Raw genomic sequence first — 101,733 nt, 5'->3', positions numbered from 1 at the left:
GGCACCTCTTCGTCTACTCCATGATGCCTCTAGATATGGTGGTCTTACTTTGGCAAAAAATAGACGAGGGTTGGATCATGATGGCTCTAGATATGGTGGTCTCTCTTTGGCAAAAAGTAGACGAGGGTTGGAGGCGGAGGAGGAGCCGAAATTCGACAGCTGGCTGTTCGGCTGGCTGCTGGCTGGCTGTGATGCCAGGTGCTCTGATTTTTTGTAAAACACGAAGTTTTGCCAATCATCAAGATATTGCTTAGACAAAGATTTCGCCTTGATTTTTGCAAATATAATTCATAGAATCGAAACAAAATCTTCCGGCTGAGCTCCGGGCTGGTAAGCAAAGCTGGAAGAAGTTGGACCTATAAACGACGGTGCCAGCTTTGTCGGTAGCGGTTAGTAACATTAATTTTGCATTACTTATGACAAATTTATGCTTATTCAACACTTTTTTCTTTCAAGAGCTATATAGAAGCAGCAGAAAGTCATCGAATCGGATGGTAACATGGCGAGGCGTTACATTCCATCGTCCGAGAAGCGCCCTCCTGCAGGAACATCCGATCTTCATCGAGATGAAAAAGCTGCTTCAGGAGGACCCCCGTCTGTTGCCATCGCTGATCCAGAAGATCCAATCGAGTAATCCGGATCTGATGGGTAGCATTTTGAATCATAAAATCGTTTATCATTTACATGAAAATGATCAATAGCAGAATTTAGAGCATTCCTTTAGCAGAACCGATTTACGTTTATTTTCATCCAACACTTTTCGATTAAAGGGAAACAAAATAGCTCTTTGGATAAGGTAAAAAGAATATATAAGGAGCAAACAACATCCGGTTAAGGGTTTTAGTTGTTTGTTCCACCCTTTAAGATCCTTTCTATCATAACGGTCAAGAAAAGTTTTTCTTTTTCGGAACATACGGATAGACCGAACTGTATTGTAATTTTATTGAAAAAAAGTGTTTAGAATACAAATTAATTCATTGAATATACTCATATCATTGCTTTTTTCCGAAAACTCAATTTAAATATAATAAAATAAACTAAACCCCAGTACGGTTTTAAATCTTTTTAACTTTCGTTTAGGATTGGCTTCTGCACATATACACACTTTTTCCCATCTGATTTTTTATCACTAACACCTGGCATCCCTTGACCCCTTTTTTCGTAAACACTACAGCCGGCTGTCAAAACTTTTTTCAATATGGCGGAATGGCGATTTGGCATCTGAGATCACCATATCTAGAGCCATCATGGGTTGGATGCGGAAGAGGAGCCGAAATTTGACAGCTGGCTGTTCGGCTGGCTGCTGGCTGGCTGGGATGCCAGGTGCTCTGATTTTTTGTAAAACACGAAGTTTTGCCAATCACCAAGATATTGCTTAGACAAAGATTTCGCCTTGATTTTTGCAAATATAATTCATAGAATCGAAACAAAATCTTCCGGCTGAGCTTCGGGCTGGTAAGCAAAGCTGGAAGAAGTTGGACCTATAAACGACGGTGCCAGCTTTGTCGGTAGCGGTGAGTAACACAACCCCCTGGCAACTTGACGTTTCCCATACAAATCGCGTGTGCCAGTTTTTTCTGGTTCTCTGGTTCTGTCAAATCGAAAATCAAGCGACTTAACATGTCGGAAGGACGCATATTGAAATATATTCTCTTTCAATTGATTCAACAAATGAGAAAATGATTCGAATTTAAAAATTTTTAACTCAGCTATGTAAAAACGATCTGTTTTCAAAAGTTAAGTCGATGCAAACGACTCACAGACGTAAATCATTGTGTCATTTATTAGGTCTAAAACTTCTGGACTGATCAAAATAATCCACTGATAATCGGATCGGATAATCGGCAGTTTTTCGGAACAAGTATCCCTTCCACCGAAACTATTGTGGACAATCGTACACAATAAATGTAAAACAAAACATTACCACAACAATCATCAAGTGATTTTCATAAACTGTGATACATATGAAAATTTTATAATGGCAAAACTTTCACATTATAGCAGAACATTTCTTGTTTTATGGAAAAACTGTTTCTATACAATAAATGAATAGGTAGATTATTGAATGTGTATAATAATTTCGGTTGAATCTTTTCTTCATTCATTCGAAAGTTATGAATTTGCCTGATTCGCACCACATTTGATGGTGGGCCCTTTCCATACACATGGCTCGAAAAGTACGTAAACAAGCGGTACACATGCGACATCTGCGATTTTGAATCAAGCACACGAAACTCGCCAGAACTGTCAAGTTGCCAGGGGGTTGGAGTAACATTAATTTTGCATTACTTATATGACAAATTTATGCTTATTCAACACTTTTTTCTTTCAAGAGCTATCTAGAAGCAGCAGAAAGTCATCGAATCGGATGGTAACATGGTGAGGCGTTACATTCCATCGTCCGAGAAGCGCCCTCCTGCAGGAACATCCGATCTTCATCGAGATGAAAAAGCTGCTTCAGGAGGACCCCCGTCTGTTGCCATCGCTGCTCCAGAAGATCCAATCGAGTAATCCGGATCTGATGGGTAGCATTTGGGAAAATCAGATGAAGTTTTTGGCACTTTTGAATGATGGGACCGATGAGCTGAAATAGGAAAATAGGCGCAACGTTAGGCGCCTGAGCAGCATGACGATAAGTCCGATGAGTGGGTTGGGGAATCAGTTCGATCCACTGCAGACTGTTGATTGTCCGGAATGGATTGAGCCCCTGAAAGATTCTGCAGGTGATGCTGTCCAATTGCTATAGTCATCCTCAAGTGCAGCAAAGCTCCAGCTCAGCGCTGCTCGTGGGTGGTGGTGAAGGTACATTAACTGAATATGTTAATATTGAAAAAGGAGTATTTACATGATGCAACAGTTATTTGAAAAAAAAATTTCGAACCATAAAATCGTTTATCATTTAATCATGAAAATTATCAATAGCAGAATTCATAGCATTCCTTTAGCAGAACCGATTTACTTTTATTTTCATCCTACACTTTTCGATTGGAGGGAAACAAAATAGCTCTTTGAATAAGGTAACAAGAATAAGGAACAAGCAACATCCGGTTTAGGGTTTTGGTTGTTTGTTCCACCCTTTAAGATCCTTTCTATCATAACGGTCAATGAAAAGTTTTTCTTTTTCGGAACATACGGATAGACCGAACTGTATTGTAATTTTATTATAAAAAAGTGTTTAGAATACAAATTAATTCATTAAATATACTCATATCATTGCTTTTTTCCGAAAACTCAATTTAAATATAATAAAATAAACTAAACCCCAGTACGGTTTTAAATCTTTTGATCTTTCGTTTACGATTGGCTTGTGCACATACACACTTTTTTGCCATCTGATTTTTTATCTCTAACACCTGGCATCCCTGGACCCCTTTTTTCGTAAACACTACAGCCAGCTGTCAAAACTTTTTTCAATATGGCGGAATGGCGATTTGGCATATGAGATCACCATACTAGAGCCATCATGGTCTACTGTAGTCTCTTTAGAGCAAACGCACCAATAAGTGAGTATACGCGGCCCGGTTTTGCTCATTTCAGCGGACCGGTTTTGGGATACACACTCTTTCGCGCACCGGGCGGTAGTATAATTATTTTTAAATTTAGCATTGCACTGAGAAAACTTTTGAAGAAAATCTTAATTTAAATTAATACGGACCGAGTAAATTTTAGGAGTCGTCCACCAAACGGCTCTTCTTATGTTACATGATCATTTTTGGTCATAAAATACGATGCTTCGAGTTTGTTTATCTGAAATTGAGTGAGAGAGTCCTGAACAATATAAAATACAAAATAAATAACTCACCATCAGAACCAGCAATTGCACTTTCTCGTTCAATTCCTGGATAAACCCGAAAAAATGTAACGAAATTGCGAATTCAACTGGTTATTTAAAAAAAATCCATCCACAATTTTAATCTCATACACATTTTTTCTTAAAATGAATATCAACAAACATACACACGCTGCGACGTCGTTTGTTTAATTCTGCTTAAATCTTTCACTTCTTTTTCTGCCCAACGTGCTGACTGAAATAGTTGCTGTTCCGAAAAACTGGGTCCCATTAGTTGCAAAGTTATTGAGAGACCTCGTTTCGAAAGCCGAATTGGTAGGGACAGTAATGGAATGCCACCCATACGGTTGGATACAAAGATCCTGCACAGCGCACTGTCTCGATTATTATTACTCCGAGAAAAATCCTTGAAGCTTCACTCAAGGTTGTAAAAGTCTGTAAAATGTTTACTACACGGAATGCACAATCAAAATTTTCAGAAAGCAATCGTCGGACTTGAAGGGCTTTTCGGAAATATTTCATGGAATTAGTGTTTGCGCAATAAAAAAAAGTTTCCGCTTTCCGTTCGTTTGTTTAATTCTGCTTAAAACGGTAGAATTTTTTCAGTGCATGTTTGATCTCGCCCCTTTCTAGTGAGCAAATTTGGTGATTTTGTCGGTCCCGACGGCAACGGCCCTATTTTGCTCACCTTCATACTAACACCCGGTGCGGTATGGAAGTGATTAAACTCGTGAGCATTTTCACTTTGCTCGCGATTGCTGCGGATGCCCTTAAATACTTTTTACGAGATACTTTGTGGGGTCATAAAAATTCATCGTTTTCAAAAGTTTATTTCTATTTTAAATTGAGGTCTTAATACAAACTGTTTGAAATCTGATTCAAATCATGAATAAATGTTAACAGATCGAATTGATTGCGATTTCTATTTTGTCGAAATGTATCGAATTTTAAACTTTTTGACACCCCTAGCCGAATTACACCTGAAAAAACTTGCGATGTAATTTAATATTTTTTTTTTTACAAAACAAGTTTTCATTTCGGAAAAAAATCAATTCTTAATTGAAGTTTATTAAATCAAAATGCTTACCTTTCCTCTGATCCAGTGTTAAGTTGCGTAAAAAATCCGTGTTAAAGTCCTTGGGCCAGAATTATAACGATTATTTCAAACACCATTTCCAAAAGTGCACTTTCAAAACAAACGAGCGAACATGCGCCTAATTTTTTTCTGTTGGCAGCACCGCATCTGGCTGTCACCGTACGATTCGCCTTCTCCCTTGCGCAACCGACCGACGCGTAAGCGACGGCACCAAAACAAACCAAATCCCGTTGCATCGTCGTGCGTGTCAGCCGGGAAAAACATCGCACATCGTTTGTTGTTTATTGTTATGCTGCTGCTGTTGTTGATGTTGGTCCCCAAGTGGTTCATCTTTAAGCAAAGCGCTGGTGTTCTGCGGGAACATCGCCCAATCAGTCTCGGTTCGTTCGTCTGTTCTGTCGCATCCGTGAGGGACACAGAAGTGAAGTCGTCGTCGTCGGTTCGGTTTGGGCCGTGTCTCGGTGTCATCTTCTCCGATTGATGACTTGCTGTGATGGCAGCTCGATTTGAGAGGCTTTTGTTATTGTGAAGAAATTTGTGTGTTTTTGTGGCGGTGAACCCAAACGGGAATTATCTGGGAAGGTTAAAGTGATCCGATTAGAGGATGGAGTTTTGGGATCTGGAGTGCTTATAATGGAATCCGTGACATCCGGATTTGCGACGCTTTGACGGTTTTGTATATCAGCAAGATCCGGTCCGGGAGATTCCGATCCCAATGGTTCATTAGGGAGCTCGGACATAGTTTCCCCATAGTCAAATTAACCAATCGGTCGTGTTCCGGGAGGTGCTGCCGATGATGGGGTCGGTTTTATGCTGCGGCCCCATGTAAATAATGTAAATGTCAGAATGTAACATGATGGCTATCGAATGTCATGCAAAACGGCCGTGTTTTTTCTCGGATGTTTGCTGAGCCGGACGAATCCATCGGCGGATTGCTGCGGGACTAGGCTCGAGGATGGGAGGACCTCGGAATGATGGGAAATCGATCGCCGAGTGTTTGTTATTGTAACAGATTTCCAATCTGCTAAGATGTTTGACTGCATTCCCGTGCAGCAGCGAATGTAAACAAATGCTTCAGAAAACATGATTCACGCGCTCTTGTTTTCGAGAAACCATCCTGCCTGAATGCCGAGGGAGTTAGTTCCAAATAAAATGGGATTAAAAATCAATACTGGGTGCCGTTTTGTGTATGTTTTCTAAACAAAAATCCCCTGGCCCGGCGTTCTTTCGCTGTAGTTCTCTGGGGCGTGTTTAGTGTATCGAGGGAAAGTATATTATGGTCTAGAAATACACAATAAGTGTAATATGAAAATCAGTGTATAAAATATCTGTTTCTGTGAATCAAAGAGAAATTAAATGTCGTCATAAAATAGCAATAAAACAAGTGTTTGGTAAATGAGGCAAATTCATTATTCAAATTTCAACATGAATCATTGCTTCATGGGGCCCGAATGGCACAGTAATAAATGTGCGTCGTCGTCCTCGGCTAAAGTGTGAGTTCGTGTGGCCAATTTACCAGTGTGCAATCCAACGCCAAGCCTGAGGCAAGAGGATGAAAACGTGAATAATTCAATGCTAATCTAATAATACTTGGGGCGCGTTTGGGTGAATATTGCTGCAGTCACGCAGAAAATCAGAGAGGCCCCACCAAAATCACCAAAATGCAGGCTAAAAAGCGATATATACTGGTGATCATTTGCTGTGCGTTCCTGGCTCTATGCTATTTCGGAGGCTACCGGCTCAAATGGTTGCAAAAATTGTTTGCTATCAGCGTCCGGAAAAATCCCTCCAAACTACCGTCATATCATCAGCTGCACTACCAGTTTACAGACAATGTAGCAGAGCATCCACAGAAGAAGGGTGACGACCTCTTTGCCCACCCACCTTTCGAGTCCAAATACCTGGGCGACTCGCTTCCAACTCCACTCAGAACCTGTCGCATGGAGAGTTGCTTCGACTTCTCCCGCTGCTCCGACCAAAACTTCCTAGTCTACGTCTATCCACCGGAACCTCTCAATTCCCTCGGAGCTCCCCCTCCAATCTCCCCCAACTATCAGAAAATCATTACCGCCATCCAAGAATCCCGGTACTACACCACAGACCCGGAGAAAGCCTGTCTTTTTGTCCTAGGAATCGACACCCTGGACAGAGACTCTCTGAGCGAAGACTACGTCAGAAACGTGCCCTCCCGGCTACAACGGCTGCCCCATTGGAACAACGGCCGGAACCATATCATATTCAATCTCTATTCCGGCACCTGGCCCGATTACAACGAAAACGGCCTGGGCTTCGACCCCGGTCAGGCTATTCTGGCCAAGGCCAGTATGAGCGTGCAGTTGCTGAGGCCGAACTTCGACGTCAGTATACCGCTGTTTCATAAGCAGTTTCCGCTGCGCGGTGGCAATACTGGTTTCGTGGCCAGTAACAACTTTCCGGCCAACAAGAAGTACCTGCTGGCGTTCAAAGGGAAAAGGTGAGTCCGTGAATTTGATTTTATGAAATAAATTGAAAAACGTCCTATTTAATGGGCATTTTCAATTTTAAAACTGTTAAATATGTTACTCAAAACTATTAATAATGGTGGATCTTGATAACCTTAGCTTACACTTCATTAATAGTATTTGGTAACCCTATACATGGCGACCGTAACATTCTTCAAATAAAACCACGTCCCCACTCCATATTCTGATAAGGTTTCATGATCATTTTCCTAAATTAAGCAAGTTTCTTCACTGATATGCTGAGTGTGATTCACCAGAAGATTATAACCCGAGCAGACTTTGATTCCCAAATTGATAGCAAACTGAGACCATAATAAGGCGTCAACATCAAATTGATAGCATTTTTTGATGTTCAATTTTGTGCGAGAGCAAAGTTAGGCATAATTGCTTTCATATATTTCTATTTGACAGCAAGCTGAGACCATATTTTGGTGTCAACAGCAATAAGTCCAAAAAAAATTGGTATAGGATTCAATTTGATAGCAAAATAAGGCATAACGGAGGAGTCAGCTTATTCTTACAGAATATAAACCCGAGACCAAATTTATAGCATCATTTGCTGTATATAACCCAATAGCAAAACTAACGAGTATTCGTCAAAATTTCCTATTAGTTCTATTTTTTTTTTGTAATTTCTTTGTTTGGAACGGCTTATTCCTTGAGTCTTTGAGGAGCCAAACTCGTTTTGTATGTTTACAATCGTTTGCTTAGGTCTAGATCACTTTATCACTTTTTTTTACTTTTCGAAGAGAACCGGGTAGAGCTAAAAAACATGGAATTTGAAATGCGTAAGTTGAGTAAAGAACTAGATAAATATGTTATCAGAAGTTTCATTTTTTTTTTATATATATTTTTGATGAATGATCATATCTACACAGCATTTCAAGTTCAATGATTTAAGGTGGATATGAGTAGTCAACCAAGCTAAGCTAAGAACCGGGTAGAGCTAAAAAAATATGAAAATGAAAAGAATTACAGACGAAGATCAATAGTTTTTAGAAAAAGGTATATTTCGAACATGTAATCAATGTCTATTGCAGCTAGTACATACTAGGAATGGTCGATCTTGGATCGATCTTTGGGAGATGAATCTTTTGAACTCAAATTTTCAATTTTTTGGATCGATTTTTTAGCATTGGAAAAATCGATTATATCGGTTTATTTCGATCTTTTGAAGTTTCTTTTTCTTCTTCATATTAGATTCAGTTTCGTGCAATTTGGTGGTAATTCCTGTACCATCCTAAAGACTAGACCCGAATAACCCGGGTGGTTAAAAGGTCTCAAATAAATTATAATAATAATAATCCTAAAGACTGCTTTTCATTATTTGTGCTCCCATGCTAATAAAATTGAAACCGATATAATAGGTAGCGTTTTTTATTCTTATATCCTTGAGGAAAACCAGAACTTTTATTAAATGCTCAAGTAATTCAAAGCTCAAGGCTAAACTTCTTATCGAAACCTTCGAATCTCATCAAGTTTAGCGAAATCACAAAATTATCTGTCATATCACAGAATTTTTAGCAAATTTTCGTCACAGAATCTGTGTCTCAGGTCACAGAATAATAAATTTTTTCACAGAATACACAGAATTTAAGTGTTTTGTACATATTTTTGAAATTATGAATATTAAAAAACGATTCAATTGGTGAATTTGTATAAAATTCATGACAACATCATTACGGAAAACCACCACAGAATTTTGAGGTCAAAACACAGAATTACAGATTTTCATTTGTCAAAAACACAGAAATCTTTGTTCGGAAACCTCTTATAGTCGAAACTCGGTAGAAGGCTGATCAGCATTTAAATGAGACCTCAACAAAGAAGTATTTCTAGAAAAATAAAGCGTTCAGTGTTAAATTTATATTTGAATTATAATATTCCTAAAAATAATATTCTCATATTTCCTCTACTCCTAATAGAAATTATGCATTAAGAATTTGGATACTTAAAGAATTGAACATGAGCCTTCCAGATGATAGCTGAACACGTTACCTTTGTGTCACGACCTGTGACTGAATTGATGGTATTTTCTGTTTTTTATATGTCATAAACACTTATGCAAAGCCATGAAAAGTTAAACATTCTGATGTTGAATTTGGAAACATATTTTTTATTGCTCATACATTCGATATTCAAATGTATGATCTCTCCCTTCATTTTAAATTATTTACTTCAGCATAAAGTAGCCCTCAAACTTTTGAACCACAATTTAAAAGATCGATCTTGCCGAGATCGATCCATTTGCTTCGATTTTTTAGGTGGCTCGATCCTGGAACTATTCGGCTGAATCGATCTTGGGAATCGATCTTTTTCAGGAGATCGAACAATACTAGTAGGGGAGAAGCGGGCTATATGCGCCTATTAAGCAGAATACTGATTAAATCAAATATTACATCGAATGTTTATTTTTTACGGCAAATCAGTCCAAGCTTTTTATGACACGAGTTTTTATTATTACATGCCCGACGTTTCGGTTTTTGAAAATCTCACCAAATTCAAAAATTACAAATAGTAGACTCCTTTATTAGTTTGATGGATGATCTAAATTTAAAAAAACTCCATTTACAGTGAAATTATTCGATTACCGGTATCTTAAACAGTACGCTTTTACAAAAGCAAGACACAGCGACTATTTGTAAGTAGGGTTAGATTATTTCGATATAACAAAACATCACACATTTTCTGTAATTTTACACTTTGTAGAACCCCTGAAGATGGTGTCATACGACACCGAAACGTCGGGCATGTAATAATAAAAACTCGTGTCATAAAAAAGCTTGGACTGATTTGCCGTAAAAAATAAACATCAATAAAAATACAGTCGAACTCTCGAATAACACATTACATCGAATGTGTGTACAAAAACTATATACACATGAGCAGACATCTGTTTTCTATACATTGGAGTAAGTTTTATGTTGAAATCTCCTTCATTTTTGGAGAAATCGATTTTATTTTAACTGTTGTCAAAATTGCCGAACCTCAAACTGTGTGGGCTAAATGCGCCTATTTTTGTTTAGGCAAAATTTCTGTTTTTTGAAAATATTTCCGTATAATTTCATTGAAAAATGCTAGACACTGATAACTTTCATACGACAAAGCTGAAGTTTTATAAAAATCTATTTCTTGCATTATTTTGTAGAACAAAACAAAAGTTAGGGTTGCCATATTATGGAGGCAGTTCGTCCATAAGAAAAACCTTTTCAAATCTGTTTTGAAATCTTCAATTCTTTCTAAAGGTGTTATTTAGAGCTTAAATTCGATGTTTTTTAATGATAAAAATCGTATATTTATTCTATTTAACCTGTTATTTTAAGATAGCGGCATTTTACAAATATAATGGGGGCATACAAAACCACTCTCTTATTCCACTTTCCAATCATTATGAAATTATCATAAAAGCTTAAATTTGTTTTACTTTTAAGGTTCATTTGAATAAGAAACTGAAACCACCCAACTTTTTGTTTTGAGCTTCTTTACGTATAATTTTTAAAAGTCAAAATATTACATACAGACACGAATGAGAAAATAATTTCATTACAAAATTTTTCTTTTCGATATCTTTACAATGAGAATTTTCACATCAAATCATTATTGGAATACAAAGAAGATTAGATTCCCTGAATTTAATTATTTTTTAAACTTGTTCTGAAATTGTTTTTCAATAATGGTTTTAAATTTCATATTTATTTAGAAATCGTTTTTATTTTCCTTTCTCCCCTACAATGTGGGGAAAGATCACGAACTGCCATAACAACATTTTTGTAACCAAATAATACCACAATTCACAATTTGCTTGATAAGTTTTCGAGCTATACTTATTTTCCTTCTTCCCAGTTCTCCTCAGGAAGAAGGAGAGATCTTGAATCTTAAAAAAAGCTTTCATGTAAAAAATGGTTTCTTTCAGTTTTCAGTGGTTCAGTTTTTGAAACAACGCGATAAAACCACCCTTAATACCGGCTTTGTAATATATGTGAGCTCTCTTCTTAAAAAAATAGAAACATTTTTCGAATTCTAGCTATATAAAAAAATGAGCGGAACTTTTTTCCCCTCTCTTATCCCCCACTGAAAAATGAAATCGTTTTTTAATAACCATAGAATCATTTCAAGTAGTTAAATTTATTTGATGAGCTCTTGAATTTATCAAAACAAACGTTTGACACCTCACTACTCTTTCGTGTTCTATGATTGGAACCATTCCATATTTGTCATATTTTTTCATATTATTGTCAAATTTTTGTTAAAGTTTTTTTCCGAGTTTTGTAAATTTTCGGTCAATATTTTGTCATTTTTTTTAAAGTTTTGTCAGTTTTTTTTCTTTCGTTTTTTTTGTGAAATTGCTGCCATCTGTCATATATTTCTTCAATTATTTTTAATATTTTGGAAATGCCTTTTATTGTCAAATTTATAAAATTTTGGTTATGTTTTTCAAATATTATTGTCACATTTGTCATATTTTTCTCATATTCACGACAGAGTTTCGTTTTTTTTTGTCATAATACTGTCAAATTATATAAAGGAGAGTGGGGTAACGTGGGCCACTCTTAATATCTCAGCTGTATGTTGAGATGAAAATCCCATTACAACTGTCATCGTCGTCGATTTGCGTAAGCATGTTTTTCTTTATGTTGTTGACTTATGTACGTATCATATGCTTCTTTTATTTAACTGGCCTAGAAAAATGTAGTTACATAACTAAACAAGCACTCGGGAATTGCATCTGTGGGAGACATAAAGTACATAACAAAAATATGCTCATACGCTTATGATCTTAGTTTTGTCATGTTCTTTCACGTGGAAAAGGAATTTTTGATGAAACATCAATAAGTCACACAAACGCAACCAATTTGCAAATCATTGCTTGTGGGGAATCGTGGGCCATATTTTGTGGGATATTTTGGTCCACCTATACTTTGGTATTTGTATACACATTCAGAACTTAAATTACGTTATAACTATCTGTAAAGTTTTTTTTATGCTAAATGAAGAGTTATGAAAATATTTTGTCCATCTTTTCTAATGCAATAGACGAACATAAATTCTATATATGGAATATAACCGGAAAGTTCGCGAGCCAGGTTTTAAGAACTTGCTCATACACAACTCTCTTTTTTATTTCCTTATCTTAAATTGCTTTAAAATATCTATATGAATTATGAAATTTCAGTTTTGGGTCAACTAATAAACTTTTAAGGTTATCTAGTCAATTTGGATTTGGTGGCCCACGTTTCCCCACAGTTTTTCAAAATAAAAAAAAATAGTTTTTTTAAAACAGTCAGAACTCGGGAAATTAATGTGTTTAAAAAATAATAAAAAATGCCTAATGATACCTCAAAAGTGTAGAAATCCTCTTCATTTATTTTTTTCATTTTATCTTTTATAACGAAGAAGTTATGAAACAAAGAAAAAAACGTGGCCCAAGATACCCCACTTTCCCCTAACATATTTTCTTTCATTATTTGTTATATGATTGTCCTAGTTTTGTTAGATTTTTCTTTACATGATTATCAGTAATTTAAAATATTTTAAAGTTGAGCGGAAGCCGCCATATTGAATTTCGAGATGGCATACCATAGCGTCAGACAGCGAAATTCGACTTCTACTAATTGATTCGTTGCCCCCTTAAGGTTGCCAGAATTTTTTCAGCATGCATCCGGGCCGGAAAACCGGGCACATTTATATAAAAACCTGCTTAAATCCGGGCATTTCATTTCTAAACTGACGACCAGAAATCTGGGCAATATCCGGACCAATTTAGTCAAAACCCAGAAATTACTCAACAAAAATTATGGTAAAATAATTAAAAAAAATAATTTTTCATTAAAATTTATAGACAGATTTTAAATCGTATTTAAGGCTTCCAAAAAAACATTCTTGATTTAGATTATTTTTACAAAACCTGCTCAAAAAATTTTATTTGGAGGCATAAATAACGAATTTTTATAACACAATTTGTTTTTTTTAAATTTTTATTTGCCAAATAAAGTGAAAACATCCCGGTAAAATCCGGGCTTTTTTCAATGAAATCCGGGCTTTTTTCAATTAAATCCGGGCAACCGGGCCGGGCTGGACTGTTCCCAAATTTTGTATCAAATATCCGGGCAACCTCACCCTATACCCGTTTTGTGAATGTTTCATGTGATTTTCAGCCATTTAAAGCTAGGCGGATGCCGCCATTTTAGATTTTAAAATGCCATCAAAAATCTATTTCCCAACGTCCTAACAAGGTCCTGGTACCGTGTATTCATTTCCTTAAGATTTATAACCTCTGCTGTCCTGGAATTTGCAAGGTTTGTTATGCGGTTTTCAGAAATTACCGCGTTTTTAACGCGGTTTTTCGGAAATAATGCGGATTGTTTTTTGCGCGGTACGTATCCCCCGCTTGCATTTGTGATTCTGTAAACTAATTGGCGAAGATTTTGTAACGTGTGATTAATTTTTGCAAAACACCGAAGGATTTTTCATTCAGTGTTGAACAGCTTGTAATTCGCGTGCACTGTGACCGGCCTTCAAAAACGAACTTGCGAAATTCATCCGGTGAATGAACATTTCGCTTCGTAGTTCCCTTCGCGCTCACTGTGTTCGTACTCTCAATCGTGTTCGCTGGAAACTCTACTTATCTCTTCCCCGTTTAAAGAGTACGTGAACTGAATAGGTGAAGTAGCTTTTCGTAATGGTTGAAAATATGACTGCTCATTTTAATTTCAGTATTGCTCTGACTAGAACCTCGGAAAAGGTGTTAGATCCGAGTGCCTCCGAAAGCGATTCGGGTATGCTGTTCATTAACACTATACACAGTAAAGGCTCCAGGTGGCTTTCTTGAGGAACTCATGAAGATGCTCGATATGAATTTACCGATACGTAATGGTTTGTCGCTGTTAGGTAAGATTTTATCCTAATTCAGAATATTTCCTCCGTTGCCCATTCTGATAAAGCTTCTAATATTTCATTATGGCAGCTACGTCGAAAGCTTTCGACAAGCCACTGTTTAAACACTAGGGTGGCATCCAAATGGGTCAAGTCGAATTTCGACATGAAAAGTTATAAAACGTCGAAATCTGATGTTATCTTGAAAAAAAAGGGACCCAAGGAACTCCGGAAAATCTAAATTCTAGTTTTGGTGCCTAATGACGAGATCCTGTGTTATTTCAAAAAAAATTTTGGCCAAAATTTGGCTTTCTGGTTTTTTTTAAAAAACGGCTGTTCTTGATCATTTTTTTATATAACGCCAGATCTCGACGTTTTATACATTTTAAGTCATTTGGCTTCAGTGATACAGGGTGGATTTGATTTAAATCAAACTGATTTAAATCACGATTTAAAACATGATTTAAATCACTAGTCAGAAAGGCTTGATTTAAATCCATGATTTAAATAAAAGTTTCTACTCAAACTCAGTGAATAAAAAATTTAGTCTGTGAATTTAAAATGAAATTTCTTTGGACCTGGTTGATATTCCGAGTAAAAATCACCTATTAAAAAAGTTTAAAACATGATATTCATATGATATCCATATAATCCATATAGCAATGCGAATCCCTATTCATATTTGATCTACGTATTTTTCACATACCCTTCGGCCTTCAAATTGAATTTACCTACAACACATACGAAAACTAAGTGAATTCTGTTTGCAACGCGATTTCTGTTCCCTACGTGAAATTCAAATAGGTTTCACACAATTTTTCGAGTGTACGAAGGAATTTGACATAATTTTTCAAATGATCGTCAACTCGCTAATCAGAACTAGGCGTTTTGTTTCGTTGGATGTATACAATGTCGAATCGATGTGAATTTCGTTTGGAAAGCTAAGCTTTTTCTGCCTTTGGTGAATGTATAAAATCATGATTCCTAAATGTTACACATATACAGCCTTTATTCTACTGAGTTAAATATCTCAGCTGCAATTTATGCTCGAAAAAACTTTGGATGGTAGATTTTTTTCTCTTTAAAAAGCAGTTTATTGAAAAAGAACTTCTTAAAACTTAGATAAAAAAAATCCGATTTAAATCAAATAAATCCGATTTTTTTTTGATTTTTTCAAACAAATCATTGATTTTTATCCACCCTGCAGTGATATCAGTTGATTGGATTGTATTTCAATGTCAATAGACCCCTATTCAACAGCTAATAACTTTTTTTGTCCAATAAGATAGCAAGTTACAGTTTTCGACAAAGCTGTTGAGCGGAAAATTTTTCTTTAAAAATTTTCAAATTGGTATAAAAACCATAAACAGGCTCGTTTCTACAGAAGAAACAAAAATAATGTTGACTTTTCCGAACAAAATAACCAATCCCCATTCAAACCCAAAAGTTCAAATTTACCAATGTAAACGTGATTTAGACTACAGCGTTTGACAAATTCCTAAATGATCCCAAATCGACTCAGTCTAATGTGCTGTGCATATAATTCAATGCTGTGGTATGTTTCGGTGTGTACTGAATTTACTGCAGGATCGCGAGATCTAGTCCTGGGTGCGAAATTGAGGAAACATTGAGAGCTGAAGACTTCATACGGTTAAATCAGATCATTGCTTAAAAGAGAGACTGAGGCAGGCGCGGTCCTATGGGGGGGGTGATCGGGGTGATCACCCCCCCCAAGCGGCAAAAAACCGTTACAAAATACCCGCAAATACTTGAATTTCTATAAAAACTTGGAACTTTTTTTAGTAGATGTGCTTTTGAATTTTCAAAATTTTCCACTCCGTGGGGGTTTTTGTTCAACAAAAAAGAGTTTATTTATCATTTTTCAAATATTGCTCAGTATTGAAAAAAGTCGGTCCATCAAACTCAAGCAGCTGTAACTTGCAATTCCCTGGACTGAATTATACCAAAAAACTTTTTTTTTAACTGATTTATTTGAAACGACTCATACGATTAGGTTTGAAGGAGCCAAACTCGTTTTCTTTTTAACCAAAAACTTTTGTTGAGTTACTTAGAGAGTTGATTTTGTATTTGCTGTTAATGAAATGTAGGGACAGCTTTTTTTTATTGCCACTATTTTCCCTCATATGCCTAAATTAACACGAGCAAATCGTAATAAATTTTGTATTTGCTTTAAATTCAGAGCTTCCTAATTCTCAGTTTTGTTTTGAATTTTAATGAAATGACAAATTTGAAAAAGCCATATCAGGGGGTGATTATGATTGAAAGACTGAAATATTTGTTCTGCTGTCGTCATAAAATTATTGCCTTCAATATGCAACTCCTTTTCCATTCGCTAAAATTTAGCAGAAAACAATTTAAAAAAAACATTAAACTATAAACGTACGGAACCTTGTGACTTTCAATTTTCTTTAATTTTTAGAAATTTCTACCATGTTCTACCATGTTTCAAGTGATAAATTGCCTTTAAAGTAAGAAATTTAAATTGTAGTCAAATTCTCCATCGCCAGCAGCATTTTCCAGTAGGCGGTTAAGAAACGTATGACTTAAAATCTAACTTTTTTATCTATCTTTATGTTTTTCACCAATATTTCACTAAAAAAATTCTATCGTTATCAATAACAAGTGTTAAAACCGCATGAAATTTATTTCAGATAAAGTTTTAAGCGTTTTAGGTTGTTTTTTAATTTAAAAATATTTTTCTAAATCGATGGAAAATTATCAATTCAGAATCAGGACAATTCATTCTAATAAAACTTAACTTAAAGATAAAAAAGCTTATACGTATCTGAAATTGAAATATAAATTTGAATTTAAAATTCTTTTTGTTTTTTTTATTTACAGCTGGTTTATTGAGAATTTTTAAACTTTATAAAGTCATATCAGATGTCTAATGCTAACTTAATTTATAAATCTAAAGCAGTGCTTTTTTCATTTGCGTTTACAAGAAATTTATGACTTATTGCAAATAAAAATTCAGTTTCTGAATCACAGCAAAGATTGTCTTTCGCGAGTTTATTCACCCTCAATTTTCCATCATTCTAATATTAATTATAAACTTAAAATTAATAACCTATGTTATGAAATTCAAAAACAAAAATTTAAGTTTTATATCCGATTTAATTTAATTTTGTTTGAAATGTATCATATGAAACATTCCTATTACGGATGACCATGGAAAAAATGCAAGTACTGCCAAACATAAATCGAATGTAAAGTATTCGCAGTAAGAGTTTAAATTTTAAAAAATCTTCTCAAGATTTCTTAATTCAACCTAATGCGTTGAAACACAAGGATCCAGCAACAAAAAATGAAAAGAAGAGATTACGTGTTATAACTTTTGCGTTCCCTATGGGTTTTTAGAGCCCAAAAGGAACAAAAAAGTATTTATTAAAGCTGTTTCAATATGAAAGAATTGGTGTTCGCGATAGAGATTCAAATCCATCTCCAGAACCCAAAAATCTACATTTAAAACTATAACACAAGGAAACCAAATTCACATTTTCCGAGGTGCAAAGAATTTGAAAACTGATTTCGACTTATTTAGGAGCACTAAATGACAATTTGGATTTTGTTTTAACAGCTCTTGTTTCCGGTATAAGTTTTGAAAATAAAAGTTAAAAATTCATTGAAAAGATTTGTGCACTTTCCAGCAAAATGATCAATATCCATGAAGATTGTGAGTAATTTACCATGACTTCTGGGAGACAAAAATTATAGAAGTAAGTATTTTCCCCCATTTTGTAAAATACGGGATTTTAAAAACATTTTGATCCAAAATCGATCTTGGATATTTTTATGATAATGAACAAATGAAAATGCTTTTTAGCGTTCAACAAAGTTGTGAAAAAAATGTTTTGTATCTTCGGAACAAGATTATCAAGAAAAAATCTGTATTGTTTTTTTCCGGGAATTGGCCACTTTGTAGCATTCCTCCCTATAATCTGTATCGTTGAATGAATAATGAAAATGGAAAGGATAATGAAAAGATTTAACACATGTTTTTTTTTTGTTCATGTAGGTTAGTTACTTTATCAATTATCATTGATCGATTTCCGTCTAAACTGCTAAGTTTTAAAATTACCAATTGCCAAAAAATAAGAAGTGAGAGAAAAAAAATCTGACATAAAAATCGAGTTTGGGACGCAAAAATCTTCCAAAATCGGATTACCACTGTTTTAATTTTTCCCTTGTGAATTAAAACTATCCCGTTATCAGTCGACTATTTTTTCGGCAACAAGGCAATTTATCATGCTGAACAGTCGGAAGATCTTTTAGTGATTTTTGACAAAAACTACTGGATTTCAAGATCTACACCAATTATGTCGCCGATATTGCTTTCAGCTCATCTAACAACAATATTGAAATTTTAAGTCCAAATTTAGCTTAAGGTTTGATATTCTGAATCTGAAAGCTTAGCTATTTCGATTGGAAATGATTGAGGCTGTTCCCTTAAGAATAGTATTAATTTTTAGAACTAACCCTTCATTTCATTTTTTTTTTATAATTCAAAATCATTTAAAAAATTTGGAATTATGTGTAGGTACCTACATGAAGAATAAGAAAGAATTAATCACTTTTTTTTTATAATGTTTTATTGCATTTGTGACTATTTCATTCGTTTTAGTACAATAAAAATTGGATATTTTGTATGATAACTTTAAATTCATGAGCAAATCAAATAAAATTTAGTTCCAGAAGCTTCATAGTTCAGAAACTGATTTAGATAACCGTATTTTCCACATAATTTATATTTACATAAGTGCTGATTTTATATATTAAGAAATTAAAAAAACAAAACCAAAATTCAAAACTCCCCCCCCCCCCCCCCCCCCGGTACTCCTCCATCTCCTTTCGCTTACTGAAATGTTTGTTTTTTCACCAGATATTAACGTTCCTTTATACTGACCGAATTTTGAAAATTTGGAAAATCACCCCCCCCAAGAGCCATCTCTAGGACCGCCCCTGGACTGAGGAAACCGAATTGATTTTTTTTTAATGACCGTTTAGGGCCAGGTTCTGTATGTTCTAGAAACAGATTCTAAACCATAGAAAGTCTGGAAAATGTATTCCGGATAAGAGGCATTTCTTAGAGCAAATAAACATATTCGGGGCTAGTAACTTGTACAGGATTGCTAGAAAAAAAAAAACCGGGAATTTTGGCACATCATCGAGAAAATTGTCATGTTTATTACAGACTTTCAAAAATATTTTTGAATCCATTTCTAAAATGAAGAGTAGTTGTCAGCAGTCTCGATATAGATTTTACTCATAAACACTTTTTTTTCGTTCATTTGTTAACAAACGAAGTTTTAGTCGCTTGTTAACCCATTGCGGATCAAATATGAGATATTTCGTTTTTTCGCTCTCCGAGAGTGTGCTACACTCAAAAGCATAAAGCAAATGTTATAAAGTTGATAATGAAACTATAATCGGCCAAATTGAACACAAAACGATTGGTAACTTAATGATACTTTGTTTGTACAATTTGGTGCCAGTGGTTTCTGATAGACATAGATATAGAGTATCGAATTTCTGTGTTTTTTGCGATATTTGTTTAAACTGGCCTGGGGAACGAAGCCTTATATCGCAAATGTTTTGTTTTTCATTCTTTCTACCTTAAGCCTATTGCTTGAAGTTTTTTGAGCTGCAATATACGTATTTCTAATGTGAAAATTGTGTCGAAAACAAGCTCTAATCAAATTTTAAGTTCTCGTCCCTGATACGAAATAAAAACTTAGATTCAAACTATTTAAATTCAGCCTTGTCTTATTCAAAGTTTCCTATATTTTCACGAATCTTTTGTTCAAATGACTAAGACACTACTAAAGTTTTCATTTTTGTTTTATAAAAAAACACCTTTTTTTCTAAAACATGTCTTTGGATTGGTTCAAAAAAATATGACTGCACATACGAATAAGCTAAATACTTTCTTGCAGTCGATGATTTTGAGTTTTGTAAAGCAAACCTCCATTCAAGTTAAGAAGCTATTTGATATTATATTTCGAAGTATTTTCTACATATTTCTATACAAATTATACAATTTTTTACTACAACTTTGTACAAATTCCAGAAAAACTGACAGGCTAAAAAACCACAAAACCAATACAATTTCAAGATCAAGTTAAATGGAGTTTTTCTTGAACAATTGTGGAGCAAATGGATGCCAATTTCGTTGGACTTCCATTTCGTTCCAAAATTTTTTGGAAATCTGTCAATTTGATGCGAAAACGCTACGTATTGAAAGACGTTTGGGTATAGTCATGATTTCATACCGGGTAACAAGTTTCTTGAAACCATTGTTAGAATTTTGAGATTTAACATACATTTTAAAAAATCTTCAAGATTTTACATTCAAAAAACGAGTATAATAAATATTTAGAAAATCATAATTATTAACCGGGATTAAACCGAGGGAAAACCGGGAAATACTTTGAAATCTCAAAATGAAAAATCGCTAGTTACCCTGCTTGTACTTAAATCTTTGCACAAAATTTTCTGTTTAGTTTTTCAAGAAACATTGGTAGTTTATGGAAAAAATCATAGGTTTTTTATAAGTGTTCTTTTAGAACAGCATTCAAATTCAAGATGATTTTTATCGAAGTAAAGGGTGTCCTACATCAAATTCATCACAGTGAAAACGCTGTTAAAATTTACCTAGTTGCCCGATTCTTTTCAAACTTTCACACAATAAAATTTTTACCATTTGTGATCTTTTGGTATATTTATTCCATTTCAATATCATTTATTTCAGTTCAACACCATATTTGTACAATCTTACATTTAGGCTCAATACTACCCGAAAATTTTGCGCAACATCTGAAAGCAGGTTTCTTTTTTCTACAGAAACCTAAATTTTCGTCATTTCTTCCTCAAAATTTACCTTTTTAAGATGCTCACTGAACGCATGCATAAAAATAGTTCAGTTTTTTTTTTCAATCGGTCTTTGTTCCGGTGCTCCGGGAGAATTTATGTTCTTGGATATAAAAGTGACTTTTTTGACTTCATATGACTTCAGGGCATCCTTTGAATAGTGGGTCGAATAAAAATTTGTCTAAATGGTGCAGAAGACCACCCTACAGCTTATTTTGGACTTTAAACTGACCAAAGATTGCGAATCTAGCTGCAGAGAGCATTAGAAGTAATTTTAACACTAGAAGGACCGGCAAATTGAATATACATACCTATTCGGACCGTGACCAGTCAAAATGACTGGTAAAGGGGAAAATTTTTATATCATACTATTTTTAACTTTTTTCTTTTGAAATTGTTTTGTTATTTATTCGATATCATTTTTGTTATAAAATGGAAATATTTTTTCACCATGGGTGCACGGAATCACCTCTATTTGGCATAGTTGACGAATGCGTGTATGTCATAAAATGAATATGTCAAATAATTATCAAAAAATCAAAACACATTATCAATCTAATTGTGAAATCATGTTAGATGGCTATGGGTATTGACTATGGGTGCACGGTTTCACTTCAGTTTTGTTTTAGTAGATATTTTCTAGCATCCATCGCTCTGAAATTTTTTAACACGTTGCCTATAAATTATACCTGATATTGTAGGTTTTGAAACATATTTTTTCTACAAGTAGAGCAATTTAACATGGGTGCACGGATTCACCGCTATTCATCCAAAATCAATTTTTTTACATGCTAAAGGTAAAGAATAAAGACTTTTATAGATTCAAATAAAAATGTGTGTTATATACATGGTTTTTCACTATGAGTGTGCGGATTCACCGCGATTTAATCAAATATTGGACTTTTTGCAAATTTAAAAAAATCATTTTTACAAATCTTAACTAAACCAAAGTCGAAACCATGTCTTTCATGTTCAGACATAATGATTTAAATAACGATTTTTATTTAAAGTTCCGTTTTTTCAATCCTGGAAAAGAAATATTTCAATTTTATCTTGAAATAATAAATTTATTTATTTATTATTACAAAACAGGTTTTTGCAATCGTACATTTATCTGATAAGATCTGATCAACATCCAGAAAATTGGAAAACGGTTACCATGGACCGAGTGAGTTTTAGGGATTATATGCATCAAGTTATGTCGTGCGACGGAAAACAATGAAAATAAAAATAATGAATCAACAATGTCAAATGTACACGTTGATTTGTTTTTCCTTAAAAGTTTTTTGATTGACAAATATTTCATTTCAAATACCTATCATATCAAACTCAAAAATATGTTGTGTTCTGAAGCAAGTTGAAAACTATTTCACTCTATATAATATACAACGGCGAATTTGCAGCCATTCCGTGCACCCATGTTGGAATATCCGCATCCGATGTGGTCTATCAGATAGGCTGGCGCGAGTCTGGTCTAGGTATGCCAGGCGTACTGGGATCGATTCCTTGTATCGGCAAGCAAATTCTTGGGTTCAAACCCCATAAGTTGCCGACAGGTAAGATGTGTTTCCTCTTAAAATAAGAATGTTTAATCAGTTGCCAGCTGGCCAGGTATATACACGGGTGCCGGAATACCTGTAAGTAAACTTCCATTGGAAATTTGTCGAGCCTAATAATCTAAGAATGCATGTGAATACATACTTGGGCAGAAACTGCGGTGAATCCGTGCACCCATGGTGGATGACCAACATATAAAAAATATTCCGTGCACCCATGTTGAAATATCATTTAAATTATTCAGTTTCATGACTGATGTCTTCAAATTTGAATAAAAAAGTACACAATTCATAATTATTTTACTCATACTAGTTTAGTATAAAACATATTTATCACCTAAAACTACTCGATTACTCGAATGGACATGTGTTAAATCTAACATAACTTTTACAAATCTTGATGAAATTTCGCCAAATTTTGACAGAAAGTTCGATTATAGTTGAGCAACAAAACAGACCAAAAAAATTGGGAGTCAAGTGCTTGGAGCGCCACACAGTAGCCAATCCGAGAACTTTTTCTTCAAATCTTCACGACTTCGCATCGAAAATCAATAATTTCATAACGAATGACACACTTCTGCCCACCATAAATCAACTAGGACTCATTGTCTTAAATGTAGCTTGCAAATGAAACCAAAAGCAAGCGAAAAAAATTTATCTTGTTTGAGTTATAGGGTTGTGAATTTTACCAGTCATTTTGACTGGTCACGGTCCGAGTGTCCATGGCGAAATTTTTCTCGCTTACTAAAAGAGCTAGTGAAATAAAAAATACACAGTTTTGTAGAGATTCAAAATTAATGAAAAGTCGTATTTTTGCGAATTTTTAAAGCGAAGTATGCAAAAGATATTCAACAAACAAAGTGTCCAACCAGTCATTTTGACTGGTGCGGTCTTTCTAGTGTTAACTGTAAACCGAGTTTTTGTTTAAAACAAACATAACTATCAGACCTTTTTGTATGTATTTTGATTTTTAAGATGCCCCTAAAATCGTTCCAGCAGTTTTTCAGATGGAGCCAATACTGTAAACCGTTTTTTTGCGTATTGTATTTTTGATCCAGAAGTTTGCTTACATCACTTTCGAATGCAAGTTAAACGAGTTCAAAGAATTAAGAATTTTCCCTAAGTTTGCGCAAAACAAATTTGCCTTATCGCTCTTTGATTGGCTCTATTTTTTCAATTTTTTAAATATTCAAATATTTTTTAAATATTTAAACAGAAAAAATACGCCGTACACTTCTGTGCTATTTTTATGCAAATTTTCAAAAATTCCCAATGAGCGATTTTTTACAGCGTTTGCAAAGTGATGTAATTTAATGTGAGACACCGTTCATATTTTGATCTTGAAAACTACTGTAATGCTGTTCCAATCGTTGGTCTGTTCGAAGAGAATTGTTTATCTTGGAAAAGCACTTGCCGAAACTTTCTAAGTTTGTGTAGATATAAGGTACTTTTAATATGTTTTCTAAAACTTATTGTAGCCTTACGTTTTGAATTCCAGGTTTCAGGTTTTATTACAGATCTGAAACAACATATAAAACTTAATGAAATTTTTTAATATTTAGAGTGCCTTTACGGAAACTTACAAAACTTTTATTGTTGCATTGTAGTAAAAATTTTCGTACGTTGCTCGAACGTTGTCGTTAAGTGTCTAAAATCACGGATATTATTTATAAGTTTGAACGAGCGATTTTCAGTATTTTAATTTGCCTTGTTCTTGAAGCAGTCTTCTCAGAGCTGCTGAAAGTTACATTATTAGATAGGCTTAGCCAAATAAGGAGTTAAGTTAATCAATTTTCGGACATCACTTTTATGAAAGCAAGATGAAAATCTGTAAAGAATTCCAAAATTTTTGCTTAAAATTGAAATTTTATAAACACTCATTTTCTCTTTAAAAAAAAAGAGGCAACTTTAACATGCGAAAGGGTTCTCTTATCTACGCCTATAGTAACTGCATCCAGCAAAGCCACCCCCGCTGTCAGAAAGTCAGAACCACTTCAACTTCTTCCTATACATCCTATGAGAGTGCGTGTGCCTACGACCTTTTTGAGTGAGGTTATGGCAGCCAGCCATAGCGATGAGTGTAGTGCTATGGTACGGGACAGCACCCGAAAGTGCTGTTGTTTTAATTAAAAAAGGCAAAATTGCTTCCTTGTTCGATGTTTTTGGGCCTCCCGGCCCGATGGAGTTCCCTGTATTCTTAGCCTCTGCCGATGTGTGCCAGCAACCAGCAACGGTACGTGTCAAGAGGATATCCCGGAAACGGCGAAAAACGACGACAGACCGGTCGGTCCGTTTTGACATTTGCCTTCTACATCACAATTATGAGCCTCGGTTTTACATGCATGCCCAAAACGAAACGAAAACAACCCCGGCAGGGGGCGTATTTCGGCCGTTCTTGAGTGTTTTTTTTTTCTCGGCGTTTCAAGTTTTCCCCGATCCAGTCGAGTGGAATTGGCGGTTGAAAAAAGATCCCATATTCCCATATTCACATTTCGGTCGGGATGTTAATGGGAATCAACGGGTTTCTTTTTTGTCCTTGGGCGGTGACATTTGAGACGGGAGTAGCAAGTGATTTGATGATTTAAAAAAAAAACAATATTTATATGTACATGATACAAAATGTTACTTTTTAGCTTCTAGCTCTGGATTTAGCCGGGTTAAAATGTTTATAAAAAAATTGTGTAGAACAACTGTTTATTTATCATCAACTTTGGTTTTCGAATGACTTGTAAAACTTTATTCAATAAGCTCAATAGTGAAATAAACACAAAAAATGCACTGACTGAAAAAAAAACAATAAAAACCTCTTCAAGGTTAACGCATATTTCTAAATGCAACTCAATTCCCGAAGTTTATTGATATTTGTAATTTAAGCCCCTACATTTTAACGAGGAATTGAAGTGTAATGTCTAGACTTTCCGATGCTATTTTTAATTTCCGAAGCGAAAGTCTTTTCGCGATTAATGATTCAACGATGGCCTCGTGCCGCAGTCTTCGCGTGCGTAGGAAGTAATCGGACAGACGACACGGCTTCATTAAATGTCCCATGAAAAACATAAATTCCAAGAACAAAGCCACTTTCCAAATTGGCTATTGACTCGGGCCGGAAACCATTTCCATCATTATCATGAAGCAAATCGTTCCGGCAGTTGCAAAATATGTACCTACACCGTGAGTATATCGCCCGTGCCCTTGAGCTCTGCGCGTAATTAACAACTTAAGCGGATCCAATTAGAAACAGCTTTCCCACGAAGAATCCACCTTTTGAAAACCGGCAGCAGCAGTGGTAGGCCAGAATGCTTTTAATGAAATATGTTCTTTCCCCCATTCAGCATTTGCCTGGAGAAGGAGTGGGAGAGAATTTACCGGCACCCACACAAACGCACTTTTATGGTGGCGGTTTCCTTTAAAATTTCTTCAAGGAACTCCACCCCCGAGTCTGAGGTTAACTGAGGAAGACTGCAGAATTCCAGCACTTCGTCGGCGGTTTAACAGGGTGGTGGAAGCTCGAGTGAAAAATCATCTTCGTCATTTACGTCTCCTGTCCATCAAAGCCTTTGCTTTCTGTCTCCAACTAAGTTTTGCGGTAGTCCAGCACTTCAAGGTGTGGGGGTTGCCGGCTGTCAGATGGGGTTGAAATAAGGTGCGCTTTTCCTATTTTTACTGCCTTCTATTGGGCCCGGGTGTTTTTCCCTGCCCAGATTACTCGTCCACGTTGATGCGTTTGATGTATGATGCCAAGTCACGTATTCAAACGGGCAGCCTGCTGATGGTTGAGAAGTCGTACTGTAGCCCTACCTTAAGGTTCCTTGGCTCGATTATTAGAGACTGACTTAGAGTCGGGGTAGGGGTGTAGAAGGACCTACCTTTCTCTTTACCTGCAGCTAGTTTACTCTAACAAAGAAATTACGAAAAATATCGTTTTTCTGTGTCGAAAAGCGAGTCACTGTGCCTCGTTTTCATCACAAGTGTAGGGTAACCAGCTCAAGTTCAGAATGGGGGTAGGCTTAATAGCGGCATGTTATCCAAACATACGGGAAAATAATACCTAGATAGGATATGGGATGTGTTTTGTTTTGGTTCTTTCAGAGATAATGCGGTTGCACTGGGAGGACAGTTCCAGCGATGAAAAAGCTTGTTAGTGCCGGTCCGACATAGAATCTTATGCCGATAATTCCACCTTCAAGGAATTTTATTATTGGAGTAGAGTCTGATTTTTGGGTGCATACCCCAGTTTCCGGTTGCGTATTTCAGGTGCACGTAATTCTATCATAAGTCATTCGAATGCACCTGAATGGACACTAGTGGAAGGTGCTGGTGAGCATGCAGTTGGAAACCCTACTACACCCTCTAACCTCTAGAGTACTCTACAGAGTAGAGTAGAGTTGAGTACTCTACAGAGTAGAGTAGAGTCAAGTAGAGTAGAATAGAGTAAAGTATTCTAAAGAGTAGAGTAGAGTCAAGTAGAGTAGAATAGACTAGAGTAGGGTAGAGTAGAGAAAAGTACAGTAGAGTAGAGTAGTGTGGAGTAGAGTACTCTACAAAGTAGAGTCAAGTAAAGGAGAGTAGATTAGAGTAAAGTAGCGTAGAGTAGAGTAGATTAGAGAAAAGAAGTGTAGAGTAGAGTAGAAAAAAGTAGAGTAGAAAAAAGTAGAGTAGTGAAGATAAGGTTAGAGTAGAGTAAGGTACTCTACAGAGTAGAGTAGAGTAGAGCACTCTACAGAGTAGAGTAGAGCACTCTACAGAGTAGAGTAGAGTAGAGCACTCTACAAAGTAGAGTAGAGTAGAGTAGAGAAGTGAAAAGTAGAGCATCGTGGAGCAGAGTAGAGAAGAGCAGTATAGAGTAGAGAAAAGTAGAGAAGAGAAGGGTAGAGTAGAGAAGAGTAGAATAGAGAAGAGTAGAATAGAGAAGAGTAGAGTAGACTAGAACAGAGTATCATAGAGTAGAGTATCGTAGAGTAGAGTAGAGTAGAGTAGAGTAGAGTAGAGTATCGTAGAGTAGAGTATCGTAGAGTAGAGTATCGTAGAGTAGAGTATCGTAGAGTAGAGAAGAGTATAGTAAAGTGAAGTAGAGAAAAGTAGAGAAGAGTAGAGCAGAGTACCCTACACAGAAGAGTAGAGTAAAATAGAGAAATGTAGAGTATAGTAGAGTAGAGTAGCGTAGAGTAGAATAGAAAAAAAGAAAATTAGAGTAAGATAGAGAAGAGAAAAATAGAGTAAAGTAGAGTATCGTGGAGTAGAAAAGATTAGAGAAGAGTAGATCAGAGTAGATTAGAGTAGAGAATAGTAGAGTAGAGTAGCGTAGAGTAGAGTAGAGTAGAATAGAATAGAGAAGGATAGAGTTGAGTAGGATAGAGTAGAGTAGAATAGAGTAGAGTAGATTAGAGTATCGTAGAGTGGAGAAGAGTAGACTAAAGTGGAGTAGAAAAAAAGTAGAGAAGAATAGAATAGTGAACTCTACAAAGTGAAGTCAAGTAAAGTAGAGTAGAGTAAAGTAGCGTAAATAAGAGTAGAGTAAAGTAGATTAGTGAAGAGTAGAGTAGAGTACTCAACAAAGAAGAGTAGAGAAGAGAAGAGAAAAGTAGAGTGTCGTGGATTAGAGAAGGGTAGAGTAGAGAAGAGTAGAATACAGAAAAGTAGAGTAGAATAGAGAAGAAAAAAGTAGAGTGGAGTAGAGTAGAGAATCGTCGAATACAGTAGAGTAGAGTAAAGTGGAGTAGAGAATGTAGAGAAAAGTAGAGAAGAGTAGATAAGATCACTCTACAAAGTTGAGCCAAGTAAAGTAGCGTAGTGTAGAGAAGAGTTAAGTTGAGTAGAGTAGATTTGAGAAGAGAAGTGTAGAGAAGAGCAGAGAAAAGTAGAGTAGAGAAGAGTAGAGTAGGGAAGATTAAGGAAGAGTAGAATAGACTACTCTACAGAGTAGAGTAGAATAGAGCGGAGTAAAGGAGAGAAGAGAAAAGTAGAGTATCGTGGAGAAGAGTAGAGTAGAAATGAGAAGAAAAAAGCAGTGTTGAGTAGAGAAGAGAAGTGTTGAGTAGAAAAGAGTAGAGTAGAGTAGAGAAGAATAGAATACAGAGTTAAGAGTAGAATAGAATAAACAAGAATAGAATAGATAAGAGTAGAGTAGAGTAGAATACAGTAGAGTAGAGTATCGTAGAGTAGAGTATCGTAGAGAAGAGTATCGTTGAGTAGAGTAGAGAAGAGTGAAGTTGAGTAGAGAAAAATAGAGAAGAGTAGAGTAATCTACAAAGTATAGTAAAGTAGAGTAGATTAGAGTAGAGTGAGAAAGAGAAGAGAAAAGTTGAGTAAAGAATAGCAGAGTAGAGAAGAGAAAAGTACAGTTTAGGATAGTAGTGTAGAGAAGAGGAAAGTAGAGTAGAGTAGAGTATCGTGGATTAAAGAAGAGAAGTGTAGGGTAGAGAAGAGTAGTGTAGAGAAGAGATGATTAGTGTTGAGATGGAGAGTACTCTACAAAGTAAAGTCAAGTAAAGTAGAGTAGAGTAGAGTAGATTAGAGTAGAAAAGTGTAGAGTAGAGCAGAGTAGAGTAGAGAAAAGTAAAGTAGAGTAGAGAAGAGCTGTGTAGAGTAGAGTAGAGTAGAGTAGAGTAGAGTAGAGTAGAGTAGAATAGAGTAGAGTAGAATAGAGTAGAGTAGATTAGAGTAGAGTAAGGTAGAGTATCGTAGAGTAGAGAAGAGTTCAGTGGAGTAGAGAAAATTAGAGAAGAGTAGAGTAGAGCACTATACAGAGAAGAGTAGAGTAGAGTAGAGTAGAATAGAGAAGACAGAAGTAGAGTAAAGTAGAGGAGTGTAGAGATATGAAAATTAGATTAAAATAGAGTATTGTTTAGCAGAGTAGCTTAGGGTAGAGTAGAGTAGAGTAAATTCGTTAGAGTTAGATTCGCCTAGAGTAAAGCAGAGTAGAGTGGAGTAGAGAAAAGTAGAGTAGAGTTGAGTAGAGTAGAGTAGAGTTATGCAGAGTTGAGGAGAATTGAGAAGGGTAGTGTAGAGTAAAATAGAGTATCATAGAGTAGAGTATCATAGGGTAGAGTAGAGTATCGTAGAGTATTGTATCGTAGAGTAGAGTAGTGTATCGTAAAGTAGAGTAGAGTATCGTAGAGTAGAGTAGAGTAGAGTAGAGTATAGTAAAGTGAAGTAGAGAAAAGTAGAGAAGAGTAGAGCAGAGTAGAGCAGAGTACCCTACACAGAATAGTAGAGTTAAATAGAGAAGAGTAGAGTATAGTAGAGTAGAGTAGCGTAGAGTAGAATAGAGCAAAGAAAATTAGAGTAAGGTAGAGAAGAGAAAAATAGAGTAAAGCAGAGTATCGTGGAGTAGAGTAGATTAGAGAAGAGTAGATTAGAGTAGATTAGAGTAGAGAATAGTAGAGTAGAGTAGAGTAGCGTAGAGTAGAGTAGAGTAGAGTAGAGTAGAGTAGAGTAGAGTAGAATAGAGAAGGATAGAGTAGAGTAGGATAGAGTAGAGTAGAATAGAGTAGAGTAGAGTAAAGTATCGTAGAGTAGAGAAGAGTAGAGTAAAGTGGAGTAGAAAAAAGTAGAGAAGAATAGAATAGAGTACTCTACAAAGTGAATTCAAGTAAAGTTGAGTAGAGTAAAGTAGCGTAGATTAGAGTAGAGTAAAGAAGATTAGAGAAGAGTAGAGTAGACAAGTAGAGTATCGTGGATTAGAGTAGAGTAGAGAAGTGTAGAGTAGTGTAGAGTAGAGAAGAGTTGAATACAGAAGAGTAGAGTAGAATAGAGAAGAGAAAAGTAGAGTGGAGTAAAGTATAGAATCGTCGAGTACAGTAGAGTAGAGTAAAGTGAAGTAGAGAAAAGTAGAGAAAAGTAGATAAGATCACTCTACAAAGTTTAGTCAAGTAAAGTAGCGTAGAGTAGAGAAGAGTTAAGTTGAGTAGAGTAGATTTGAGAAGAGAAATGTAGAGTAGAGCAGAGAAAAGTAGAGTAGAGAAGAGTAGAGTAGGGAAGATTAAGGAAGAGTAGAATAGACTACTCTACAGAGTAGTGTAGAGTAGAGCGAGGTAGAGGAGAGAAGATAAAAGTAGAGTATCGCGGAGAAGAGTAGAGTAGAAATGAGAAGAAAAAAGCAGTGTTGAGTAGAGAAGGGAAGTGTTGAGTAGAGAAGAGTAGAGTAGAGTAGAGTAGAGTATCGTAGAATAGATTATCGTAGAGTAGAGTAGAGAAGAGTGAAGTTGAGTAGAGAAAAGTAGAGAAGAATAGAGTAATCTACAGAGTAGAGTAAAGCAGAGTAGATTAGAGTAGAGTTAAAGAATAGTAGAGTAGAGAAGAGAAAAGTACAGTTAAGAATAGTAGTGTAGAGAAGAGAAAAGTAGACTAGACCGTACAAACCGAATCAAAACATTTTCAATGATGCGCTGTCGTTTGAGGAGTTTCTAGATTTGTCCAGAAATCAGATCCTTTTGAAGCAACTTGTACGTCGGAAAGGTTCGCCGATATTGGACGATATGTCTGAAGCGTTGGAACATGTTAAGCTGATCCTATCGAAGCAAAAGTGCCGAGATCAACCGAAAAATGTAGCCTCTCGGTTGATTTCCGTGTGTCGAACCTACGACAAGGTCAAGGGGGAAAGTGGCACAGTTCGGTTGCCGGAATGTAGAAAAGCCTTGGTTGCCTTAGGATATTCTCCCGATATTGTAACGATAAATGTTGTGAAACATGTCTTGATGTTTTACGATGAACTTAGGCAAACGACAGCAGGTTCTGTGTCGAAGAAATGTGACGGAAAGGATAAGTATGATAACTATAGCGTCGAGTTGGAGGAGTTTTGTATGCTCGATTCTTGCATGTCGGTATTGCAACAGGAAATTCTCGAAAACGGTTGCGTTTCTCCGATTTACGGAACAAACCTGCAACAACCACCAGTGTATCTAACGGATTGCCCCGAATGGAACCACTGCCTCCCAGTGTTAACTCTCACCCCGATGGATCGGAAACGATTCAATTCAACCGGTCAGGAATGTGTTTCGATGGTGGAAAAACTAGGCTCGATGACATGCAATTCGGAACAGGACAGGCTCTCGAAACATCAAATGGATGCGTCCGAAAAGCGAAATCAATCATCCCTGGGCTGCGATTCGAGAAATGATAATCCAGCTACCTCGGAACAATGTTCCACTCTTCCAGTGCGGAATATTTATTTGGGTGGAAGCTGCTGGATGCTCACAAACTGGCGCCAGAAACACGTTATTCCAAAATTAAAACAAAACGGTCTATCTTATTATACCTCACATTTACACGAATGCGTAGACGGCATGACCGGTTCCAGTCCCGATGTTTATGATACCCATTGCTCGGAAGAAAAACTATCGCTTGATTTCGACCTGCTCGATGCCAGCCGGGTTCTGTTGTTCGTGATAACCAATGAAACCCGGTCGCTGAACGCCATGACCCTGGCTGCCCATTACATCGGCATGGGATATGACGTGGTGTTATGTATTCAGATGCTGACTACCGAAGACAGTCCCACGAAGCAAAAACTAACCCCAGCTGCGGTCAAGGACTACAACCGAGGCCGGGCCTATCTTGTTGATCTGGCCAACCGGCAGTCAGTGCCGGTTTTTAGCGAAATTGACCAAGCCTTGGATTGTGCAATTAAAAAAATAAAATTGAGCAAAACTCAAGTTCACTAATGTTGTGTTATCAAAATATGATCCTTGGCTGATGAATGCTTGAAATCACTCAAAAATCCCCAATTGAACGTTTCCGTTAACTGTTAGTCGAGTTGAAGAAGTAGCTGAAGCTCCGTTGATCCTCTAAAGAACATTAATTGCTATCCAAATGTAAAAGTTTTACGTTTCTTTTATAACCTGACATAAAAAAAAACTCTTAGGTATAAATAGATATGGAGATCTTTTATTTTTGGATAGTTTCTAACTTCCCCAAAAAACAAATACAAAAGCAGCATTTATTTCGACAAGTTTTTGGAAGCTTGTTTGAAAAAAGGAACAATAATTTGAAAAGTGTAACAGAGGATCGTCTTCGAGTTAAAAAAAAATCTTATTCATACACAAATTTTATACAAAAAAAAACAACAATATCAAACCACTAGAAAGCACGAGCTCAAAGCTTATTTTTTATAAACGACACCGACACACCTTGAAAGCGCACAATTTACAACTATCACCTGGCATCCAGTGCATTTTTTTTAAATACAGATGACAGATCTCAAAACAAGAAGAAAAAAGAGAGAGATCCAACTTACTTCCCGGTGAACGTGACTATCATGATGGATTCAATAAACTACTAGAGAAAGTTATAATTTTTCATTCCGTTAGAATCGAACTACTAAAACAGCTCTCTACTACTACAACAGCATCGGTGCATTCGTTTTTTGTCACAATAGGAAGATAGCAGCCAGACAAGATAGGTGAAGGTGAAGATTAAGGCGGTTTGTTGATACTTTTAAAGACAGCCATAAAATACCTATTATGTTATTATAAAACGACCTGTAATCTACGATTTATGTATTGTTTATTTTTACACAACAATTGATCAAAAATCTACTTGAATGTTCAGAAAAGTGATGGCCTTGTTAGGTGTTGTAAAGCGAAACAGTCAGTCAGTGAAATACCTTTTGTATGTCTATTGTTTAACAAAATTTACTAAAACAAAACGGGATAGTCTAACTACTACCTACCGAGCACCAACCAGATAGGAACACTAACGCGAGCAAAGCAAATCTATAGGCTAAGCTACTACCACCACTAATGCTTACACTTCTAATTTTCTATTAAACTGTATCGGTGTGGAATAAATGTTACGTTTTAGTCATCCCAGCGTACAACTAGTGTTTTTGAAGACGTTCTACTCTTCCGTCCGAAATCCAGTCCATCTTTCACCTTTTATAAATACTGTTTATGTTAGCATTTTATGTTTTTTTTAAAATAAATTCTTTTTTTTTCTTGGATACAGAATGTTAAAGCGTTCAAAAACTTGCGTTCTTGAGTAGACGCAACCGTCTCTTAAGCACGTGTTTTTTATGAGTTCATTACCCAGTAAAAGTGTCAGGTCAACCTCGTGGAGACTTGTGATCTTCTGTTTGTCGTGTGCCGATTGAGTGACGCTTTTCCTGGAATCGCGTATGCCCTCGGGACTTTACGCAACGAACGGATTCCCAACAAAGACTTCTTACACCTACTCAAATGATCTAGTGAAATAACCATTTCTGTACGATGTTCACTGCGGAGAAGGTCTAGTCTTGTTTCCTCAGCTTTAACCGTAGGGAACGACATTCTTCGTATACCTCTGGAAGTGCAGTCAATCTTCTACAGTCTCATCTGTAGTTATCGGCTTAAAACTGTAACACCAACACCAATCGTGGATTAAAGAAGAGTAGTGTAGAGTAGAGAAGAGTAGTGTAGAGTAGAGAAGAGTAGTGTAGAGTAGAGAAGAGTAGTGTAGAGTAGAGAAGAGTAGTGTTGAGAAGGAGAGTACTCTACAAAGTAAAGTAAAGTAAAGTAGAGTAGAGTAGAGTAGAGTAGAGTAGAGTAGAGTAGAGAAGCGTAGAGTAGAGTACTCTACAGAGTAGAGCAGAGTAGAGTAGAGAAAAGTAAAGTAGAGTAGAGAAGAGCTGTGTAGAGTTGAGTAGAGTAGAGTAGAGGAGAGTAGAGTAGAGTAGAGTAGAGTAGAGTAAAGTAGAGTAGAGTAGAGTAGAGTAGAGTAGAATAGAGTAGAGTAGAATAGAGTAGAGTAGAGTAAGGTAGAGTATCGTACAGTAGAGAAGAGTTCAGTGGAGTAGAGAAAATTAGAGAAGAGTAGAGCAGAGCACTATACAGAGAAGAGTAGAGTATTGTAGAGTAGAATAGAGAAGAGAGAAGTAGAGTAAAGTAGAGAAGAGTAGAGAAATGAAAAGTAGATTAAAATAGAGTTTTGTATTGTAGAGTAGCTTAGGGTAGAGTAGAGTAGAGTAAATTCGTTAGAGTTAGATTTGCCTAGAGTAGAGTAGAGTAGAGTGGAGTAGAGAAAAGTTGAGTAGAGTTGAGTAGAGTAGAGTAGAGTTATGCAGAGTTGAGAAGAATTGAGAAGGGTAGTGTAGAGTAGAGTAGAGTAGAGTAGGATAGAGCATCGTAGAATAGAGTAGACTAGAGGCGAGTAGTGCAGAGAAGAGAAGAGTAGAATAGAATAGAGAAGAGTATTGTAGAGTACTGTAGAAAAGAGTAGATAAGAGAAGGTTAGAGTACAGTAGAGTAGAATAGAATAGAGTAACGTAGAGCAGGATAGGGTAGAGTAGAGTAGAGTAAATTGGTTAAAGTTAGATTCGCCTAGAGTAGAATAAAGTAGCGTACAGTAGAGTTGAGTAAAGTGGAATAGAGTAGAGTAGAGTTGAGTAGAGTAGAGTAGAGTAGAGTTGAGTAGAGAAAAGTAGAGAAGAGTAGAGTAGAGCAGAGCAGAGTACAGTAGAGTAGAGAAGAGAAGAGTTGATTAAAGAAGAATTGAGTAGAATCGAGTAGAGTTGAGTTGAGTAAAGTAGAGTTCATTAGAGTAGAGTAGAGTAAAGTAGAGTAGAGTAAAGTAGAGTAGAGTAAAGCAGACTAGAATAAAGTAGAGTAGAGTTGAGTAGGGTAGAATATAGTAGAGTAAAGTAGAATAAATTCGCCTAGAGTAAAGTTGAATAAATTAGAGTAGAGTAAGGTAGGGTAGGGTAGGGTAGAGTAGAGTGGAGTAGAGAAGAATTCATTCGTTAGAGTTAGAATCGCCTAGAGTAGAGTAGAGTAGAGTAGAGTAGAGTAGAGAAGAGTAGAGCGGAGTAGCGTAGAGTAGAGTAAATTCTTTAGAGTTAGATTAGCTTAGAGTAGAGTAAAGTAGATTAGAGTAGAGTATCGGAAAATAGAGTTAGAGTGTAGTAGAGTAGAGTGGTGTGAAGTTGAGTAGAGTAGAATAGAGAAGAGTAGAGTGGAGTAAAGCAGAGTAGAGTAGAGTAGAGTAGAGTTGAGTTGAGTAGGATAAAGTAGAGTAAGGTAAAGGGTAGAGTAGAGCACAGCAAATTCGCGTAGATTAGATTCGCATAGAGTAGAGTAGAGGAGAGTACAGTAGAGGAGATTAGAGTAGAGGAGAGTAGAATAGAGGAGAGTAGAGTAGAACAAGTTAGAGTAGGGTACAGTAGGGTAGAGCTGAGTAGTATAGTGTAGAGTAAAGTTGAGAAGAGTAGAGTTGAGTAGGGTCAGGGAAGAGTAATATCTATTTGTGATTCATTATACGTTCTCTTGCTTAAAACTGAAATTTACTAGACAATTTGAGGCAGTGAATGTCGTTCGATAAAAAGTAAGAAATGGCAAAATTGAGTGAAAATATTGAGCTTATCAGGATTTTACATAAAAGTCTGCTAAGTCCGCCACTCAGTTACCATGTTCGAAATAAGCGTTGACGATTTGCACACTATGTATGGTGTTTTTGTCGTCTATGAATTTGCAATAGCTACAAAAATCGCAAGACATAATCTTAAAATTCATAAAATTAAAATTTTTGATCACCCTACCCCTTATTAGTTCTGAAAGATGGATTCGCACCACGGATGAAGCAGGAGTCCTTGCAGAATGGGTTTTCCACCCTTTCGACAATAACCTTTTGCGATGCAAAAAAAACCGAAGAACAAAAATGAAATAAGAGGCAGGTATAACGGACAAAAAAAACGGAAGCCAAATTGAAATATAGCCCCACGCCCCTCCCACAACTCATCACAAGAAGGAAGGAAGAGAGGAAACCACACCAGAGCACCCTGGTAGAAGGAACCGTAGGAAGTCCTGGCAGATGAGGGGCCTATAATAAGTAAGACAGGACAGCAGCAGCCGAGGATGGTGTGCCTCCTCCCGGATTGGATGGTGGTGAATGACTGACGACTTTGACTGACTTTGTACCCAAGCAAGCAAGCGAGCAAGTATTGCAATCGCAACTGCCTTACTGGCTCGGGTAGAATTCAAACCATCACAGAATGACGGGTAGACGTGTGTAGCATAACTATGATTTAAATGCGATTTCCACAATTCACCCGGATGGAGTTTTTTTTATTGTTCTCACTCGTTTTCTGCCACCTTCTCATCATACCTTCAACATCCTTCCTGGGGGGTGTCCTTTTGGCGTGGAAAGCTTCGGAAGGATGAAAGGAGCTCATGTATGTGTTCTTCTTCGACGTTGTAGAGGTGCGTGTGTAGGTTAATTATAATCCTGTGCTGAACTGGCAATTTATTCCTCTTCCGCATTTAGCACCGAAGAAAAACGACCGAGATCCGTGTGGGAGTTCCATTTTTCATCGGGAAGTTTGTTTGTTCTTTTTTTCTGTTGCTGGTTGCTTTCGTTCTATTATTTGAAGAACGCGTCATACAGTTCAGTGTTCTTCTTCGCGAGCTTCAAGAGTGAAATTGAAATTTCTCGGAACAACGTTTCGCTGTGGGAAGGTTTCTGGTGCGACTTTTCCACTCTCTCTCTCTCGTTTCATGCCCCGCTGTAACTAAACTCACGCAGTGCATAAATAAGAATAAACAAGAATCAATTAGGGGCCAATTTCTAGAATGGAACGTGAAGCGACGTGCTATTTAGCACTATGTTTACAATGCACGAATGTTTGAGAAAATTTTAGAATTAAACATCTTTAATTAGAAAATACACTTTCTCATTTCAATGTTCTTTAACTTTTTATCGATTAATTTTGTGTCATCAAACCTTTACAGAAGTTTCGAAAATTTCCACATCCATGTTCATGTTCAAAGAGGTTTCCCAAGCAATCTTCTACCGGTTAGCGTGAAGCAAGTAGAAATTGGATTCGGTCACTGCGGGCGTCTTACAATGTTTGAGATAGAAAGCTGACAACAAACTTATTAGTCTCCCAACTAGTAAGCATCCCATCCGCGTGGCAACTTTCCATTCCATTGCACTAATGTTGTTTATCTAAGCGCGACCCACTCACTCGCTGGAAGGTAAACGTAGCCTGATTTACACATGACATGTCTCGAACACACTGCAGCAAATGGGTTTGGGTTGTTGATTTTGAAGTTGGAAGCATAATAGTACACAATCACACTGTTCTATGTTGGATTAATTTGGCGGGGCTGTCATCATCATTACCCTTCTGAATTGGCGAAATCATCGGTCTTTCACTTTCATGTCTCTGGAGTCAGCTAAGGGAAAAACCAACGAATATACTAAATACAAGGCCAAAACACCTCATGTAGGATCAGCTAGTTGAAAGCTACTCTGATTCTATTGGTGGGAAAAATTTTCTTTAAAAAAAACTGTTTGGGCAGACCATCGGATACGATAAAAACAAGACATTTTATCTTGTTGGGGACAAAATTAAAAGAGCTCAATCTTGATCAAATTTATGCAATTAGGTTTATGTTTTCGACCGGGAAAGATATATAGTAATTTTAATTTGGCTTTTTCGGTCTTGGATGTAGATCAAACAACGGTGTTTTTTGAAATGCCCAACGTTTCGACCAGTCTTGTTGGTCTTTTTCAAGGGAATTTGCTGTCTGTTGTTTTTTGTCGATTTCGTTTTAGTCCAACGGCTAGAAGTTCATTGATTGCTGTTCGTATATTTCAACGGATGGAACGAAAAACGTTTCATCTGTATTACTATGGTCACATTGTTAACGTTAGTGCAATGCTTAATCAATGCAGAGCTAATAAATTAAGACTATTTTTTACAGAAATTTGTACGAATATGCACATGAGATTCACAAATAACAACATTTAGTAGAAAATGATTGAAACATCATTCATCGAATTTGATGAAAATGGGAGCCTTCAAATGAAATCTCCCATTTCGACCCATTTCGACATTAATCTTGATTACTAAAAATTTTTGTGGGGGTTTAGTTATAATATTATTATTCGATGAGTTTTCAATGCATCGTTTCTAACAATTTTTTTTTTCTTTTTCGTTACAGGTAAGGAATTGAAAAATCTACCAGTGCCTTGCAAGAATTTGCTATGATGATATGGATGAATCCTGTATTAAAAAGCCCGCAGTCTTGAAGATTACATTAGTATAAAAACAGTGTACCAAACGCGCCTGTTGAGCTAAAATGCAATTTACAACTTAAAATAATATCAAAATTGTACGATGTTTGAGTAACTGTATAATTTTTTCTTGATTTCATGATTTGTGAAATAAACTGCATCTGCTCCAAAACACATCATGAAGGAAAATGCCTAAATTAGTTGCCAGAACGCATCATAGCTATAGGTAGATGATCAGAAATGAAGTAACAATTTGTTTAAGCAGGTCGTTAGGTTGCAGAATCCGAAAATAAAATGAAAAAAAAAACTCAGTAGAAAAGTTTTTGTGTTATGTTCGTGAGTTCGAACCCAAGAGTACAGGATAAGTTTTTCAATGACAGTCACAACTTCATAAAAAAGGATTTGATCAAAAAAGTTATTCATCTGAAATGTTGTTGGGAAACATTTCAATGTGATGTGAATGTTTCGTTTGTTTGTTTTATTTATTTTAAAGAGACTTTAAATTTACTATTCATTCGCCTCTTTTAATGTCAATGTTTTATGAAGATTGATGAAATGCTAGATGAGTTATATTCATTACGAATAATACCACTTTTATAAAAAAGTCCTTAAATCATTGAACTTTTTGAAAACGGCTTATCTTGACCATAAACCAGAAACGGCGTAGTTGGGTGCATTCTCAAGCTTCAAATTGATATTTATTATTTGAAAATCGATCAACTTTCACGTAAGAGGCCGTTCACTAATTACGTATGCACAATTTTGGAAATTTTTAATCCTCTTCCCCCCCCCCCCTCCCTTTAGTAATACAAAGTAAGATAATTCAAAACCCCCGCTCCCCCCTAATAAGATCTTACGTTTTTTTTTCTTTGAGAAATTGACGTGTTTTTTTTTTAAATAGCTTCAAAAAATAAAAAATGTGAAATCCATGCTTCATACCAAAGCACTTTTTTTAATATAACTTGATAACTGCATTTGAAAAGCACAATTTATGAAAAACAACAGATGGAATGTCATAAATTATTATAGAAAACATTATTTAAGACTTATAGCATGTTCGGTAACAATAATCTTCAATAAATTTTCAAAATCGAATAAACAATATATAATCTTAATTTCGATTAAAAACAGTGTGAAAGATCAGGCTAGCACGAGGTACCATAAAAATTGTTATGTTTTTGACCAGAAAATCATAAAAATGGAAAAAAAAACCATTCTATACTACTAGAGTTGGTGCAGAAATGTTTAACGACAATTGCGTTGTCAACTAACCTAAAAGTTCAGACTCATTTCAGCGATAAGCGATAAATTTTCAGGATTATTTTAGTTGATCGTTTGAAAAATTTAAAGTTAGTAGTGTCTATTACTATAAAAACTGTCTAGAAACTTATTATCTAGAGCGCCTAATATTGACTTTTTGGAGATTTTTCTTGATGATGTCGTTTTCGAAATATGATGAGTTCAAATCGTAGTGTCACAACGCTGCACTTTCTTTTATGTTTCTATAAATTTCTCAGTTAAAAAGATTGTTATGATGAAAAGCGAAAAGAGACGATCTTTTTTTAATAATGCGATTTAGTGGTTTTGGAGGCACGTTGGTTAGAATTGGCTCTTTATTAATTTTTCAGAACCATCATTTTTTTTTATTAATTCAAAGACATTAAAAGATTAAAAAAACATAAAAAATGACCAAAAATAGGTTTGAAGAAAAGAAAACCCAGAGTAATATGATTTCGAATGGCTGAGACGAATTATCAATGTAACATTTCTTACGTAAGATTTTCGGGAACCCCCCTACTCCCCTAGTAAGAGATCGTAAGCACCATTGTTTTTCATTTCACCATTGAACGCCTGCTATAAAAAATAAAATTCAAATTGCTTGGAGCCCACGGATGACGGGAATAGTACTATGTATGCCGTAATCGAGACTCGACCTCATGAGCTCTGGCTTAGAAGACTTAAACGCTATCCTATAGGCCACGATCGGCGGCATTAAATTTTCAATAGCAGGAATTTAAAATTTATAATTCATAATCCAAATGTTTATTTCAATTGTATATCTTTAAACACAAAAAAAACATTTTCAAATAATTTTCAAATAATTTTAAAATGTAATGTGGATTACAAATCTAAATTAACAAAATGCAATTCTTATCAGAGCAAATATTAAAAACAGGCACTTTTGTCAAAATGTGCTTTTAAATGTAGCAAAAGTTACATTTCAAAACATTAATTCAGAGTGGGTATTAAATGTTTTAAACACTGAATTAATAATTATAAAAAAATAGATTAGTTAAATCTAGTACCGTAAACTGGGGGAACTTTGATCAGCGGGGTAACTTTGATCAACATGCAATTTTTGCAGATAATCATCATTTTCTATGTATAAAGTTGAAATATCTGAAAACTGTTGACTACGTTTGAAAGCCTGTAATTTGAGTTACAAATGAGCTAAATTTCGTTTTTATTAGGATATTTTTAACAATACTCAAAATATAATTTTAAAATCATAAAATATCTGGTTTTTTGAAGGCTCACAATCAAACATCTCTCCTGATCAAATTTGAGCATTTAGGAGCAAAAGGGTTGTTTTATGCGAAAGTTCAACTTTTTTCTTTGTTCAGGTTAAGTTTAAGTGTTATTTTTATAGTCATTTGATGATAATTTCTGGATATTAAAAAAAACGGTCATTTCCCATGAAAAAGCCCGTATTGAAAAAATAGTTAAAAATCCTATCAAATGGTTAAGTTTGAAAAAACAAAGAAAATGAGAACAGTACGAGGACTAAGGGAGTTGCATGAAGGTATAATTTTATTTGTTGTTGAGGCCAAAAAATATTGGGAAATGTTTATAATTTTTGCCCCTAAATGTATGCAACAACATTGTCCATCTTTCGAGCATTTTTGGTTTTGAAAAAAAAAAAACGTTGAAAAATTTAATTGCGTCCAAACAATTAATTACTGTTATCGATGTTTTGAGCCTTCTGTGCTGAATGGCATCAAAACAATAAATTTGAAGATGTTGAGATACGTAAAAACCTTAGTGATTAAAGTTACCCCGAAACTCGAAATCTGGTTTTGTAACAAACATTTAATTATAACCACCAATGTCGATTGAATTTACTGCAATCAATGATCATGTTTAATACTCCTCACCTCAGTAAGGGTTTTAAATCTTTTAGGTATTACGAAAAAGCAACCCCTTTCAAAATATTCAAAAACGAATGAAAAAAGTGATCAAAGTTCCCCCAGTTTTCGGTACCTTGAATAAAGATCTCGAGTTTTCAAAAGTCAGAAAAACCATGAAACTGAAGAAACAACACAAAACTTGAAAATCTCAATTAATTGAATATCTTTTTTAAAATCTGAAAAACGATAAAATAAAAAACAAAGAAATATTAATGCTTAAAGAATCATTCAGTGAAATTCGCAATTCAACTATGAGATTTTTTATGCTAAAATAAATTGCGAGTTGTCGATTGGAAATAGCTGAATTTTGGATATTTACTTCAGCAACGGACAATTTTGAAACAGTAGTATACGGTAGGGGAGATGGGGGCATAATGGCCACCTTAAGGAGAGCGCTTATTTAACCATAGAAAAGAACTACATTTTTTTTCTTTTTTTCTTTTTTATTTTACACATATAAAGCGGCCCACCACACTCCCCCACACCAAAAAGCTCATATGAGCCCCCTGGTAATGGACGCTTTCTGTTCTCAGCATGTCTGGCAGCAAACAAAAAAACAAAAACGCGAGCAAAATTTATTCATGCTGAGAACCTTAACAAAAATGTTTTTTTTTTTACTTAATGCGAGGGAATGAAGCTAGACAAGTAAACTAGACTAAACTAAGAATGAATCTCAGTGGAAAGAGTATTCCTTTGAAGAGATCCATATTTTATAAATAATTAATACAAAAGAAACAATTATGTGAGTTTCATCACTGTTTCGTGTTCAGTCACTGAAGGAGTCTATTTGATGACTGGCTGAAACTTGAAAAAGTAGAAAAAAAACGTTTAAAAATGCATTTTAAATTTTTTTGTCGAAAGCTGAAAATCGGTCCCTATAGAGGCATAATGAGAACCCCCCCTGAGGCAGTATGAGCACCATTAATCGAGGCAAGATGAGCATTTTATGCCGTAGAATGAAGCAAAGAATTTCATCGTTACGTATTCAAACACAAAAGGAGTACAAATATTTCAAAATCGAGTGGGAAGTGAACAGCAAAGATTATAGTGAACAAATTCTTAAACTGGAAATCTGTCGATGTGTGGGACACATGAAGGCTCTTGGCGGCTTGTTTTATGGATGTTCCGTCTCGCCTTATTGTGGTAAGAGCCGCTTCCAAGGCCTCTTGACCTACTCTGCCTCCCGGTTTTTTTTGTATGTTCGTACCATCACTCACATCAAGTACCGACGAGGTAAACAAACAAACTGTTGACGTCGACAAGATGATATTGTGCTAGACAGTGCGCCCAATATGCCTTCACGAGAAGTGCTCTTTTCGCCTCTAGTCAACAAATCGAAGTAAAAAAATATTTTTAAGACAATTTAAGTGTAAGCATCCAACTGGCCTGCTGTGTTTAGGAATGTGTTGATCAAAAGTCGATCACGCTTCCTATACAGAGTAGTCTGTTGTACGGCAAAGGCGTACCACCACACCTTCATGCTTTCCAATAAAAAATGCCCTAGACTTACAGTTTCAACACCTATCCAAACTTTATCCTACGAAGCTCATCTGATGCTTGCCTATCCGCCTATTCTTCATGCCTTTACAAATTCTTCTACCTAGCGTTTCATCTCGCCGCACGTGTCAATGAACATATTAAATTAATTTTAACGATTGCAAAATGTTAGAAACAATCCAAACATTACGTTTCAGTAAACATATTATCGGTTGAGATGTTTAATCGATCATAAAAGCTTAATTTCTGGTGCTCTAAAATTATAATATTTTCGTCACCAGACAATCAAGCTACTTTTTAAAACATAACTTTGTGTATTTTTAAAAGAGATTACTTTTTCTTTGAAAAATTAATTCCTTGTTAAAAACAGAACTATATCATACTAAATGTTATTTTACAAAATGCGTATTTTCTGAGAAAAGAGGGGTTCTCATTATGCCTCGGGTGCTCATTATGCCCTTATCTCCCCTAATCATGTAAATACTTGTTTTGTTGGGTAAGTATTCCAGATTTTTTTCTCGAACATGCTCGGGCTTTTAAAAAAAAAAGTGGACAAGTAAAGTAAACTACAGTCTGGCAGTAGCAATGCAGTTGCATTCAAAGATCAGCTTTTTTTAGCTAGCTATACGTTTTTTTCAAGATTGAAAAACGACTCGAACGCCTCACACAGGGGTAAGTGCACCTAATATTTAAGCAATCAAAATTATTTGCGGACAAACGGTAAACGATAGACATTTGTTTTTATGTCAACATTTTCATATTTTTTGATGGTCTATCGAATTCCTGAAAGAAAAAAGTGATTTCTCCACCTGGAAGGGAAATAAAAAAAATTATTTCTTAAAATAATAAGGTTAGAGACTTGATGTCTTCACAAAAGTTGTAGATCTTATCAGTTTAAGAAACTTTGTTGATCAAGATCGCATGAAAATCATAAAAGTTACGAGAATTTTGAAAATAATACAAGAAATTTTGAGTTTTTATTTAATATCTTTTTTAGTATACGATCTACAAACTTGGTATATTTAAGAAAGTTTTTCAAATTGCTAAAACACAAAATATTTTGGAACATGTCAAATATATATTTCAACTAAGGAAGGAGATATAATACAAAATATCCAAAATAATGCTTTTTTTCAGTAAGTTATAACCTTAAGAGTTCGGACGAGTTCGTATAATTTTTTGAGTGGGTTTTGATGGTCAAGTTATTGGCTTTCTATTGATATATAAATTTAACATTAGTTTTGGATAGATTTCTTGCAAACTAGTTATCAATAATGAGCTTTTTCCTCTAGAAACACTTAAAATTCGAAAAACAACCCTCAATTTTTGCTGTTTTTAGAGGAAAAAGCTCATTGTTGATAGCTAGTTTGCAAAAAATCTATCCAAAACTTATGTTAAATCTATATCTATATCAATAGAAAGCCAATAACTTGACCAACAAAACCTATTAAAACCCCATGGTTTGAGAAATTCAAAAATGACATCAAATCGACTCAGTCTAATGGTTCATCTTACCCGGTTGAGAAATTTCTTACAGTTCTCTTCTATGAAAACTTAAACTAATCTATACACCTCTTTCTTGAACCGTCTTAAGATAGATGTATAAACAGTGAATCGCCTTAAGGGGGGGGGGGGGGGGGGGGAGGGTAGGGTCTAACACATTCAAAAAATCGATTTTTTTTATTTTTTTATTTTCTTATTGTAAAACATTTCAAGAATGTTGTCAAGAATGTTGTCAAATTTTCAAGTCAATTGAAGCAAAACTGTAGAAATTATAGGCCTTTATCTCCTCCTTTCTAATACTGCAAGAAAGCAAGAGCAGAAACTTCAAACGCGTTTTTCTCGAAAGCACATTTTTTAAGTCCGTGGCCATCATCATTTGAAAACTACTTATCCGATTCTTTTCAAATTTGGAACATATTTTCTACATATAAAATACCAGACCCCAACGTTTTTCTTTTTTGTTTTTTTACTTTGGGGAGATTTTACAGGTGAAAAATGGCGGATTTTTTCGTGAAAAATCGTAGTTTTTACTTCAAACAGCCACAAAAATTTCATAAAAATGTTTTAAAGTTAAATAGAAACGTTGGGGTCCAGAAAAACATCTATTAAAAATATTTTGCTCTGATTTTTTGACTTCAGATGATTCTGTGCTGAGATACAGTGTCCACCGCAAATCCTGTTTTCTAAAAGCCATCCTCGAAAATGCTCCGCCACCGGCTCATTTTTCAATATTTTTCTACGAAAAATTACTAAATGTTCTTTTAACAATGCTTTGTATAATGCAAAAATTTGAATACATTTATTTGAACGATAGCTCTAGAAAAAAATCGTGAAAATGGTGTTTTTTTTATACCCGTTAGACCCTACCCCCCGTTGAAGGAAATAAATAAGTAACAAAGAATTAATTTTATGATGCCCAAATATCAAGAAATGATTATAAGAGAAATTATTATATTGTGAAGAATAGAAATCGATAGAAAATCGTGGAAAAACTCCCCACCAACGTCGCCATTTTGATTCTAGCTAATAGTGCATTTTAATGGGCTTCATTGAAGTCATAATTCGAATCGCACCACATTCCTACTGTTGTACTGCAAAATAACTGTCCCGTGGCTTGTTGAACTCTCTTTTCCATATCTCTCTGTTTGTGTGTTGGCATCTGGAAAACTAGGGTAAGAACACTATATATTGAACACCATCTTTGGGATTCGACACATTTGTGGGCAATAAATAAAAACGAAAGGTTTTTCTGATAAAATTTTGATGGCGTAGCTTAAGCTTATTTCTCAGCTTCAAATCGATATATTTTTCTCGCGGAAATATGTTTTGAAATTATTATTTAAGCCTTTTTATTCAAAATTACTTCTGTCCCAATTATTAAACACAATGATTCAAATATTGAACAGGCAATGTTCTAATTATTGAACACGTAAACATTGAATATCATTGCATATATTTAGGGGTATTTCACTTGATAGTATGCCTTGCAGGGGAGATTTTGGTTGAGCTAGCAACCAAGAAACAGTTTGTTTATATTTTCAAACACCAACCGATGTTTGTTCAATGACTGGTACGTGCATTTCTTTACGAAACAAGTACTGCAAGATTGAACGTTCAATAATTGAAACATTGGCGTTTTCTGTGATCCAATGATTGAACGCTTTAATTTGTTAAATTTTAAGAAAATAACGATAATAAAGGCTGCCACTCTTCCAGAAATCATTCAAAAAGACTTGGTTGAAAACACTCATATCATTATCTTAGACTTTTATTTGTCTTTTATCCAATTTTTCCTCCAATATAAAAAAGGCTGTTTTCTTCATCCAGTCGAAAAACCAAGCCAAAATTGGAACACATATTCTAGTTTCGGGGATTGTGGCTTTAAGAGTCCGAGATTCTTGATAAAAATTTGAACAGAGGTAGCAAATGCTTCAAAAGTGGCACAACGAATTTTGATTCATTTTTCTACTGTATATTATTGTTTTAATTGGTAAATGTTTTACTAGTGTTCAATATCTGGTACCTGTTCAATAACTAGTGCTTCTACCCTACACAATTCCATTGCTGGATTGCTACTTTTAGTAGCCGGAAATAGCGTACGTGTTAGCGTCGTCGTTCATAGAATCATGCATGGTGGCAGAATAATCAAGCAGAGGAATGTGAATCCTTTCGCACCAACAACAAAACAGGGGAACGTTAGCTTGTGGGTTGCGATTATTCGCAATTTTTCTCACCATATATGAAGGTTTTAGTTCCGGTTTCACAGGCAACGTGACCTAAAGCGGACCGGAGCAAAATATGGCTGCTATTAAATTGGCGCATCCGGATCCACTCGAGGACACCTACGTATGGGTAGTACTAAGTAGAACTAGAGTATGGCGGACTGACCTTGGGCTCTGGTCTCTTGCACCTGTTCCGGTTCTTGCTGATGGGTACACTCTTTTTTTCAAGCAACCATAATTCTTGCTAAGGGTGCTTCTTGCATCCGGTATCGTACGAGTTCATGCGAATTTTACTGCAGGTGTTAAATCCTTTTCAGCTTTCCGGTTTGGCTTTTGAGTACAGTTTGGAAAGCGAACTGGAGTTAATCTTCGTTTTAGATAGGTTATGTATGACAATGTTGTTGATTTATCTGTTTTAAGAACTTTCTGCTGCTGCCAAAGTTCCTTCGAGATGTTTGAATGTATTATCGACTATAAGAACCTCAAAGTCAGGGGGAGGTAAATGCTGAATTCATCAATATGAAACTTAATAATACCAATCGATTCTTCATATCAGATTTTTAAATTTAATGTTTCTTATTCATGTAACATAAGGCGAGTCTTTTGGATCGTTAAAATTTGTGTGGTTCTTCATATTATTTATTTTTATTTACATAGTTTTCCGTCTCACGGCATGACTTGATGAACATAATTCATTAAATTCACTTGAATTCTTCATAATCTTTGAATGGTGGTTACATATTTTGTCTAATAAAATTTCTTATGTGATCCTAAGAAAATATAACAAAGGGCGAATGCCGGGGTCAACATCTTTCCAAAATCGCGATTGACAAATCAAGAAATTTCAGCGACAGACTGATGCTCCTCATTCATTACTGAAGGCGAAAGAAAATGATGATGTTCTGGGAAAATTAGTCATCCATTCCAACATTCTACAAGAATATGTAAGCTTCCATCAATATAATCACCAACATCGTGGTAGCCATCCGCCGTGGGTGTTTGAAATTTATCAAGTGAACATCAGACAACCTCGGATTACCTTCACAGAGGGGGACGCTTTTAAGTAAACAAGATAATAGTGCAATAGGATGGAAAATTGTCACGGATGCGATGCTATGGAGACTATAAGGTTAGATGTCTGCTTGCTAAAACATTGTAGGAAGCCCACGAGTGGCAGAATTCGATTAATACCTGCTAACTTTAAGAGATTATTCGAAAACCTCTGTAAACAATGGTAGTATTACATTACCGGGACTTTCTCCAAATCGAAAATTAAAATAAACTGTTATATAAATAATTCTTTCCACCATTTTATCAGACATATTGTGAGTTTTTCATTTGAGTAAACAAATATATTAAAAATGTCTGTGGATCTATCAATAAATCTGGCAATGAAGACCACACCATTGCAAATATTTCAAAAGCGTTATTTTGTACTCTTTAGGTTGCCAGAATTTTTTCCGAATTTTATATTAAAACCTGAAAAAATTCGGGCATTTCATTTCAAAATTGACGAACAAAAATCCGGGCAAATTTGGTCAAAACCCAGAAATTACTCAACAAAAACCAAGAAAAAAAAAATTAAAAAAATTTTTTACAATAAATCTCATCGACAGATTTGAATTTGTATTTTAGGCTTCCAGAAAACCTTTTATGATTTCTTTGCAAAACTTCCTCAAAAAAATTCGTTTTGGAAGCGAAAACAAAAAAAAAACAACACAATTTTTTTTATGTTTGATTTGTCAAATAAAGTGAATAAAACCGGGAAAAATCCGGGCTTTTTAAAATGAAATCCCAAATTTTGTATTAAATATCCGGGCAAACCCGGATAAAACCGGACAATCTGGCAACCTTATTTTACCTTGAGTCATGATACATGACATCTTAGATTTGAGACATTACTCCCTGAGAAATAAAACTTGTAAGAACTTAAGAGTATCGAGTCATGAAACATGAAAACTTGAGGCATGAACCCGAAAAATGAGAAGTAAAATCTTGGACATGAGCCATGAAGCATAAAATCTTAGGCCTGTGATCTGGGGCCTGGGACCTGGGACATAAGACATAAGACATAACACATAAGACATAAGACATAAGACATAGGACATAGGACGTAAGGCATAAGACATAAGACATAAGGCAAAAGACATAAGACATGACATATGAGACATGAGGCATGAGGCATAAGACATAAGACATAAAACATGAGACATGAGACATAAGACAAACGACAGACGACATACGACATAAGACATACGACATAAAACATAAGACATACGATTTAAGACATAAGATATAAGACCAAACACATAAGACATATAAACATAAGACATAAGAAATAAGACACAAGACATAAGACATAAGACATAAGACATAAGACATAAGACATAAGACATAAGACATAAGACATAAGACATAAGACATAATACATAATATATAAGACATAAGGCATAAGGCATAAGGCATAAGGCATAAGACATACGACATACGACATACGACATATGACATACGACATACGACATAAGACATAAGACTAGAGGCATAAGGCATAAGACATAAGACATACAACATAAGACCAAAGACATAAGACATAAGACATGAGACATAAGGCATAAGACATAAGACATAAGACATAAGACATAAGACATAAGACATAAGACATAAGACATAAGACATAAGACATAAGACATAAGACATAAGACATAAGACATAAGACACAAGACATAAAACATAAGACACAAGACATAAGACATAAGATCTTAGACCTGAAACCTGAGAACTGTGACCTGAGACATGAGACATGAGACCTTTGACTTGAGTTATGAACCATGAGATCTTAGACCTGCGGCCTGGTGTTTGAGACCTAAGATGTAAATCATTAGCCCTGAAATATAAGACATGTCTCATGTCGCTGCACTTATCTTAACATTTAGTAGAGGACCGTTTCATTAAAAAACTATCCCCTTTTTCAAGATTAACATATAGACCAGGGGTGAGCAACCCGAGAACCCTTTTGTGCGGCCCGCGAAGATTTTTTCAAATTTTTATGCCTTTTCAACAATGGATTGTTAGAAAAATTTAAATGACTTGATCGAAATATGCTCTTATTTATCTGCATTTGCCCACAATCATTGAGATTGTAAACTTTTTCTGTCTTTTAAGCATTTATTATATTCTGTTCAAGGCATAAATGGAATATTTGTTATTGGCATAACCTAATTTAGGGTTTTTTTTATTCAGGATACATTTTTCCTAATAACTTAACTCTAACCACCTTGAAAAGCAAAATCCATTAAAGTGAGGAAGAGCAGCTAAAGTTACACATGATCAAAGGAATTTCGCAGTCCGTTAGTTAAGTCATTATTTTCGTCTCAAGCAGAAATAAAGTTGAATGATAAAAATATGCTCAGCAGATAATTTTCTATCTAATTCGGTAAAAAGGCTTGTTTTGTTAGCATTCAAATACTGACAAAAAAATTCAAACCAAAACCTTGTTAAATATTATTTGTTTTTGAATATTGCCGAAAAAACGAAAGTTTAATTATAAAGCCTGGGTGAACGATTTTAGATTTTGTATTAACATGAATCAGCCGGCATTGAAGTTACCGACAAAAATTATTATTTCTTGATAAAAACCATAGATATCGGAAATGCTGTGATTTGACCCAAAAGTTATTTGACGATAATCTGTGTTTTTAGAAATTTGATAGAAAATTTATAACAAACATCGATAAATTGAGTTGTTTCACTCATAATATAGCTTTTGAAATCCTATCCCAATGATATCTAAATAAGATTAAAAATTGTGAAAATCTGGATAAAAATTCTAGAATCTACATGCTTGATTCTAGAATTTTTATCCAGTTTTGAAGATACTTGCTTAAAAATATGTGAAATTGAAAATTTTTCTGTGATTTCTATACAACCTTGCTTAACATCTCAATGCAATGATCCAACACAGAACTTCGATTTTAAAAACGAGGTTCTCATCGTTCGTTGGAAAAAAATCTAGCCTTTGAGGACAAGTGTAAATTATGGAAAAACAAAACACCAAAGTCAATTAGCAATTCAACGTCCAACGCTAAGAAGACGGTCTTCGCCAAAAATTCGTAGTGTTAAAAACTTACGTGAAGTTCTGCTAATTATTAAAAAAAAAGTTATTTTAAGTGCGGCCCGCCGACAAGATTTCAAATTTAAATTAGCCCGTTGGTTAAAAAGGTTGCTCACCCCTGATATAGATGGATTTCATGCCAAATCGACACGAAATTGGCATGACCCTCTCGGAATTCAACGAAACTTCGTGGGCATAACGATCGTACCTAATAAAGCAACACGACATACTAAGTTTTCCCAAAAAATATTTAGACTAACATTTGAAAAGGGCACATCTTTTCAGACAAGAATGTTGTAAACATTTTTAGCTCGAAAATTACAATTCCTACACAAATGTGGTTCATGAGAGAGTTTTGGAAAAATGATTGAATTTGTAGAAAAAAATATTGTTTTTGTTTTTGAATATTACACTGAGAATAATGCATTTTTAAAACTAAAACTCAATTTCCCAAAAAATGCCATCTCAGAATTTGATAAAGAAAATTTCTAAAAGCCTACAAGTTGTCCATACGTTACAACTTGTGCATATTTTGGAGAAAAAAAATTTTCTAACAAAAACTTTTTCATGATTTATTTTTTTAAATCATGTATATTTATTTTTCAGCGTAGATTTCCAACACTCAATTCAAAAACTGCTTCGTTGAATTGATTTAACTGATTTCGAAGAAATAAGTGCTTCGACTGTAATAATTACTGGTAAATGTAAGGGAATCCTACACTGAAAAAATGCAAACAAATGTTTGGGGGTACACCCAAAACATTTGTTTTTCGTTTGGCATTCAAAAAATCTAAAAAAGTTTTTGTTAGAAAAACTTTTTTCCCTTAAGAGTGTTCACTTTGCGATGTTCAAAAAAGTTGTAGACCACATTATTCCCCACCACCAAAAAAAATAATCATCAGATTCTGAGATTATTAATTTTGCATTTTTTTTTTCAGTGTAGAATATCCTCTTACACTGAACCCAAATTCACTCTTAAAATACACATGATTTTTCACTTAAAATCAAGGATCCAGTGATTTTCTTCCATTCAAGTGCGACATATACATTTCACTTGGCAGTCACTTAAATTTCAAGTGAATTCATCCACATTCACTTCAGTCGTCACTTGAATTTGAAGTGAGAAAAAATATTCACTTCCCCGTCACTTGAATTTCAAGTGAATGTCGGTTTGTAATTATGTTTATTTTCAGAGTTCAAAATGGCAAATTCTAAAGAGCAGCGTTTAAAGCTTATGCTGGATTTGGATTTTCTCAATACTTTACTAGGCGATTTTGGCGGTAGTTTGTGTTAAACGTGATGTAAGAAAAAGTTATTTAAAGGTGTTATCATGTTTCAGCTTGTGGGTTGGACTGGACAGATTTTCTGGTTTGCAGCAGGGACGATTTAAAAGTCGCACTAGCCGCAGTAACCGATCTGCCTTGGGATTACGATGGAATTTTCCAATCAATAAATTTATGGCGAAAGTGTAATGTAAGTATTTGAAATCGAAGTGGTGTTCTATAAATGTTCTTTTTTAAAAAACGTGAGAGATGATTAATTTGAGACTTACTTAGAAATTCAGATAAATTTCACTCGAACGCCATAGTGTAATTCACTTGACCGGTCACTTAAGTGAATTCACTTGACCCATCACTTAAAACTCAAATGAAATTACTTATGGCGAGAATTTACTACATATGTCACTTACTTTTTTAAGTGAAAATTATTTTGGGTGTACTTTTAAAATCAATCATTACAATCTTCGAAATCAGCACAATCAATCCAAAGGTTGGAAAACTACACTGAAAAAATAAATTACATAATTTTCAAAATCAAATCATGAACAAATTTTTGTTAGAAAAACTTTTCTCCCTAAAATATGCACAAGTTGCAATTTATGGGCGACTTGTAGGCCTTATTATTACCTGGCTTAAAAAAAAATCATCTAATTCTGAGATGGCATTTTTTTGGAAATTGAGTTTTAGTGTTTAAAATGCGTTTTTCTCAGTGTAGGATTTTCAAATATTTTACGCCAATATTTTTTCCTAAAAAATCAATCGTTTTTCATAAACTCTCACGAAGACCATAACTGAGAAATTGGGCTGAAAAGTTTGGCCTTTTTAAAATGTTAGTCTAGATCTCTTTTAGGAAAACCAAGTATGTCAAATGCTTTTACTACGTGAGGACTATACACACACAAAGTTTCATTGAATTCTGGGAGGGTCATGCCAGATACTGTGACGAGTTGGCGCGAAATCCGTCTATAATTTTTAAATGCAATTTCGAGAAAAGAACTCTCAGAAGAAAATCAACTGAAAAATATGAAACACAAAGCTTGATAGATAAAAAAAGATTGCTTCGTAGAAGAGGATATGGGCAAGGTTTCCGAAATCATTTCCCAGAATTTTGTGCAAACTTTCATCACAGAATTTTGGGAATATTCACAGATTTCACAAATTTTTTATATTTTGTACGTGTTTCTAAAATTTTAATTTTTGAAATGAATATAAATTTTAGATTCTTGATTTTAGATTGGAGGAAATGTAAAAAGGACTCAATTTTTCATGAATATTTAATGGAATTTAAGAAAATAGCGTCACATCACAACAAACCATCACAGAATTTTAAGATAATTAATAATTTTTTATTCGAAAAAAATGTAGATTTTTTTCGGAATCGTTGGATATGGGTGTTAGGTCTTATAATGTAAGTATTAGAAGGTTTAATTAAAAAACATCTTCTTCTATGGTATACCTGTTTAAATTAGTGTGATTACTAAAACTATTAATCTCATTTCCATGTATTTATGTTTAGGATTTTTGTTCTGATTAATATGTATAGAAGCTAAAAAACACAAAAGTTAATAAACCAACCAGATTGTAGTTGCACGTCGAGCGATGGTCATTGTCGTGGGGCAATGTTAATTAACCTGTTCCATATTTACGTTTTATGTATGCGCCAGCACGCTTTCCGTTACCCTGGAATCTGAAATACCAGCCAACCCCATGGCGACCGTCACAATGATTCCGATGATGATGATGATGGCGATGATGCTGTTGATAATGATGATGCTGTACAACATGTTTTGTGCTGTCCTTCCCTCTCGCCAGGTGAAAGACCATTAACTTTTAATGGCATAATTAACGTGTAGGTAACTCGGCGCGGACTCGACATTATGTTCAAAGGATGTTAAAGGTCCCGTGTTGGAAGGCTTCGATAACGTTTTAATTGATTCATTTTTTTTTTTGGTGCAATTATGAATTGATTTATTAGTTGATTTGTAAATCTTTCCTACCAGGTACTTGTGGTTTAGGAAATCATCTATTAATATTTTCTCTAACAAAACAGTCGACATCAACCTGTCGAGGTCCAAAATTTACCTGTCTGTCCTCCGTATTCAATTTAAGAAGACTTCAACCCATTCCAATCAAACTACACCGATTGAATGCAAATTCCAACCCGTCCTAAATCGAACAACTAAAATCAATGAAAAGGGAAAACAAGTTCTCCGCACAAATTATCCCACCCGAAAAATCCATCCTTACCGGTCCCCAAAAAGCTGATGGCGGAGCGACACCTTTGGGACCAGGTAATAAATTGTCACCGATAACGAAAGGTCCCGTCGAATCCTTCGGTCGGTGTCAGGACATTTTGTTTTGCGGGGGTGGAGAAACGATTCAGTGTGAACCTGACGAAAAACCGGCAGCAAGTTTCCTTTTTCCTTTTTCCGTAATTCTCTCGTAGCACACAAAAGTTTATAAATATCGCCCAAAACACAGCAGAGCGCTTGCAGCGAAAAAGATCCATCAAAAGCTGGAAGAGAACTTCCTCGTTTGGTTGGCTACGGAGAGAAGAAAAAAAAGCATCAAAAAGGGTCAACCAACAGCAATGGATTACACCTACCAGGAATCGGTCCTGAGGGATCAGTTGGGATTTTTTTCTTACATTTTCCGGTCCCTTTGTAGCTGGGAGGCGGCCCCAGGGCCAAGGGCAGGAAAAGAACTTATGACTTGGAAGCTGTTATAACCTCCCCCGGTCTTGGGACAGCATGGAGTCCGGCGTAAGATATGGCCGGTTCTTTGGAAGACTTCTTTCTGGAAAGGGAAACCCCTCCGGCTGTCCGGGAATTGTCACTTAACGGTTGTGGGTGGTGTTTTGGGAGTGCAATTTGGGACAAAACATTTGACTGATGTTTTGGCAGCTCCTTGGCGAGGCCAAGGAGCCCACAACATTCTACTAAGAAGACTGACTGGTCCCGGAACTCCAGATAAGCGAATAACTGATAGCTCATAAATAAATGAAAAAAGGTGTAAGGGTGGTTTGCCAAACTTTTTCCATTACAGGATGTTACGTTTTTATTGTTGGGAAACTGCAATAGAAACTTTTTACGAATAAAGTCGAAAATTTGCTTCACAATCCGAATTAGTCCCTTTTGGAAAATTAACACCCTTACCACCCTTGAACAGAATCTTCCCCCATACAACGTGCGTGTGATTATTTGTATTGGCTCCTTTTTATCATCCTACAGGACCCATAATGGGACTGACATTATTGCCTCGGATTCTAACGCTAACAGCGGTCGAGCTCTGAAGGGATCGACAGTTATGTGCAAATTTTATTGTTTCTTCAAGTATGTAAAACCATGTTAGATATATTGGAAGGGTGGCTCTCGAAAGTGGAAATTTACTCAAGTCCCATAATGACACTGGGCCCCTTTTCCGTTGGGACCCATCATTAAAAAATGGCAATGCCAAGACGTTGTGAAACTGTTCTTGTCTCTAGTTCATACGACTAGAGCAAAACAGAACTTTTTAATTGATGTTGATCCACATATTAGATATCTGGCACTAAACTCATTTCGACTGGACTATTTCCATTAAATTTCAAATTAAACCAAGGCAATAAAATCAAACTCCTAACGAAAGTAATGAACATATGACTTCAATAGCATATTTTTATATTTTAAATAATATTCAACATTCAAAATTCAAAGCCTTGATTTTAAATTTTCGAAATTCGGTTTTCGGTTTTAGAATATTCCGTTGAAAATTGATATAGTTTCTTAAAAAATAGTATAATGCAATGATCATAAATACTTGAATTATTACGACAATCGTTAATTCAATTAAGCTATTAGTAGTGTCAAATTTAATCAATCTTCGATTTTTTTTAATTTTTCAGGAGTTTTGCAAAACATGATGACTTAAATAATCTCAATACGTAGTTCACTGACTGTCATTGTTTCTTAAAAAGAAAATCAGAATCGCTACGCCAAAACAAATTCGAAAGTAAATACTTACACATTCGGAATTACATTCTCATAATTCTTTAATTGAATTCTAAAATTTGCCGAATATTACAGTAATAACAAGACCAAAAAAAGAAAAAAAAAAAAAAAAGAGCAAAAATGAGTAAAAGAAGAAAAAAGGGGAAAAAGGAAAAAAGGAAAAAAAAAGGAAAAAAGAAGAAAAAAAGTTAGAACGAAGAAGAAAAATAAAATAAAGAAAAGAAAATAAATAAAAAAAGAAAAACATAAAAAAATAAAAAAATTAAAAAAAAACATAAAAAAATAAAAAAAATACAAAAAAATTAAAAACATGAAAAAATAAAAAAAATTAAAAATAAAACATAAAAAAAATAAAAAAGAAAAACATAAAAAACAAAAACATAAAAACCATAAAAAAATGAAAAACATGAAAAATACATAAAAATATTTGAAAAGAAAAACATAAAAAAACGTAAAAAAAATAAAAACGTATAAAAATAAAAAAAGAAAAACATGAAAAAAGAAATACATGAAAAAATAAAAAAAGAAGAAAAAAGTAAAAAAAGAAGAGAAAAATAAAAAAGAAGAAAAGAAAGACAATAAAAAAAATGAGAAAAACAAAAAAATAAGAAAATTAAAAATAATAGAAAAAAATAAAAATTAGAAAATTGAAAAAATAAGAATATATAAAAAAAAGTGAATTGAAAAAATTGAAAATTAAAAAATAGACTATTCAAAAAAATAGAAAATAAAAAAGAGAATAAAAAAAATAAGAAAATAAAAAAAACGGAAATTTAAAATAAACGGAAGATGCAACAAAAAGAAAAATAATGAAAACCGGAAAATACAAAAAAAAAAACGGAAAATAAAAAAATAGAAATATTCAAAAATAACAAAAAAAATTGAAAATAACAAAATAAACTAGAAATTATAAAAAAATAAGAAAATATAAAAATTTTAGAAAATAAAAAAAAATAAGAAAATTTAAAAAAATTAGGAAATAAAAAAATAAGAAAATAAAAAAATAAGAAAATAAAAAAAAAATAGAAAATAAAAAAAATTAGATAATAATGAAAACATTTAAAAATATGAAAAATGATTAGAAAATACAAAAAAAAAAATAAGAAAAAAAAATTTGAAAATAAATAAAAAAATTAGAAAATAAAAAAAAATTGAAAAAAAATTAGATAATGAAAAAAAAAATTAGAAAAAAAACTAGAAAATAAAAAAATTAGAAAATAAAAAAAAATAGAAAATAAAAAAAAATTAGAAAAGAAAAAAAATTTGAAAATTTAAAAAATTAGAAAATAAAAAAATTAGAAAATTAAAAAAATTAGAAAATTAAAAAAATTAGAAAATAAAAAAAATTAGAAAATAAAAAAAATAGAGATTAAAAAAATAGAAAAAAAATTGAAAATAAAAAAAATGGAAAATAAAAAGAAATTAAAAATAAAAAAATTGAAAATAAAAAAATTGAAAATAAAAAAAAATAAAAAAAATAAGAAAAAAATAGAATATAAAAAAAAACTTAGAAATAAAAAAAAATGGGAAAAAAATTAAAAATAAAAAATAATATGAAAATTAACAAAAATTATAAAATAAAAACAAAATAGAAAATAAAAAAAATAGAAAATAAAAAAAAGGAGATTAAAAAAAAGAAAAAGGGACCGAATGTCAAAAAGGTCCTTAATAAAAAAAAAAGAAAAAAAATAGAACATAAAACAAATAAGAAAATAAAAATGAAATTATAAAATTTAAAAAAAAATAGAAAATAAAATAAATTAGAAATTCCAAAAAAAATTGAAAAAAAAACAAAAAAAAATTGATAATTAAAAAGAAATGTAAAAAAATAAAAAATAAAAAAAATTGAAAATGGAAAAAAAAATAAGAAATGAGAAAAATTGAAAATAAATAAAATAAGAAAATAAAAAAAAATTATAAAATAAAAAAAATATAAAATATAAAAAAATTTTAGTAAAAAATAATAAGTAGAAAATAAAAAAAATTATAAAATAAAAGAAATTAGAAAATATGTTTATACAAAAAAAGGTTTAAAATAATAAAAGAACAAAACAGAAAAAAATAGAAAAAAAATTTAAAAAAAGAAAATGAAAGAAAAAAGTGAAAAGATAAAAAAAAATAAAATAACTAGAAAAAGAAATAATAAAAAATTAAAGAAAAAAATAAAAGATGAAAAATAAAATAACATTCAAAAATTAGAAAAAAGAAAAAAAAAGAAGAAATAAATTGAAAAATACCAAATAAAAGAAAATGCAAAAAAAAGAACATGGAAACAAAAGAAATTAAGGAAAATAGGAAAGGAATGAAGGATGGAAATAAAAATGCAAAAAAGGAAAACCCAAAGTAAAACAACTAAAAACCAAAAAAAACAGGAAAAAAGAACATTAAAAAATAAAAGAAACAAGAGCAAGTAAAGAATAAAAAAAGAACAATTAAAAAAGAAAAAATAGAAAAAAAAGGAAAAATTTTAAAGGAAAAAGAAGAAAACCATCTAAAACTGTGTAATGTGTTATTTCAAAAATTTAAAACATAAATAGAAAAGACTAATAAAAATTGAAATTTGTTTAAATTAAAAAAAAAAAAGATGTAGAGAAAAAATTTGAAATAATAGAATAAAAAACATAACTTGAACAAAAATTGTAAACTGAAATAAAAAACCAATCAAAAGAATAAATAAATAAATAAATAAATGGGAATAAATTTAAAAATGTTGTTAAAAAATTGGTATAAATATTTAAACAAAAATTGAAATCATAAATTAAAAAAGTGAATTGAAGAAAAAGCATTTAAATTTTCAACAATATTAAAATAAAAGTAAATTGAAAAAATTTAAAGCTTTTAAAAAAAATTAATAGCTGATAACAAAAATTTAAAGTAATAAATAAAATCTTCGATAGATAAATTGAAGAAAATAATAAATTTTATTAAAAAAAAAAAATAAGTGATGAATAAAAATTTAAAAAATTTTACTACTTTTTAAAATAAATAAAAAATACAAACGAATAGGACGAAATGATTTATAAATAAAAAAATATCAATAAAACGTAAAAGAAAGAAAATAAATATATTGTGGAAAAGAGATAAAGAAGAAGAAAAAAATAGAAAACGAAATTTTTATTTTCGAAATTCGATTTTCGGTATTACAATATTCCGTTGAAAATTTATGTAGTTTCTTAAAAAATAGTACAATGCACTGATCATAAATACTTGAATTATTACGAGAATCGTTAATTCAGGAAATTACAAGACCAAATAAAAGAGAAAAAAAAGTAGAAAAAATGGTAAAAGGAGAAAAAGAGAAAAAAGGAGAAAAAAAAGGAAAAAAGAGAAAAAAAGGAAAAAAGGAGAAGAGAATTAAAAAAAAAGAAAAGAAAAATAAAAAGAAAAAAAAATGGAAAAAAAGAAAACATTAAAAAAGATAAAACAAAAAAAATTAAAAAAGATAAAAACTTGAAAATGAAGGAAAAAAAGAAAAACATAAAAAAGAAAAAAACAACGAAAACCAATTAAAACAGATAAAAACTAAAAATTGAAGAAAAAAACAAAAAAAGAAAAAAATTGGAAAAAAAAATTAAAAATAAAATAAATATGAGAATTTAAAAAAAAGGAAAAATAAAAAAAGAAAAAGAATTTAGAAACAATTTTTTTTTTCAAAACAGAAGAAAAAAATAAAAGAATAAAAAAATAAAAAAATAGAAGAATAAAAGAAAAAATACACGATAAAAATAAAATAAAAGAAATGAAAAAAAATATAGAAAAAACTAGAAAAATTTAAAAAAATACCAAAAAGAAAAATAAACAAAAAACAAAACATGGAAATAAAATAAATTAACAAAAAAAGATAAAAAAGGGCAGGAAATAAGAATGGAAAAGAAATAAAATGCAAAGAAATTAAAACCCCAAAGAAAAACAAAAAAAAAACAAAAACAAAAACAAAACAGGAAAAAAACAGTAAATAAGAACAGTTAATGAAAATTGAACAAACAATTTCAAAAATTTAAATACACATAAATAAAAAAATAGAAACAAATTAGACGAAACGAATAATAAATAAGAAAAAATATAAATAAAAAAATTAAAGAAAGAAAATAAAAATATAGTGGAAAAGCGATAAAGAAGAAGAAGAAAAAAGAAAAGGAAAGGAACTATAAAAAGTTGAATTATAAATTCAATAAAGAAAAACAAATCCTTTTGAATTTTTTTTTTTGACTTCTGTTCTCCTTCCTCTCTCTCTCTCTCTCCTCTCTTTTTTAATTCTTAATCTTATCCCATTTGTCTTGTGTTTCCAGATAGTTCTTATGCATTGTTGTTACTGAATCCTTCACTTTCAACTTCTATGTATTCTTGAATCTTATATATAAAAATGGAGGCGTTTTCTTTGTGATAACATCACGTATGAATGGTCGGTCGGAATGAAGTGAAATTTGGTATCCGAGGGTTTTTTGGGTCAGAGATGGTTTGTATAATACTTTCAAGAATCTCACTTTTTATGAAAGGGGGGTCCCCATACAAAGTTATCTCTTCTTCACATCTTATATATAAAAATGGAGGCGTTTTCTTTGTGATAACATCACGTGTGAATGGTCGGTCGAAATGAAGTGAAATTTGGTATCCGAGGGTTTTTTGGGTCAGAGATGGTTTGTATAATACTTTCAAGAATCTTACTTTTCATGAAAGGGGGGTCCCCATACAAAGTTATCTCTTCTTCACATCTTCTTCTTATATATAAAAATGGAGGCGTTTTCTTTGTGATAACATCACGTATGAATGGTCGGTCGGAATGAAGTGAAATTTGGTATCCGAGGGTTTTTTGGGTCAGAGATGGTTTGTATAATACTTTCAAGAATCTCACTTTTTATGAAAGGGGGGTCTCCATACAAAATTATCTCTTCACATCTTTGTATATAAAAATGGAGGCGTTTTCTTTGTGATAACATCACGTATGAATGGTCGGTCGGAATGAAGTGAAATTTGGTATCCGAGGGTTTTTTGGGTCAGAGATGGTTTGTATAATACTTTCAAGAATCTTACTTTTTATGAAAGGGGGGTCCCCATACAAAATTATCTCTTCACATCTTATATATATAAAAATGGAGGCGTTTTCTTTGTAATAACATCACGTATGAATGGTCGGTCGGAATGAAGTGAAATTTGGTATCCGAGGGTTTTTTGGGTTAGAGATGGTTTGTATAATACTTTCAAGAATCTTACTTTTCATGAAAGGGGGGTTCCCATACAAAGTTATCTCTTCTTCACATCTTCTTATATATAAAAATAGAGGCGTTTTCTTTGTAATAACATCACGTATGAATGGTCGGTCGGAATGAAGTGAAATTTGGTATCCGAGGGTTTTTTGGGTCAGAGATGGTTTGTATAATAGTTTCAAGGATCTCACTTTTGATGAGGGGGTCCCAATACAAATTAAACTTTATTTGTTACGATTTCCATAAAAATCTACTGGCGAGCACAATGCAGTTAAGGACGTGTAGATGAAATTAAACATTTATTACGATTTATACTTTAGAAGGTAAAACGAAGTTTACCGGGTCAGCTAGTTATATTATAAAACTTGATGAAAATAAAATGACATAGACAAATTTCGCAATTTCGAATCCCAATTTGAAAGTTGTTAAATATTTCATGTTTTTGTTGGTTTGCATATTTTCCAAATAATTTTTATTTAAAATTTCTCCATGAATCTAACATATCTTTTTTCTGTCTTCTTCCAGGTATGTGTGTTCCCATTCTACTGGCTTAATTTTCCACGATTCAACGCATTCGTGGATGGTTCTGGTAAGCTTGTTTCGTCGAAATTCTACCTTGATTATTCATTCGAAACGTACATTCCCCTACCTAGATTCGTCAAATGCGAGTTTTAGTTTCCAGGCTTGTTCTTGACTAGGCGATGAGCGCATTTTGTGCCTAGGATTACCGCGAAAAATTGTACTGGTTCTAACCCGGATCCATGTATGTATGCATCGAGTAAGTGTTTCCAGCAAATGCGCCCGAAAAAAGCCGACATGGAAATATCCAGACCAGCAGTTTGTGTTCGGATTAAAGTGGGTCATTTGAAAAAAAAACTCACTTTTTTTCGTTTTTCGAATAGAATAAAAATAGTGAAAATTGATTTTGATCTTCTGCTGCCGGGATCCTGGCAATATTTTTGAGCCAATTTAAAATAATCTCGTTTGCTACTATCTAGAGCTCTAGAGCTCTTCATATCTACTCAGAGTAGCGGTGAAAACCTCATTCACTAGAATTGATCCACTCTAATCTGAAACAACACCACATGCTGTTGCTAAATAATGCTTTATATCGCGTAAAACAAATATCCCGATCGCAACGCAAATACACCCGTGCACGTCGAGGATAAGGTGGGGGCGTTGGTTTACCTGTGGGATTTTGGTCTCAGGTTCTGATGAGTATTAGAAATGGTCGGCCGTTTGCCGTTCCACTTTCCGTACTTTCCATCCAATGGGGGTTGTTGGATGTGAAATTGTTGGAATTTAATTTTAATCCCAGGATTGGTAAATTCATTACTGCCCTGAGGTGAAACATATGCTAGCTATTGGTTCTGAAAGCGCGCCACGGCCGGCCGCCTAAATAGTTCCTGGGTTCAAATTGGGTTAAAATTCAATAAGTGCTAGTCGCGCGGTCGTTTGGACAAGACTGAAGAGAGATTAGGGTCGAAATTTAAACATTGACTTGCGGTTTCAAATAGTAATTGAGTAGTACTTTACAACATTAGGAAGGATGAAACCTACATATGTTCAGAATAGGACTTCTCAATCCACAGCAAAGATTTTCGTTAGTAACTCGAATGAAGAATTCAGATTCAGAATTTATAAAAAAAAATCAGATCGGAGATCATTTCTGAGTCTTTCGAAAGAATATTTTGAAATTTTCAGAAATAAGGAGGTGCAAGCCAAACTTCAAGAGACTTACTATTATTTAGCTATTTCTCTCAGTACTCATCATATGTGAGTTAAATTTGATTTCCAGTAATTAACAGCATTTCAAAGTTCAGCTAAAGCCGCCATTTTGGATTTCAAGATGTCGTCGAAAAAGAGAAATTCGACTTCTTCTAATTTAGCCCTTTCATCCAATACCCATATAGTGGCGGTTTATTGCGTTTTTTTTGTCATTTACAGCATTTAAAATTAAGCGAAAGCCGCCATCTTGGATTTCAAGATGGCGTCAGATCACGAAATTCGACTTCTATTCGTCCTACTAGTCCTTTCACCCAATACCAATATTGTAGAGGTTTCATGCGATTTTAAATCATTTACAACATTTTAAAGTTCAGCGGAAGCCGCCATCTTGGATTTTGAGATGGCGTCAGAGAACGAAATTCGACTCCTACTCGTTGATCCCTCTCAACTAATGCCCATATTGTGGAGGTTTCATACGATTTTCAGTCATATACAGTATTTTTAAGTTGAGTGATAGTCGCCATTTTGGAATTCAAGATGGCCACGGACAACGAAATTCGACTAATTTAATCCTTTCACCTAATAATTAGAAGGTTTCATGAGATTTTTAGTAACTTACAGCTTTGAAAATAAAAGCGGAAGCTGCCATCTTGGATTAATGATGGCGTCAAGCAACAAATTTTTTTTCCTACCATTTGGGCCCTTTCTTTCAATACTCATATTGTAGAGATATTCATACCACTTCTGGTAGTTTGAAGTTTTCAAAAATTTTTATATTTTTTTATATTTTATCCCAAAACCAACACACATAACTTATCAAAAATGTGTAAAAATGGAATTCTAATTCAAATAAGTGCAATCTAACCTGAGCATGTCCCGTTTTGACATCTTGATCGAGAACTGTCACTAAGTTTTATGGTGGTTTAATTATCAAGCACTGAGTGCTATTATAAAATATGCTAAATAAAGCTTGGATAAAATTTCTAAGTTCGTGTTTTATTGTAGTTTTAACAGAGCATTTACAACTCTTTCAAAACAACTAAAACAGGATTTTTTATAACAGCTTTTTAAGCATTTCCACAAGTTCATTTTGCATGACTATAAGTAATCGTCATAATAAAACCATAATAAAACTTGGCTTTATCTGTGTTACTGGGAAGAAAAACATTTCATGGGATTTTCATCCTATTGGATAATTAAAAAAAACAAGTGAGAATCGAACTCATTGCAACATCTCACCTCGGCTTGCCAGGCCGATATCTTACCTAGTGCACCATCTGAGTAAGTTAGCAAACAAAAGTTCAGTTAGCCCGCGAAACTTTCCGGTCCAAAGTTTTGTCCACCGGACAAGGTTTTCGGCCCCAAAGTTTTTTTTTGTCCACAAAGCTGCTTTCCTCTTCATACTTTCGAGTCAAATTGCAGAGCGCTTCATTGCTTCAATGCTTCTATTTCTATTCTATTTCTATTCTATTTCTATTCTATTTCTATTCTATTTCTATTCTATTTCTATTCTATTTCTATTCTATTTCTATTCTATTTCTATTCTATTTCTATTCTATTTCTATTCTATTTCTATTCTATTTCTATTCTATTTCTATTCTATTTCTATTCTATTTCTATTCTATTTCTATTCTATTTCTATTCTATTTCTATTCTATTTCTATTCTATTTCTATTCTATTTCTATTCTATTTCTATTCTATTTCTATTCTATTTCTATTCTATTTCTATTCTATTTCTATTCTATTTCTATTCTATTTCTATTCTATTTCTATTCTATTTCTATTCTATTTCTATTCTATTTCTATTCTATTTCTATTCTATTTCTATTCTATTTCTATTCTATTTCTATTCAATTTCTATTCTATTTCTATTCTATTTCTATTCTATTTCTATTCTATTTCTATTCTATTTCTATTCTATTTCTATTCTATTTCTATTCTATTTCTATTCTATTTCTATTCTATTTCTATTCTATTTCTATTCTATTTCTATTCTATTTCTATTCTATTTCTATTCTATTTCTATTCTATTTCTATTCTATTTCTATTCTATTTCTATTCTATTTCTATTCTATTTCTATTCTATTTCTATTCTATTTCTATTCTATTTCTATTCTATTTCTATTCTATTTCTATTCTATTTCTATTCTATTTCTATTCTATTTCTATTCTATTTCTATTCTATTTCTATTCTATTTCTATTCTATTTCTATTCTATTTCTATTCTATTTCTATTCTATTTCTATTCTATTTCTATTCTATTTCTATTCTATATCTATTCTATTTCTATTCTATTTCTATTCTATTTCTATTCTATTTCTATTCTATTTCTATTCTATTTCTATTCTATTTCTATTCTATTTCTATTCTATTTCTATTCTATTTCTATTCTATTTCTATTCTATTTCTATTCTATTTCTATTCTATTTCTATTCTATTTCTATTCTATTTCTATTCTATTTCTATTCTATTTCTATTCTATTTCTATTCTATTTCTATTCTATTTCTATTCTATTTCTATTCTATTTCTATTCTATTTCTATTCTATTTCTATTCTTTTTCTATTCTATTTCTATTCTATTTCTATTCTATTTCTATTCTATTTCTATTCTATTTCTATTCTATTTCTATTCTATTTCTATTCTATTTCTATTCTATTTCTATTCTATTTCTATTCTATTTCTATTCTATTTCTATTCTATTTCTATTCTATTTCTATTCTATTTCTATTCTATTTCTATTCTATTTCTATTCTATTTCTATTCTATTTCTATTCTATTTCTATTCTATTTCTATTCTATTTCTATTCTATTTCTATTCTATTTCTATTCTATTTCTATTCTATTTCTATTCTATTTCTATTCTATTTCTATTCTATTTCTATTCTATTTCTATTCTATTTCTATTCTATTTCTATTCTATTTCTATTCTATTTCTATTCTATTTCTATTCTATTTCTATTCTATTTCTATTCTATTTCTATTCTATTTCTATTCTATTTCTATTCTATTTCTATTTCTAATTCTCAAATTTTTACACCTCCCATAACTTTTTTTGGTTGTTTTTGCTGCCAAAAATAGCAATAAATAGTATGGATGCGATCCATCCAGTCCTGAATAGGCGCAACGAGTTTTAATTTTGTATGAAAATTTGAATGGGAAAATAAAATTTTCCATTCAAAAATCGCAAGAGATGTACTGATGAAAGTCTTAACGAAATATAACTTTGGATGAACAATATTTCTTGATTCTTTCAGTGCAATTCATGTCAACAAAACACAAACCTATGTTGTACCCTAAAAAAGATATTCAAAGTTATACAATTTTTTTTTCAAAATTATTTATATAATTTGAGCGATTTTGACTGCTTTTTTGAAAGCTGTGTGAACGTAGGATGAGAATAAAAAATCTCAAAAAACTGATTTACATAGCCAGGGTATTTTTTGATTTATGTCACCTTTGCAAAAAAATTTCTTGAAATCATTAAAAGCTCTTGCAAGCAAAGTCTGCCATTTTTTATATACTTTTCAATGGGTTCAGATTTTCCGTTTCTAAATGGTTATAACTTTTTTCATGAAATGCTTAGCTGCTTGTCATGTTAGCAAAAAATTATGCGTTAAAATAGTCAAAACCAAAAAACAAAGACCAACTTAATTTCAAGCTAGTATGAATTTTCTGGATGATTTATTGTCCAAAAATTTCTTTTTTTATTCAAATTTCCATACGAATAGATAGATAGAATATAACAACAATAACAAAAATTAAAAAAAAAAACAGCTCTAAAAAATGACGAAAAACATAAAAATTTCAAAAAACTCAAAAACAAATACAAACAAAAGATTAACAAGTGACTGATATATCTGAATAATATCTGAAAAAAAGATGCAAAATGATAAAAATAACAAATATGATAAAAATAACAAAAATTCTAAACATAACAAAAAAGTTCTAAATGTGTCTAAAACATTATTAAAAAAAAAATAAAAATTTACTGAAAATTATCTAAAATCGATGAATAATTGAGTTTATAATAATAACAAAGGTTTACTCTTATCAATAGGTAAGAAAAAGGATGATGAAAAAAACCATTCGATTTTGGCAACACAAAATTTTCGAACGTGTTGCCAAAAACGAAAGGGGCCTGTATTTTCCAATTTATATTAATTTTCGAGTTCTGAAAATTCAATTTTAGAATAATTTGGCTATTTTTTGATTCCAAATCGATATCTTAATGCTGTTGGTGCTGATTTTTCTTTCATTGATATCAACTTCAATTTTCTTCAATGTTTCATGACCATGGTTTTTTAATAGAAAAATTCCAATAATTCAGTGTTTATAATTATTCTTAAATTAATCTTTCAATTCATACAATAAAAAAAAAATGGTATTGTTACCTTGACTAGGTCAATTGTCCTTTGCAAAGTATGCGCAGTTTTTTTTTTCTTAAATCAAGAATCTTTTGAAAAAAAAAACATTAAAAGGCCATTTATATCAACGAAGTTTTTCTTCTCTTTTTGTGCAAATATTCAGGAAAACTTCACATTTTTCTCAATTTTTTAACTCCAAAAATACAAAATCCGAACATAAACTTGAAACTTCTAACAGGAAAAAAATTGCACATCTTATACAACTTTAGGACGATTTCTATATGTTAGTTCTGTTGCATAAATTCATACTGATATTTTCGTCAATTTACGAAGTCTAAATCACGGTGTTATTTTTTTTTTAATTTCGTCTGAAATATTCAAGTTTGATTGACAAGACTAACAACTGATTTCAAACAACTTCTTCATACGCCGATCAATCAACTCCAAAGTAGCAATACAAAATCGCTTGTTAACCCTTGCCCTGCTAATGTATCAAATCATGTTTAACAACTTGCTCGATTTCATCAGAACAAATCATCTCAAATGCCCAATTCAACACAAGGAAAAAGGAACCGAAACTCCTTCGTACTCCTGCTCAGAATCCCTTCCACCCACACTCTCAGCCTTTAACGAGTTGCTTCCAAGCAATCGAAAAGGTAAATACAATTGCTCTGATTTGTACCCACCTAAAGGCTACCCACTGCCTGCTAGCTTAAATCCCAAAACATCAAAACCAAAGTCCAAGGGAGGGAAGACAAAAAAGTATCTCGAACAACCCCACCCATTCAACAAAAAAAAAAAAAATAAGAAAAACCAAGACAAATTTCATTGTTTAGCCATCATCATTTGTTGCTTCTTTCTGGGGCTTTCTGAGTAAGGGTGGGCAGCAAGGAAAAACCGACTTAGACAAGACAACAGCAGAACATCCCGCCACTCCGTGGGGAAGTAATCTTTTGCCCATTCAAAATTCCCATGAAGGCGCTTGCCTCCCGGTTGGGATTTGTTGTATGAGTTAGTTTGTGGATGCGTAGGTTGTTGACGGAAAGGCGGAAGTCAGGAGCTAGGACAGGAGGATGTTGTTGTTCTTTTGTCATCACTCCATTAGACAATTCCGATATCCTTTTTCGTCCCCCGGCGGCGAGGATTCAATCGAAACGAAAGTCCCATCACATCGTTTTTTTTTTATCTTCTTTTGCTGGAAAGGATTCTTTCCGAGTGATTTTAGCCAAAGTTATTCAAACAAATCAATCGATCCTTTCCGGTTCCGGTTCTGATGCTGGGGTTTGCGTTCGGATTTTGATGATTTAAAAGGAAAATATAAACATGAGCGTCCTCATACTAAAATTCTTTTAATGAAACGGGGAAAATACAAGATGATTTCGTACATTGGTGGTTCCAATTTAAGATCCCTACAAACTGCAAATTAAAATCAGTCATCGCATTCGTGTCTAGCCATCACTTGATGCCAACGAGACCCACTTGAGTTAAAATTAGTTAATATTCAAAATTACAACCAAGAAGGGTACATGCTAATACAAACTACTCACACTCGAAAGCAGTTGGATGAATGAATAAATTAGCCCTTCCTTCTATGTTGCGGCAGACGAAATGTCCCCTTCCTGGAGCCTCCCTCTCCAGGTCTTCTTCAAGAGCAAAAAACCGTACCAAATACCCGAGACCTAGTAGAATTCCTAGCCTTTAGAGAGCTTAGTTGATCCGACCCGAAAAAGTTCCAAGGCCAGCAATCCATTCCATATCCAAAGGCAAGCAGCCCTGTTAGATCTCGTTCTAACCGAAAATGAGCATGTTTGGAGAACATGCAATTTTAACTTGTCCAACTCTTACTTATTCGGTGCTGACACGTGGGTGCTGCCACTTGAACCTTCATTCTGAACGTGGACGAGGACGACGACAAGGTTAGGTGACTCTCGAGACAGGAGGGAAGGATTACTACCAACATGAAAGGCCAGGCCAGTCTGGTTGTCGTCCAGTAGGTGCATGGCGAACTGCAAAACAAGTGATGGCTCGTAAATTACAAAATACGCTTTTTCTGCTGACGGACGATCAGTGGCAGCAACAACGGCAGACTGGTGAAAAAACCATGTCGGAAGTGAACGTGCCCATTTGTTTTTCCCCACTTTGACAGTAAGCCTGACGCGAAAGGAGTAGTTGTGCGGGGAGCATTCTTCCCACTCTGGTAATTGGCATCCAATAGAAAGGGGGTTGAAGGAGCCGGGAAATTCTGAACCGGGTAATTTCAAACTATCTGCAAGTTTCTCTAAAATGGTCAAATAAAAGTCTTTAATTCAATAAAAGATTTATTCAACAAATTCAATGTTGTTTCCATCTAATTTATTGTTATTTGTTCATTTCTAGCTTAATGTTTACCAAATGATAAATTCTGATTTTGTACTTGGAATTTCAGTGTGTTGAAAATTTGAGTTCTAATGGACTCCTATTATTGTCATTGAAGGATAGAAAATTAATGGTCAACCCAGGGTAATCCCACGTATGCTTTGTATATCCACTTTACCTGAGGCTTCTAACCTTAAATCTCCCTGTAGTGCTGTTAAAGTTGTACTTCCGTCCACACCGACTCATACGACTTCACCGGCACTGAAAGTAACGCTTCTCCGAAGTTTTTCCATGATTACGATCTTTCACTACATTTTCCGTTGCGGAGAAGCTTTCAAAGAAGAAAACGTCGATATTCGGAAACTCCCATAAAGTAGACTACGCACGTGACGTACCCACGGAATTCTCTACGCTGTAAATACCCCGAATCAGATGCAGGTCAGATGCACAACTCTCCTCGAAAGTTTTCTGCAAATTGAGTCTACTCTGTCTGGTAGAGCAGACTTAAGCCTGGTAAACCACTGTTGGGGGATACCCACGGGTAGAGAGGTTCTCGATACCGGGTCGTCACTGTCCGGAAACATCCGGGTCGAAGCGTCAATGTCCCGAATGTGTGACGTGACAGGCGCGAGTCCAGGTCAAGCTGCTCTCGATCGGGCACAAGACGGGTAGAAAAAGCCGCAGGCCAAAAATCCTAGAGTTTCCAGCCAAAGGGACACAATAAGACCGGACAACGGTCGAAGTAGACTGATCCCATCGACAGGAGGGTATCGATTCCGACTGTGCGTCCGACCCCACGGTTTGAAACATCTTCTGCGCAGCGGATTTCGTTCGTGCGTAGCGGATACTCCACCTTTGGGGAGTATCTGAGTAGTGCAGTTTCCAACGATCGAAGCTGCGGGATCAGATTTTACCTTCTTCGCAGTTGAAATAGTTGGAAAGGGTTATCCCACGATCGAGGAATACCCACGGGTAGAGTGGCTCGGGTGAGTCATTTGAATCGGTGGAGGGTGACCGCTTCGTCAGGAATCATCCGAGTAGTTGCGTTTAGTCCTGCGGTAGTCTAGAATAAGCTGCTCTCGATGGGCACACGACGGGCATAACCTTGGCGAACCTCGAATCTTGGGGATAAGAGGCCGGGCTTCGAGTCGTTTGAGTAGATGTCAGGCCTAGAGACTTCAGGAGGAGAGGCTTGTATGGTCAACCCCGAGTCTTTACGATAAGAGGTCGGGTCTCGAGTCGCAAGAGGAAAGATCAGGCCTTTGATCAACAAGAAGAGGGGTATAAGCGTCTTGGGTCGCTAGAGGAGCGATCGGGCCTAGAGTTGTGCAGAGGAGAGGTTTGTGTACGTCAACCTCGAGTCGATGCAAGAAGGGGTCAGATCTCGAGTCGGAAGAGATCAGGCCTTGATTCGCGAAGAGGGAAGGTTTATGTGGGATACTCGAGTCAAAGCGAGGATATGTCGGTCCTCAAATCGTTAGAGGAGAGTTCAGACTTCTAGTCGTAATATTGAGAGGTATTGCTGAAAGTGGTCTTGTCTATGTGTATTGCTTTAGAGCTCCCTAGTGCAAATAGACCTCTTTCTATTGAAAGATAGTGTGTTAAACAGTTAAAAGTGGGAACTAGGTCTGCGGCCCCAGTTTAAGGATTAAGAGGTTTACCACGGAGTATACCACGAGTCTTCCCATTGCACCCATGGACCCAGAATAGCAAACTGAGGGGACGCGTTGGTTCGCCGTGCCTTGGAATACAATCCGTAATCCGGGATTAACCACCTGTGGTTACCAACAAAAAATCATATATTGAGTCTACTCCGCTCCATTTTTCTTTTATACAGGAATACCCATTCGACTCTAATGATCCCTGACGAATACGGTACCCTACATATCTACCCAAGGGTTCGATGCCGATTATCCGACGCAAAGGGCCGAAATAAAAGATCTCCACTGCTAGCGGTCTGGAGCCAGCGTCTTCACTTGCTGTCAGCCAAGGTTCTTGTCAACTCTACGTATTTCAGCGGCTAGATTTCGCCGTCACTTACTTCTGGACTTGCTTCTTCTTCGTTGCCCATCTAGATTCCAGTAAAGCGCCTCTCTGCAAATCTCATTTTCATCTCTTTGTAGAGCCAATCCATCTTCGCTTATGTTTCTAGCGCCTTTTGATGAATACATTACCCTACGCCGATTCGAATGGCTCTCCTGAAGTCCTCTATGGTGAAACAGTTCTTTCTTTTCAATGACCAATGCGTTAAAAGTAAAGCAGTCTTACCCCTAAGCTTCACTCGTAGGAATCCCTATTTCAATACTCATCGACGAGGGAGTCATCCTTCAACGTTCTTGTCGTACCCCAGAAATCTATTACGCTGTAGGTATAGATGCGGCCTTAACCTTGTAGTTTCACTAGTACGACCGGACGCTCTCGATCGTTTGCTGTCTGCTGCAATCTCCAATTCTTTTAAAAGGCAATCAACATTCGGGCAAATTCATCGCTGAACTGAAACCATCCCAAGTGTTTGCGTCCATACACATCCTCTGCACCACCTTTATGAGCTTTGGACAACTGACCAAAAACATCGTTCAGATATTTTTTGCATATCAAGGGGGAGGGGCAGAGTGGTGGAATTCACGAATCTGTAGTGATACCTGGGTTCGTAAATATCACCTGTTTTGCAGGACAGTCGTCCGGCATTCTCGCAACTTTTCTAACCCAGCGTATTCGGTCTGCCTTCACCACCTTCTGAATACCAGGTTTGCCGTAGGGTCGTGCGAATTTGTGATTCATCCTTCGCCTCAACACTCCGTTCTCCTGCACACCGTCAAAGGTTCTTAACACTAGTCGCTCGAATATTAAACGTACTGAACGTAGGTACTCCTCGAGCAATATCCACGAGCACAACCGGTCTAATGAGCGTCATATACAGGTTACACTTCGGAAGAGGGCTAAGTCTTCTTGACCGCAGTTGCTTGTGGAGTCCATAGTAGGCATGGCTTCCGCTGATCATTCGCAGCCGGGTCCCACGGCTGGCGTCATTGTCTGTCGGTCTCGGTACTTCGTCTTTAACGTATTAATCATTAACCCAATCTCTCCTGCTTCGCCTTACAGTTGGCGGTAGATCTCTTCACCGGCACAGATGATCTGCCGTCATGGCCGTAGGAACGGGGGGGGTTTTGGGGGTTAAACCCCCCCCATGAGGGTCCAAAAAAGCAAGTGAGGTTTTCTACTCTACACTTAAATTTTCAAATCCATAATCAAATCATGATAATAGAGCAAAGTTATTCAAGAGTAACAATCTAGACTAAAAACTTATACCAAAACCTCAAAAACTCATCCCAAGTTCAAAATTTTGTCGACAGTATTTCAAAATTTTCTCAATTGTTCATAGAATAAGGTTGTCAATTTTTTTTAGCACGTATCCGAGCCGGAAAAATCCGGGCTGTTTTATAATAAAAACCTTCCAAAATTCGGGTGTTTGATTTCAAAATTGTCGACCAAAAGCCAAGCAATACTAGGCTGGAATTGCGCTTCAAATATCAAGGTATAAAAAAACTTGATAAAACCTTTCATGATTTTTTTTTAATTTGCTTCAAACATTTTGGACGAAAAAATAAAAAATAATTTACAACACAATTTGTTTTTAAAATTTGATTTTAAAATGAGAATAAGAACAAATCCAGAAAAATTCGGGCATTTCCAATAAAAATAGGGCAACTGGGTAAGACCGGATGTTTTCCAAATTTTATATTGAATATCTTGGCATATTTATATTATTTATCGGGCAATCTGGCAACCTTATCATAGAAATTCAGGTCTGAATATTGAATTTATAATTAAACCCATTTTGGAGGTTCTTGTTTCATATTATCATAACCAAAGTTGTATTTCTACATATTTTCGTATTTCTGATTCTGTATAAAGTTTAGGATTCTTGATTTTCAGTCAGAATAATCATAAGAAAAAAGGAAAGGAATGCTGTTTTAAATCCTGGTACAAATTTGGTTTTACATTTCATATCAAATTTGAATAATGTTTTTCGAGAACTATTTGCACTTTCAATATTTTGATAACAGTTTTCCGAATATGCGAAAAAAAGAAAAAGAAAAAGTTTTATATTCAAATTTGAAGTTCTCAAACTTCATTCTAACACAAACATGCTTCTAAGTGGCGATCAAAAATTTAAAACTCAGATGCAGATTCATCATTTGGAATTCACATTTCAATTAAGATTCACAATACAGTTAAAAAATTAATAATGAATTAAGATTTAACTAGCGACAAAGAATTTCAATAAAAGATTCATGAATGATGGCTCTTAAACTTGGCTCATAAAATTGTGATCTGCAAACAAGATTCGGAAATCGAACTATTTGAACATTTCAGAAATCGTATAGAAATTTGGAAACAGATTGATTTAAAGTCCAAAGTTTGAATTCCGGTTCACAATTCAGATTGAAAGTTCAGGAAAGGATTCAACTTGTGAATGTGTTTTCCAATTAACATAAAATTGTAGAGGAATTCAAGAGAACATGAACTTAAAAATTTGTTTGTCAGTTTAAAAAAATCATCCACATGATTTTCATTATGGATTAATTCTTTATGAAAAACAATTCCTGTTAAAAAACATGTACCTGATCTTCACCTAAAAAATCTGCAAAAAATTCTATGTTTTCTCGGTGTATTGTTTAACATTATTGATATTGCTGTTTTTTAAGCTAAATTTCAAACTAAAATCATAAATTTAGTTCAAGTTTGCATCAACAAAATTTGATCCGAATATTTTTTTTTATCTCTTACTGTTTGTTTGGAAATTTATATTTATTTTCTTCAAAGGTGAGAATCTTGGAATTTTCAAAAGAGTTTGAAAGTGTGTTTGATTTGAGCATAGACTTAGTTTTTTTTTAAAGAAATTGAAGCTCAAATCAAATAACTTTGATCTACCTCATTCTTAAACTAATTCAAAAAATTTTACCATCAATGAAAGCAATTCCATATTTTGTTTCTAAAGGTTTAATAAAAAAAATCAAGCTCACTTATTAAGCTAAGGATCACTTTTCTAAAGTTATGATTTTATACAAAAATTTTGTTTTAATCAAAAAAATTGTTTTTTTTTTAACCGTACGTTGTTGGGCAAAAAATCATTGGTAAAAATCAGTCACCAAAACCCCCCCCATGAGCCGGTTCTTCCTACGGCCCTGTCTGCCGTCTATGTCAATGTCGTCCACTTTCTAGCGCCTCGTTGAACATTCTGCAGGATAGACCATTGCCGTTCTCGTCCATGACTTTCCATAGCTCGTCACGATCGATCGTTTCGTATACGGCTTTGAAGTCGATGAATAGATGGTAGTAGAGGCTTGATGTTTACGGAATTTTTGGAAGATTATATCTGGTCCATCGTAGACTGTCACTCAACGAAGCCGGCCTGATACGAATCTGTTTGCTTGTGGCGTTAGGCGGCATTCCGTAATCTTTCAGGATGCGCCATCTTGTAATCTTCTTCTCAGAGTTTTCTGATCATCCACTTCCAGAAATTTCCATTAGATAGTGGGTCTACCTCTCCCAAGGAGCTGTCCCATAGCCCACCAGAATCTGTCAGTCGTATTTCTGCACGTTGGGCGTTTCCCTCTAACCGTAGGAATAGACACCCTCCTCTATCAAATCCGAAATAGACATTACCCAGGTGGCTTCTGAAAAGACTGCTCGTGTAACCGCTGATAACCATTAGGTTAGCCTCTTTACAGTGTTAATTCTCTGCAGCTTACCCTGCTTTTCTAAGGCTGCGCACCAGGCCGCTGCATTGAATCGCAGAATTGACGAGATCACGCTCGATAAGACCCTGCTTTGCTGCTTCGGATGGCTGTGGTGTTCGATAGCCTTGTAGAACAATCGCTGAGACCTTTGGTGTCTTCATTCCCTAGCAATCGGTTTTGGAGGCGTTCTTACCCCAGCTCAGAAGCGGAGCAGTGACCTTTTCGAAAACCGAACTGTTAATCAATGAGTTCGGCCTCAATCTTTGTGTACATCTGGTTCCGTATCTGAGTGACCTTCTTCAACACTTTAACAGCGGAATCCAGTAGTCATATCTATAAGTACACAGACTGAGGGGTCTCCTGGAGATGGTCTATTACCGAGGCCTTCACCGCAACGTTCAGCTTTCTTGGGTTGAAGAGACTTGGCGATGTCGTGAAGTTCTGAAACGTTCACCAGATAACAGGTGGCCTAATGTTTTCATGCTTGGCGCTCCTCATCATCATCGTTGCAAGTGCATGCGAGTACCTTCGTCAGGTTTCCGCGGAGATTGCCCAGGTTCCTCTTCATTTAAACACTTCGACGAAGACGTTCTGCAAGTGAAGGACTCGCTCAATCTCCTATCACTCATCAAACCCAGACTACTAATGGATTCTGTGTGATAGGTTCCGGTGTTGCCTATGGTCACCAGGTCTACATTCAGACTTGTTAGGTAAATTTGGCTATCTCATTCCTTGGCTCACGCGTTTCAATCCCCGGAAATAACCATGCCAAAGTTTTCCGTGAATTTTGGTGACCCAAAGCCTTTCGTATTTGACGTCACTACCTGTTGTATATATACTCATATCGCGGACAGTGATCAAACACCGATTACTCAATTATTGTCGCGTTAAGTTCTACGGTATGGATCTGACGCTAGCCAATTGTCCAAGTTTTCTTCGACTATCCTTTGCAGACTTGTAGTCGAAATTTATTCATCGGAAATACATTTTCAGGTGTAGGAAAACTAATATCTAACAAGTAGACTATTTCTACTCTAAACTTGACCTTAAAAATTACTCGATTTTTTTAATTTGGTTGAAGTTATAACAAATTTAGCCGATCGTCCTTTTTCGGTGAATTCTGACTTTCTATCACCCCATCACAGTTTTCGTGTAATGGCACGATTCCAAATTCAACCAAAACAGAGCATAAACTTTGTGACACCCGTTGAAGTGCTATGTAGGGAAAACGCTTGCATTTATTTTTTTTATGTAGCGGCCCACAACCCTCCCCCATACCAAAAAGCTCGTATGAGCCCCCTGGTAATGGACGCTACTGCTCTCAGCACGACTGGCAGCAAATGAAAAAAGAAAAAACATATAATACAGGAGCAAATTTTACTCATGCTGAGAACTCAACATTTTAATTAATTTCGAGGGAATGTGACGAATACTATATTATTACAAACTAACTTACACTATGAATCTCAATGGAAAAAGATTTCCTTTGAAGAGATTCATTTTTGAGACAAACAAAATTTAAACAAAAAATATTATACTAGAATTAAAAGATATTTTACATTTTAAGATTAAGGTTTCACTAAATAAAAGCTACATTATTAAAAATATATTAAAAGCTAACTTTGTTCGATTTATTTAACGACTAATTTTAAGGAGTCTTAAAGCTTGCTTCATTTAGATTTGGAACACACTTATGCTCATATTGTGGTGTTCTTGGTGGACTGATTTGCAATTTTTTTGCGCCCACGTGCTGGGAATTTTGTCAGCTTCACGTATGTATTTTTGATATTCCGCAAGTCGACTGTACTTTAAAAACAATCAACATGGAAGCCGAAAGAAGGGAAAAAATTCTGCACAGTTTTTTGGAAAATCCATTGTGGTCTGCATGTAGGCTAGGTAAACAGCTGAATTTCCCAGAAATACCGTATGGCGCGTTATCAAACGGTATAAGGGAACATTAACGACGATTCGGAAGCCTCAAGCCAATCGTCGGAGTGGAACTGTAGACCGGAAACTACGTGATGAGATTTTGAAGCCGATTAAGAAGAATTCCATTCTTTCGGACCGCGATTTAAGGCCAAAGGCAAAATTTGGCGCTACTCTTAGTGCGGTGAGGAAAATTCGACTCCGGGAAGGAATCAAGTCGTATCGAGCTACCAAACAGTCAAATCGGATCATAAAACAGATAAGTGTGCCAAAAATCCGTGCTTCGAAGGTATACGACCAGGTGCTGACCATATTCGACGAGTGTTTTCTGATGGAGGATGAAATCTATGTCAAGACTGACTTCGAGCAAATCTCAGGTCAAAAATTTTTTCAGGCAACGGCTCGGGGGGATGTTCCAGCCAAATTAAAATTTGTCTTTGCCGATAAATTTGCACGAAAATTTATGATTTGTCAGGGCATTTGATGCTGTTGCAAAAAAAACGAAAGTTTTCGTTACAAATGAGACAATGACGTCCAAACTATACCAAAAAGAGTGTCTTCAAAAATGAATTTAGCCATTCATTCGATCCCACGACCATCTCGTTATGTTTTGGCTAGATTTGGCAAGCTGTCATTATAGCAACGTCGCTCAAGAATTGTATACAGAGAAAGGGGTCCAGTTTGTTCCGACAAACCTTATCCCACCCAACTGCCCCCAGTTCCGCCCTTTTGAGAAATACTGGACCAACCATGAAAAGTAGAGGTTAATGGAAAAGTTGTCAAAGACATCAATGAGATGAAGACCTGGTGGAATAAGATAGCTAAAGCGATGGACGAAGAAGGTGTGCGCCGTCTAATGAGCCGAGTTACAGGAAAAATTCTAGAATTTTTCCAAACCTTGACGAATAATTTTATCCGTATTTTTTCTTAAAAGTAATTCTATCTGAAGCAAGCTTTAGCAGCCTTCACAGATCGTCAGCCCCTTAAGTACTAGACATCAATTTTTTCAATTTTGTCTCCTTTTTTTATCTCCAGAGCCTACAGGCGAAATTTATCAACTAAATGTTTCTGGTTTTAAACCTGCCAGATGTCCACTGAAGAGTTCGTTTTGCTGTCCATTACGTCCATAACATATCTCCCCGCTAGCAGTTCAAATATTTTGTGCACGATTTGACCACCGTATTTTGTTGTTTTTACCGGTGAGCAAACCTTGTAGAAATGAAATCCGACCTGTTTATTAATTAGCTAGACGAAACAGTCAGAAGAAAATAACACCCAAAGAAGAGGTTGCAAAATTTCTATGCCGCTCGGCGCTAAATCTATGCCAAAATCACGGAAACCAGAAAATACAAAAAAAATCCGTCGGGTAGTGAGAATCGAACTCACAACAACTTTTACATTCATCTTGCCAATCCATCAGCTCAACCAGTGTTGGTTGGTGGTTTCAAACCAATCACCGCCGCTGGTGTTCACATTTAATGCCAATCGCGTTGGAAAATTGAGAACATGTGATTGGAATAAAGTCTGAAGTTTGGATGTATTGAAATTTTCGTATTACGCTTGATAAAACCTCTCACGTTCCTTAACTTCATGAAATCAATCATCTTAATTTTTATTCAAAGTTTAGCTCACTGGATCCTCTGGGATTCCTTAAACGATTTACAAAACGAATTTTTGTCGACCAGTTCATTTCTAGCGGTTTTTGAGTCTCCCACTGGGACTTTACTGAATTTTTTCGTTCCTGCCCAAAACAAATTTTCAATGAGCTTCTGTATTGGCTGCTATCTAAAATAGCACTTGACAGATTGTCACAATATTTTGTGCACGTACAAATTACATTACTAGGTAGCTTCACTGAAAATCCACAATGAACACAATGAACAAATACCATCCATGCATTCAAAAGCTATTCACAATACAAAGTTTAGCATTTTTTCGAATACACTCCTTATTGATAACTTTTTTGTTTAAATGATTTAAATTGAGAAGGCTGTGTTTCCCATTCGTGACTAACTACAATCGTTTTTGCGCCCTGATATCACCATGAAAAAGAAATTATGGTTTATGCGTGCTATCGTTATAAGGGGCTGTCCATTAATGATGTCACGCAAAATTTGGAAAAAAATTACCCCCCCTCCCCCCTCCGTCACATATTGTCACCAATTCCGTAACCCGCTTTTGTATTACGTCACGTTTTCCTAAACCTCCCCCCCCCCTGGAGTAAAATTTTCAACTCTTAGAAATTTGATTAAAATGTTGCTTTTTTGAAATTCATCAATTTTATTCAAAGAATTGAAAAAAAGGTTAACAACTTTTAACAAGTCTTCAATCATTGCTTAAAACACATTTCAATCATGAGTCCAAGGATTATGTTGATGACTTTCCATATCAACAACCAAATCTAGTCTATCCAACCATCCAAATCTAGTTCCTCTTTTTCAATTCATTCGCAATCCAAATCTTCTCCACAGGTTAGAATAGCCAAGCAATCCTGTTCACATTTTGCAACAATTTAAGTGGGAAGGACTTTCCTGAGTGTTGCAGTGAAAGTGTTCTTGTGAACTTTCTTATGCTAATAAAATTTACCAAAAGTGATTACGTGAGTATTATTATTCATTAAATGAATGGTGCAAGTGTAGTTTTATTGAATTTAGGATAAAATTATTTGTTATTGTTTTGCTGTGTTTTTTTTTTGTAATCATAAGTGATGTCACGCTCAAGCTGAGCCCCCCTCCCCCCCATGTTACATATTGTCACAAAAATCGAAACCCCCTCTCCCCCCCTAACGCGTGACATCATTTATGGACGGCCCCTAAATTGTGTCGAATTTTTTGATCGTTAGAATTATTCACATGTCACAATTTTTTTTTTGTATAATGGGATGATTTTCTTATATTTTGTTTGAATAAAATGGTTCTAAGGATTGTTAGAACATTTTTTAGTAAATTTCTTTTCAACTTTTCAAATATGTTTTAGATAATAGTTTCCTTTTTTGACTTTTTTTTGTTCCATGTTCTATGAAATGCTCTTCCAGTTTGTCATTTTGTGATTCCAAATAAATGGTTCTCCAGTCCACACAAGTTAAACATGAATGGCGTTTTGAAGTGCAAAATCAGAAAACACTGCTCGCCATTTGTTCGCCCACATCCGTCTAGAGATAGTCTAACTTAGAATGTCTAGCTGCGATTCTGTTGCTGCCATGTGGAAGTGCTTGATGCATATTTACACTCGTTCACGTGTCACATTTGGCTGGCTAGTATCTCCTCTCCAGCTGCATCTTTGCGGTCCCGGCCCCAGGTTCGTCTTCATCAACATCATCACCGTCATCCTCTTCATCATGCGAATCAAGAAGCGAAAGGGTGCGGTGTTCTGAATACATGTTGCGAAAATTCTAAATTCTTAGCACTCCACGCTATGTATGGAGGCATGCATTTGCATATAGACATTCGTACGAGTGTTTAGGGCCATTCAACGCATTTTATAGTGTTTCTGTTAGATACAACTTTTTCCAGGAAAGTCTGCGTTCTTTATGAGAGACACTTAAGATTTTTTTCCCCAACCACAACCACACATGGCATGAACCACACTAAAAAGGCAAAACATCATAACCAAACAGTTTGCTCCCAACGGAAATGGAGTGCAAATCAAAAGTAAGCAGTTAAAAAAAAATAATGCGAAATCCGGATTCAACGACGACGCTGACGAAAACGAGAGAAGGAAAAATAAACTCACAAACCTACGCCAAATGCGACCCAAAACGTTCGTCGTGATATGTTCCTGTTCCTGTGATGTGCATGTGCTGCAGAATTGCAGAATTGCAGTACAACCATCAACAGTCTGGCCAAAGTATTCCATCAACGTTTCTGGCCAGATCCCGGGTCATGGTTAGAATCGTCTCGTCTCGTCACCCACCCGGATTGGTTTAGCTAGCTAGATCTACCCGGAGATGTGAGTGAATGAACCATGTTTGAATATTTTATACATTTTGACCGCGTGCTGCTTTCCCGATGAAATTCAGATGATTTTAACCGTTTCGGAGTTAACATCTGCTCGATGGGGTTTACCTTTAAATATTGAACATAGAATTAGAATTCTAGATTTTTTTTTTATTTTGTAATTATTTTCATTGAACACGAAATATCAAATAATGAATTGAAATATTCTCAATTAAAAATCGTTATTCTGAATCCAGAACAGAGATTTCCTCATCAAAATCAATATCAGCTTAAAGTTTAATGGAAAAACAAGTTGGTCAAAATATTATAAAACCCAGTTCTTTTGGCAAATTGTCAGAAAACGTTATAGGTTTACCACATTGTTTTGCTCCAAATCTTGTATATTGCGCAAATAAAAGTCCAATGAACCGGCCCAATTAAATATTCCAACTTTATTTAATCTATATGTCACAAATCTCATAAAACGCACTTGAAAATTTGAAATTTGGATCTTTTTTTAAGCCATTCAAAGCTGTTTCTAGTTCTAACGTTTTATTTATGATTTTCTCTGTCTTTCTCATTTTCAAGTCGTTCTGTGTCTAATGGTTTACTCGCTTTGAGCCTTTTTTTCATAAAATTGCTGGATAAAATTATAAATAAAATTTGCGTTAATGAAATAAGTCATATTTTGGTAAGATTCAGTGAACAACCTTCTTTAACTTTTCTAGTTGAAGTTTATTAGCGATTCTGAGCTTATTCAGGGTTCATTTTTTTGCACTTCAAAGCCGTTCTTAACGAATATATTTGATTTTTGTAATTTTTCACATTATAAGATTATTTTGATATAAACTTATCCTTGAATTTTATGAACTTTTCCTAAAGTTTATTTTGTGAATTAAACGGTATTTTAGAATCATCTAGTTTTGTGATATTTGGAGCCATTTTTTGGATGTACCTTTTGAATTCAAACATATTTCTGAATCATTTTTTTGTGCATTTTGAAGCCATTCCAAGAATTTTTTTTAAATAAATTTACTAACATTGCTTTAATCTCCTTTTGAAGTCCTTTTTATTTTTCATCCGTTTCGGTTTTACATGATTTTATTTATAGAAACTTTCTCAAATTTAAAATTTTCTAAGCGATTTGCTTCATAATTTCAAGATTTCAGTTTATTTATTATTCTGAACTTTCATACCGTTTTATCAAATTATTTTTTACTGTCGATTTCAGGAATCTTTCCACAATTTTAGTCCTTGATGTTTTTTGCCATGTTTGCTATAGTTGTGGTTTATTCTGGGATGATTTGTTGTGTTCTGCATATTTGAGCTGTTCTAAAGATTTACTTGCAATACCAATCATTTCCTTGCGGTTTTGGATCTTTTAACTATTGCTTTGTTCATTTACAAGTGTTTCTGTAACATTTCACGGTTCAATCGTATCGAAGCTTTCTTAAACACGGTTTTGATTAATCTTGTGATTGTTCTGCTTATTTTAAGGAAGAGTGGGGTAAAATGGGCCATGAGTAACGGGGACTAGTCTTAATATCTTAGCTGTGTGTTGAGATAAAAACCTCAATCCAACTGCTATCGTCATCGCTTTGCGTAAGCATATATTCCTATATGTTGTTGACTTATATACGCATCATATGCTTCTTTTGAATAAAATAAAATTTATAGTTTTCAAGGAACGAAATCTTAAAAACAAATCCAAATTGTATTTTATATTTGTGGTTTCTGCTGGTTTGTTTTTCCAAACTGACTCTGATTAAATATTAAATTTAAATGTTGAATCTAGGATTTAAACTATGAAACTACGATCTCCTGCAATTTGAATCTTCAATTAAATTCTCACATTGATATGTTTATCTTGATCTTGAAACTTTACTTCGAGCTGAACCTGAATCTCTCTTTTTATTTGAATTCCGGATTTGAATCCTGCCTTTTGAACCGGAGTTCAAAATCTGAATTCCAGACCTGATAATGAATTTTTGATCTAAGTTCGAGATAATAATTTCTTTTAATTATGAACCAACAATAGAAATTTGTATCAACCAGAAATCTTTGATTTGAATTCTGAGTTTTCGCCATATAATAAGAATTCTTTTTTTCAATTATTAATTTGAAATAAGTAAATCTGAATAAAAATAGCATATGATGAAACTGTTTCGGATTTTTCAATTCAGGATCACCATGGAAAATGCATCTAGTTGAGGTTTCAAATCTAAAACCAAGATTCGAATCAGATTTCTTTTCCCAATGATGATCCAAACTGGATTTCAATAGCAAAAAACTGAATAAAGAATCCGAAATCTGATCACAGACATCCAATTTCAATGTTGATAAGTGGATTTTTGGTTCCACAAAATCCAGAATTATTCTAATCCAAGCTAACCAGATATTTGTTCGCTTATAACCAGGCCGTGCAATTCCGGGTTATTTTCCCCAATATCCGTCAATATCATAATTATTTATTTAAAATTATGAAGAAAAGCACTTAAAACATGTGTTTATATCAAAACTTATCTATTAATTTTAAATCATTCTTCAAGTTCTTCAAAAAAAAAAAAAAAAAGAAGACTGTGGTTTTAGACGTTTGCTTTGGTTTACGCTCCTCCCAAAAAGCTTTCGATAAAGTTGAAAAACTCATCTGGTGTATCGCTTGTTGTACCCATTTTGGCTGGTAGTCGCTGCAATCTGTCGCCCACCTGGAAACAGCTATCGGACCTGCCGCAGGACTTGGATTTTACCGGATTTCGGTGCAGTATTCGACGAAAAATTTCTTACTCCGTTCTTATTCTATCGTAAACAAACGATTTCTGTCACCAGTCTATCGCAGAATTCTACCTCATTTGTTGAACCCGTTCCCGGTATCTGACACAGTCGGTTGTTTTTATTTTCGTGTGATACACTGCTGATCAAAAATTTGCGTATAAAGTGAAAATATTACACAATGGAAGATGAAATAAATATTTTCTGCTTCATATGCGAAAGTCTTGTTCAAGATTCAACCAAAGTGATTGAGTGCGTTCACTGTCATCGATCAGTACACTTTCGCTGTAAAAAAATTTATGGAAATAGCATTGCAAAGACGAAAAAAAATCCGTTTTTCTGTTCTCCGGAGTGCATCGACATGTTCACCCGTGTCACCCAAGCAGTGAATCGTGCCGATTCTGTTAGTAACGATATTCGCAAGCTGACGGAGTACGTTCGAGGGATCAAGGAGGACCAGTCATCTGTTCGCAGTGAAGTGCGGGACGAATTACTCAAGACCAGAGCAGTCGTTAATAGTTTGATGGAAACCAATAAGCACATTGAAGAATCTCAAGATTTTCTATCAAGCAAATTTGAAGAGCTCAGAGGGAATTTTAAAAGTATTGGAAAGGCTATCAAGGAAATGCAATACGATAATGAGAAGCTGAAGAACACCGTCAATGTATGGCAACAGAAGCATTACGACTTGGCTAGTAAAGTGGATAAATTAGAAACCGAATTGGATAAAGCCAACAGATCAGCATTGGAGAAAAATGCCATCGTGCTGGGATTACCGACGAGCGCGCAGGAGAATACAATGGATACAGTGAAAAAACTAGCAACTACAATCGGATGTCCACTGAAAGATGGCGATGTCGCCGAGGCGAAAAGGTTATTGAGCAAAAATTCATCGATGAGAACTGCACCAATACTTGTTACGTTTGAGCGTGCACAAACCAAAGAGTTACTTTTTCAAAAGAAACGTGAACACGGAGTTCTGCAGGCATCGCAGATCGATGAGATTTATGCGGGATCTTCGAACAAAGTGACAATTCGAGATGAATTGACTACTCTCGGGAAAGAGTTGCTGTCGGAAGCGAAAAGCATGCAGAGTGAGCTCGGCATAAAGTTTGTTTGGCCTGGACGAGATGGAAAAATCCTGTTCAAGCGCCATGAAGGGGCAAAAATTGAACAAATTGGGAACCGGAATGATATACGCATGCTTGCAAAATCGACACAGAAGCGCTGTTTGAATCACTCACTCGACATGGAAACGTCAAACACCACACTTCCGGAAATGTCTTCCCCAAAACGTGTTGCTGGGTTCAGAGAAATGTAAAAAATCAACATTGTTCCTATTTGTTCCTGTATAAAATTATAATAATGAATGAACCAAATAAAAATATATTACACGATTCGTTAAATTCTCTATATACTAATAACCGAAACAAAAACAATCGTCACTTCTTAAGAGTTCTGCAACTTAACATCAGAGGCCTAAATGATCCAGATAAGTTGGATTCCTTAAAAATGTTGTTAGAAGAATTCCCTGCGTTTATTGATGTCTTAGTTCTTGGTGAGACATGGTTGAAAAAGGAGAAAAAATACTTGGCCACTGTTGATGGATATCGTAGCTTCCTTTCCTGTCGTCCAGATTCTAGCAGTGGTGGACTTGCTGTTCTTGTAAAAGAGTCCCTTATTGTCTCAGAGATCGAAAATTTACATATTGATGGCTTTCATTATATACACATACGTCTCGAACCAGGTTGCTCGCCAATCGACGTCCACGCAGTTTACCGACCTCCTTCTCAAAATGTACAGTTTTTTCTCGACAAACTTGATTCCGTATTTGCATCCTTGAAGTCAAATTCCCATTTTTTGCTGGTAGGTGACATGAACATTCCAGTCAATAAAACGAATTGCCCCGTAGTCGACCAATACGTAGATCTTCTAAGCTGTTACGGATGTCGAGTGTCGAATACGTTTATAACCCGTCCAGCAAGCTGTAACATTCTCGATCACGTTGTTTATCACGATTCATTATTCGAACAAATGTTAAATGAAACAGTTTCACTCGATATTAGCGACCACAGCATGGTTTTGACCACCCTGAATCTAAAAAAATCGATAGTTCACCGCAAGTTGGAAAAAGTAGTGGTGCAGCACGAAAAGCTTAACGAAGCGTTCCGTGTAGCGTTTTATAACCTTCAAGCGAACAGCCCTGCCGAGAAACTAGACAAGCTCAGTACATTGTATGGTCAACTAAAAGAAAAATACTCAAAAACGATATCTATCGAAGCCAAGGTCAAAGGATATTGCCCGTGGATGTCGCTAGACGTGTGGAATCTGAGGCGAATAAAAGAAAAAGCTCTTGCACGTAGCAAAAAGTACCCTGCTAACGATGAACTCAAAAATACTTTGATGCTAGTATCGAAAAACCTCATTCGTGCCAAAGCTGAGGCAAAGAAAATTTATTATCAGAAACTATTCCGAGTTTTGGAATCAGAAAGTTATGTGGAAAAACCTGAATCACTTGATAGGAGCGAATGAATCGAAAAGAGAGATGATAAAGTTAGAGCTAAATGGATTGGTAACGGAGGAAGGAAAACCCGTAGCCAATGCATTCAATAACTATTTCTGTAACATTGGGACTCAGCTCGCGGCCACTATCCCAAGAAATGTCCATAGTAATGAATATCGATACATTGGAAGTGGAAATAGTATCTATCTTCAACCAGCTACAGAACAAGAAGTTGTTCTGAAAATTAGCAAGCTTGATTCTTCTAAAAGTCCGGGACCAGATGGGATTCCAGTGCACTTTGTCAAAGCAAATCCCATCCTTCTGGCTCCTTTGTTAAAGGATATTTTCAACGACTGCATTCAGAACGGTGTATTCCCAGAGTTCCTGAAAATGGCACGAGTTCTACCGATCTTTAAAGCAGGAAATAAAACGGATCGTAGTAACTATCGACCAATTTCAATACTATCGGTCTTTAGTAAGATCCTAGAACAGCTTATAGCAGATCGTGTCACGCAATTTCTAAATCACCATAAACTACTGTATAGCTATCAATACGGATTTCGAGAAGGATCGAGTACTCAAACAGCAGCAACCGAATTAGTTGATGCCATTCACAATGCTCTGGATAATCGCAAGTTCATGGGCGTGCTATTCTTGGACCTGAAAAAGGCTTTTGACACCATCGATCACACAATTCTCCTTCGAAAACTGGATGCTCATGGAATCAGGGGTAACGCGAACTCTCTACTTGCTAGTTACCTAGCTAACAGAAGGCAATACGTCCAAGTCAATAAAGCAACAAGTGATCTAGGAGAACTTCCAGTTGGGGTTCCTCAAGGAAGCAACCTAGGGCCTCTCCTGTTTATCATCTATCTTAACGATTTGCATGAGTTAAATTTGTATGGTAAACCCAGACTGTTTGCTGACGATACATCGTTATCATACGAACACGCCGACGTTACGACAATAACTTCCCAAATGTCAACTGATTTGGAAAAGCTGAAAGCATTTTTCGACGCCAATCTTCTCTCGCTGAACCTAGATAAAACCAAATATATGATCTTCAGATCAACAAATCGCCTGTCTGCGGACCACTCTCAGTTAAGAATTGATCAAACCACGATTGAACAAGTTAAAACGTTTAAGTATCTGGGTCTTAACTTTGACGAGCGTATAAGATGGAACGTGCACGTAAATGGCCTTCGAAAAGAATTAAGTTCAATACACAGTATCATCTGGAAAATATCGAGGTTCGTACCAACCAAACAGTTAACTTGTTTAAACCATGCTTTTGTGCAAGCCAAGTTGCAATACATGGTTTCGATTTGGGGATCAGCTAGGAAAAGTGACATCAAACCACTTCAGGCTATGCAGAACCGTTGCCTGAAAGCTGTGTACAAACGACCCAAACTGTATTCAACCCACAGCCTATTTCAAGAAGCCTCGCAGTCGATACTACCAATAGCCGCATTAAGAGAACTCCAAAGTGTCATTCAGATCCACAACAAGCTACATAATCCGCTTTTCCACCATAACCAACCAATTCAGTATTTGAGGCACAGGTTTCCCACAAGATCAAGGAGAAACCTAGTACACAGAAGAGCCAATACGGAGAAGATGAAGAGATCACCCGAACATTACAGCAAATTGAAGTATAATAACCTCCCAGGATTTTTGAAGCTCGTAACGAACAAACTCAGCTTCAAACGCCAAGTGAAAGCCTACCTAAAAACCAACTTAATGAACTACCTAACTTAAAGTAAACCAAAGCAAAAAAAAAATCAACTGTAATCTAACTCAGCTGTAAAACAAGCTCGCAAGTACCCCCTTAACAGAGAGTAATCTCACTGGGGGCTACGAACAGTCGAAATCCTCACTTGCAATTAATCCGTCACTAATCGCCACCATACCGTATTTTCTCTGTACCCCCTCTCTGCTAGCCACCGCCTGCCGCAAACCGCCCCACCAACCGCCTTCACCAATCGCCCACACCAACCGCCAACACCCGCCACCAAACCGCCTCGAACCACAACAAGCAAATGAAAATTTATAATGTGATAGTGAAGAAAAGAAATAATGTTGAAATCCAAATATTGTAAGCATTAAGTAATGAAAAAATTATGAATAAATAGTGAGGAGGTTTTATGCCTACGGGAGCATGATTTTGAAGAAAAAAATCAACTCCCGCGGGCTTTTCCCTGCTCTTGAAAAAAAAAAAAAAAAAAAAAGTTTGGATGCTAAATGCGTAATTATATTTCTAATGAATCAATTTAAATGTTCGTTTGATTTTGCTAATAAACGAACAAAGTCGGGCACCCCGGCAAGCTATGTCTTCTTATCTTATTAATATTCGATATCAGGGACTCAATTTCTATCAACAAGTGAGGAATTTTTTGAAAAACTTTAGCAAAGCTATGGACCTGGAATAAGATATAGAGGTTTTGGCTTTAGTGCTGAGTCGAGATTATAACACTTGATTAATTTTACTCGTTTATCAAAATTTGATAAAAAATTTAAAATTTTGATTCAAGAGAAGAAGATTTCGCTTATAATTTTAGGACCTGGGGGTGGGTTAATCACCAAACCCCTTCCCCCCCTTCGTTCCTACGATCATGGCTCATATGATTATAATCTTAGTTTTGTCTTGCTCTTTCATAAGGAAAAGGAATTGTTCATGAATAATTAATAAGTCACTCAAAGGCAAATTTGCAAATCATCTCTAGTGGAAAACCATGGGCCACGTAATGTGGGGTATCTTGGGCCTACCTTTATACACATTCATAACTCACAATACATTTATCCATTTATCCAACATATGTATACATATGTTGTTTGGTCAGTTTTGATTTGGTGGCCCACGATTCCCCACTATTTTTCAAAATCCAAAAAATATTACTATTTTTAAACAGTAGAATAATTTATTTAAAAAGAAATACCTTATAATACGTTAGAAATGCAGAAAACCATACCATTATTTTTTTTCATTTTATCTTTTATAATAAAGAAGTTATGGAGTAAAGATTGAAAAGTGGCACATGATACCCCACTCTCCCCTATTAATTCATTTTTTGATATTGTTTTTTTTTCTATTGTGTTTATTTAGCAATGTGAATCATGTTTTTCTTAAATTTCATACCGTTCTTTTGTTACTAAGAGCTCACACATTAAAATCTTGCAAAAGAATTGCATACTAACTACATGGAATAAAATCGAAAAAACGAGTTATTTGAAATCAAATAATTGAAAAAATCAGAAATTTAAAGGATGATAAATTTTAGATTTTCATCAGTCGGTTTTCATTCTTGTTAATGTTCCAATTCGTTTTTAGATGTCTTTGCTTCATAAAGCCATATTTTCATTTTTTTTTGTCTTTGTTTTTATAGAAGGTAAATTGAGTTATATTTTCTAGGATGATTCTCTATGATGGAATTTCATTCCACGCTTAGTTCTTCGAGATTTCATTATTGGATTGTGTTTTTCCGGTTTTCAGCTATAATAACACTAGTTTATACCATTTTTGAACTAAGAAAACTGAAGATCACTTTTCACGTGGAATCTGGCACTGAATATGAAAATGAAATTAAAATAATATCTCAGTAGAACAATTTTTGAGTTATTCTCCGGAAATTTTTAATTAATGAAATTAGTGAATTTACGATCGAAAAAAAAAACACATAAAAATGGACTCTTATAGAGAAAATAACTGAGAACTTTTCTTCATTGTTGTTAGCTTGAGACTCGATGGTAACATTTGACAAATCTGATTTTCTATGGGCCATAACGATAAATTAAAAACAAAGATTTCATGTGGCTGTTTATTAAAATTGGTTGAAAATCGAAGAAGTTATGGTTACCTTTCTATAACAGTATTGTCTATTTTTTTGAATAATTCTACGAACCACAGTGTATTTATCTTAGTATGTGAAGAATTAAAAATGATATCTTAATCCCACTTGTTCCAAGCTGAAATCGATCATAAGCTTACCAAAAGATCACATGCCAAATTTCAGCAAGATCTGATCATGGGAAGGGCTGTCCTTGAGTCTCAAGTGTTAATGGAATTTTAAGGTATTTTGCTCGGAAGAAGCAAGAATACTTTTTTCTTCACCAGTCGATTGCTAATTAAGAATAATTTTCTAAACTTAACTTGAGACAAATATTTCACCCTAGCACTGTAACACGATTGAACTTAAAACAAAAAAGTTATTGCGGTTGAAAAATTGTATTTTTGCCACAAATTGTGCTAGTCCCAAAATAAGGGTTTTTCAAAGTGTTGGAAAATTTTAGAATAACATGAGGGTCAAAAAAAGGAAGTACATAAGCCGTAAATGTCATGCATTTCTCGAAAAAGATACAACGGCTCACCGACAGGACTTGAACCCGCAATCTCCGCTTCAGTATCGGTATCGTATCGTGTTGGTCGATTTTATCATTTTATATTTTTCAAGAAATTCATTATGTTTACAGCTTAGGGGAAATAAGGGCATAAAGAGCACCCGGGGCATAACAAGCACTTATCTTTTCTACAACAGTACGTATTTTCTTGAATAAATTGTCATGAGGATTTGTTTCGTACTCTACAGTGTTAATTTAGCACCAAAAAAGAAATATAGTTAACATCTTTACAGAATAAGCTTTTAGCACCACGAATAAGCTTTTATAATATTTAAATCATCTTTATCTTAAATGTACGCTTTGCAACATGATTTACACATTGTTTCTCATTTTTCACTACCATTAAATTTTGTATTTTTCACTTTAATCAATTCTAAAACGCGTTTTTACCTCAATTCGTTGATTCGGGCGAACAGAGCACTATCAATCGGGGCACGATGAGCGTTTTCTGTCGGGGAATCTTGCAGCGAATTCAACTCGATGAAGTCAACTGAATAATAGAGCTACAGCTTGACTTATTTCATCTGACGATTTGGCCCTATTGGGAAGGTTTCGTAGAGATAATCAAAAGACTCGAGTTCGATTCCTGTTCGAGGTAATTTTTTTTTAAATATCATTCATGATTGGTTTTTTTGATTGTTACATTATGCGGCATAATCCCCCAAACAAAGCACCGGGAACATTATGTATGAGTGTGTGTGAATTGTTTAAATTATACAAACAGACATAGATTATTTTGTTATTGCTTTGTTTGATGGATCTACGCCTCACCGTTAAGTGCAAAATGTATTGATCATGAATGATAAATGAAGAAAAACAAACTCGACCAGGAACCGAACTCGAGTCTACTGATTACCTCTCCGATACCTTACCAATAGGCCAAATCGTCAGATGAAACAAGTCAAGCTGTAGCTTTATTATTCAGTTGACTTCACTGAGTTGATTTCACTGCTAGATTCCCCGGCAGAAAACGCTCATCGTGCCCCGATTAATGGTGTTTATTCTGCCCCAGAGGAGGGTTCTCATTATGCCCCTACAGTGGCTGGTTTTCAAGTTACGGCAAAAATTCTAAAAATGAATTTTTGAACGTTTTTGTGTACTTTTACAAGCTTCAGCCAATTAGGCAATAGACTATTTGGTGACTGAACACGAAACAATGATTTAATTAACATTCTCTATGGTTAAATAAGCGTTTTTCTTAGGGTGGCCATTATGCCCTTATCTCCCCTGTTCTTTCTTTTCTTTGACCCTCATGTTTCTCTAAAAATTTTCCATCACATTGAAAATTTTATAGTTTTCCGGTACGAAATGTACCAAGACAGAATCATAACATGATATCATAACAAAATAAGGCTTTTTTATTAAACTCTTGGCTACTTTTTTGGATTTCAAAAATTAACAAGGGTTACATATAAATTTAAAGCAAAGATGCTTATTGAATACGTAACAATACCCTCTTTTCATGGATTAAAAAAAGGAATAAAAGAATTTTTCCAATCATATAAGCCGAATCCAATTATTGTTTTCCGTAGCAGCAGCAACACCAATAATAACAACAACAACAACAACAACAACTACAACAACTAACATCCAACCATCAGCCAAAGCCAATTGTTATGAATCTCATTGGAAAATATCTCACATACAATCTCCTAATCAAAAGCAGCTTAATTCCGGCTGCAGCCAGCCAGGTCGATTCGTTCCCTGAACTCGTTATCGTCTTTTCGGTGAAATAAACTCTATCGTTATCACATTCTCAACATCTTCATCCCCAAAGCATGGTCTTTCCTTCGTTCGTTCGTCGTTATTCGTTTTGCGAGAAAACGATTCGATTGATCTGACCTTGACTCGATAAGATTTGAGAGATGGGATGGGATGGAGGGAAAATACTCAGGTACAGAGGGAGGGTCTTGTATCATTTCCCAGCTTTGAACTCATTTTATCATCCACCCAATAAACCCATTTTTCCTAGCGTTGCCGGTGTTTGTGTGTGCGGTGGAGCTGCCGCCGTAAAAGGTTGAAACCGAAACCCCGAGCAGCATTTGGAATTCATCGCACGTACTTTGGGGTACACCTAACCTGAACCCAGACCAGACGAAGGTAAGGGACCAACCCAAGGGCTTATGACGACTCTTCGCTTCTACGCCGAACCTAACGAGGCTAATACGCTGAAGGTACCAACTTCAACCATCCCTCATACCCCGCCCACTTTAGATTTAAGATGCTCCAATCTTGCACCAATAACCTCTATTTTCCGATTCCAAGGAATCGAGAGATGATGAAATACGAAGGAAAAGCTGCTCCTTTTCTATGGACCCATTTTTGAGCTCATTGTAGTTTGTTGGAAAACATCATACGTACATATGAATGTCCGATTCTGCATACACATCGACTGGATGGCATCTTCCGCTCAATGAAGCTCAATCTCAATTGTCCGGCCATATGTTATCCCGTTGTAGGTCAGATGAGTCTTTTGCTTAATTGCTAATACACCAGGCCACTGTTTGGCTTGGATGACAAATGAAAATGACGACGGATGTCGATGTCACCGTCGACGACGACGACAAAGATGGAACGAAACGATAGCCTGTCGACAGACAGATGAGGAATGGCAAAATTATTAAAGCAATTTAGGCAAAATGCTTTTGCATCAATTGTGTTGATCGCCGCGCGCCGTTGTCTGGCTGAATGGACGCAAAACTAGAGACGATGAACTTTGAATGCAAATTGCAATAGGATTGCGATTTACGAACCAAATGAGTCTGAGTAGTTTGCTAGACGAGTAGCTGGTGTAACAAAAATTATGCTGGCTGTTTAAAAAAATAATCTTAGGAATACAAAAATTATTGTGATCCAATTTATCTTTTCTTAAGATCCCTGATCCTGATTCCGATTTTAATCCTGGATTCGCATACCAGACTCTGATCCTGAATCATGATCCCAGATCCGGATCTTAACTTTTAAGGGGGGGGGTAGGGTCTAACACTTTCAAAAAATCGATTTTTTTATTTTTTTATTTTCTTATTGTAAAACATTTCAAGAATGTTGTGTCAAATTTTCAAGTCAATTGAAGCAAAACTGTAGAAGTTATAGGCCTTTATCTCCTCCTATCTAATACTGCAAGAAAGCAAGAGCTGAAACTTCAAATACGTTTTTCTCGAAAGCACATTTTTAAAGTCCGTGGACATCGTCATTTGAAAACTACTTATCCGATTCTTTTCAAATTTGGAACATAGTTTCTACATATGAAATACCAGACCCCAACGTTTTTGTTTTTTGATTTTTTTACTTTGGGGAGATTTTATAGGTGAAAAATGGCGGATTTTTAAGTCAAAAATCGTAGTTTTTACTTCAAACAGCCACAAAAATTTCAAAAAAATATTTTTAAGTTAAATAAAAACGTTGGGGTCCAGAAAAACATCTATTAAAAATATTTTGCTCTGATTTTTTGAATTCAGATGATTCTGTGCTGAGATACAGTGTCCACCGCAAATCCTGTTTTCTAAAAGGCATCCTCGAAAATGCTCCGTCACCGGCTCATTTTTCAATATTTTTCTACGAAAAAATTACTAAATGGTCTTTTAACAATGCTTTGTATAATGCAAAAAATTTGAATACATTTGTTTGAACGATAGCTCTAGAAAAAAATCATGAAAATGGTGTTTTTTTATACCCGTTAGACCCTACCCCCCCCTTAAGTTCACTCACAAATCAGATTCTACTCCAATAATGAACTTCCTTGGAGGTGGAATAATCGGCGGTGGCGGAAGAATTTTAACAATAAACCATCGTTTGCCAACCGACTCAGATGGTGCACTGGATAAAATATTGAACAGGCAAGCTGAGATGAGATGTTGCAGTGAGTTCGATCCTCACATCATTTTTTATTTTTATTTTATTTTTTTCTTGTTTAGTATGAATGAAGTGATCATACATCATTTTGCTTGGGAGCTCGAGTCTTTATGCCATTAGTGCTTTTCCAATCATATCATCTTTGGTACAGTACATTTTTCAGTGCATTTTCGGCACAGAGATTTGCTTTATAGGCATTGGAATTTCACAACCTCTTCCAATGGTATAGCGAGCCAAATCTCCCCATTTGTAAAAATTTACCAAAAAAAAAAAAATGAAAGTAGAAGAGATATTTACAGTTTCCATAAAGAAAAGTGTTGTACACCGAATGGTGAATACAAACGACGTTTCTTTAAGATTTCTGTCTTTTGAAACATAGGACTCATGAGATGAGAAAAATAACTTAAGAAATTCACCGCAGCGTTATATCGTCGTTTGGTGTTAAAAGGGTCAAATTTCGATCCTTATCCCAGGTCCTGGATCAGAATTTTGAATATATATATTGTTCCGGAAAATGATCCTAAATATTGATTCAGGTCGTGGATTCCGATACTTATCCGTAATCCTGAACCTGATCATGGACCCTGGACCCAGAAGTCATGTCCTAATACTGATTACAGATTATGTACCAGGATTCTGATCCTGATTCTTAATCCTGATCCCTTATTTTAAATACCTGAATCTGATCATGGGTTTTGATCCAAGGTCGTGATCTTGATCCTTAATCTAAAATTCTGAAAAAAAGGAAAAAGGTAAAGAAAAAAATTCAATAAAACAAAATGAAAAATAAATAAAACAAAAAAATAAAATGAAACAAAAAAATATATAAAATAACCTGAAAATTGTAACTCAAAAAAGAAAAAGAAAAAAAAAAAAATAGAAAATAACAAAAAATATTTAAAAAAATGATGATTTAAAAAAAATAATGAAAAAAAAACAAGAATTGAATGAAAAAAGTAAGAAATTATGAAAAAATATTAAAAAAAATTAAAAAATATAAAAAAAATAAAAAAACTAAAAAAAAAATAATAGAAAAAAATTTAAAAAAAAAACAAAAAAAAAAAAAAAATTAAAACAAAAATAATGAAAAAAAATGAAATAAAAATGAAAAAAAAATAATGAAGTAAAAAAATTACAAAAAAAAAAATGGAAAAATTAAAAAATTATGAAAAAAATTAAAAATTATGCAAAAAAATATGAAAAAAAAATTAAAAAGTAGTGAAAAAATTATGAAAAAACACAAATTTCAAAAAGAAATAAAAAAAAAGAAAAAATAATGAAAAAATAAAAAAAAACTGAAAAAAATAAAAAAAAAATGAAAAAAATAAAAAAAAAACTGAAAAAAATAAAAAAAACTGAAAAAAAACTGAAAAAAAACTGAAAAAAATAAAAAAAACTGAAAAAAATAAAAAAAAACTGAAAAATAAAAAAAAACTGAAAAAAATAAAAAAAATGAAAAAAAATTTAAAAAAAAAACTGAAAAAAATAAAAAATTAAACTGAAAAAAATTAAAAAAAAAAACTTTAAAAAAAATGAAAAACATAAAAAAACTGAAAAAAAACTGAAAAAATAAAAAATAACTGAAAAAAAATGAAAAAAATATTGATAGAAAGTAAGAAAATAAAAAAGGAAAAGAATAAAAGGGGAAAAAATAAGAAAAGGAAAAAAAATAAAAAAAAGAAATAAAAATTAAAAAAAGAAATGAAAATTAAAAAAAGAAAAAAAATAAAAAAAATAAAAAAAGAAAAAAAAATAAAAAAAAGAAAAAAAAATGAAAAAAAGAAAAAAAAAATAAAAAAAAATGAAAAAAAGAAAAAAAAATAAAAAAAGGAAAAAAGGAAAAAAGGAAAATAAAAATAAAAAAGGAAAATAAAAATAAAAAAGGAAAAATAATAAAAAATGAAAAAAAAAAAAATAAAATAAGGAAAAAAAAATAAAATTAGGAAAAAAAAATAAAATAAGGAAAAAAAACAAGGAAAAAAATAAAATAAGGAAAAAAAAATAAAAAAGGAAAAATAACTTAAAATGGTATTTTTCTTCCAAAACAAAAAAAAGGAACAGAAAAAGGAAAAAAATAAAAAAAGGAAAAAAATAAAAAAAGGAAAAAAAAATAAAAAAGGAAAAAAAAATTAAAAAAGGAAAAAAAATAAAAAAAGGAAAAAAAAAGGAAAAAAAATGGAAAAAAAATAAAAAAAGGAAAAAAAATGGAAAAAAAATAAGAAAAGGAAAACAAATAAAAAAAGGAAAAAAAGGAAAAAAAATAAAAAAAGGAAAAAAAAACAAAAAAAGGAAAAAAAAGGAAAAAAAAAATAAAAAATGGAAAAAAAATAAAAAAAAGGAAAAAAAGGAAAAAAAAATTAGAAAAGGAAAAAAAAATTAAAAAAGGAAAAAAAAACAAAAATATAAAAAGGAAAAAATATAATAACAGGAAAAAAATAAAAAAAGGAAAAACTAAAAATAGGAAAAATAATAAAAATGGAAGAAAAATTAAAAAAGGAGAAAAAAATAAAAAAAAGGAACAAAAATATAAAAGGAAAAATATGAAAAAGGAAAAAAAAATAAAAAAGGGACAAAAAATAAAAAAGGAAAAAAATAAATAAAAGAAAAAGATAAAAAAAAGGAAAAATAATAAAAAAAAGGAAGAAAATTATCAATAAAAATATTAAGAAAAATAAAATAATAAAAAAATATAAATAAAACTTATGAAAAAAAATGAAAAAAATTGAAAAAATTAATGAAAAAAAATTATAAATGAATGACTAATGAAGAAAAATAATAAAGACAAATGCAGAAAAATAAAAAAAGGAAAAAACATAAAAAAATAATGAAAAAAATATCTTTTTATAAAATGATTTTAATAAATAATGAAAAAAATGAAAAAAAAATTAAAAATAATGAAAAATATAAAAAAATAATGAATTTGAAAAATAATGATAAAATTTTGTAAAAATTAAAAAACAAATTAAAAAATAAATAAAAAAAATATAAAATGTAAAAAAAAATTGAAAAGTTATGAAAAAAAAAATAAAAATAATCACAAAAATTAAATAATAATGAAAAAAAAAATTATAAAAAACAAAAAAAATGTTCAAAAATTAAAAAAAAAAACAATGAAAAGAAAGTGAAAAACTATGAATATAAATTTAATAAAAAAATAAAAAAAAAATTAAAATTATTAAAATATGTTTAAAATAATAAAAAAAGAAAAAATAATTTAAAATAAAAAACTTATGAAAAAAGGAAAAACATAATATGAAAAAAATTTAAAAAAATATAAAAAAATTAAGAAAAGTATTGAAAAAAATAATTCAAAAAAAAATAGTAAATGCAGATTGATAAAATATCCGAAACCCAGTTATATATGGATAGTCGTAAAAAATCTTTGCTTGGTATTTTAAAAATCTTTACACATTGCGGACAAAAAAAAACGAGAATCCTCGGTTGCAGTCCCTCATGTGTTATGATGCCGAAATGTCACAAATAACGTCAACTGTTTGTCGTGTCCCGAAGCCACTTCGCCTTCCATTTGGGTTTTGTCGGCCATATTTGCTTTGGTAGGATTGTCCTTTTTTTTTAAGACAACACTTGTGACGTCTATCGCAATCAACAATTACCAACAGAATGACCAGTTACTCTCCGCTGCTCTCGTATCTGACCGGCTAGCTTCAACGTTGACTCATGTTATCTCTTTTCTGCTTTCAAATAGTATAGAGATAAGTTATTGACTTCTCTTTCAGCTTATCCGAAAGAGCGGAGATATTGTATTTTGCGTTTCTCCATACATATTTTTTAATAGTATTATTATTTTTTTTTAAGCCAAAGGAACTATGCGTTCGTTGCACTGATCTAAAAACTATCTTATTTTCCATTTTCCTTAATTGCCTAATATTGTTGGATATAGCTGGCATTTATATTTATCCCACTTGCTCTATTCACTACAATACTCTCCTTGTCTACACTCCCTTTTTGCTTTATTCAAGTCTTTTCATCAGTACAAGTACGTTTAAAGTTTTGTTTTTAATCCCAAATTTATAAATACTCCTTCATATTTATTTAAAATTTTCAAGCAATACATTTTCGTATCTTTCTTTAATCATAACGTCCTATTCTGAGGAAACTCAAATTTGTGTGCAATGTTTTCTTATTCCGCGGTGAACAACTCAAAAGTGGATTTAAAAATTTTAGCGTGTTTAAAATGTCAACATTCATTCAAGTCATTGATCAGCTGTTTGTTTTCTCGATTTTAGTAATCTCGTCTCGTCGTAGTTCGAATAACTAGTTTTTTATAAGATTTAGTGATACAAAAGAAAGTTTAGTTATACAACAGAAGATTCAGTTGAATATGGAGTACACAAATTGATCTCCAAATCTTGCCGGTCTTCTAGTGATGCGTTGAGCCCGGACTGAACCTTCAGGGCTGGAACCTCTAGCTGCTAAATCCGGGATTCGCTGTTCCGTTGTTTCGTCCCCGTCAGGCATGTTACTCCAATCAACTTTCTTAACATCTCGAACATTGCGCTCATACACAACTCCAGTCGGACTCATCACCACAACCTTTGCTCCATGACGTGCTACAACTTGGAATCGCTCCGAAGAGAAGGTAGGATCAATTTTGGATTTTCTTTCTTTTGCGAGATATACTTTGTCTCCAATCTGAACTGATGATTCCTTGGCTCCTCTAGCCGAATCGGCATATTGCTTACTAGCCAGTTTAGCTGCAGCATCTTTCTCTCTTATATCAGTGCGATCTAAAGTTTTCCTATTGAAATCATTCCATAAACTTGGAAATGTTCCACGAAATTTTCTTCCCACCATCAACTCGAACGGAGTGACATTGAGGCGTGAGTGTGGGATCAAAGTATTATGATGGTGCACATACTTATTTAATGCCATCCTCCAGTTAACGCTATCTAATTTCGCTGCTGATACAGCTTTAATTACAGCTTGATTGTGCCGTTCAACTAATCCGTTCGACTGTGGACTGAGTGGAATCGATTTATTAATTCGCACTCCTTTTGTTTCCCAGAAACTTATAAAAGCCGTACTCTTAAATGGGGGTCCATTGTCGCTTTGTATAACACGCGGCAGTCCCCATAATTTGAACACCTCGCAGAGAGCAGTGTTCGTTGATTCAGCATCCTTATTTTTCATTTCCACTATATTCAAATATCTAGAATATGTGTCCACTGTTATCAGGAAATCGCCAGATCCAAATCCAGGTAAATTCAAAAAATCGATTTGTATTATCTCCCATGGTTCCATAGGCAGTTCTCGACTAGACAGTGGTACCGGGGGACATTTTTTAGAAAGAAGAGAGCATGTGTTGCACCCTTTAACATACTTTTCCACCTCTGTTGCCATTCCCGGCCACCAGAAAAATTCACGCATAATCCGCTTCATTGCTACCTGGCCTACATGACCACAATGAGCGGATTTCATTGCCTTCTGTCGCAATACAGCAGGGAGTACAATACGATCATTTTTGAAAACCAACATACCTAAATGATGAAGATTTTTCTTGTGCGGTTCATATATCTTTAAGGTTGCTGGCCATTTGCCTGAATCCAGAGCTTCGCATAAAGTCAGCAATTCATCGTCATGATCGGCTTCAGCCTCCACTTCTCCTAGTGTTATTTCCATATTGCCTAATATTGTTGGATATAGCTGGCATTTATATTTATCCCACTTGCTCTATTCACTACACTGTTCAATTCAGATTTTAAAAATTTTCTACTGTGACTGGAACAGCTTTGATGGTTGATTCATTAACCCTCTTCCGCATTAGTGTGCCAATTAGACAGAATTGCAAGTTTGAATGCTTGCAACTTTTTTCAGAAGCTTCGAAAAACAAAAAAAACTTCGGGGATAAGGGTAACGAAATAATGATGCGTGTCGTGCGTTTTTTGGTTAGAAATATTCTATTGATTGGAGTTCGCGTTTGCTAGTCACGACATGCATAAATATTGGCTCTCTGCCTAAATCATTTCCCACCGTAAGACTCGGAGAGCAAACAAATACGTTCTGCTGGACGCGTTTTGCTTGTGGTTCTAGACCTTTAGGAATGATTTAACGTTTATAATTTTCATATGTTTGTGAAATCTTACAGCGAAAATTGTTCCACATCATTAGAACGTAAATTAGATTCCCTTTCCATCGTTTCTTCCCTTTCCATATAGTTTTAATTGCTACAAACGGCGAGAAAGCACTGAAAATCCAGGTGCAACCAAACGCTGAACTAAAAAAATAGACGAAATTTCAATATGTACAAAATTCATTTTTCGTTGTATTAAAATTTAAATACAACAAAATGTTAAAATAGAATAAATTCTGTAGTCAGATTTTTTAAAAAACTTTACCATCCCTCAAACAGTCTTTACTAGCAATCGAATAAAATGTAGGTTTTTCAGGCCACTTTTTTTAACTTTTTGTGAGCCATTCTTTTAAAAAAAATTCAAGAAATATTTCTTGACT

The 101,733-nt window shown here is 34.3% G+C and overlaps 1 protein-coding gene across 3 annotated transcripts; it reads left to right on the top strand.

Annotated features, from left to right (window-relative positions):
- Window positions 1–5,242: 5,242 nt before the first annotated feature.
- LOC129747896 (exostosin-1-like) lies at window positions 5,243–96,091 on the top strand. 3 transcript variants are annotated; one of them, XM_055742286.1, is made up of 2 exons: window positions 5,243–7,359; window positions 88,956–96,091. In XM_055742286.1, exons 1-2 carry the CDS (start codon window positions 6,548–6,550, stop codon window positions 89,056–89,058), a joined length of 915 nt encoding a protein of 304 aa, XP_055598261.1. In that variant the 5' UTR covers window positions 5,243–6,547; the 3' UTR covers window positions 89,059–96,091. The 3 variants fall into 3 exon arrangements, with proteins under 3 accessions (XP_055598261.1, XP_055598260.1, XP_055598262.1); XM_055742285.1 differs by lacking the exon at window positions 88,956–96,091 and adding an exon at window positions 62,214–63,967; XM_055742287.1 differs by lacking the exon at window positions 88,956–96,091 and adding an exon at window positions 38,622–39,068.
- The last annotated feature ends 5,642 nt before the right edge of the window (window positions 96,092–101,733 follow it).

The sequence above is a fragment of the Uranotaenia lowii genome, chromosome 2 (genome assembly GCF_029784155.1).
Source record: "Uranotaenia lowii strain MFRU-FL chromosome 2, ASM2978415v1, whole genome shotgun sequence".
Taxonomy (NCBI): Eukaryota; Metazoa; Arthropoda; class Insecta; order Diptera; family Culicidae; genus Uranotaenia; species Uranotaenia lowii.
The sequence above is the reverse complement of the archived record's forward strand: the minus strand, read 5'-3'. Positions and strand labels throughout refer to the sequence as shown.

Bases quoted from the DNA above. Each gene is read 5' to 3' on its own strand.
- LOC129747896 (XM_055742285.1), top strand. From the start codon at position 6,548: ATGCAGGCTAAAAAGCGATATATACTGGTGATCATTTGCTGTGCGTTC. The intron at 7,360-62,213 runs GTGAGTCCGTGA...GTCTTCTTCCAG, and splicing joins CTGGCGTTCAAAGGGAAAAG to GTATGTGTGTTCCCATTCTA.